The sequence below is a fragment of the Dendropsophus ebraccatus genome, chromosome 2, assembly GCF_027789765.1.
Source record: "Dendropsophus ebraccatus isolate aDenEbr1 chromosome 2, aDenEbr1.pat, whole genome shotgun sequence".
Taxonomy (NCBI): Eukaryota; Metazoa; Chordata; class Amphibia; order Anura; family Hylidae; genus Dendropsophus; species Dendropsophus ebraccatus.
In genome coordinates this window covers 218,220,838-218,365,016 of record NC_091455.1, presented here as the reverse complement: position 1 = coordinate 218,365,016, position 144,179 = coordinate 218,220,838, and the positions used below count along the sequence as shown (strand labels likewise).

General features: G+C 49.7%; 2 protein-coding genes across 8 annotated transcripts; one reads left to right on the top strand and one right to left on the bottom strand.

Annotated features, from left to right (window-relative positions):
- The first annotated feature begins 339 nt into the window (after positions 1–339).
- Positions 340–4,179, top strand: LOC138784236 (uncharacterized protein slr1819-like). Its single transcript, XM_069959742.1, has 4 exons — positions 340–346; positions 938–1,775; positions 3,874–4,038; positions 4,122–4,179. The coding sequence occupies exons 1-4, from the start codon at positions 340–342 to the stop codon at positions 4,177–4,179; spliced, it is 1,068 nt and encodes a 355-aa protein (XP_069815843.1).
- A 25,242-nt stretch (positions 4,180–29,421) lies between these two features.
- On the bottom strand, positions 29,422–81,156 carry LOC138784068 (uncharacterized). Of its 7 annotated transcripts, none has more exons than XM_069959554.1 (18): positions 81,050–81,156; positions 73,135–73,181; positions 70,735–70,841; positions 70,147–70,268; positions 68,062–68,192; positions 47,992–48,138; positions 45,343–45,733; positions 41,085–41,168; positions 38,852–38,930; positions 37,009–37,187; positions 35,464–35,706; positions 34,230–34,328; positions 32,913–33,106; positions 32,567–32,741; positions 32,338–32,494; positions 31,170–31,323; positions 30,872–30,983; positions 29,422–29,740 (listed from the first exon to the last, which is right to left on the bottom strand). In XM_069959554.1, the coding sequence occupies exons 2-18, from the start codon at positions 73,156–73,158 to the stop codon at positions 29,565–29,567; spliced, it is 2,574 nt and encodes an 857-aa protein (XP_069815655.1). In that variant the 5' UTR covers positions 73,159–73,181; positions 81,050–81,156; the 3' UTR covers positions 29,422–29,564. The 7 variants fall into 7 exon arrangements, 6 of the variants coding, with proteins under 6 accessions (XP_069815655.1, XP_069815660.1, XP_069815656.1 ...); XM_069959559.1 differs by having other exon boundaries at positions 41,103–41,168; XM_069959555.1 differs by having other exon boundaries at positions 81,029–81,154.
- Between the last annotated feature and the right edge of the window lie 63,023 nt (positions 81,157–144,179).

Below are 144,179 nucleotides of genomic sequence, written 5' to 3'. Positions count from 1 at the left end.
AGAGATCACTAAATAAACAAGTCGTCTTTGTCACCGCAGATAGTAAAGCAGTTTCCCAGAATAAGTAAAATAATAACACACACACACTTACCATTGCTGTGGCCGGACGATAAACTACAGAAAATGACGGAAGGTGGAGTAAAAGTAGTATCCCGCAGGCCCCACAATAGGAATCTCTCCATCCCCCTCTCTCTATGGTAAAGACCAAGAGCACAAACATGGCTGGAAGTGAAGGGGTCTTATAAGTGCGGGCACCAGCGATGTAGAACATGTTCACACACTGCAGTTTCTAAAGTAACGTCATGCTCAAATGGCAACACATATAAAATACAAAGCGACATGAATTGTAAGACAAGATTTGTGGTTTCTGTGGCCACTTGTACAGCTGGCAATGTCCATCCACCAGCCTGAAGATGAGAATCAGAAAACACATATCAGATGGGGAATGGATCATCTCTAACCAGACACTTCAGAGAGGTTCATGCCGGCAATGTACAGCCCCGAAAAATTATGCCCATTGAAAAAATCTTCCCCTTAAAAAGGTCGGGGTTCTTTACGGCACAAGCTGCTGAATAGAGAATCCTTCTGGATTTTTAGATTGGGAACAAGAACTCCAGAGGGTCTCAATTCTAGACATGATCTAATCCTAAGGCCCCGTTCCCACTGAGCAAAGCTAGCGGAATTCCGCGACGGAATTGTCCGCCGCGGAATGCCGTTAGCCTCCCGCTCATAATGGGACTCTATGGGAGGCGCGCGCTCCTGCCCTGTCCGCGCTGAAGAATGAACATGTTCATTCTTCAGCGCGGACAGAGCAGCAGCGCGCGCCTCCCATAGAGTCCCATTATGAGCGGGAGGCTAACGGCATTCCGCGGCGGACAATTCCGTCGCGGAATTCCGCTAGCTTTGCTCAGTGGGAACGGGGCCTAATCTATTAAAGTGTCTTTGGGAGTGAGTGACCTCGACCTGCGATATGCCCACCTGCGATATGCCCACCTGCGTTATGCCCACCTGCGTTATGCCGACCTGCATTATGCCGACCTGCGTTATGCCCACCTGCGTTATGCCGACCTGCGTTATGCCCACCTGCGTTATGCCGACCTGCGTTATGCCGACCTGCGTTATGCCGACCTGCGTTATGCCCACCTGCGTTATGCCGTCCTGCGTTATGCCGACCTGCGATATGCCGACCTGCGTTATGCCCACCTGCGTTATGCCGACCTGCGTTATGCCCACCTGCGTTATGCCCACCTGCGATATGCCGACCTGCGTTATGCCGACCTGCGTTATGCCCACCTGCGTTATACCCACCTGCGTTATGCCCACCTGCGTTATGCCGACCTGCGATATGCCGACCTGCGTTATGCCGACCTGCGTTATGCCCACCTGCGTTATGCCGACCTGCGTTATGCCCACCTGCGTTATGCCCACCTGCGTTATGCCCACCTGCGTTATGCCGACCTGCGTTATGCCCACCTGCGCTATGCCCACCTGCGTTATGCCGACCTGCGTTATGCCCACCTGCGTTATGCCCACCTGCGTTATGCCGACCTGCGTTATGCCGACCTGCGTTATACCCACCTGCGTTATACCCACCTGCGTTATGCCGACCTGCGTTATGCCCACCTGCGTTATGCCCACCTGCGTTATGCCCACCTGCGTTATGCCGACCTGCGTTATGCCGACCTGCGTTATGCCGACCTGCGTTATACCCACCTGCGTTATGCCCACCTGCGTTATGCCCACCTGCGTTATGCCCACCTGCGTTATGCCCGCCAGTTCTTGCACACATATTCTGTCTTTTTAGGTGTAACCCAATAATGTGACTCACAGCATTTAATGAGTTAATCGCTGCTCTGTGACTTTCCCTGTAAGAGTTAACTTCTCTACCTTGAAGTTACAAAGGCTTTTAAACATGTGATACCAAGTGGTTTTAACTGATTGTGTAACATGAGATGTATGATGCCGCCCCTTAAATAGAGATATGGGGTTTGCATCCAGTCTGTTTAAGTTGTGAACAAGGCGCAAGAAGCGCTGAAACGCGTAAACTTTTTTATTCACTGCACCTGATGTGAAGAATTACAATAAAGACCGAGCTTTATGGGATTTTGGTGCTGGACTTTTCCTTTTTGTATGCTGTGACCCTGGCTCCGGCTCTTACCGTGCACCGAGGGCGATACCGCGGCAGGTGAGCTGGCCTACAACAGACTGTTTGCATACTATATATTGGGGTCTGGGATATGTGTGTGAGTATATATATATATTCTACGGATCCGTAGAAGCACGTTGTTACGTGCGAAACAGCTGCCATGCATTAACAACCATCAGAGCCTGGCGTTCCATGTTCCTGCTGCACTTTGAATGGATATTTTAATGAAGATTTAATAAAGAGTTTTTTTAGGGTGAGTGCCCCCATTTATTCATTTTTCCTTATATTTGTTGGCACTGTACATTTTTTCTGTGGGTGAGCACCCCAATTATTATTCACTCCCTACTGCTACCATGTTCCCATGATCTGATACCGGATAGTGCCAGACCACTGTTTCTTTTTGGAGCTTATATATATATTGGGGTCTGGGATATGTGTATATATATATATATTGGGGGTCTGGGACATGTATATATATATTGGGGGTCTGGGATATGTATATATATATATTGGGGGTCTGGGATATGTATATATATATTGGGGGTCTGGGATATGTATATATATATATGGGGGGTCTGGGATATGTGTATATATATTGGGGGTCTGGGATATGTATATATATATATTGGAGTCTGGGATATGTATATATATATATTGGGGTCTGGGATATGTGTGTGTGTGTATATATATATATATATATTGGGGTCTGGGATATGTATATATATATATATATATATATATATATATATATATATATATATTGGGGTCTGGGACATGTATATATATATTGGGGTCTGGGATATGTATATATATATTGGGGTCTCGGATATATATATTGGGGTCTCGGACATGTGTGTATATATATATATATATATATATATATATATTGGGGTCTGGGATATGTATATATTGGGGTCTGGGATATGTATATATATATATATATATATATATATATATATATATATATATTGGGGTCTGGGACATGTATATATATATATATTGGGGTCTGGGACATGTATATATATATATATTGGGGTCTGGGACATGTGTATATATATATATATATATATATATATTGGGATCTGGGATATGTATATATATATTGGGGTCTGGGATATGTGTATATATATATTGGGGTCTGGGATATATATATTGGGGTCTGGGACATGTATGTGTATATTGGGGTCTGGGATATGTATATATATATTGGGGGTCTGGGATATGTGTATATATATATATATATATTGGGGTCTGGGATATGTGTATATATATATTGGGGTCTGGGACATGTATGTGTATATATATATATATTGGGGTCTGGGACATGTATGTGTATATATATATATATTGGGGTCTGGGACATGTATATATATATATATTGGGGTCTGGGATATGTATATATATATTGGGGTCTGGGATATGTATATATATATATTGGGGTCTGGGATATGTATATATATATTGGGGTCTGGGACATGTGTATATATATATATATTGGGGTCTGGGATATGTATATATATATTGGGGTCTGGGACATGTGTATATATATATATATATTGGGGTCTGGGATATGTATATATATATTGGGGTCTGGGACATGTGTATATATATATATATTGGGGTCTGGGACATGTATATATATATATATTGGGGTCTGGGATATGTATATATATATATTGGGGTCTGGGATATATAGAGAGATGTGATATTGAATATTGGGGTCCCAGTTTTCTCCTGAATGTGGACTACAAGTTCCTCGCCAAGCAGCTGACGGCCATTATCGGACAGGTCATCCACTTGGAGCAGACGTCTGGCATCTCTTGCCCTAGTGAGGGTCACGGTCTCCTCCATCCAATGCCGTTACGGATCTGTGTGACCGGTTGTACCGCGAGGTGATGGGCCGGGTAATATATTGGCTGTGTATGGGGAAGATGGTCTGTTCCTAGGTTAACCTGATGTGTCTTGACATTTGCAGCGAGGTTCTAGGGACCAGCGGGGGACTGACCCCTCTCTTCTTCTGTCTGGAGGACTGACCCCTCTCTTCTTCTGTCTGGAGGACTGACCCCTCTCTTCTGTCTGGAGGACTGACCCCTTTTCTTCTTCTGTCTGGAGGACTGACCCCTCTCTTCTTCTGTCTGGAGGACTGACCCCTTTTCTTCTTCTGTCTGGAGGACTGACCCCTTTTCTTCTTCTGTCTGGAGGACTGACCCCTTTTCGTCTTCTGTCTGGAGGACTGACCCCTTTTCGTCTTCTGTCTGGAGGACTGACCCCTCTCTTCTTCTGTCTGGAGGACTGACCCCTCTCTTCTTCTGTCTGGAGGACTGACCCCTCTCTTCTTCTGTCTGGAGGACTGACCCCTCTCTTCTTCTGTCTGGAGGACTGACCCCTCTCTTCTTCTGTCTGGAGGACTGACCCCTCTCTTCTTCTGTCTGGAGGACTGACCCCTCTCTTCTTCTGTCTGGAGGACTGACCCCTCTCCTCTTCTGTCTGGAGGACTGACCCCTTTCTTCTTCTGTCGGGGGTCAGCTCAGGCTGCCCTTTTTCTGTACATAGGACTGACCCCTCTCTTCTTCTGTCTGGAGGACTGACCCCTTTCTTCTTCTGTCGGGGGTCAGCTCAGGCTGCCCTCTTTCTGTACATAGGACTGAAGGCCTCCGAGGACGCTCAGAAGCTGCCAGGTTTAGTGAGCGTATATCAGGGAAGTTGAGGCCACCGTGTTGCTTGGTTTGTTGTAGGATAGTATAAGAGATTTTAGATTTTTGTCGCCCCAAATAAAGAATCTATAGAGACAATTGATCCTCCGCTCATCTTTGGGGCGTAAATAAATTGGGAGAGTCTGTAGCTGGTATAGAAGTTTTGGCACTTCCACCATTTCTAGAAGGCTGGCACGACCCATAAACGTTAGAGGGAAGCGTTTCCAAAGCGTGAGAGAATGTTCTAAGAACTTAATGTATTTATCAATGTTTGCGGAATATAGTTTAGCCGGTGATTTGGTGATCTCAATCCCCAGGTATTTTATTTGGGTTGTGTTCCAATGGAGTGGAGTAGAGGCCGACCACAGTGGGCGGTTCGGGCCCTTGAGTAGTAGTGCCTCACATTTAGTCAGGTTCAGGGTGTAACCTGAAAGGGCACCCCTAGCCTGAAGATCCTCAAGGGCCACTGGAAGGGAAAGTCTTGGAGAGGACAGCGTTAGTAAGAGGTCATCAGCGAAGGCCAGGGCTTTGAGATCGGAACCACCAATTTTGATATTTTGATATATTGGGGAATGTTCAATATGTCGTAGGAGAGGGTCAATTGGGATATTAAAAAGGAGGGGGGAGAGGGGCAACCTTGACGTGTGCTACGGAATATGTCGATCAGAGGTGTGTTCTTTCCATTAATAGTGAGGGCCGTTGCTGCCTGGCTGTTTATGTGTTGTAGAAATGACAGGAAGAGTTATGTTCAGAGAGGGTGTCATACAGGAACGGCCAGGCGACCTTATCAAAGGCCTTCTCTGCGTCCAGGCTAAGCAGCATGGTAGGGCGATTATCTTTGTTCATGGCATGAACCGTAACTGCCACCGCTCTCCGAACGTTCCTGACTGAGTGTCTGTTTAAGAGGAAGCCCTGCTGATTTTGGGAAAGAAGGGAGGGGAGAAAGGATTGAAGACGGGTGGCTAGAATTTTTGATAGTATCTTATATGTTATAATCCTGGTTAAGGAGGGCTATCGGTCTATAGGACTGGGGGAGGGTTGGATCCTTTTGGGGTTTAAGTAGTAAGATTGTTCCGGAATGAGCCAAGTCATTTAGTCATTTACACTTAATTTATAGTATTCCCCGGAGAAGCCATCGGGGCCCGGAGTCTTATTGTTGGAGAGTGAGTGTATAGCTTGTGTGACTTCTAGCTCCGAGATGCCTCCAAGGATGCTTTATGGTTCGCAGATAAATTAGGGAGGTGGAGGGAGTCAAGAAAGGTGTGTATGGCTGCTTGATTTGAGGGCTCAGCTCTATATTAGTGTTCATAATAGTCCGAGAGTATTCGTTCAATCTTGTCTTGCGTTAGCGTTAGCGTTGTCGTGCGTTAGCGTTTGAGAAACGGGGTCACGCAACAATGTGTGTCTCGAGTTGGGGGGACGAGTCACTTTTGCTAAGAGAGGGCCTATTTTATTCTGGATCTCTCTGGAGCACATCTGGATCTCAAAAGATAAACGGGGAGTCAGATTAGCATTATGGAAAAGCGATTAAACAAGACATATCCCGAATCCACAAGGCAAATGGAAATAAACATTATCAGCAACAAGAAACAAACAGCGTCCCATGAGGGTCCAAAGGAGAGAAAAGAGTGATAAAGACCAAAAGAAAGGAAAGGGAGAGAAGAAAGAAAAAAAAAAGTGAAAAAAAAAAAGGGGTTGGGGCAGACAAAAGAAGGCCACATAAAAGGATCAGGAGGACAAACATAGATAAGGGAGGGCGACAACACCAATGGGTGGGGGGAGGGGGGGGAAGGCTTCACCTGTGGAAGAATACCTCAAGATCTACAAAAAAGAAAAATAGAGCAAAACTCACAAGTAGTTTCATACGGTATGTTGGGAAATCCAAGTGGCAAGATCTCCCGAACCACTGAAGGAATCCCAAGTAAACCATGTTTTAGTAAATAGTGATTGGCCTCATTCATCAGTAGCAGATGGCTCTTCCATACGCCTAATGGCCAGAAGACAATCCAGAAAATCTCCAAGAGAGGGAGGCACAGTAGATTTCCATTTGCGGGGAATAGCTTGCCGAGCGGCATGTAAAAAATGCCTCAATAAGCGCCTTTTAAATTTCTGCACGGAACCCCCATGAAGAGACAACAGAGCTAGATCTATTGAGGGTCGAGTGGTCTCAGAGCAAACTTTATCATAGAGAGCAAAAATTAACTTCCAGAAAGGCTTTATCATTCTGCAAGACCACCATATATGTTGTGCATCACCTCTCACATCCCCGCACCGCCAACAATTGGGGTCAACCGCCGGGAACATTCTATGCAATCTCTCTGGATAATAATACCAAAAAGAAAGAATCTTATAGTTTTTCTCTTGGGCATAACTCAATAAGGAAGATTTATGCACCAATTGAAAAACAGTAGACCAATCTTCTGTAGATAGGGTTCGTCCCAACACCGTCTCCCACTTGGCAACAAATGGGGGAATATAAGTGTCATCCCTGGAAGAAAGAAATAAGCCATACAACAACGAAATGGTGTGTTCAGGAGGTTGAGTAGCTACACAGAGCTGTTCAAAGACAGTCAGATTATGGAGGGAGCCCCAGCTATCCTTTATTGTGAGAAAAAGACTGCGTAATTGTTCATACAGCAACCATTCAGAAGCTTGTAGAATACCCGTTTCAATAAATTCAGTAAAGGGGCGAATACCCGCTGAAGTACAAATATGACGCAGGTGTAGGTTATGCACATTCGGCGTGAAACGCTGAAATCTAATGGTTAACTCAGGGTTCAAGAGCCCTGAGCTCAGGACAGGAGTCAGAGGACCCGGCCTAAAAAGTTTATGTGTTAGTGCGAATCTATCCCGAAACCCTATAAGAGTTTTAACCAGCGCTGGGGTATTGCCTAGTGAGGGTCTATTTCCCGGTGCACACCACAACAAAGTCAGAGGAGGGCTCACAGAGAGTTCTGCCAGCAGCGAGACCCATTGTTTAGAAGTAGCGTTATGGAACAGGTCGAGAAGACAGGTGCCCAACACGGCTTGAAGATAAAGCTTGAAGTCCGGAGCACCCGCGCCTCCCTTCAACTTCGGCTGCGACAGGAGTCTAAAAGGCAACCGGGCCCTTTTATGTCTCCAGATAAATTTCAAGACCATGGTTCTCAAACGTTTCAGAAAAGATCCTATTGGAACCATTGGTAGAGTTTGAAAAAAATATAGTACTCGTGGGAGGATGTCCATCTTTACAGCCGACAACCTTCCAAACCAGGAGAGGTTCAACTGCCGCCATTTACCTAAGTCCTTTTCAATGTCGCGTAATAAAGGAAGGAAATTAGCAGAGAATAGGGAAATAGGATCTCGTGTTTTATATATATATCTATATCCAAGTATCTCAGGGAGTTCGCTTGCCATTTAAAGGGGAAAACAGATTGTAAATGGGACACAACAGGGTCAGGAAGAGAGATATTAAGAAATTCAGATTTAGTTGTGTTAATCTTAAGGTTACTCACTGCGCCATATGCTCTTATTTCCGGACACTAACTAGCGGCTGTGAAACATACAACAGAACATCATCCGCAAACATGGCCAATTTCTGTTCCCTCCCTCCCACCAGGGGCCCATGAATATTGTCATTATTTCTAATGGCTGCTGCCAAAAGTTCCATAACCAGAATGTACAGAAGAGGGGATAGAGGGCAACCCTGTCGCGTCCCATTCAGAATCGGGAAAGGGGATGACAGTGATCCATTTACCTTAACTTGGGCCGATGGATTACTATAAAGAGCCATGATCCCCTGTTGCATCATAGGGCCCCTACCTACAATTTGCAATGTTGATTGCAGGAACCCCCAATGCACCCTGTCAAAGGCCTTCTCGGCGTCAAGGGACACAGGGCACAGGGGGATACCCGAAGCCCTGGCTCTTTCTATTAGGGTCAGTGTACGGATTGTATTATCCTGTGCCTCTCTCTGCCTCACAAAGCCCACCTGGTCATTAGAAATTAGCAAATGAAGAAAAGGACTTATCCGTTGGGCCAACATTTTTGAATATAATTTGATGTCCAAATTGATTAGGGAAATAGGTCTGAAATTGCTACAGACATTAGGGGGCTTACCTGGTTTAGGAAGAACCGTTATATGAGCTAAAAGGCCGACGAGGGAAATGTTCCGCCATGGAGTACGCTATTGAAGGCAGAGAGAAGCATCGGGGACAACAGGCCACCAAGAAGCTTATAAAATCCAGCCGAATAGCCGTCAGGGCCTGGGCTCTTGCCAATTTTGGAGTCTTTTATGACATCTTCTAACTCTGTAGCTGAGAAATCTTTTTCCATTACTTCCTTAATCTCGGGGGGAAGTGTAGGGATCGGATGTGTAGCCATGTTTGCCTGTATCTTGGCCTTCAGAGCCAAGTCTGAGATTGAGGCAATAGAATAGAGAGTAGCATAGTAGTCTCTAAACAAATTTAAGATGTCTTTAACTGCATGAACTTTATGACCCTGTTGGTCTCGCAGGGAAGAGATATAAGGGGTACTCCACCTAGGATGAAGGGCCCTTGAGAGCAAACGACCACTTTTGTCTCCAAACATAGAGTAGCGGGCTTGCAATTTAGCTCTAAAGCAAGCAGATTTTTGGTCTAGAATTTGAACCAATTCTGCTCTCTGTACTGCTAACTCTGCATATATGCCAGGAGACAAAGACCGTTTATGTCGCAACTCTAGGTCTCTTATCTTCTCGGAAAGTTTACAGATAGTGATCCCACGGTCCCTTTTTAGGCGAGAACCATGAGAGATAAGAACCCCACGCAACTCTGTCTTAAGGGTTTCCCACTGTATCGGGGCCGACGTAACATCGTCCTTATGAATATTCCTAAAATCTGCAACAGCCTTCCTTAAATCGGCAAGACAACATCTGATAAGAGAGACTTATTAAGTCTCCAGGTAAATGACTTCCTCTGTCCGGGCTGAAGAACAAGCGACCCACTGACAGGAGCATGGTCCGACCATAAGATGCCTCCCACTGCAGCTGAGGGGGAATAGTCTAGTAAAGTCTGAGAAAGAAAAAGTAGGCCTAGTCTGCTATATGTGGAGTGCACTGGTAGGCCTAGTCTGCTATATGTGGAGTGCACCGGTAGGCCTAGTCTGCTATATGTGGAGTGCACCGGTAGGCCTAGTCTGCTATATGTGGAGTGCACTGGTAGGCCTAGTCTGCTATATGTGGAGTGCACTGGTAGGCCTAGTCTGCTATATGTGGAGTGCACCGGTAGGCCTAGTCTGCTATATGTGGAGTGCACTGGTAGGCCTAGTCTGCTATATGTGGAGTGCACTGGTAGGCCTAGTCTGCTATATGTGGAGTGCACTGGTAGGCCTAGTCTGCTATATGTGGAGTGCACTGGTAGGCCTAGTCTGCTATATGTGGAGTGCACCGGTAGGCCTAGTCTGCTATATGTGGAGTGCACCGGTAGGCCTAGTCTGCTATATGTGGAGTGCACCGGTAGGCCTAGTCTGCTATATGTGGAGTGCACCGGTAGGCCTAGTCTGCTATATGTGGAGTGCACCGGTAGGCCTAGTCTGCTATATGTGGAGTGCATCGGTAGGCCTAGTCTGCTATATGTGGAGTGCACCGGGGAAAAGAAACTATCTTTAGGGTGTAAGGCGCGCCATAGCTCCACCAGTCTTAATCTATGAAAAAGGGCCTGAACCTTACGTGTTGCCAAGTGGGAGAGGGAAGACTTACCCGAAGAAGAATCCATCTTTGGGTCGAGGACAAGATTAAATCTCCTCCCAGAATTATTGGTAGAGATTCCGCAAAACGTTCCAGGCTGGTCAAGCAATGTTTAGCAAAAGCCACCTGCCCCTGATTGGAAAGTACACATTTGCTAATACATAAAGGTGGTTCTGCCACGAGACCTTTAGAAAGAGAAATCTTCCGGAGGGATCTATAATCCCTTTACCACCTAGCTCAGCTCACTACCTCCCCCAGGTATTCCCTCTGCATACTAATGACCCCTTTGTCTCTACACAGAGGCCATACCTGTTCCCCCCCTCCCCCACCCTGTATCGGGGGCCATCTTAGTTTCTTAGCTTACCTGTAACCAAACTACTGCCACCATTACGCTCGGACTTCCAATTAACAAAACCCCAGTAACCCTGTCGTGGTCGCAGAGACCCCCCTTATGGCTCCTCACTGGGAGGCCCCTTTATCCCCAACTCGTCACCCTATAGGATTGCAGGATGTGGGGGGTTCCCACATTATCTTCTAGGCGGCACACTTAATCTGGTGGGATGTCGAAGTGCCTTGACGCCTGTTCAGGATCTTCTAAGAGGAGGGTTCTGTTGTCCACGGTGACACGAAGTCGGGCAGGATACTGTGGTTGAAATCGGTGGTTGTGGTCTAACAGGCGTGAATATCGGCGTGAAGGCCCTACGCTTCTGTGTCACCGTCGCAGAGTAATCTTGGATAATAAGGACAGTGGGACCTTGTACGTTGGGGGGGGGGGGGGGGTTGTAAGCTCTAAGAATGGCCTCTTTGACTTGGAAGTGGAAGAATCGGGCTATGACTTGTCGGGGGCGAGCAGGGCGATCTCTTTTCTCGGGACCAATCCGGTGGATACGTTCAATCATTAAGGATGGAAGCTCCAGTGATGGTTCAAGTGCAGCGGGTATGGCAGGTGAGGTCATCCCCCTCGATTGATTCCGGAATTCCTGGGAATCTAAGATTGTTCCTCCTGCTCCTATTCTCGAGATCGTCCAGCTTGTCTCGCATAGACTTTATGATGTCAGCTTGGGCGGGATTGTTCCTGCACAGTGGATAGGGATGCTTCGTTGTCCAATAATCTGGTCTCCAGGTCATTCAACTTTTGTGTGTTGGACCTAATTTGAGCCAACGCGTTTGTGATGGACGTGTGGAGGAGGTCCAACTTCTTGTCAAGTAAGGGCATGATTAGTCTGGAGACCTCTTGGGCCACAGATGCCGCCTGCGTCCCCGTCTCTTCGGCGTCCATTCGGGTAGATTTGGATGACGTCATGGCTTCGTCAAGCGAGTCCTATCTGTAGCTCACGTTGTCGGTGGTTGGACGCTTTTAGTTTTGGTTTTATTAGACCCCTTGGCAGGAGACGGTGGAGGGTGATCACTCAGCTTAGAGCTTCTTAGCGTTTTGTGCATACCCCCAGTGGAAGTGGTGATAAATTTGTCCAGGACATGAACAGAGGGATAGGTGAACCCCAATGGAGGGAGATGGGAATCCTGGAGGACGCCGCCTCTACATCAGGGGGGCATCACCCACAGTGTGTGACAATAACAATGGCCAGCAACAGATTATTTTGGGGGTACTTATGAAAGGGAGTAATCACCATCAAGCGGCAGTCCTGTGCAACAACAAAATGTACAACAGGAACGGACAGGAGAAAGAGCTGCATAATCTTGTGAGGTGATTTGCTGCTCTCTAGTGGTTAACCAAGGAATTACCAGCAGATAGTTTACAGGTAGAGCACAAGAGATTGGAGAGGGAACACTGCTGCCCCCTGATGGTGGAACAGAGAAATTCACTGCCAGGGAGATGGTGTTAGGTAAGAATAAGCAGATTAGAGCTTCAAGAGCAATTTCTTCAGTGTTTCTCCCTGCTGCTGTATGTGTATGTTAGAAGAGAGTCTGCACCTTGTTTTATGGGGTCTGCACCTTGTTTTATGGGGTCTGCACCTTGTTTTATGGGGTCTGCACCTTGTTTTATGGGGTCTTCACCTTGTTTTATGGGGTCTGCACCTTGTTTTATGGGGTCTGCACCTTGTTTTATGGGGTCTGCACACCTTCACTGTTATGGGGTCTGCACCTTGTTTTATGGGGTCTGCACCTTGTTTTATGGGGTCTGCACCTTGTTTTATGGGGTCTGCACCTTGTTTTATGGGGTCTGCACACCTTCACTGTTATGGGGTCTGCACCTTGTTTTATGGGGTCTGCACACCTTCACTGTTATGGGGTCTGCACCTTGTTTTATGGGGTCTGCACACCTTCACTGTTATGAGGTCTGCACCTTGTTTTATGGGGTCTGCACACTTTCACTGTTATGGGGTCTGCACCTTGTTTTATGGGGTCTGCACACTTTCACTATTATGGGGTCGGGTAAACAAAATGGCAGCCGATTCATGCACTGCGTCCCCTGCGGCGGCAGGGTCTGCACTGGGGTCCCCCAGGGGGGTACTGATGCCAGGTGTCGGGGAGAAGTCCCAGCCACTGGGGATTATGTTAATGTTCCCTCAGGGTCCCGGTCAGTGGCAGTTAGTGGAGAAAATGGTGGCCGCCTCCTTTACTGTGTCCCCTATGGCGGTGAAGCTGCGTCCTAGAGCGCCAGGGAGAACAAAGACACTGGGGGGAGATGGGAGGGGGTCTTCCCTGCAAGAGTCTGCTGGCGCGGCTATGCCACGGTGCGGCCAGTGGTACGGCGCCGGTACCTGGTGGTCAGTCAAGATGGCACCGGCTCACTTCTCTAGGCCCCCTGTGGCGGCAGAGCAGGTTCCCGGGGTGTCGGAGAGGGCGCAGATGCAGGAGGGCAGAGAGAGGGGGCTCTCCCCTGCAGGTATGTCTATGCAGGGCCGCGCTGCAGTGTGGTTGGGAGCCTGGTGGTTGTGCCTGTGGATCGGGCAAGATGGCGCCGCGGCATCTGCATGTGTCTCTGTCTCCCGTTACAGAGCCCTCACTTCGGGCCGGACTCCGATGCAGAGACCGCGGTCTCTGAAGGCTACTGGCGTCCCTAGGAGCCTCCGGGTGTCAAGATTATGAGGCTTTGTGGCTAGTATGAGCCTAGGGCGCGGAGCCAAAGTAAAATGCGGCCACTCTGGTGTCCCGCCCACTGGAAGTCTCAGGGGGTCTATTGTTATAGCTCCAGCCAGTGCACGGTGCATGTCTAGTTATTATTTTTCTTCACTCTGTTCACTTTTCACACGTTTTTCACCAGGGCTGTGGAGTTGGAGTCGTGGAGTTGGAGCTAGTTTTGGCTGGAGTCGGAGTTGGAAAAAAATGTACTGACTCCGACTCCAGCTTTATAAAAATCTTTAAAAAATGTAGAATTGGACTTCCAGTTCCGGCGCCATGCGATGGAGACTTCCGGAAATCGCGGCGCCTTCACCGAGGGGACGCCAACATGGCGGCGGCGCCTGCATCTTCCTGGGCTACCTCACAAGACAGGTGTGAGCGGGAGTCATCAGGGGGAGAAGAGGACATGCTGTGGCCCTGGCAGCTGAGGTAGCCAAACGGATCCCCCCAGGTCTGAAAGGATCAGTAACTGCACCCTGGAGCAGGTACAGAGGGAGCTCGGGGGGGGGGGAGACTGTCAGCCATAGAGGAGAGGATGAATGCTGTGGAAGACAAAGCAGATCTTGTAGCCTCCCGATTTCTGTCTATTGAATCTGAAAATAAGAGACTGTGGGACAAAGTAGAGGATCTGGAAAATAGATCCAGGAGGACCAACCTCCGGATTGTGGGAGATCCTGAAGCTAATACAACGAGATCTCCTGCCTCTTTGTGAATCCACCATTCCTAAACTGCTGGGGATCAACCATCCATGTAAAGTGGAGCGGGCCCATCGTCTGGGTCCGGATGTCACCGAGCACCCGATAAAGGTATCCCCACAGGCCTGACCCAGAGGGACCCCGTCATGTAATAGTCAAATACCTGGATTTCACGGACAAGGTTCTGATTCAACGTGCCTTCCAGAATAAAAGGGACGGCCTCATGCTAGATGGGCGCAAACTCCTGATTTTTGGGGATTCTTCTGTGGAAGTCTCCAGAAGGAGGAAACTGTTTTCACCCTTGTGCACATCGCTAGTCAGCTAGACATCGCTATTCCGTCAGCAAGTGCGCGTTGCGCTGTTATACCCCGCCTCACTCAGGATTTTTCATGCAGATGGATCCTTCTCCACATATTCAAACGCAGATGAGGCAAAAGAAGCCCTCAAGGACTATCTGAGACCTGGATCACCACCTTCACAAGGTGGCTCGCCCCCCCATAATCAACCTGCAGGCCCCCTGAGCCAGCCGTCTCCCCGGCCAGAAGGAAATGTGGTGGTGGACCTATCTCAACCCGGCTGGAAATCCTGGAGCCGTCCCCCTATGGACCAGGGACACAGAAATGATGCTGCGACACCCGATTGAGCCACCTATAGAATGCGAGACGCAAGCTCCGAGGGAGAGACATTGCACTTTTCTCCATTTTCCCGGGGTTGGCATAAGTAACATCTGCCTCTCAGTGGACAGGAAGTATAGGATTGGTGTAGCTAGGATTGGCGTGTGTTTGTGCGTCCCCGGGACGGTTGGGACGTTACACATGCTGTTATTTGTCTCTCTCACGCTCCTACTGCATGGTGGTCCTGATGTCTTACTGTTTGTTTGTTTGTTTCCCCTTCTTTTCTCTCTTTTCCTTCGTCTTTTTTTAAGCTCTATAGCTTGGAAAATAGTGAAGTCCTGAGTTCCCAGGTGTTCTAGAACATTAAACCCCTGGCGAGGACACTAAAGGACACCGCTCTATATACTGTTTGACATACAAGGTTTTTGGGGCGGGGGGGGGGGGGGTTACTCATGGTCTGTTGTTATCACAGGGTTATGGTTTCTTTGGCATATGTAAAAACATCCTCAATATGGTTTGTATTGTTTCATGGAACGTGAATTGGCTTCGGTCCCCACTCAAGAGACATCTGATATTGCGGCATCTAAAAAAGATGTCACCAGATCTGGTTTTGCTGCAAGAGACGCACTTGGTCTCGGCAGACTTTTTAGAATGCGCAAACAATGGGTGGGCCAAGTTTTTGGCTCTGCTGCCATTGACAGGAAAGCGGAGGTGCTTATTTTGTCATTATCTATTATTATCATTATCTATCTTATTTATCATAAAGTATTTAATTGTGAAATTGTTGACTCTTGGGCTGATGATGAGGGCAGAATTCTTCCGACTGCAGAATTCTTGGCTGTTAATGTCTATGGTCCAAATGACAATAATTCTGCAATCTTCTCTTCCCTATCTACTTTAGTGCTGAACAATCAGGTGACAAACAAAATTATTGGCGGAGACTTTAACGCAGTGATGCACCATCATGAAGACAGGCGTTCGGGTCATGGTAGAATGGCAGCTCCTAGACATAGAGATGCAATCCTATCTTCTTGGTCGTCCTCGGCGGGAGTGACGGATGCTTGGAGATGGTCCAACCCAGATGCACGGAGATGGTCCAACCCAGATGCACGGAGAAGGTCCAACCCAGATGCACGGAGATGGTCCAACCCAGATGCACGGAGATGGTCCAACCCAGATGCACGGAGATGGTCCAACCCAGATGCACGGAGAAGGTCCAACCCAGATGCACGGAGATGGTCCAACCCAGATGCACGGAGATGGTCCAACCCAGATGCACGGAGAAGGTCCAACCCAGATGCACGGAGATGGTCCAACCCAGATGCACGGAGATGGTCCAACCCAGATGCACGGAGATGGTCCAACCCAGATGCACGGAGATGGTCCAACCCAGATGCACGGAGATGGTCCAACCCAGATGCATGAGAGTATACACATTATTCTCATCCTCATTCCTCCTGGTCCAGGTTGGATTATCTCTTTCTCTCTCCCTCTCTGCTTTCCCGAATAGACCGAGCCGAGATCAAGGATCTGGTTATCTCTGATCATGCTCCAGTCACTATTACACTGCATGATATCTTACCTAAAGGAACTGATTTCTTATGGAAATTTCCGGTAGGTCTTTCCAGAGATGAAAACTTTAAGGCCTTTCTCAAAGGTTGGTGGTTGGAGTAGGCTGCACACAATTCAGAACATATTTCTGACCCCCGACTGTGTTGGGATACAGATAAAGCTGTACTCAGGGGCCGTATTATGGCCTAGGTTTCTTCTCTGAAAAAGAAAATTTAAGTGCAGCTCAAAACTTATAGTGACGAATTGTGTGCGGCTTACACCAATTTTACACAGTGTCCCTCCCGGGAGGCTAGAGGTGAATGGATAGCAACACAATCTTCGTATGAGCACTGGCTTGATATGAGCTAAGGGCCCTTACACTACCCATCACATCCAATCTCTAAAAGACAACACTGGGAGGGCTCATAGGGATTCCTTAAGGGTTAATGCTATTTTGCGGGACTTTTTCAGAGACCTCTACGCGGACTCTCCTCCTCTGACTGTCCCAACTAGAAATTGGTTGAGAGCTGCTGCACTACCATCTTTAACGGTAGTGGACAAAGGGATGTTAAATTAGTAAAGTGATTAAGGAATTGAAAGCTAACAAAGCTCCTGGAGCGGATGACTTCACAGGAGACTTTTACAAGATGCTGGTCCCCGAGATAGGCCCCACCCTCTTGTCATTATACAACTCCTTTCACAGGGCTCACCAGTCTCTTTGCTGTTATTAGAGTTTTACCCAAGCCAGGTAAGGACTTGTCTGAACCGGGAGGGTATCGTCCTATCTCACTGATAAACGTGGACCTTAAGATTGCTTCCAAAGTTATGGCGGATCCCCTCTCACTGATTTTACCTGACCTAATATCACACAACCAGGTGGGATTCGGGAAAGGCAGATCAGCGGTCACAAACATTAAGAAAGTGATTGCTGTGTTGGATGGGGTCCAACAGCATCCCGAGCTTCACCCCTCCCCCGCCATTTTATCCATTGATGCAGAAAAAGCGTTTGATAATGTGCGGTGGGATTGGCAGGTGATGCAAGCCATGGGATTGGAGGGGGCATTCATGACTTACCTGAAATCCCTCTATACCTTTCTTCAGGCTAGAGTGGGCACCCCAGGGTTTCTATCATCCCCCTTTACTCCTGGCAAGGGGACCAGACAGGGATGCCCTCTCTCACCCTTATTATTCAATCTGGCCATTGAGCCTCGGTCGAGAGTTCTCGCCAATCATCCTAACCTTCAGGGTCTTATGATAGGGGGCATCCCTGTACGGCACGCGTTATTTGCAGATGATCTACTGATATATTTGGATAATCCAGTGACAGATTTACAGATAATATTTGACACCATAAAGGACTTTGGAATCCTCTCTGGCTTCCGGGTTAACGTAGCCAAAAGGACGGTCTTAGACCTCTCCAGAGGTACAAGGGGGCTCTCCGCTTCTATGCTAACTACTCCTGGGACAATAACCCGACAACAGATCAAGTATTTGGGGATAAATATAGGGAAATACCCGAGTACGTTATATAGGTTGAGTTTTCCACCGCTATTTCAGTCCATTTTCCAAAGGTTACACCAATGGAAATCATTGGCACTCTCTTTCCTACCCAGATGCACCTTATTAAGATGATGGCTTTTTCACGTCAGCTCTATCCTATGCAAACCATTCCTGTTCTACTTAAACACGTAGACATACAAAGAATGAACTCTGCGTTTGTGAAGTTCATTTGGGGGGGGGAAACGCCCTCGCATAGCCTTAAAAAAATGAGTGTAGTTTAGGGATCAGGGCGGTTTAAATTTTCCGGATGTACGCCGATATAATTTAGCTTGACTTTTACGGCATGGAGTGGATTAGATGAGGGGGGGGGGGTGCTTATACTAATGTGCAATTAGAAGAAGCAATGGCGTTTCCCTGGCCTTTGCAAGCTCTTCTCTATACCAAGCTGCCGGCCATCCCCCTCATACCAAGCGCTGCTCTCTGTTAGGGATACTATTATTGCTTGGAAATCATGTCTTAAAGACATAAAACTGCCCTTTGCTATAGGAAGGCATATGCCAATGTGGTGCCACCCTGAACTACAGCGGGAAGCCATCAATAGATCTCACCGGGAATGGTTACAGGAAGGTATTACGGAGGTTACCCACCTTTCCAAGACTCCGAACATAGATGTCTCCAGTTTGGGGAACTGCAAATACAATACTCCCTAGGCCCGGCTCATTTTCTTCTTTATAACCAACTAATGTCTTTTTTGAGACCTAGGGGGAGGGACATGAAATTTTTATACCAACCAAATGTTATTGATGAGGTACTTAGATTGGAGGCACCTATTCATTCTTAATCATATCTCTATTGGGCCATTAGACTTCAGGTCTCTGAGACGGAGCCGAGACATAAAGTATTGGGAGTCCTACTTACAGAAAGAGGACCTTACCAAACCTATATCAGATGGCTGGGCGCTCATACGAATGAGACCTGGAGGGAGACCCAATATAAATTGATTGACCGAGCCATTTACCGTTTTACTCTCCCAAAACACCCTGACAATCCAGACTGTATAGAGGTCTGTCCCAATTGCAATCCCAGAGGCACGGATGGTTCATGGCCTGGTCACACGCCCCCTATGGCCTGGTCACACGCCCCCTATGGCCTGGTCACACGCCCCCTATGGCCTGGTCACACACCCTATGGCCTGGTCACACGCGCCCTATGGCCTGGTCACACGCCCCCTATGGCCTGGTCACACGCCCCCTATGGCCTGGTCACACGCCCCCTATGGCCTGGTCACACGCGCCCTATGGCCTGGTCACACGCCCCCTATGGCCTGGTCACACGCCCCCTATGGCCTGGTCACACGCCCCCTATGGCCTGGTCACATGCCCTATGGCCTGGTCACACGCCCCCTATGGCCTGGTCACATGCCCTATGGCCACACTTCTGGGCCACACTGAAGGAGATGTTATCTAGCAAATATCTGTATCTACTGACCCAATGTTCCTTCTGTTCCACCTTCCTCGAGCTGAGGACAAGCTGTCCGCATTATGCCAAGTGTTCATAGTAGTAGCCAAAAGAGGTTTGCTTTCCAAAGGGTTAATCTCCCAGAGGCCACAGGTCGAGGAAGTAATTCATCAAGGCAAAAAATCTGTGCATTTTGACCAAATGGAAGAGTCGCGGTCAATGGAAAAACTGACAAAAGGTTTCTTTAAAAAATGGAAAACTTTTATTTGCAGTGCACTGTGTATTACATAAGGGTGGTCGGGGGATATATCAGTAATAGGACACTGGCCCCATTACATAAGGGTGGTCGGGAGATATATCAGTAATAGGACACTGGCCCCATTACATAAGGGTGGTCGGGGAATATATCAGTAATAGGACACTGGCCCCATTACATAAGGGTGGTCGGGGAATATATCAGTAATAGGACACTGGCCCTATTACATAAGGGTGGTCGGGGAATATATCAGTAATAGGACACTGGCCCTATTACATAAGGGTGGTCGGGGAATATATCAGTAATAGGACACTGGCCCTATTACATAAGGGTGGTCGGGGAATATATCAGTAATAGGACACTGGCCCTATTACATAAGGGTGGTCGGGGAATATATCAGTAGTAGGACACTGGCCCTAGTACATAAGGGTGGTCGGGGAATATATCAGTAATAGGACACTGGCCCTATTACATAAGGGTGGTCGGGGAATATATAAGAGATAGGACACTGGCCCCATTACATAAGGGTGGTCGGGGGATATATCAGTAATAGGACACTGGCCCTATTACATAAGGGTGGTCGGGGAATATATCAGTAATAGGACACTGGCCCTATTACATAAGGGTGGTCGGGGAATATATCAGTAATACAGCACTGGTCCTATTACATAAGGGTGGTCGGGGAATATATCAGTAATAGGACACTGGCCCCATTACGACCACCCTTATGTAATAGGGCCAGTGTCCTATTACTGATATATTCCCCGACCACCCTTATGTAATGGGGCCAGTGTCCTATTACTGATATATTCCCCGACCACCCTTATGTAATGGGGCCAGTGTCCTATTACTGATATATTCCCCGACCACCCTTATGTAATGGGGCCAGTGTCCTATTACTGATATATTCCCCGACCACCCTTATGTAATGGGGCCAGTGTCCTATTACTGATATATTCCCCGACCACCCTTATGTAATAGGGCCAGTGTCCTATTACTAATATAGTCCCCGACCACCCTTATGTAATGGGGCCAGTGTCCTATTACTGATATATCCCCCGACCACCCTTATGTAATGGGGCCAGTGTCCTATTACTGATATATCGGGGGATATATCAGTAATAGGACACTGGCCCCATTACATAAGGGTGGTCGGGGGATATATCAGTAATAGGACACTGGGTGGTCGGGGGATATATCAGTAATAGGACACTGGCCCCATTACATAAGGGTGGTCGGGGGATATATCAGTAATAGGACACTGGGTGGTCGGGGGATATATCAGTAATAGGACACTGGCCCCATTACATAAGGGAGGTCGGGGGATATATCAGTAATAGGACACTGGCCCTATTACATAAGGGTGGTCGGGGAATATATCAGTAATAGGACACTGGCCCTATTACATAAGGGTGGTCGGGGAATATATCAGTAATAGGACACTGGCCCCATTACATAAGGGTGGTCGGGGAATATATCAGTAATAGGACACTGGTCCTATTAGATAAGGGTGGTCGGGGAATATATCAGTAATAGGACACTGGTCCTATTACATAAGGGTGGTCGGGAGATATATCAGTAATAGGACACTGGCCCTATAACATAAGGGTGGTCGGGGAATATATCAGTAATAGGACACTGGCCCTATTACATAAGGGTGGTCGGGGAATATATCAGTAATAGGACACTGGTCCTATTAGATAAGGGTGGTCGGGGAATATATCAGTAATAGGACACTGGCCCTATAACATAAGGGTGGTCGGGGAATATATCAGTAATAGGACACTGGCCCTATTACATAAGGGTGGTCGGGGAATATATCAGTAATAGGACACTGGGTGGTCGGGGAATATATCAGTAATAGGACACTGGGTGGTCGGGGAATATATCAGTAATAGGACACTGGGTGGTCGGGGAGAGGCTGTCGGTCACTATTTGGCAGTTTGTTCCTGAGCTGGAAGAGTCCATTGTGTGGGGGGAGATCTGTGCTGGTCTCTTCCTGGATGACTGTATATGAGCAGCAGTGTAATATGGAGATATCCTGTGTAATATAGAGGAGGAGGAGGAGACATAAGTAATGTAGCTGTAACCTCTGACCTCAGGGCCGGGTTTTTCTTCAGTGTTCTATGGCTGCAGCTGTGTGTGTGTGTGTGTGTGTGTGTGTGTGTGTGCCCCCACAGTGACCTTCTATATTACTGTGTGACCTCTCTCTCTATATCACTATGTGTGACCCCTCTCTATATCACTATGTGTGACCCCTCTCTATATCACTATGTGTGACCCCTCTCTCTATATCACTATGTGTGACCCCTCTATATCACTATGTGTGACCCCTCTATATCACTATGTGTGACCCCTCTCTATATCACTATGTGTGACCCCTCTCTATATCACTATGTGTGACCCCTCTATATCACTATGTGTGACCCCTCTCTATATCACTATGTGTGACCCCTCTCTATATCACTATGTGTGACCTCTCTATATCACTATGTGTGACCTCTCTCTATATCACTATGTGTGACCCCCTGTATATCACTATGTGTGACCCCTCTCTATATCACTATGTGTGACCCCTCTCTATATCACTATGTGTGACCCCTCTCTATATCACTATGTGTGACCCCTCTCTATATCACTGTGTGACCCCTCTCTCTCACTATGTGTGACCCCTCTCTCTATATCACTATGTGTGACCCCTCTCTCTATATCACTATGTGTGACCCCTCTGTCTATATCACTATGTGTGACCCCTCTCTATATCACTATGTGTGACCCCTCTCTATATCACTATGTGTGACCCCTCTATATCACTATGTGTGACCTCTCTATATCACTATGTGTGACCCCTCTCTATATCACTATGTGTGACCCCTCTCTATATCACTATGTGTGACCCCTCTCTATATCACTATGTGTGACCTCTCTCTATATCACTATGTGTGACCTCTCTATATCACTATGTGTAATCCCCCTCTATATCACTATATGTGACCTCTCTATATCACTATGTGTGACCCCTCTCTATCACTGTGTGTGACCCCTCTCTATCACTATGTGTGACCCCTCTCTATATCACTATGTGTGACCCCTCTCTATCACTGTGTGTGACCCCTCTCTATCACTATGTGTGACCCCTCTCTATATCACTATGTGTGACCCCTCTCTATATCACTATGTGTGACCCCTCTCTATATCACTATGTGTGACCCCTCTATATCACTATGTGTGACCCCTCTCTCTATATCACTGTGTGTGACCCCTCTCTATATCACTGTGTGACCCCTCTCTATATCACTGTGTGTGACCTCTCTCTATATCACTATGTGTGACCCCTCTCTATATCACTATGTGTGACCCCTCTCTATCACTATGGGGGTCACACACAGTGATATAGAGAGGGGTCACACATAGTGATATAGAGAGGGGTCACACATAGTGATATAGAGAGGGGTCACACATAGTGATATAGAGAGGGGTCACACATAGTGATATAGAGAGGGGTCACACATAGTGATATAGAGAGGGGTCACACATAGTGATATAGAGAGGGGTCACACATAGTGATATAGAGAGGTCACACATAGTGATATAGAGAGGGGTCACACATAGTGATATAGAGAGGGGTCACACATAGTGATATAGAGAGGGGTCACACATAGTGATATAGAGGGGTCACACATAGTGATATAGAGAGGGGGTCACACATAGTGATATAGAGAGGGGTCACACAGTGATATAGAGAGGGGTCACACATAGTGATATAGAGAGGGGTCACACATAGTGATATAGAGGGGTCACACATAGTGATATAGAGGGGTCACACATAGTGATATAGAGAGGGGTCACACATAGTGATATATAGAGAGGTCACACATAGTGATATAGAGAGGTCACACATAGTGATATAGAGAGGGGTCACACATAGTGATATAGAGAGAGGTCACACATAGTGATATAGAGGGGTCACACATAGTGATATAGAGAGGGGGTCACACATAGTGATATAGAGGGGTCACACATAGTGATATAGAGGGGTCACACATAGTGATATAGAGAGGGGTCACTGTGTGTGACCCCTCTATATCACTATGTGTGACCCCTCTATATCACTATGTGTGACCCCTCTATATCACTGTGTGACCCCTCTATATCACTATGTGTGACCTCTCTCTATATCACTATGTGTGACCCCTCTCTATATCACTATGTGTGACCTCTCTATATCACTATGTGTGACCTCTCTATATATCACTATGTGTGACCCCTCTCTATATCACTATGTGTGACCCCTCTATATCACTATGTGTGACCCCTCTATATCACTGTGTGACCCCTCTCTATATCACTATGTGTGACCCCTCTATATCACTATGTGTGACCCCCTCTCTATATCACTATGTGTGACCCCTCTATATCACTATGTGTGACCCCTCTCTATATCACTATGTGTGACCCCTCTATATCACTATGTGTGACCCCTCTCTATATCACTATGTGTGACCCCTCTCTATATCACTATGTGTGACCTCTCTATCACTATGTGTGACCTCTCTATATCACTATGTGTGACCCCTCTATATATCACTATGTGTGACCCCTCTCTATATCACTATGTGTGACCCCTCTATATATCACTATGTGTGACCCCTCTCTATATCACTATGTGTGACCCCTCTCTATATCACTATGTGTGACCCCCTCTCTATATCACTATGTGTGACCCCTCTCTATATCACTATGTGTGACCCCTCTATATATCACTATGTGTGACCCCTCTCTATATCACTATGTGTGACCCCTCTCTATATCACTATGTGTGACCCCCTCTCTATATCACTATGTGTGACCCCTCTCTATATCACTATGTGTGACCCCTCTCTATATCACTATGTGTGACCCCCTCTCTATATCACTATGTGTGACCCCTCTCTATATCACTATGTGTGACCCCTCTCTATATATCACTATGTGTGACCCCTCTCTATATATCACTATGTGTGACCTCTCTATATCACTATGTCTGACCTCTATATCACATATATCTGGCAGTGTTAGTATTTCTGTGTTTCTGTGGTGAATATTAGTTAGAAACATAGAAGATGTCAGAGGGAAAAGCCCCCCTGCTCCATCTAGTCTAGTTGTGAGTAGTTCAGGACATGGAGGCTGGAGACTGGCTGCACCCACTGCACACAGGAGAAGCTGCTGTATATACAGTATATATTCCCTCAGATCATGTAGGACATTAGGGAGAAGCTGCTGAGCCGGTGTGATAGATATCTCCCCTGGTATATGACCGGCCATTTATCAAGGAGCAGGAGGCTGAGTCAGGAGTCGGTCCTGATAAAATTCAGGAGTCGGAGTTGGAGTCGGAGCTGCGACTTACTGACTCCACAGCTCTGGTTTTCACAAGGATTTTCAGCTTGCGGTCCCCTTTTGGGCGTTCCTTGCCTCCCTGCAATCCTGGGTCTCTTTCGGGAGGTAGAGACCCTGTCCATGGGGGCGGTGGTGATAAGGTAACACCTGACAGACAGAGGGACTATCCTCACTACAGAGCATTGCTGCCACTGCTGAATATACATGTTTCCTTTTACAGAATTACCTATAAATATCAGTCCTCTATCTGTGCACTTAGGTGAGAACTTAGAACTTAAAAGGAACTTTAGGATTAAAAGGGCCACTTACTATGGCGGTGTCCTTCCAGGAGCCAACCCTTGGCTAGGTTCTTCCTTTGAGGGATATCTGGGATATGGGTGTCAGAGGATGGGGTGTACAGGGGTCAGAGGATGGGGTGTACAGGGGTCAGAGGATGGGGTGTATGAGGGTCAGAGGATGGGGTGTAAGGGGGTCAGAGGATGGGGTGTACAGGGGTCAGAGGATGGGGTGTATGAGGGTCAGAGGATGAGGTGTACAGGGGTCAGAGGATGGGGTGTACAGGGGTCAGAGGATGGGGTGTATGAGGGTCAGAGGATGGGGTGTATGAGGGTCAGAGGATGGGGTGTAAGGGGGTCAGAGGATGGGGTGTACAGGGGTCAGAGGATGGGGGTGTATGAGGGTCAGAGGATGGGGTGTACAGGGGTCAGAGGATGAGGTGTACAGGGGTCAGAGGATGGGGTGTACAGGGGTCAGAGGATGGGGTGTATGAGGGTCAGAGGATGGGGTGTAAGGGGGTCAGAGGATGGGGTGTACAGGGGTCAGAGGATGGGGTGTATGAGGGTCAGAGGATGGGGTGTAAGGGGGTCAGAGGATGGGGTGTACAGGGGTCAGAGGATGGGGTGTATGAGGGTCAGAGGATGGGGTGTAAGGGGGTCAGAGGATGGGGTGTACAGGGGTCAGAGGATGGGGGTGTATGAGGGTCAGAGGATGGGGTGTACAGGGGTCAGAGGATGGGGTGTACAGGGGTCAGAGGATGGGGTGTACAGGGGTCAGAGGATGGGGGTGTATGAGGGTCAGAGGATGGGGTGTAAGGGGGTCAGAGGATGGGGTGTAAAGGGGGTCAGAGGATGGGGTGTACAGGGGTCAGAGGATGAGGTGTACAGGGGTCAGAGGATGGGGTGTAAGGGGGTCAGAGGATGGGGTGTAAGGGGGTCAGAGGATGGGGTGTAAGGGGGTCAGAGGATGGGGTGTACAGGGGGGTCAGAGGATGAGGTGTAAGGGTGTCAGAGGATGGGGTGTAAGGGTGTCAGAGGATGGGGTGTAAGGGTGTCAGAGGATGGGGTGTAAGGGGGTCAGAGGATGGGGTGTACAGGGGTCAGAGGATGGGGTGTACAGGTGTCAGAGGATGGGGTGTAAGGGGGTCAGAGGATGGGGTGTAAGGGTGTCAGAGGATGGGGTGTAAGGGGGTCAGAGGATGGGGTGTAAGGGGGTCAGAGGATGGGGTGTAAGGGTGTCAGAGGATGGGGTGTAAGGGTGTCAGAGGATGAGGTGTACAGGGGTCAGAGGATGGGGTGTAAGGGGGTCAGAGGATGGGGTGTAAGGGGGTCAGAGGATGGGGTGTAAGGGGGTCAGAGGATGAGGTGTACAGGGGTCAGAGGATGGGGTGTAAGGGGGTCAGAGGATGAGGTGTACAGGGGTCAGAGGATGGGGTGTAAGGGGGTCAGAGGATGGGGTGTAAGGGGGTCAGAGGATGGGGTGTAAGGGGGTCAGAGGATGGGGTGTAAAGGGGGTCAGAGGATGGAGTAGGGGGCATCTGCGTTTGGGGTACAAGGGTTTCCGTGTCCTGTTCTTCTTCATGTCCTCAGAGGGAACAAAGGCCTGACAGGCTGCACAATGGAAATACAGAATGGGGCAAAAATCAGCAGAACATGGCCACCACTCACCCGACCCCCCTGTGACCGTGGCCACCACTCACCCGACCCCCCTGTGACCGTGGCCACCACTCACCCGACCCCCCTGTGACCGTGGCCACCACTCACCCGACCCCCCTGTGACCGTGGCCACCAGTCACCCGACCCCCCTGTGACCGTGGCCACCACTCACCCGACCCCCCTGTGACCGTGGCCACCACTCACCCGTCCCCGTGGCCACCACTCACCCGACCCCCCTGTGACCGTGGCCACCACTCACCATACCCCCCTGTGACCGTGGCCACCACTCACCCGACCCCCCTGTGACCGTGGCCACCACTCACCCTGTGACCGTGGCCACCACTCACCCGACCCCCCTGTGACCGTGGCCACCACTCACCCGACCCCCCTGTGACCGTGGCCACCACTCACCCGCCCCCCCTGTGACCGTGGCCACCACTCACCCTGTGACCGTGGCCACCACTCACCCGACCCCCCTGTGACCGTGGCCACCACTCCCCCGACCCCCCTGTGACCGTGGCCACCACTCACCCGACCCCCCTGTGACCGTGGCCACCGCTCACCCGACCCCCCTGTGACCGTGGCCACCGCTCACCCGACCCCCCTGTGACCGTGGCCACCGCTCACCCGACCCCCCTGTGACCGTGGCCACCAGTCACCCGACCCCCCTGTGACCGTGGCCACCACTCACCCGACCCCCCTGTGACCGTGGCCACCACTCACCCGACCCCCCTGTGACCGTGGCCACCACTCACCCGACCCCCTGTGACACCGCTCCACTCTTAAAGGAGAAGTACGGGTAGTCCTCTTTTTCACAAGTGATGGGCGGGGGAGGATAAGAGAAATAAAATACTCTCACCTCCCCCGCTCCAGCGGCCGTTTCCTGGTCTGAGTGGGGACCGGTCAAGTCCACTCAGCCAGTCAGCGGCAATAATGGGGTCCCACCAGGAACCGGATCGGTCGTATGTGGCCACCAGTGCTGGAGAGCCCATTTAAAGGGATTATCCAGCGAAAATCTTTTTCTTTCAAATCAACTAGTGTCAGAAAGTTATATAGATTTGAGATTTTTTAATAGAAGTAGAGCCTTCCCATACTTATCAGCTACTGTATGTCCTGCAGGAAATTATTTTCAGTCTGACACAGGGCTCTCTGCTGACATCTCTGGCCGAGACAAACTCTGTTTTCTATGAATCCCCATAGAAAACCTCTCCTGCTCTGGACAGTTCCTGTCTCGGCCAGAGATGTCAGCAGAGAGCACTGTGTCAGACTGAAAATAAAACAACACTTCCTGCAGGACATACAGCAGCTGATAAGGGAAGATATGGGAAGACTTGAGATTTTTTAATAGAAGTTAATATATAACTTTCCAACACTAGTTGATTTGAAAGTAAAAGATTTTTGCTGGACAACCCCTTTAAGAAAACTAAAGTTGAATCCAAGATGGTGGTCCTGACATGCTCAGAGCTGCTCTTTCTACATGTTCTAGGATTTAGATTTGCATACAGTGAACCTTTCTGACCAGCCAAAACTGTTCACATCTGACAGGAAGGACGTGCTGGCCGTGTTTCTCCACACAGATCTGGATCCATCTGACCGGCCGTGTTTCTCCACACAGATCTGGATCCATCTGACCGGCCATGTTTCTCCACAGAGATCTGGATCCATCTGACCGGCCGTGTTTCTATATAGAGATCTGGATCCATCTGACCGGCCGTGTTTCTATATAGAGATCTGGATCCACCTGACCGGCCATGTTTCTCCACAGAGATCTGGATCCATCTGACCGGCCATGTTTCTCCACAGAGATCTGGATCCATCTGACCGGCCGTGTTTCTATATAGAGATCTGGATCCATCTGACCGGCCGTGTTTCTCCACAGAGATTGGGATCCATCTGACCGGCCGAGTTTCTCCACAGAGATCGGGATCCATCGGCCATGTTTCTCCACAGAGATCGGGATCCATCGGCCATGTTTCTCCACAGAGATCGGGATCCATCGGCCATGTTTCTCCACAGAGATCGGGATCCATCGGCCATGTTTCGCCACAGAAATCGAGATCCATCTGACGTATTTCTCCACAGAGATCGGGATCCATCGTACTTTTTTCTCCACAGAGATCGGGATCCATTGGACGTGTTTCTCCACAGAGATCGGGATCCATCGGACGTGTTTCTCCACAGAGATCGGGATCCATTGGACGTGTTTCTCCACAGAGATCGGGATCCATCGGACGTGTTTCTCCACAGAGATCGGGATCCATCGGACGTTTTTCTCCACAAAGATCGGGATCCATCGGACGTGTTTCTCCTAGAGATCGGGATCCATTGGACGTGTTTCTCTGTAGAGATGCCAGCACCTAACCCATTATCAGGCCGCAGAGTTTTATACCCTCAGATTAAGCAGTGATGCAGAGAGATGACGTTTATTGTCGGGAGACGCTATAAATGACGCAATAAAATAAATTTTCTGACATGAAAAGTAAAACGTCTACAAGAGACCACCCCCCCACCCCCCCCGATATTGCTTCATTGGCCGGTGTGTTGTTGGTGCGGCCCTCAGCTTCCATCCTCCTCCTCAGACACCTGATCAGCGGGAACCAGCCGCAGGTTGTTGGCTCTTACACTGGTGAGGGAGGGGCAGCTGCTCATGAGGTCAGACACCCCCTGGAGAGAGACCCCAGAACCGTCTAGACTCAGCTGTACCAGGGCCGTGTGTCTCAGGAACCGGAGCCCTAGGGGAAAAAGTAGGAGGTCAGAGGTCACAGAGTCCTATCCTATACACGATACACAAAGGGCCCTATTCCACCGGACGATTATCGTTCAGATTATCGTTAAATCATTCGAATCTAAACAATAATCGGTTGAAATGCGAACGAGAAATCGTTGATCACTTTAAAAGACCTGGACCTAATTTTATCGTTGCTCGTTCGCAAATCGTTCGCATTGAATAAGACGTCGATCGGTCATTTGCAGTAGATACGAATGCCATAGCGAAGAAATAGCAAAGAAAAAACTATCGTAAATACGATCATAAGTAACGATTATCGCTCCATGTAAATGAGTGAACGTTTTCAGGTCTTTCGTAATAGCCGTCGTTTGTGATCCTTAATCGTTAACGATTATGCAAACGATAATCATCTGGTGGAATAGGGCCCTAAGTATCATCCATACAGACACGACCAATCAATCTATAGATTTATCGCAGTCATGGAAAACAGATGAAGCTTTCAATGACTGATCCGTCACAACGGAGCCGAACGCTGATCCGTCACAATGGAGCTGATCCGTCACAACGGAGCCAATCGCTGATCCGTCACAACGGAGCCGAACGCTGATCCGTCACAATGGAGTTGATCCGTCACAACGGAGCCCATTGCTGATCCGTCACAACGGAGCCGATCCGTCACAACGGAGCCAATCGCTGATCCGTCACAATGGAGCTGATCCGTCACAACGGAGCCAATCGCTGATCCGTCACAATGGAGCTGATGCGTCACAACGGAGCCAATCGCTGATCCGTCACAATGGAGCTGATGCGTCACAACGGAGCCAATCGCTGATCCGTCACAATGGAGCTGATGCGTCACAACGGAGCCAATCGCTGATCCGTCACAATGGAGCTGATGCGTCACAACGGAGCCAATCGCTGATCCGTCACAACGGAGCCAAACGCTGATCCGTCACAACGGAGCCAAACGCTGATCCGTCACAACGGAGCCAAACGCTGATCCGTCACAACGGAGCCAAACGCTGATCCGTCACAACTGAGCTGAACGCTGATCCGTAGGTGTAGATGCTCCCCATGTAGCCCCTCCTCCCCCCCCCCCCCGGCTACTCCAGCCTCACCTCCTGTCAGCACTCACCCTTGTTGGTGACGCGCGTTCGGCTTAGGTTGACTTTTAGAAGGTTCTTGCAATGTTGGACTCCGAGATTTAAGACGTTGTCACCGACATGTGTGTCTGACAGTCCGAGGACCTACCCGGGAGAACAGCACAGCTCAGTGAAAGGCGGTCCCCAATATAATCCTACACCAGGGCTGGTCATGTGACTGGGGCTGATTTGGTGCAGTCACTATATCCTACCCCCCTCCCCCATACACTGAATCTCAAACCAAGAATAGTTAGTGAGTCAGAGGGGAGTATAAGGGTCCCAATACCTAACCTGCAGGTGGGGGAGGTGGGGGATGCACATGGACACCCCTCTGCTGGTCACTTTAGTCCGGTCCAGACTTAACTCCTCCAAAAGCTTCAGCCCCCGCAGGTGAAGTAAACCGGAGTCCGACACTGACGTGTTACACAGCGACAGGACACGCAACCTGCAGGAACAACATACATGTACAGGAGTTTCTCATCACCTCCAATTCCTAATACATGACCCCAATGCAACCCCATCTGCATCCCACAGGACCCCTAATGCACCCCCTGCATCCCACAGGACCCCTAATGCACCCCCCTGCATCCCACAGGACCCCTAATGCACCCCCCTGCATCCCACAGGACCCCTAATGCACCCCCCTGCATCCCACAGGACCCCTAATGCACCCCCCTGCATCCCACAGGACCCCTAATGCACCCCCCCTGCATCCCACAGGACCCCTAATGCACCTCTCCATCCACAAGGACCCCCAATGCACCTCTCCATCCACAAGGACCCCCAATGCACCTCTCCATCCCACAGGACCCCCAATGCACCCCTGCATCCCACAGGACCCTAATGCACCCCTGCATCCCACAGGACCCCCAATGCACCTCTCCATCCACAAGGACCCCCAATGCACCTCTCCATCCCACAGGACCCCCAATGCACCCCTGCATCCCACAGGACCCTAATGCACCCCCCCTGCATCCCACATGACCCCTAATGCACCGCCCCTCCATCCCAAAGGACCCTAATGCACCCCTCCTCTATCCCACAGGACCCCTAATGCACCGCCCCTCCATCCCACAGGACCCTAATGCACCCCTCCTCTATCCCACAGGACCCCTAATGCACCCCCCCTGCATCTCACAGGACCCCTAATGCACCCCTCTATCCCACAGGACCCCTAATGCACCACCCCTGCATCCCACAGGACCCTAATGCACCCCTCCTCTATCCCACAGGACCCTAATGCACCCCCCCATCCCATAGGACCCCTAATGCACCCCTCTATCCCACAGGACCCCTAATGCACCCCTCCGCTATCCCACAGGACCCTAATGCACCCCTCTATCCCACAGGACCCCTAATGCACCCCTCCATCCCATAGGACCCCTAATGCACCCCTCTATCCCACAGGACCCCCAGAGGCCATGTCTGGGCATGAGTAGTGATGGCGCAGCGCTCTCACCGGGTGAGCTGTGAGATGTGCCGCACGCCATGGTCTGTGATCTGGGTGTGATCTGTGAGGTCTAATTCTATGAGACTGCACAGACGAGACAGATGTACGAGTCCACCATCCGACAGGCTGTGTTTCCCGGGAAGCAGCAGGCGGGTGAGAGACAGACCTGTGACAAAGGAGAGGCACACGAGTAACCACTACTGAGACATCTCCCAGGAAGAGACATCCAGGAACTCACCAGACAGGAGCTCCAACACCCGACTGGAGCTCAGAGACTGCACCCCGGACAGCGTGAGTGTGCAGAGCGCCGGCAAGGAAGAGACAGTCTGCAGGGAATCCTCAGTCACACGAGTGCTGTCTAAATGGAGAGTAGTCAGCTGCCTTAGACCACACAATGAGGAGATGTCCGAAACCTAAGAGACAGACAAAAAAGACATGGCAACACAGGCCGAGACCCCATGTCCCCCAGATACTCTCACAGCCTGGAGACCCATTATATATATATATATATATATATATATATATATATATATATTTGTGAATAATCACTGTATCCCCCAGATACACCTGCACCCTGCTCTCACCTGGGTGTGTTTCACGCTCAGCACCCTCAGCTCCGGGCTCCGCTGTAGCAGCAGGCTGAGTGTGCGCTCAGTGATCGCCGTCTGATTAACGCTCAGGTGGGTGAGGGAGCAGCTTGTGTTCTGCAGGAAATCGCACATTCCTCTATCACTGATCTTGGTCTGATCCAGGACAAGATGCGACAAATGCTTCAAATCTGCAGCAGAGAGAGAGAGAACAGTCAGACAGAAGACAATGATGCCAGAGAGAACAGTCAGACAGAAGACAACAATGCCAGAGAGAGGAATCAGACAGAACACAGCAATGCCAGAGAGAGGAATCAGACAGAACACAGCAATGCCAGAGAGAGGAATCAGACAGAACACAACAATGCCAGAGAGAGGAATCAGACAGAACACAGCAATGCCAGAGAGAAGAATCAGACAGAAGACAACAATGCCAGAGAGAACAGTCAGACAGAAGACAACAATGCCAGAGAGAGGAATCAGACAGAACACAGCGATATCAGAGGAATCAGACAGAACACAACAATGCCAGAGAGAGGAATCAGACAGAACACAATGTCAGAGAGAGGAATCAGACAGAACACAACAATGCCAGAGAGAAGAATCAGACAGAACACAACAATGCCAGAGAGAAGAATCAGACAGAACACAACAATGCCAGAGAGAGGAATCAGACAGAACAGAGAGAGGAATCAGACAGAACACATCGATGACAGAGAGAACAGTCAGACAGAACACAACAATGCCAGAGAGAAGAATCAGACAGAACACAGCGATGCCAGAGAGAGGAATCAGACAGAACAGAGAGAGGAATCAGAGAGAACACAGTGAGGACAGATACAGGAACCAGACAGAACACAGCGATGCCAGAGAGAGGAATCAGACAGAACACATTGATGCCAGAGAGAAGAATCAGACAGAACACAGCGATGCCAGAGAGAAGAATCAGACAGAACACAGCGATGCCAGAGAGAGGAATCAGACAGAACACAGCGATGCGAGAGAGAGGAATCAGACAGAACACATTGATGCCAGAGAGAGGAATCAGACAGAACACATTGATGCCAGAGAGAGGAATCAGACAGAACACATTGATGCCAGAGAGAGGAATCAGACAGAACACATTGATGCCAGAGAGAGGAATCAGACAGAACACATTGATGCCACACTGACACTTGTGAACAGTCCTCCCTGTAATGTCCTATGTAAAACTACAGACACACAGTGGCCACTAGAACAACCTGCTGGTGACACAGGGACACATACACTGGCCGCAGTGGCACATGACATAGTTAGCGGACAGATAGCGGTCACCTCGGAGGTGGAGCAGACAGGACTCAGTCAGGTTCCGGCAGGCGCTGAGGTTCAGGTGCTGTAATTTCTGAAGCTGCCGCAGGACGCACAGACCCTGATCTAAGAGGAAATACGGAATCTCAGAATTAGCCCAACAAGACGTGAGGAAGAAATAGGAGGAACAGGTCACCGCTGTGTGGAGCTGGAGGAGGCCGGGTGTACGTGTGCTCAGGCTGGAGGGGGAGGAGTCTGGCCGTACCTGTGCTCAGGCTGGAGAGGGAGGAGCCTAGCCGTACCTGTGCTCAGGCTGGAGGGGGAGGAGCCTGGACGTACCTGTGCTCAGGCAAGAGGGGGAGGAGCCTGGACGTACCTGTGCTCAGGCAAGAGGGGGAGGAGCCTGGACGTACCTGTGCTCAGGCAAGAGGGGGAGGAGCCTGGACGTACCTGTGCTCAGGCAAGAGGGGGAGGAGCCTGGACGTACCTGTGCTCAGGCAAGAGGGGGAGGAGCCTGGACGTACCTGTGCTCAGGCTGGAGGAGGAGGAGCCTGGACGTACCTGTGCTCAGGCTGGAGGGGGAGGAGCCTGGACGTACCTGTGCTCAGGCTGGAGGGGGAGGAGCCTGGACGTACCTGTGATCAGTCTGGAGGAGGAGCCTGGCTGTACCTGTGATCAGGCTGGAGGGGGGAGGAGCCTGGCTGTACCTGTAATCAGGGTGAGGGAGGAGGAGCCTGGACGTACCTGTGCTCAGGCTGGAGGGGAAGGAGCCTGGACGTACCTGTGATCAGGCTGGAGGTAGAGCAGCCTAGACGTATAGACGTACCTGTGATCAGGCTGGAGGGGGGGGAGCCTAGACGTACCTGTGATCAGGCTGGAGGAGCCTGGCCCTACCTGTGATCAGGATGGAGGAGGAGCCTGGCTGTACCTGTGATCAGGCTGGAGGGGGAGGAGCCTGGCCGTACCTGTGGTCAGGCTGGAAGGGGAGGAGCCTGGACGTACCTGTGATCAGGCTGGAGGGGGAGGAGCCTGGCTGTACCTGTAATCAGGGTGAGGGAGGAGGAGCCTGGCCGTACCTGGGGTAAGGCTGGAGGGGAAGGAGCCTGGCCCTTCCTGTGGTCAGGCTGGAGGGAGAGGAGCCTGGCCGTACCTGCGGTCAGGCTGGAGGGGGAGGAGCCTGGCCTTACCTGTGATCAGGCTGGAGGGGGTGTAGCCTGGTCGTACCTGTGGTGAGGCTGGAGGGGGAGGAGCTTTGCCGTACCTGTGATCAGGCTGGAGGAGCAGAGACTCAGTCTTCTCAGGCCTGGGAAGCCTCGCAGCTGTCTTATCAAATCATTGGTGCAGTAGGGGTAGCAGCTAAGCGTCATCCTGCGCACCGGGCAGCCGGCAAACAGCTCCAGGGTCCTTGGACGCAGAACGTGTTCCTTCACCATATAATCAATTATCATCTCGGACAGATCCGGAGTGAGACCTGACAGGGAGCCGGGGTACTGCATGCTGGGGCCTGAGGAGAGGAGGAGAGCTGTACCCACCGGTCATACCCCCCCCCCACAGCACATATGTGTACTATACATGTATCATACCCCCCCCACAGCACATATGTGTACTATACATGTATCATACCCCCCCCACAGCACATATGTGTACTATACATGTATCATACCCCCCCCCCCCCCAGCACATATGTGTACTATACATGTATCATACCCCCCCCCACAGCACATATGTGTACTATACATGTATCATACCCCCCCCACAGCACATATGTGTACTATACATGTATCATACCCCCCCACAGCACATATGTGTACTATACATGTATCATACCCCCCCCACAGCACATATGTGTACTATACATGTATCATACCCCCCCACAGCACATATGTGTACTATACATGTATCATACCCCCCCCACAGCACATATGTGTACTATACATGTATCATACCCCCCCACAGCACATATGTGTACTATACATGTATCATACCCCCCCCACAGCACATATGTGTACTATACATGTATCATACCCCCCCCACAGCACATATGTGTACTATACATGTATCATACCCCCCCACAGCACATATGTGTACTATACATGTATCATACCCCCCCCACAGCACATATGTGTACTATACATGTATCATACCCCCCCCACAGCACATATGTGTACTATACATGTATCATACCCCCCCCACAGCACATATGTGTACTATACATGTATCATACCCCCCCCCACAGCACATATGTGTACTATACATGTATCATACCCCCCCCACAGCACATATGTGTACTATACATGTATCATACCCCCCAGCACATATGTGTACTATACATGTATCATATCCCCCCACAGCACATATGTGTACTATACATGTATCATATCCCCCCACAGCACATATGTGTACTATACATGTATCATATCCCCCTAGCACATATGTGTACTATACATGTATCATATCCCCCAGCACATGCATGTATCATACCCTCACAGCACATACATGTATTATACCCCACAGCACATACATGTATTATACCCCACAGCACATATGTGTACTATACATGTATCATATCCCCCCACAGCACATATGTGTACTATACATGTATCATATCCCCCCACAGCACATATGTGTACTATACATGTATCATATCCCCCTAGCACATATGTGTACTATACATGTATTATACCCCACAGCACATACATGTATTATACCCCACAGCACATACATGTATTATACCCCACAGCACATATATGTATTATACCCCACAGCACATATATGTATTATGTATCAATCATCATACAGGACTCACCAGTAATGACTGGCAGGGCCCGGCGCAGTGCCAGGCTCCTCAGGGTGGGGATGGGCATGGCCCTGGAGATTCTGTGTGATTCTGGCCTCTCCATACTCTCTAGGCGCATCTCTGCGGCCGCCCGCGCCATAACGCGCGGAGGATGAGGAGAGCAGCCATCATTATTCTGGGGTGATGGCCTAAGGGACAAAGAGGATCCCAAGTAATGGGGAGACCTGCGCTGACACACAGCAACGCATCTCAGCTGCTCACAGGCCGCACCTCCCCCTGACATCTATACATATATATATACACTATATACCCCGGGACAGAGGGATCAGCGAGCACCGACACCTCCTTATACCCCGGGACACAGAGGGATCAGCGGGCACCGACACCTCCCTATACCCCGGGACACAGAGGGATCAGCGGGCACCGACACCTCCCTATACCCCGGGACACAGAGGGATCAGCGGGCACCGACACCTCCCTATACCCCGGGACACAGAAGGATCAGCGGGCACGACACCTCCCTATACACCGGGACACAGAGGGATCAGCGGGCACCGACACCTCCCTATACATCAGGACACAAAGGGATCAGCGGGCACCGACACCTCCCTATACACCGGGACACAGAGGGATCAGCGGGCACCGACACCTCCCTATACACCGGGACACAGAAGGATCAGCGGGCACGACACCTCCCTATACACCGGGACACAGAGGGATCAGCGGGCACCGACAACTCCCTATACCCCGGGACACAGAGGAATCAGCGGGCACCGACAACTCCCTATACCCCGGGACACAGAGGAATCAGCGGGCACCGACACCTCCCTATACCCCGAGACACAGAGGGATCAACGGGCACCAACAACTCCCTATACATCAGGACACAGAGGTATCAGCGGGCACCGACACCTCCCTATACCCCGGGACACAGAAGGATTAGCGGGCACCGACACCTCCCTATACACCGGGACACAGAGGGATCAGCGGGCACCGACACCTCCCTATACCCCGGGACACAGAGGAATCAGCGGGCACCGACACCTCCCTATACCCCGAGACACAGAGGGATCAACGGGCACCAACACCTCCCTATACCCCGGGACACAGAAGGATCAGTGGGCACCAACAACTCCCTATACATCAGGACACAGAGGGATCAGCGGGCACCGACACCTCCCTATACCCCGGGACACAGAAGGATTAGCGGGCACCGACACCTCCCTATACACCGGGACACAGAGGTATCAGCGGGCACCGACACCTCCCTATACCCCGGGACACAGAAGGATTAGCGGGCACCGACACCTCCCTATACACCGGGACACAGAGGGATCAGCGGCCACCGACACCTCCCTATACCCCGGGACACAGAAGGATCAGCGGGCACCGACGCCTCCCTATACACCGGGACACAGAGGGATCAGCGGGCACCGACACCTCCCTATACACCGGGACACAGAAGGATCAGCGGGCACCGACACCTCCCTATACACCGGGACACAGAGGGATCAGCGGGCACCGACACCTCCCTATACACCGGGACACAGAGGTATCAGCGGGCACCGACACCTCCCTATACCCCGGGACACAGAGGGATCAGCGGGCACAGACACCTCCCTATACATCAGGACACAGAGGTATCAGCGGGCACCGACACCTCCCTATACACCGGGACACAGAGGGATCAGCGGGCACCGACACCTCCTTATACCCCGGGACACAGAGGGATCAGCGGGCACCGACACCTCCCTATACCCCGGGACACAGAGGGATCAGCGGGCACCGACACCTCCTCGTATTGCCCATAGTGATGGATACCACCCAGTGTGCCTCTGGTAACCTCGCTCACCGCAGTCGAACGCCATTCTCCGGCCACCGATGCGGCTCAGCCCTTTCAGCTCCATCATCAGGAGAAGCAGCTCGGACACCTGAGAGGGAGGAGGATAAGAAGGGAAAACTGAAGATTCTCCTCAATCCTCTGAGAGACCCTCATCCTCCCCACTCTACCAACACCGCAACCCTCATCCTCCTCCCTCTACCAACACCGCAACCCTCATCCTCCTCCCTCTACCAACACCGCAACCCTCATCCTCCTCCCTCTACCAACACCGCAACCCTCATCCTCCTCCCTCTACCAACACCGCAACCCTCATCCTCCTCCCTCTACCAACACGGCAACCCTCATCCTCCTCCCTCTACCAACACGGCAACCCTCATCCTCCTCCCTCTACCAACACCGCAACCCTCATCCTCCTCCCTCTACCCCCACTACAACCCTCATCCTCCTCCCTCTACCATCACTGCAACCCTCATCCTCCTCCCTCTACCCTCACTACAACCCTCATCCTCCTCCATCTACCCTCACTACAACCCTCATCCTCCTCCATCTACCCTCACTACAACCCTCATCCTCCTCCCTCTACCCTCACTACAACCCTCATCCTCCTCCATCTACCATCACTACAACCCTCATCCTCCTCCATCTACCCTCACTACAACCCTCATCCTCCTCCCTCTACCCTCACTACAACCCTCATCCTCCTCCATCTACCCTCACTACAACCCTCATCCTCCTCCATCTACCATCACTACAACCCTCATCCTCCTCCCTCTACCCTCACTACAACCCTCATCCTCCTCCCTCTACCCTCACTACAACCCTCATCCTCCTCCATCTACCCTCACTACAACCCTCATCCTCCTCCATCTACCCTCACTACAACCCTCATCCTCCTCCCTCTACCCTCACTACAACCCTCATCCTCCTCCATCTACCATCACTACAACCCTCATCCTCCTCCATCTACCCTCACTACAACCCTCATCCTCCTCCCTCTACCCTCACTACAACCCTCATCCTCCTCCATCTACCCTCACTACAACCCTCATCCTCCTCCATCTACCATCACTACAACCCTCATCCTCCTCCCTCTACCCTCACTACAACCCTCATCCTCCTCCCTCTACCATCACTACAACCCTCATCCTCCTTTATCACAGCCTCTATGGAGCATTCAATCAGCAGGAAGCCGGAGATGTCCCTATGTGTTTGGCTGGAGAACTTCCAGACCTCAGACTCTCTCCCCCCTCCACCCTCTGGCACTCTCTTCCTCTGACTCTCTCCCCCCTCCACCCTCTGGCACTCTCTTCCTCAGACTCTCTCCCCCTCCACCCTCTGGCACTCTCTTCCTCAGACTCTCTCCCCCCTCCACCCTCTGGCACTCTCTTCCTCTGACTCTCTCCCACCTCCACCCTCTGGCACTCTCTTCCTCAGACTCTCTCCCCCCTCCACCCTCTGGCACTCTCTTCCTCAGACTCTCTCCCACCTCCACCCTCTGGCACTCTCTTCCTCAGACTCTCTCCCCCTCCACCCTCTGGCACTCTCTTCCTCAGACTCTCTTCCCCCTCCACCCTCTGGCACTCTCTTCCTCTGACTCTCTCCCCCCTCCACCCTCTGGCACTCTCTTCCTCAGACTCTCTCCCACCTCCACCCTCTGGCACTCTCTTCCTCAGACTCTCTCCCCCCTCCACCCTCTGGCACTCTCTTCCTCTGACTCTCTCCCCCCTCCACCCTCTGGCACTCTCTTCCTCAGACTCTCTCCCCCCTCCACCCTCTGGCACTCTCTTCCTCAGACTCTCTCCCCCCTCCACCCTCTGGCACTCTCTTCCTCTGACTCTCTCCCCCCTCCACCCTCTGGCACTCTCTTCCTCTGACTCTCTCCCACCTCCACCCTCTGGCACTCTCTTCCTCAGACTCTCTCCCCCCTCCACCCTCTGGCACTCTCTTCCTCTGACTCTCTCCCCCCTCCGGCACTCTCTTCCTCTGACTCTCTCCCCCCTCCACCCTCTGGCACTCTCTTCCTCAGACTCTCTCCCCCCTCCACCCTCTGGCACTCTCTTCCTCAGACTCTCTCCCCCCTCCACCCTCTGGCACTCTCTTCCTCTGACTCTCTCCCCCCTCCACCCTCTGGCACTCTCTTCCTCTGACTCTCTCCCCCCTCCACCCTCTGGCACTCTCTTCCTCTGACTCTCTCCCACCTCCACCCTCTGGCACTCTCTCCCTCTGGCAAAACGTCATATACCCGCGTTGCCTCCATTACCGTCTGCTTCCTCTTCCTCCTCAGCTGCGCTCTTCTCCTGATGTGCCAAGCGGTGCCCGCGTCCTGCTGAGCAAGAGGGTACAGAGGATCAGTGCACGGGGGGGGGGGGGGGGGGGGGCGGAGGGGGACATATACCGTATATAACATGTACAGAGGATCAGTGGGGGGGGGGGGACATATACCGTATATAACATGTACAGAGGATCAGTGGGGGGGGGACATATACCGTATATAACATGTACAGAGGATCAGTGGGGGGGGGGACATATACCGTATATAACATGTACAGAGGATCAGTGGGGGGGGAACATATACCGTATATAACATGTACAGAGGATCAGTGGGGGGGGGGACATATACCGTATATAACATGTACAGAGGATCAGTGGGGGGGGGGGGGGACATATACCGTATATAACATGTACAGAGGATCAGTGGGGGGGGGGGGGGACATATACCGTATATAACATGTACAGAGGATCAGTGTGGGGGGGGGGGACATATACCGTATATAACATGTACAGAGGATCAGTGTGGGGGGGGGGGACATATACCGTATATAACATGTACAGAGGATCAGTGCACGGGGGGGGGGGACATATACCGAATATAACATGTACAGAGGATCAGTGCACGGGCGGGGGGGGGGGGGGGGGGGGGACATATATACCGTATATAACATGTACAGAGGATCAGTGCACGGGGGGGGGGGGGGGAAGGACATATACCGTATATAACATGTACAGAGGATCAGTGTACGGGGGGGGGGGGGGGACATATACCGTATATAACATGTACAGAGGATCAGTGCACGGGCGGGGGGGGGGGGACATATATACCGTATATAACATGTACAGAGGATCAGTGTACGGGGGGGGGGGGGGGGGGGACATATATACCGTATATAACATGTACAGAGGATCAGTGCACGGGCGGGGGGGGACATATATACCGTATATAACATGTACAGAGGATCAGTGTACGGGGGGGGGGGGACATATACCGTGTATATATATACACACACACACGCCCTGTACATTATATATATATACACACCCTGTACATTATATATACACACACACCCTGTACATTATATATACACACCCTGTACATTACATACACACACACCCTGTACATTATATATACACACACCCTCTACATTATATATACACACACCCTCTACATTATATATACACACCCTGTACATTATATATACACACACCCTCTACATTATATATACACACACCCTGTACATTATATATACACACTCTGTACATTATATATACACACACCCTGTACATTATATATACACCCTGTACATTATATATACACACCCTCTACATTATATATACACACACCCTCTACATTATATATACACACACCCTGTACATTATATATACACACTCTGTACATTATATATACACACCCTGTACATTATATATACACCCTGTACATTATATATACACACACCCTGTACATTATATATACACCCTGTACATTATATATACACACCCTCTACATTATATATACACACACCCTGTACATTATATACACACACACCCTGTACATTATATATACACACACCCTGTACATTATATATACACACACCCTGTACATTATATATACACACACCCTGTACATTATATATACACACCCTGTACATTATATATACACACACCCTGTACATTATATACACACACCCTGTACATTATATATACACACACCCTGTACATTATATATACACACCCTGTACATTATATATACACACACCCTGTACATTATATACACACACCCTGTACATTATATATACACACACCCTGTACATTATATACACACACACCCTGTACATTATATATACACACACCCTGTACATTATATATACACACACCCTGTACATTATATATACACACACACCCTGTACATTATATACACACACACCCTGTACATTATATACACACACCCTCTACATTATATATACACACACCCTGTACATTATATATACACACACCCTGTACATTATATATACACACACACCCTGTACATTATATACACACACCCTCTACATTATATATATACACACCCTGTACATTATATATACACACCCTCTACATTATATACACACACACCCTGTACATTATATATACACACACACCCTGTACATTATATATACACACACCCTGTACATTATATACACACACACCCTGTACATTATATATACACACCCTGTACATTATATATACACACACCCTGTACATTATATATACACACACCCTCTACATTATATATACACACACCCTGTACATTATATATACACACCCTGTACATTATATATACACACACCCTGTACATTATATACACACACCCTGTACATTATATATACACACACCCTGTACATTATATATACACACACACCCTGTACATTATATACACACACACCCTGTACATTATATATACACACCCTGTACATTATATATATATACACACCCTGTACATTATATATATACACACCCTGTACATTATATATACACACACCCTGTACATTATATATATACACACCCTGTACATTATATATATACACACACCCTGTACATTATATATATACACACACCCTGTACATTATATATACACACCCTGTACATTATATATACACACCCTGTACATTATATATACACACCCTGTACATTATATATACACACACGCCCTGTACATTATATATATACACACCCTGTACATTATATATACACACACCCTGTACATTATATATACACACACCCTGTACATTATATATACACACACCCTGTACATTATATATACACATATCCTGCACATTATATATACACACACCCTGTACATTATATATACACACACCCTGTACATTATATACACACACACCCTGTACATTATATACACACACCCTGTACATTATATATACACATATCCTGCACATTATATATACACACACCCTGTACATTATATATACACACACCCTGTACATTATATACACACACACCCTGTACATTATATATACACATATCCTGCACATTATATATACACATATCCTGCACATTATATATACACACCCTGTACATTATATATACACACACACCCTGTACATTATATATACACACCCTGTACATTATATATACACACACCCTCTACATTATATATACACACCCTGTACATTATATACACACACCCTGTACATTATATACACACACACCCTGTACATTATATATACACACACCCTGTACATTATATATACACACACCCTCTACATTATATATACACACACCCTGTACATTATATATACACACCCTCTACATTATATATACACACACCGTACATTATATATACACACACCCTCTACATTATATATACACACCCTGTACATTATATATACACACACCCTGTACATTATATACACACACCCTGTACATTATATATACACACACCCTGTACATTATATATACACACACCCTCTACATTATATATACACATATCCTGCACATTATATATACACACACCCTCTACATTATATATACACACACCCTGTACATTATATATACACACCCTCTACATTATATATACACACACCGTACATTATATATACACACACCCTCTACATTATATATACACACCCTGTACATTATATATACACACACCCTGTACATTATATATACACACACCCTGTACATTATATATACACACACCCTGTACATTATATATACACACACCCTCTACATTATATATACACACCCTGTACATTATATATACACACACCCTGTACATTATATATACACATATCCTGCACATTATATATACACACCCTGTACATTATATATACACACACCCTCTACATTATATATACACACCCTGTACATTATATACACACACCCTGTACATTATATACACACACCCTGTACATTATATATACACACACCCTGTACATTATATACACACCCTGTACATTATATATACACACACCCTGTACATTATATATACACACCCTGTACATTATATACACACACACCCTGTACATTATATATACACACACCCTGTACATTATATATACACACACCCTGTACATTAATTATACACACACCCTGTACATTATATATACACACACCCTCTACATTATATATACACACACCCTGTACATTATATATACACACACCCTGTACATTATATATACACATATCCTGCACATTATATATACACACCCAGTTTATTATATACGCACCCCAGCTGTGCTGCAGTTGGGGTTCTGCCACTATGTGGATGTTGTGGGTAACGGCCTGGGCTGGGGAGCGGAGGATGGGCAGCAGCCGGTCTCCCTGCATCATCAGCTCAGCTGCGTCACACATCAGGGGCTCCTGGGGGGTCTCGAGGGTCTCGTCTATGGGCTGGGGTTGGTTTCCCAGGTGCACACACAGGGTGGCGCTAGGGGTCAGTCCCAGCTCCTGGAGACTCCGGGGCAGATCCTCCTCTGTAAAGTGCCGGGTGGGAAAGGTCTGCACCAAGCTGCAGGAGGCCAGGGAGGTCTGCAGACCCCGCACGTGCTCATACACACACTGCAGCCGGGAGTCCCCCGCCAACCCCAAGCGTACCGACTGTCCAGAGGGGAGACGCACCTGCAAGAGAGGGAGCGCCAGTATGTGAGGTCTCATACAGGATCCCACACTGACACCTCATACAGGATCCCACACTGACACCTCATACAGGATCCCACACTGACACCTCATACAGGATCCCACACTGACACCTCATACAGGATCCCACACTGACACCTCATACAGGATCCCACACTGACACCTCATACAGGATCCCACACTGACACCTCATACAGGATCCCACACTGACACCTCATACAGGATCCCACACTGACACCTCATACACGATCCCACACTGACACCTCATACAGGATCCCACACTGACACCTCATACAGGATCCCACACTGACACCTCATACATGATCCCATACAGGATCCCACACTGACACCTCATACAGGATCCCACACTGACACCTCATACAGGATCCGACAGACACCTCATACACGATCCCACACTGACACCTCATACAGGATCCCACACTGACACCTCATACAGGATCCCACACTGACACCTCATACAGGATCCCACACTGACACCTCATACAGGATCCCACACTGACACCTCATACAGGATCCCACACTGACACCTCATACAGGATCCCACACTGACACCTCATACAGGATCCCATACAGGATCCCACACTGACACCTCATACAGGATCCCACACTGACACCTCATACAGGATCCCACACTGACACCTCATACAGGATCCCACACTGACACCTCATACATGATCCCATACAGGATCCCACACTGACACCTCATACAGGATCCCACACTGACACCTCATACAGGATCCCACACTGACACCTCATACAGGATCCCACACTGACACCTCATACAGGATCCCACACTGACACCTCATACATGATCCCATACAGGATCCCACACTGACACCTCATACAGGATCCCACACTGACACCTCATACAGGATCCCACACTGACACCTCATACAGGATCCCACACTGACACCTCATACAGGATCCCACACTGACACCTCATACAGGATCCCACACTGACACCTCATACAGGATCCCACACTGACACCTCATACAGGATCCCACACTGACACCTCATACAGGATCCCACACTGACACCTCATACAGGATCCCACACTGACACCTCATACAGGATCCCACACTGACACCTCATACAGGATCCCACACTGACACCTCATACAGGATCCCACACTGACACATCATACAGGATCCCACACTGACACCTCATACACGATCCCACACTGACACCTCATACAGGATCCCACACTGACACCTCATACAGGATCCCACACTGACACCTCATACAGGATCCCACACTGACACCTCATACAGGATCCCACACTGACACCTCATACATGATCCCATACAGGATCCCACACTGACACCTCATACAGGATCCCATACAGGATTCCCCACTGACACCTCATACATGATCCCATACAGGATCCCACACTGACACCTCATACAGGATCCAACACTGACACATCATACAGGATCCCACACTGACACCTCATACAGGATCCCACACTGACACCTCATACATGAGGGGGCCACCCAATAGATATAATACAGGGGCCACCCTATAGATATAATACAGGGGCCACCCTATAGATATAATACAGGGACCACCCTATAGATATAATACAGGGACCACCCTATAGATATAATACAGGGGCCACCCAATAGATATAATACAGGGGCCACCCTATAGATATAATACAGGGGCCACCCTATAGATATAATACAGGGGCCACCCTATAGATATAATACAGGGGCCACCCTATAGATATAATACAGGGGCCACCCAATAGATATAATACAGGGACCACCCTATAGATATAATACAGGGACCACCCTATAGATATAATACAGGGGCCACCCAATAGATATAATACAGGGGCCACCCTATAGATATAATACAGGGGCCACCCTATAGATATAATACAGGGGCAACCCTATAGATATAATACAGGGGCAACCCTATAGATATAATACAGGGGCCACCCTATAGATATAATACAGGGGCCACCCTATAGATATAATACAGGGGCCACCCTATAGATACTATACAGGGGCCACACTATAGATACAATAAAGAGGTCACACTATAAATATAATACAGGGGCCACCCTATAGATATAATACAGGGGCCACACTATAGATACAATAAAGAGGTCACACTATAAATATAATACAGGGGCCACCCTATAGATACTATACAGGGGCCACACTATAGATATAATACAGGGGCCACACGTGATCTTTGCTTTGGCTCTCACCATCAGTGCGCAGTGATTCGGGGTGGTTGCAGGGACAGACGGCTGCTCCTGGCTCACCAGCCGCTCATTCACCGTAGACGCCATTTTCTCCTTGTCATGCTGAATGCGCCGATCCTCAGCGATCCGCTGGAGAACCAGATCCCTGTCCTGAGGGGAGAACAACAAACACAAGTATAACAAGACTCAACACCTTTCTGCTAAACCTCCAGCCCAGCAGTACTAACACCCGAGTAACCTCCAGCCCAGCCGTACTAACACCTGTGTAACCTCCAGCCCAGCAGTTCTAACACCTGTGTAACCTCCAGCCCAGCAGTTCTAACACCTGTGTAACCTCCAGCCCAGCAGTACTAACACCTGTGTAACCTCCAGCCCAGCCGTACTAACACCCGAGTAACCTCCAGCCCAGCCGTACTAACTCCTGTGTAACCTCCAGCCCAGCCGTACTAACACCTGTGTAACCTCCAGCCCAGCAGTACTAACACCTCTCTGCTAAACCTCCAGCCCAGCCGTACTAACACCTGAGTAACCTCCAGCCCAGCAGTACTAACACCTCTCTGCTAAACCTCCAGCCCAGCCGTACTAACACCCGAGTAACCTCCAGCCCAGCAGTACTAACACCTCTCTGCTAAACCTCCAGCCCAGCCGTACTAACACCTGTGTAACCTCCAGCCCAGCAGTACTAACACCCGAGTAACCTCCAGCCCAGCAGTACTAACACCTCCCTGCTAAACCTCCAGCCCAGCCGTACTAACACCCGAGTAACCTCCAGCCCAGCCGTACTAACACCCGAGTAACCTCCAGCCCAGCCGTACTAACACCTGTGTAACCTCCAGCCCAGCAGTACTAACACCTTTCTGCTAAACCTCCAGCCCAGCCGTACTAACACCCGAGTAACCTCCAGCCCAGCCGTACTAACACTCGAGTAACCTCCAGCCCAGCAGTACTAACTCCTTTCTGCTAAACCTCCAGCCTTACTAACACCCGAGTAACCTCCAGCCCAGCAGTACTAACACCTTTCTGCTAAACCTCCAGCCCAGCCTTACTAACACCCGAGTAACCTCCAGCTAAAAGTGGGAAGAGTGGTGCATGGTGCAAGTGTGTCTGATCATGTGCCACTTAGAATAGATCTAAAGTTAGATGGTAATGGGGTCAAATATAGGGAATTTAAATGTAATCAGCATTGGCTTAAGTTAATTACTACACATGATCAAATTAAGAATGAGTTAAGGGAATTCTTTGAAAATAATGTGGGTACAGCAATCTATGTGTTGTCTGGGATACAGCCAAGGCCTTCCTAAGGGGGAAAGAGACTGAGGCCTTCCTAAGGGGGAAAGAGACTGAGGCCTTCCTAAGGGGGAAAGAGACTGAGGCCTTCCTAAGGGGGAAAGAGAGAGGTGGCAGGACTAAAAAGGAGTATAAAGAACAAGAGAGGAGGTTGTGGAAGGAGGTAAAAAAGATAGAGAGAGAATATACTGATAATCAGACAACACAGTCTCATAAAAATTGGTGTAATGCGGTAGACGATCTTAAAGAATACTTACAGGTTAAATGTCAAAATGAGTGTTGGTTTCAGGGGGCAAAACCCTATACACAGGGAGGGAGACCGGGCAGATACCTCGCTAACTTGATTAAAAATAGTGGTGTCATAAGTTGATAACTGAAATCAGAGACGCTAATGGAAGGATGGTTAGAGATGATGGAGGCATTTTGAACGTGTTTAAGGAGTTTCATGAGAAGGTGTATACATCTAGGGGGGATGTCTCGGTGCAGAGAAGTAAGGAATATTTAAGATCAATAAAGTTGCCAGTATTAGGGCAAGATGTGAAGACGTGGTTAGAACGTCCGATTGAAAAAGAGGAGTTGAAACTTGCAATAACAAACATGGCGAAAGAAAAGGCACCTGGACCTGACGGTCTGCCGGTGGAGGGTTTCTCTGTTACGAGCAAGCTCTCCTAAAACAACTGCATATGGTATTAGTTGATATGAGCAGGGGGGATTACCGCATACAATGTATGACGCAAATATTGTGTTGATACCTAAGGCAGATAAAAATCCAAGCGAGCCTGAGGCCTACCGCCCCATCTCCTTGACTAATGTAGATGTTAAGATCCTGGCCAGAGTATTGGCAAATAGATTGTCGGGGGTGATGGGGACGTTGGTGGGCCCGAGCAGGGTGGTTTCATAGTGGGAAGAACAACCCATGCTAATATCTCGAGGGTACATGCTAATATCCAGAGGGGGCCACTCCATACTGTCTCTTGATGCTGCTAAAGCATTTGACAGTGTGGAGTGGCCATAGGTTTGGGCCACATTGGAGAAATTTGGTATTGGGGAGGGATTTATAAGGTGGCTGAGAATAATATACCAGCATCCTAGGGCTAAAGTTTTGGTGAACGGAGAGGGGTCTGAGTATTTTGGATTGCAGAGAGGGACAAGGCAGGGCTGTCCCCTCTCCCCCTTGCTCTTTGCCCTGGCCATGGAGCCATTGGCTAGGAGAATCAATGATAATGAAGAGGTGGAGGGGTTTGGAGTAGGGGGGAGAGGGGACAAGATAGCTCTATATGCGGATGACATTCTCTTCTTCTTAGGAAATACCCAAAGGGGACTGGATGTAGTTATGCAAGAGGTGGAACTGTTTGGAGCTCACTCAGGGTTAACTATAAATTGGAATAAGTCAGTGTTGCTGCCATTAGAGGGAGAAGTGGTAGCAGATACTAGGTTACGGGTATTAGATATAACAGTGCCTGTAAGTATTTGGGAATATGGGTGACAGCTGAGCCGAGTAAATATGTCGTGCCCAGGTTAGAGAGGATGAAGCAACAAACAATGGTATGGAACAAGTTGAACCTGTCTAAAGCCGATAAGATCGGGCTAATAAAAATGGTATGGTTACCCCAACTTTTGTATATTATAAAGAGTGCACCAGTTTGGTTAGGAATATCTGTATTTAAGAGGATAGAGAGAGTCCTTAATGAATTGATCTGGAACAGAAAGAGGGTACGACTAAAAATCAGCTGTTTGACCCTATTAGAGGATGAAGGAGGGTTAGCAGTACCCGATTTGTTTCGGTATTATACTGCATCAATAATATCTTGGATGGTAAAATGGGAGAAGGTGAGCTTCCTGTTAGATTGGGTTAAAAAGCAAGAGGGGATTGCATGTAACATATATGAGCTATTGGAAATGAAGTCATAAATACCCCAAGAATTCAATGGAAAGGGCATTTTGTAAAACATGGGAACACCTTAGAAAGATGGAGAAAATTGAAGGGGTGCTGGATATTACGCCGCTATTTAACCCCTTCACGTCAGCCATCTGTATATACACGTTCCTATTGCACATGCCCCGTGCAGTAGGAATGTACATATACGTTCCTGCTTTGAGGGGGCTTTGTGATGAGAACGGGATCGCTGCAGGGACAGCGATCCCGCTCTCATCTGAGTGAGGCACCGGAGATAATGAGAATCAGCTGCGATCCCACAGCTGACCCCCATTAACCCCTTAGTGACCGCCGAAACGGCCGGTGCCGCCGCTATATTTCATCTCCCCCCACCGTGAATCCACGGTGGGGGGAGATGAAATAGTTAAAATCAGACCCAAGACCAGCCCCCCTAGTGCCCCCCCCCCCCAGTATCTAACCCCCCCTCCCCACGGCGGCCATCAGATCCAAGATGGCCGCCGCGATCACTGTGAACAGACTAATGTCTGTTCACAGTGATCTCTTTGTAAAAATTAATGAAAACCCCATGCTCTCCGCCACCAGAGGTAGCGGAGAGCATGGGGCAGTCATCGGGGACCCCCCCTGTGGGGTCCCGGTACAAGCGATCAGCGGTATATACTATATACCGCTGATCGCTTGTGCCATGTGCCGCCGGAACATTTTATCCCCTGTCACCATGAATGATTGGTGACAGGGGATAAAAAGTGATGTCCCCCCACCCCCCAAGTCGCCCCCCACCCCCCCTGTCACCCCCGTCCCCCAGTCACCCCCCCCCCTTCCCCATATACTCACCTGATCCTGGAGCTCCTTCCTCCTCGACGTCCTGGCCGGTTATGAAGTGCGCATGCGCTCCACAACCAGCCAACTCTGAAAATTTAAAGTGACAGAGACCAATTTGCTCTCTGTCACTGAACTATGGTTACTGTGATAGAAAATATCACAGTAATCATAGTAATACAGTGAAAAAGAATGTGAAAAGTACAAAAAGTGACAAACATACAAAAAAATAAAACACACACTTTCTATTATAGTAATAATTGCAGTTTACTCCCAAATTACCCCTAACCCCCCCAGATTACCCGTAACTACCGCAGCTAGCCCGTAACCCCCCCAGGTTGTCCGTAATCACGTCAGATTGCACGTAACCCCCCAGATTACCCGTAACCACCGCACGTTGCCCGTAACCACCGCACGTTGCCAGTGACCCCCTCCAGATTGTCCGTAATCACCCCAGATTGCCTGTAACCACCCCAAATTACATATACCCACCCCAGATTACCTATAAGCACTTCAGTCTATCCGTAACAATTCTAGATTGTCTGTAACCCCTCCAGGTTGCCCGTAACCACCGCAGGTTGCGCATAACCACCCCAGGTTGCCCGTAATCATGCCAGATTACATGTAACCCCCCAGATTGCACGCAACCACCGCAGGTCGCGTCTGACCACCGCACGTCGCATCTGACCACCGCACCTTGCCTCTGACCACCGCACGTCGCCACTGACCACTGCACGTCACCACTGACCACCGCACGTCGCCACTGACCACTGCACGTCACCACTGACCACCGCACGTCGCCACTGACCACCGCACGTCGCCACTGACCACCGCACGTCACCTCTGACCACCGCACGTCACCTCTGACCACCCCAATTTGCCAGTGACCCCCTCCAATTGCTCACAACCACGCCAGATTACAGGTACCCACCTCAGATTACCTATTAGCACTTCTGTTTATCCGTAACGACAGCAGGTTGCCTGTAACCACCCCAGATTGTCTGTAACCACCCCACGTTGCCCGTAACCACAGCAGGTTGCCTGTAACCACCCTAGATTGCCTGTAACCACCCTAGATTGTCTGTAACCACAGCAGGTTGTCCGTATTCACCCCAGGTTGCCTGTAACCACCCCAGGTTGCCGTAACCACAGCAGGTTGCCCGTGACCTCCCCATGTTGATGGTATCCATCCCAGATTACCCGTAACCACCCCAGATTGCCCGTAACCACCCCAGATTACCCGTAACCACCCCAGACTGCCCGTAACCACCCCAGACTGCCCGTAACCACCTCCAAATTACCCGGAACCACCCCACATTACCTGTAACCTAATTTTTTTTATTGTATTTTAGTAACTGCGCTATTCTAATAACTATTACTAGCTGTGGTTTTGCTCCAGCAAATTGGCGCTCCTTCCCTTCTGAGCCCTGCTGTGTGCCCATACAGTGGTTTATGCCCACATATGGGGTACCGTTGTACTCAGGAGAACCTGCGTTACAGATTTTGGGGTACGTTTTCTCTCATGTTCCTTGTGAAATTTAGAAATTTCAAACTAAACCAACATATTATTGGAAAAATTCAAGTTTTTCATTTTTACTGGCCAATTTTGAATACTTTCCTCTAATACCTGTGGGGCCAAAATGCTCATCCTACCGCAAGATGAATTCTTTGAGGGGTGTACTTTCCGAAATGGGGTGACTTTTGGGGGGATTCTATTCTGTAGACATTACAGGGGCTCTGCAAATGCACCTGGTGCTCAGAAACTTCTTCAGAAAAATCTGCACGGAAAAAGCTAATTGGCGCTCCTTCCGTTCTGAGCTCGGCTGTGTGCCCATACAGTGGTTTATGCCGACATATGTGGTACCGTTGTACTCAGGAGAACCTGCGTTACAGATTTTGGGGTGAATTTTCTCTCCTGTTCCTTGTGAAATTGAGAAATTTCAAACTAAAGGAACAAATTATTGGAAAAATTCTAGTTTTTCATTTTTACTGTCTACTTTTGAATACTTTCCTCTTATACCGGTGGGGTCAAAATGCTCACCACACCCCAAAATGAATTCTTTGAGGGGTGCACTTTCCAAAATGGGGTGACTTATTGGCGTTTTTCTCTCTGCTGGCACTACAGGGGCACTGCAAACGCACCTGGCGCTCAGAAACTTCTGCAGCAAAATCTGCATTGAAAAAGCTAATTGGCGCTCCCTTCCCTTCTGAGCCCGGCTGTGTGCCCATACAGTGGTTTATACCCACATATGAGGTACCTTTTTACTCAGGAGAACCTGTGTTACAAATTTTGGGGTACTTTTTTTCTCTTGTTCCTCGTGAAATCGAGAAATTTTAAACTAAAGGAACACATTATTGGATAAATTCGAGTTTTTCATTTTTACTGTCTACTTTTGAATACTTTCCTCTAACACCTGTGGGGTCAAAATGCTCATCCTACCCCAAGATGAATTCTTTGAGGAGTGTACTTTCCAAAATGGGGTGACTTATGGGGGGGTTTTCTCTCTGCTGACACTACAGGGGCGCTGCAAATGCACCTGGCGCTCGGAAACTTCTTCAGCAAAATCTGCAATGGAAAAGCTAGATGGCACTCCTTCCTTCTGAGCCCCGCTGTGTGCCCATGCAGTGGTTTATGCCCACACATGGGGTACCGTTCTACTCAGGAGAACCTGCGTTACAAATTTTGGGGTGCCTTTTCTCTCATGTTCCTTTTGAAAATGAGAAACTTTAATCTAAACGTATATATTATTGGAAAATTGTAATTTTTCATTTTTTTACGGCATAATGGTGAATGCTTTTCTCCAGCCCCTGTAGGGTTAAAATGCTCATTATACCCCTAGATTAATTCTTTAAGGTGTGTAGTTTCCAAAATGGGGTCACTTATGGGGGTTTCCAGTATACAAGCCTCCTAAATCAACTTAAGAAAAGAACTGGTCCCTAAAAAAATCAGTTTTGGAAACTTTTACGAAAATGTGGTAATTTGCTGATAAATTTCTAAGCCCCGTAACACCCTAAAAAAGTAAAATATGTTTATGAAATGAAGCCAGAATAAAGAGGACATATCGGTAATGTGACTTAGTAACTAATTTATGTGCTACGATTTTCTTTTTTAGAAGCAGAGAATTTCAAAGTTCATAAAATGCTAATTTTTTCAATTTTTCATGATATTTTTATGTTTTTCACAAAAAACACACAAAGTAGTGACCAAATTTTGCCACTAATATAAAGTGCCATATGTGACGAAAAAACAATCTCAGAATCGCTAGCATACGTTACAGCATCACTGAGCTATAAGAGCATAAAGTGAGACAGGTCAGATTTTTAAAAATGAGCCTGGTCTTTTAGGTGCAAATAGGCTTGGTCTTGAAGGGGTTAAAAATGACAGACTTTATGAATTAGGTACGAGTCCAGATCCAGTATATTGGAGGAGAATAGGTGCAGCAAAAGTATCACAGTTGTGTGTGGAAAGGAGGTTAAAGAAATATGATGAATTGTGTGTGTTTTTAGGGCAAAATATTTGTAGACTGAGGTATATGCAACTTGAGAGCGCTACACGAGTTTTGGGAAGAACAGGAAGATTAGGGGTGAAGGAGTCTAAATTAATAGGGAATATAACTGGTCTGACTGTAAACTCAAAAAAGGGGGTGAATGGGTGAGATCGAAGCCAATAGAGAGGTAATACTGTACAGGTAAATGGGAGAAGGTAATTGGGGATAGACAGAGACAATTTGGGAAGAGGTGTATGTATTAGCCAGATAGGAGGCACAAGGTTGGTCCATTATTTATTACGCACAGAATTTATTATGCGATGAAGGATATTAGTCGGTGGAGGTATGGAGGGGTATCAAATGTTTTTGGTGTGAGATTGGTGGGCTTGTAGAAAGCTGAGGGGGTATTGGAGTGGAGTATTTAATCGTATTACAATTATTTTCCATTTGAATATTGAAGAGGAGGACACGTGTGCACTGTTAGGGTACATAGAGATACAGAGGGATAGAGTGGTGTATAAAGTAAGCTTGGAAGTGAGAACAACCGTTGTTGGAAGAGACCGAAGAGAAGTTGTGGGACCAGTTAGAATTTGGTTGATATAATTGGGAATAAAGGAATAATAGACTGCCCACTCCTGAGGGGTGAGTGGAGCTGGATCCCACAGTGATATGCCAGGGAACTATGGCTATTAGCTGTCAGGGGTGGCCAGCAAAGGGGGACGACTCTCCATGATAAGTGGGGAGTGGGTCTCCGGAATGTGTGGTAGAGAGTGGCCCGTTGGCCCAGAGGGGATCCGTTTCTTAACAGGGGGCGGTTTCCTTCGGGGCAGGGGGGAAAGGCGGATGAGTGGATGAATGACCTTGGGAGTGGGAACCGAAGACGATTTTGAAGTAATCTTTGGTGAGATGGTGACAAAGGTCTGGAGGAGAGTGTGAGGAAAGGCGTGATTTGGGGTGATCAACAAGGGGCTGGCGAGTATAGAAGAGGAGGATGGAATTAGAGGGCGGAGGGAGGGGGCACCCTAAGGGGATACAGCTGTATTCTAAACAAGGGGCTGGCGAGTATAGAAGAGGAGGATGGAATTAGAGGGCGGAGGGGGGGGGCACCCTAAGGGGATACAGCTGTATTCTAAACAAGGGGCTGGCGAGTATAGAATAGAAGAGGAGGATGGAATTAGAGGGCGGAGGGAGGGGGGGCACCCTAAGGGGATACAGCTGTATTCTAAACAAGGGGCTGGCGAGTATAGAATAGAAGAGGAGGATGGAATTAGAGGGCGGAGGGGGGGGGGGGAACCCTAAGGGGATACAGCTGTATTCTAAACAAGGGGCTGGCAAGTATAGAAGAGGAGGATGGAATTAGAGGGCGGAGGGGGGGGGGGGGCACCCTAAGGGGATACAGCTGTATTCTAAACAAGGGGCTGGCGAGTATAGAAGAGGAGGATGGAATTAGAGGGCGGAGGGAGGGGGGGCACCCTAAGGGGATACAGCTGTATTCTAAACAAGGGGCTGGCGAGTATAGAATAGAAGAGGAGGATGGAATTAGAGGGCGGAGGGGGGGGGGGGAACCCTAAGGGGATACAGCTGTATTCTAAACAAGGGGCTGGCAAGTATAGAAGAGGAGGATGGAATTAGAGGGCGGAGGGGGGGGGGGGGGCACCCTAAGGGGATACAGCTGTATTCTAAACAAGGGGCTGGCAAGTATAGAATAGAAGAGGAGGATGGAATTAGAGGGCGGAGGGGGGGCACCCTAAGGGGATACAGCTGTATTCTAAACAAGTCCGGGCGTCCTAGGGGACATCTCTTGGCAGGACCTCAGACTAAATGAATGTCGAGCCGGTGATATTTTAGGAGGTCCTCAAGAAGCAAGAAAGATTCCACCAACCAAGGGAAATGGGGTAATATGATGTAAGTTATGGTATTTTGTATTAATAATTGTGGTATTATTTATAAGAAGATGAATAAAGAATAAAGTATTAAAAAAAAACAAAAAAAACCCCTCCAGCCCAGCAGTACTAACACCCAAGTATCCTCCAGCCCAGCAGTACTAACACCCATGTATCCTCCAGCCCAGCAGTACTAACACCCAAGTATCCTCCAGCCCAGCAGTACTAACACCTCCCTGCTAAACCTCCAGCCCAGCAGTACTAACACCTCCCTGCTAAACCTCCAGCCCAGCAGTACTAACACCCAAGTATCCTCCAGCCCAGCAGTACTAACACCCAAGTATCCTCCAGCCCAGCAATACTAACACCTCCCTGCTAAACCTCCAGCCCAGCAGTACTAACACCCAAGTATCCTCCAGCCCAGCAGTACTAACACCCAAGTATCCTCCAGCCCAGCAGTACTAACACCTCCCTGCTAAACCTCCAGCCCAGCAGTACTAACACCTCCCTGCTAAACCTCCAGCCCAGCAGTACTAACACCCAAGTATCCTCCAGCCCAGCAGTACTAACACCCATGTATCCTCCAGCCCAGCAGTACTAACACCCATGTATCCTCCAGCCCAGCAGTACTTACTCCTCTGCTAAACCTCCAGCCCAGCAGTACTAACACCCGAGTAACCTCCAGCCCAGCAGTACTAACAGCCGAGTACTGTATATCCTCCCGCCCAGCAGTACTAACACTCCTGGTGCGGTAGGTAACCTCTCCTGACCAGGTTCCCCCATAACAGCTGGAAGAAGAAGCTGTAGATCCTGCTATAGGAAGATACATACACTGCCCAGGTAGATGGATAAAGGGATCGGGTAGGATCTGCCCTTTCCTTTTGCACTGGTCCCCCTTCTGAGCGGCATTCTACCACCCCAGTTTTTAGTGGGGTAATAACCCTGGCCACATGTATTGTCTAGGCTTGTTGCAGATTCTTGGGGCTCTGGAAGGGTTTCTGGGAGATGGAGCTCCGCATTCCCCCCTTCTCAGCCAGAGACTCTCTTGGACCCAGATGCGTCTGAGCAGCGCTTCCCCTCTGACATCACCACGGCTGCCTCCCCTCTCCAGGACATGAAGTTGGCAACATAACCAGCATAGCCGTCCACTCTCAGGGTGATTCCTCCTCCTGACCCCTGGTCCAGAACCAACACGTCTGAGGAGCGGGTCAGCTGAGACGACATATAACAGTGGGCTCATTGTCCTGTCCACATTCAGAAGGGCTATGGGCCTCCAAACCTCTATGACAGAAGAATCAGGGCTGACCTCCTCAGTGACCCCGGCACACTGCCCGAGGAAAGACTCTCATTGAAGACCTCGGCAATAGGGAAACCAAGATGTCTCTGAAGGTCTTATACCACTCAGATGTTAAGCAACTTCCCCAGGGAAAGCCCTTCATTTACCAGCCTGACTTCCTCTTCCCTGATCTCTTCTGCCAAAACATGGAGAGCGGGGTCTACCCCTGGTTAGGAGGGGTCTCAGCCAGGAAACCCCACATCACATCCCCATCTAGATCCTTCCTCCCCAAGAGTAAAAGGATGTGGTGACCTCCAGGATCCCTGACCTGGAGCGGCTCAGAGAGCCCGTACTATCGGTGGAGCCAGGGATTCTCCCACATAAGGAACAGCATTTGGCTCATTTTCCAGGACTTCGGCATTTGTGGCCGGTATTGGTGGTTTTTACCGCCTTCTCAGCTCCTTCCGTTACATAAATTGGCACATCTGGTGTGGTTGGCGGCTGAGAAGCTGCTGCAATACAACGAGGTGATGCTGGAGACACCGCTCTGGTTTCATCCATACTTACCCCAACTCTCTGACCTATTCAATCCTCAATTTTGGGTTCAACATGGAGTTGGCAAGATAGGGATGTACGTAAGGACGGGATGTTCGGTTCCTTCCGGCAGTCACAGGAGACACACAACTTCTTTAGATCTCTCCAACTGAGAGGCGCATTTAGGGCTCAGTCTCCTGGGCCCAGCTCACCCTTCTCACACTACCCTCTCATTGGTGGGTTTTTTGGAAAATCTGTTTTTATTAGTTTTTGTCAAGAAAATACAGTAGCAAAAGAAAGACAAAGAGAAATGAGGAGAAAGAGCAGAAGAGTCCAGTACATAGCACCTGAGAGGAGCATCTCCGAGTGCAACAATGTCGCACTGCAACAAGTGTACCAATCATGTCAGTATAGAGAATAGAAAATTATAAAGCCACTAAACATAAACAAAACAGTCATTAGTATAACAATCATCACGCAACATCAACCACGTGTCGCACTGAATCCAAGGAAGCCAATGGTAACTAAGGCACAAAGGCAGCCGGGCCAACCATCTAGTTTCTGGAGCAGCTGTGACTACGTGCTGCCGGGAGCTAAGTGACCATGCGCTGCCGGGAGCTAAGTGACCATGCGCTGCCGGGAGCTAAGTGACCATGCGCTGCCGGGAGCTAAGTGACCATGCGCTGCCGGGAGCTAAGTGACCATGCGCTGCCGGGAGCTAAGTGACCATGCGCTGCCGGGAGCTAAGTGACCATGCGCTGCCGGGAGCTAAGTGACCATGTGCTGCTGGGTAGGAAGTGACTATGTACTGCCGGGAGGTAAGTGACTATGTGCTGCCAGGCTGCCCCTGGCATGTGCCTCTGCTGCTAAGGGTTCCATACGGTGGAGACAATCAAGCTCTGCCACCCATTCCGATCACAGATGGCGGAGTTGCTGGCCTCCAGTGTCTAAGTATTACTGTCCGTGTCGCTGACAAGAAGTGATGCAACAAATCTTTCTGAACCGCGGAAGGAGGACCAGGCTAAAGAGACAGCAAGGCGAGGCTAGGAGCAGGCGGGATGGCCTTACAGGTAGAAGAGACAGCAGGGCGAGGCTAGGAGCAGGCGGGATGGCCTTACAGGTAGAAGAGACAGCAGGGCGAGGCTAGGAGCAGGCGGGATGGCCTTACAGGTAGAAGAGACAGCAGGGTGAGGCTAGGAGCAGGCGGGATGGCCTTACAGGTAGAAGAGACAGCAGGGCGAGGCTAGGAGCAGGCGGGATGGCCTTACCGCTCACCAGATTGTAGATTCTGAACACCGCCTGCCAGAAGGGCTGGAGGGCCGGGCAGTCCCACCAGTCTCCCTCTCACACCTCCAGCAGAGATCTGAGACGTCAGCATAACAGTGATGCAAATGTTGGGGGTATCTGTATCAGGAGGTGAGGATTGAGGGCAGGCTGCCTGTAAGTCTGGTCCTCTGCGGGCAGGCTGCCTGTAAGTCTGGTCCTCTGCGGGCAGGCTGCCTGTAAGTCTGGTCCTCTGCGGGCAGGCTGCCTGTAAGTCTGGTCCTCTGCGGGCAGGCTGCCTGTAAGTCTGGTCCTCTGCGGGCAGGCTGCCTGTAAGTCTGGTCCTCTGCGGGCAGGCTGCCTGTAAGTCTGGTCCTCTGCGGGCAGGCTGCCTGTAAGTCTGGTCCTCTGCGGGCAGGCTGCCTGTAAGTCTGGTCCTCTGCGGGCAGGCTGCCTGTAAGTCTGGTCCTCTGCGGGCAGGCTGCCTGTAAGTCTGGTCTTCTGCGGGCAGGCTGCCTGTAAGTCTGGTCTTCTGCGGGCAGGCTGCCTGTAAGTCTGGTCTTCTGCGGGCAGGCTGCCTGTAAGTCTGGAAGTGGCTGTAAGGTGGTTCCCGATCCCAGGACTTGGCTCATCCTGACACCCTCCAAAGACCGCCACCCCAAAAAGGGATCTCTACCACAAGTGGACAGAAATGCAGTGTCATCAGAAAGTGGACTCCTTACACCCAAACGATGGGAGATATTGTGGGAGAGTATCGTCCTGTCCCATAGCTGTAGGAAGGACTGCGTTAATTAGGTGCATTGTGGAACCAGTCCACCAGTCTCAGCAACACCCACGCTTTGTGGTAAGGAGAAGTCAGGTAGTCCCGCACCCCCCATCAACTTTGTGACGCATGAGGGTTTTATATTTGAGGCCCCTAAACAAATTTCATCAACATAGTCCTTAATGGTTTAACTAGCGGGAACACAAAGCTACAGGAACCATCTTAGTGGCACTGATTCCTCCAAACCATGACCGTTGTGACATATCATAGGAGGAGAGATCAGATTTGGTTCAGGTTATCAGTGGCCGGTAGTTCAATGTAAACAAGGTGGACGGACCCGCAGGGACCCATGCCCCTAGGTATATAATGGTCGGGGTCTGCCAACGGAAGGAAAGAGTCCTCCAGCTAATGATTTCTGCCTTGGAGTAGTTGGCTTTATAGTTACTTACTTGACCAAACAGGTCAAGTTCCCTGAGAATTGCTGGGAAGGAGACCATAGGGTTCGTAATGTACATTAGGAGATCATCTGCGTATAACACCACTTCATAATGGGAGAGTTTTATTCTGGAGATATCGGGCGACGAACACAGGGTGGACACCAAATGTTCCATGAGTAAAATATAGAGCATGGGCGACAATGGGCAAGCCTGACGGGTCCCGTTCGCGATGGGAAATGGGGCTAAGAAGATGCTATTAACCTCGAGGGCAAAAATACCGAGCTAAAGGGCCCGCATTTATTGGAGCAGTCATAGAAAAAACGCTTGGATCGTTCCCTGTACCGGCAAGTTTTTGGTCTATCAGTTTCCTAAGCTCTATGAGAGTGGCCAATACCTGTCAGTCGTGCGTCTATTAGTTTGTAGTTTCCTCTGTGTGTTTCCTATTCAAAAGCCGATTAATTTTCAAGGTATTCTCCCTCTTCAGGCCCATCCGGTATGAGGACTCCGCGGATAACGCCTTTAAGTGCTTCCCACTGTAGTCACTGTGTCATCTCCCGTATGTGTCACAATAAACTCTGCTATGGTTTCCTTAATTTCAGCCTGACACCCTACATCTCTCAGAAGGTACCGATTGAGTCTCAAGTTCCATTACCGTTGGGCATGATCTGGGAGAGTCAATGTTAGGCTATGTTCACACTGCGTAAAACTACGGCTGTAGGGAATTTCAGCCGCAGAAAGCCCTCTCAGTGCACACAGCTTCACTGTGTGCTATGGGAAGCTCTGATGCGGGCACGCGCTGATGCGCCCGCATCAGAGCTCCGCGTCTGGAAAGATCACCCGGCCGGTACTTATGTCACGGAACGGCCGGTTGTTCACGTAATGTGAACATAGCCTTAAAGGGGTTATCCAGTGCTACAAAAACACGGCCCCTTTTCCCGCACTCGTCTCCAGGTCAGGTGTGGACTCTGTACCCACAATCTGACCCCCCAAACCACTTGTACTGTCAGATAGCTGCTTTTATTCCAAGATCTGTCCTGCGGTCCGTTCGGCAGGTGATGCGGTTATTGTCCTTAAAAATAACTTTTAAACTTGCAGCTCTGTGTCCAACTTCCGTGGCCTAGAATATCTGTGCACCATCCCTCCGTCCCTGGATAACCCCTTTAAGGTGGTAGGATCCTTAATGGTCTGGGGGTGCCAGGAAATCATAAGATCCTTAGTGGTCTGAGGGTGCCAGGAGAACATAGGATCCTTAGTGGTCTGGGGGTGCCAGGAGAGCATAGGATCCTTAGTGGTCTGGGGGTGCCAGGAGAGCATAGGATGTATAGTGGTTTGGGGGTGCCAGGAAAACATAGGATGTATAGTGGTCTGGGGGTGCAAGGAGAGCATAGGATGTATAGTGGTCTGGGGGTGCCAGGAGAGCATAGGATCCTTAGTGGTCTGGGGGTGCCAGGAGAGCATAGGATCTATAGTGGTCTGGGGGTGCCAGGAAAACATAGGATGTATAGTGGTCTGGGGGTGCCAGGAGAGCATAGGATGTATAGTGGTCTGGGGGTGCCAGGAGAGCATAGGATCCTTAGTGGTCTGGGGGTGCCAGGAGAGCATAGGATCCTTAGTGGTCTGGGGGTGCCAGGAGAGCATAGGATCCTTAGTGGTCTGGGGGTGCCAGGAGAGCATAGGATTCTTAGTGGTCTGGGGGTGCCAGGAGAGCATAGGATTCTTAGTGGTCTGGGGGTGCCAGGAGAGCATAGTATCCTTAGTGGTCTGGGGGTGCCAGGAGAGCATAGCAGGGCTCCAGACTAAAAAATTTACCTAGGAGCCATTGGCTCCTAACCTGAAAAATTTAGGCGCCAAATAGAATATTTGGTCGCCAACATTTTAAACCATGTAAAATTAATGTTATGTTACATGGGACTTACTGTGTGCAGAGGCCACGGCAGCCTCCTCCTCCTTTAGATTCTCTCTTTTCTTAGTTTGAAAATGTTCAACATGGAAACTTGCAACCTGACAACCATATACAGTCTGACAACCATATACAGTCTGACAACCATATACAGTCTGACAACCATATACAGTCTGACTCAGTACTTCAGCTTTTAATGAGGCTTACTCTTCTGAACTTGAACTTAAAGGGAACCTGTTGACCCCCGTGCCAGGGTGACAGGCTCCCAACCCCCCGTTAGAGCCCCCTATACTCACCTCATTGCGCCGGATCCCGCTTCTGAAGATGGTCGGGTCACGGAGATCTCAGCCGCTGCAGCCCGGCGTGCGCTGAGAGATGAGTCCAACCCTCATAGAGAATGACGGGAGAGTCCAGCGATCCGTCATTCTCTATGAGCGTTGGACTCATCTCTCAGTGTGCGCGCCGGGCTGCAGCGGCTGAGATCTCCGTGACCTGACCACCTCCAGAAGCGGGACCCGGCGCGATGAGGTGAGTATAGGGGGCTCTAACGGGGGGTTGGGAGCCTGTCACCCCGGCACCGGGGGTGACAGGTTCCCTTTAAAAGCTTGCAACAGTCTATACATACTGAGCTAGACTTATGACTGCAGCCATAGTGACCCCCCACAAGATGTGTATATAGATAGATATATCTCTCACCTAGTGACTAATGCAAGTGACCCCCTACAATACAGACACCTGAGGGGCCCTGATAATAATAATTGTGCATATATCTATCTCCCAGTGTCTGCAGCCAGTTTGCCCTACACTTATAGATGCCCCCTCCTCCCCCCCATTATAGATGCCCCCTCTCCCCCCCCATTATAGATGCCCCCTCTCCCCCCCCATTATAGATGCCCCCTTCTCCCCCCCCATTATAGATGCCCCCTTCTCCCCCCCATTATAGATGCCCCCTTCTCCCCCCCATTATAGATGCCCCCTTCTCCCCCCCATTATAGATGCCCCCTCTCCCCCCCCCCATTATAGATGCCCCCTCTTCCCCCCCCCTTATAGATGGTCCCCTCCCCTTATAGCTAGCCCCCTCTCCCCCCCTTGAACATGGCCCCTCTTCTCCCCCCATTATAGATGCCCCCCCTTCTCTTCCCCCCATTATAGATGCCCCCCCTTCTCTTCCCCCCATTATAGATGCCCCCCCCTTCTCTTCCCCCCATTATAGATGCCCCCCCCTTCTCTTCCCCCCATTATAGATGCCCCCCCCCCCCTCCTCCTCTATGCTAAGCAGTATTTAAAAAAATAAACACACAAACTCACCTGACAACCCGCTCCCCCGGCGATCCTCTTCTTCTTCAGGCGCTGTCCCCGGCGGCGGCGCGCTGTCTCTTTAAGTCCGGTCCCCGGCTGATGCGCGGCTGCCGGGGGTGTCCCGTCCTATCCCCGGCAGCGCGGCGCGTCAGTGAGCTCCCTGTACGCCGGGGCTGTGACTTCTGACACAGGAAGCGTCTCTGACGCGCGCTTCCTGTGCCGGAAGTCAGGGCCCCAGGCAGCTCACTGATGCGCCGCGCTGCCGGGGATAGGACGGGACACCCCCGGCAGCCGCGCATCAGCCGCGCATCAGCCGGGGACCGGACTTAAAGAGACAGCGCGCCGCCGCCGGGGCCAGTCGCAAATGGCGCCCAGATTAATAAATCTGGGCGCCATTTGCAAAATATTAGTCGCATTGGCGACCATTTTGGTCGCCATCTGGAGCCCTGCATAGGATCCTTAGTGGTCTGGGGGTGCCAGGAGAGCATAGGATTCTTAGTGGTCTGGGGGTGCCAGGAGAGCATAGGATCCTTAGTGGTCTGGGGGTGCCAGGAGAGCATAGGATCCTTAGTGGTCTGGGGGTGCCAGGAGAGCATAGGATCCTTAGTGGTCTGGGGGTGCCAGGAGAGCATAGGATTCTTAGTGGTCTGGGGGTGCCAGGAGAGCATAGGATCCTTAGCGGTCTGGGGGTGCCAGGAGAGCATAGGATCCTTAGTGGTCTGGGGGTGCCAGGAGAGCATAGGATCCTTAGTGGTCTGGGGGTGCCAGGAGAGCATAGGATGTATAGTGGTCTGGGGGTGCCAGGAGAGCATAGGATGTATAGTAGTCTGGGGGTGCCAGGAGAGCATAGGATCCTTAGTAGTCTGGGGGTGCCAGGAGAGCATAGGATCCTTAGTAGTCTGGGGGTGCCAGGAGAGCATAGGATCCTTAGTAGTCTGGGGGTGCCAGGAGAGCATAGGATCCTTAGTGGTCTGGGGGTGCCAGGAGAGCATAGGATCCTTAGTAGTCTGGGGGTGCCAGGAGAGCATAGGATCCTTAGTAGTCTGGGGGTGCCAGGAGAGCAGGTGATGGCTGATCAGGAACATGTCAATCCTACTGAAGGAGTCATGTACCGAGGAGTAGAAAGTGTAACCACAGGGTTCTGAACTCTCTACAGGCACAAACCTCTGGAGATGACGTCAGTGGCAGGAGTAGGGCCCAGGACTACACCCACCACCCCAGAACTTTCTGCCCCTTTTCTCTCTCCTAAGCCGAGTGGGGCTCTTAGAGTCCTATTACACAGAGCGATTTTTAACAATTAACGACTAATGATAAACGATCGCAAACAAGATTTTTATCTTTAACCTGAAATCGTTCACCATATAAAAAATCGTTACTTCGAAATAGTTAGTCATACGATCGGGCGAATTATCGTTCTGTGTAAACGCAGCATAACAGAGCGATAATCGATAGTTACGATCGTTACTGGGATCGTTACTATAATCTTTTACTCCTTCCGATTCCAGCAAAACAATGAACAATGTGCAAGTACACTAAACGATTGGTGAAAAAAATTAGCGAATGAATGTGGAATTACAGTGAACGATAAGCGATAATTTTAGGTTCAGATCTAAATCAACGATCAACGACATATGAACGATTTTTCGATCGTTGCCTGCAATTACACAGAACGATTTTGGTTTAAATTCGAACAATTTAACGATTTTTTGCACGATAATCGTCACGTGTAGGGCACTTACACTAGTCCTTGGCTCTTGTGCTTGCTCTCCTCTGCTGGTGCCCTCCCCCGCTGATCTAACCTCAGAGTTCCCCCCCCCCTAGCCTGGGTGGCTGCAGCATAAGAGAAAGGACACCTATTAGATGGGTGACCAAGGTCACCATACAGGAGGCTCCTAACCCGGCCACAGGATGCAGCCAGACGACTCTCCGCACCGCACAGTCTGCACAGCGGCTTGGAGCAGCTTCTGCCTCCCCTGGTAAAAGACTTGGATTCTGTTGCGACCAAGGAAAGTGTCTGATGTTATGTGAGCAACAGTAATGCCTGAACGTCTTAGACAAACTGAGAATGTCCAAGCTCCAGACCAGACGCCATGCTGACCCCGTCCCCTGCCCAACCTGGTCCTGATATCATAACAATCAAGTGACTCGTTACCTGTGAAAATGGTCACTTTCTTAACCATGATCTGGTGAAATATCACTCCTCTCCTCTATCCCCTCCGGGGCGGCCGCCCTCCTCTCCTCTATCCCCTCCGGGGCGGCCGCCCTCCTCTCCTCTATCCCCTCCGGGGCGGCCGCCCTCCTCTCCTCTATCCCCTCCGGGGCGGCCGCCCTCCTCTCCTCTATCCCCTCCGGGGCGGCCGCCCTCCTCTCCTCTATCCCCTCCGGGGCGGCCGCCCTCCTCTCCTCTATCCCCTCCGGGGCGGCCGCCCTCCTCTCCTCTATCCCCTCCGGGGCGGCCGCCCTCCTCTCCTCTATCGCCTTCGGGGCGGCCACCCTCCTCTCCTTTATCCTCTCCTCTATCCCCTCCGGGGCGGCCACCCTCCTCTCCTTTATCCTCTCCTCTATCCCCTCCGGGGCGGCCGCCCTCCTCTCCTTTATCCCCTCCAGGGTGGCTGCCCTCCCCTCCTCTATCCCTCCCCCACGACTCCTCAGGGCCTCGCTCTCCCCCGCCGACTCCTCAGGGCCTCGCTCTCCCCCGGTGACCCCTTAGGGCCTCGCTCTCCCCCGGTGACCCCTCAGGGCCTCGCTCTCCCCCGGTGACCCCTCAGGGCCTCGCGCTCCCCTGCTGACCCCTCAGGGCCTCGCTCTCCCCCGCTGACTCCTCAGGGCCTCGCTCTCCCCACACATCCCTCTGATGACTTCTGGACACTGCTGGAGCTTTCTTACCGGCAGGTTTCTTCCCGTCACCGGAAGCCTTGCTGCAGACCCTTCCAGATCAGCCCACTGGCCCTGTCCGGTAACTTCTCCATCCCCCCCCCCCCCCCCAGGTTCAGTAAGTGGAGACCTGGGAGTCCCGAGGATCCATGCTGGAAGCCTCGGCCAGGAGCTGCCACACTCCTCTCTCTCCGGCACAGACAGACACGCTGAGAGTGACCACACCACATATTTCAGTCACCTCCAGAGCTGTACTCACTATCACTGCTTGAGATTCTCACATCCTAAAACGCACCACAGCAGAGGATGTTCTCAGACAGCAGGGGGCAGCGGTGGGACAGGTCATCTGCTCTTACCTTCTTCTTGGTTTGTTTCTCCTCCTTGACCTCTTGTGCCAGGGTGGCACTGTGCCGCTCCTCGTATTCTCGCCTCTGCTGCAGGCGCCGGTTGCTGGGAAGAGGCTGAAGCTCTGGGGAGGATGGAGATCCTGGAGGGGAGGTGCAGTGTTACTGGACGCTCAAGAGCAGGGGAGGATCAGCATGTGACCAACCAACCAGTTCACTCATCAACCCCACAAATGCTCAAACAAGATCACTCACAGATCCCACACATCCTCAAACCAGATCACTCACAGATCCCACACATCCTTCAACCAGATCACTCACTGATCTAGTTGGTTGGAGGATGTGCGGGATCAGTGAGTGATCTGGTTGAAGGATGTGTGGGGTCATTGAGTTATCTGGTTGGTGGATGTGTGGGGTCGGTGAATGATCTGGTTGGTTGGAGGATGTGTGGGATCGGTGAGTGATCTGGTTGGTTGGAGGATGTGTGGGATCGGTGAGTGATCTGGTTGGAGGATGTGTGGGTCGGTGATCTGGTTGAAGGATTTGTGGGGTCATTGAGTGATCTGGTTGAAGGATGTGTGGGGTTGGTGAGTGATCTGGTTGGTTGAAGGATGTGTGGGGTCGGTAAGTGATCTGGTTGAAGGATGTGCAGGATGGGTAAGTGATCTGGTTGGTTGGAGATGTCCGGGATCGGTGAGTGATCTGGTTGAAGGATGTGTTGGGTCGGTGAGTGATCTGGTTGGAGGATGTGTGGGGTCGGTGAGTGATCTGGTTGGAGGATGTGTGCGGTTGGTGTTTAATCTGGTTGGTTGGAGGATGTGCGGGATCGAACACCAACCGCACACATCCTCCAACTCCACACATCTCCCAACCAGATCACTCACCGACAAAACACATCCTTCAACCAACCAGATTACTCACTGGCCCCAAACATCCCCCAACTATATCAATCATCGACAGCACACATCCTCCAACCAACCAGATCACTCACCGACCCCACATATCCCCCAACTAGATCACTCACAGACCCCACACATCCTCCAACCAGATCACTCACAGACCCCACACATCCTCCAACCAGATCACTCACAGACCCCACACATCCTCCAACCAACCAGATCACTCACCGACCCACACATCCATTAACCAGATAACTCAATGACCCCACACATCCTTCAACCAGATCACTCACTGATCTGGTTGGTTGGAGGATGTGCGGGATCAGTGAGTGATCTGGTTGGAGGATGTGTGGGGTCGGTGAGTGATCTGGTTGGAGGATGTGTGGGGTCGGTGAGTGATCTGGTTGGAGGATGTGTGGGGTCGGTGAGTGATCTGGTTGGAGGATGTGTGGGGTCGGTGTGTAATCTGGTTGGAGGATGTGTGGGGTCGGTGAGTAATCTGGTTGGACGATGTGTGGGGTCGGTGAGTGATCTGGTTGGAGGATGTGTGGGGTCGGTGAGTGATCTGGTTGGAGGATGTGTGGGGTCGGTGAGTGATCTGGTTGGAGGATGTGTGGGGTCGGTGTGTAATCTGGTTGGAGGATGTGTGGGGTCGGTGAGTAATCTGGTTGGAGGATGTGTGGGGTCGGTGAGTAATCTGGTTGGAGGATGTGTGGGGTTATTGAGGGATCTGGTTGGAGGATGTGTGGGGTTGGTGAGTGATCTGGTTGGTTGGAGGATGTGTGGGTTCGGTGGGTGATCTGGTTGGAGGATGTGCAGGATGGGTAAGTGATCTGGTTGGTTGGAGATGTGCGGGATCAGTGAGTGATCTGGTTGAAGGATGTGTGGGGTCGGTGAGTGATCTGGTTGGAGGATGTGTGGGGTCGGTAAGTGATCTGGTTGGAGGATGTGTGGGGTCGGTGAGTGATCTGGTTGAAGGATGTGTGGGGTCGGTAAGTGATCTGGTTGGAGGATGTGTGGGGTCGGTGAGTGATCTGGTTGAAGGATGTGTGGGGTCGGTGAGTGATCTGGTTGGAGGATCCAAACAGATCACTCACCGACCCCACACATCCTCCAACCAGATCACTCAATGACCCCACACATCCTGTATAGACAGGTTAAGAAGTCTCCTGGTCTGGGGGGTGTCACCTGCCCTCACCTGAGGACGATTCCTGTGAGGCTCCTCCTCCTAACGGGGGGTTGAAGGCGTTGGCAGCGGCTCCTGGCTGTGCTGGCTGCTGTGTGCGGAGCGTGCCTCGGGGCTGACCGCCCTGCAGGATCCTGGGAGGCAGAAGACAACCTGTTACTGGTGGGGACCATAGGAACAATACACCCCATCAATGAGATATAGGCCCCACAGGGGGCGGGGATAACCCAAGCTGGGGCCCCGCCTCTACAGGAGCTGCCGCCATCATGTGCCAGCTAACAGCACCCAACACATTTCCACAGCTGAAGCCTGAGCCACCGTGACAATGGGTCAGCAGAGGCATCAATAAATCCTAAACCTGCCCCTTCTGAGAGTAAATACCCGGCTCACCCGCCTGAGGGTAAATACCCGGCTCACCCGCCTGAGGGTAAATACCCGGCTCACCCGCCTGAGGGTAAATACCCGGCTGCCCCACTAACTTTTACTAATAATGATAAATACGTGTGACCCCAGTGGCACCTGTACCTGCTCCTGCCCCGTGGGGTGGGGTCTCCTCAATCACATGATCAGACCCCGCCAATACTTCCCGCCATCACTCACCACTCGGCAGCGTCCTGCACCCCGAAGCATCCGGCCCTGAGCGCCGACTGCACCTGAGACTCATCGAAGCCCATCTCATAGAGCGCCAGGAAGAGCGCGCCGATGGTCTGCGGGAGGAAGAGGAGAGCGGTGACAGCTCTATACTGGGGGGCAGCAGGCGACAGCCCTATACTGGGGGGGCAGCAGGCGACAGCCCGATACTGGGGGGGCAGCAGGCGACAGCCCTATACTGGGGGGGCAGCAGGCGACAGCCCTATACTGGGGGGGCAGCAGGCGACAGCCCTATACTGGGGGGGCAGCAGGCGACAGCCCTATACTGGGGGGGCAGCAGGCGACAGCCCGATACTGGGGGGGCAGCAGGCGACAGCCCGATACTGGGGGGGCAGCAGGCGACAGCCCTATACTGGGGGGCAGCAGGCGACAGCCCTATACTGGGGGGCAGCAGGCGACAGCCCTATACTGGGGGGGCAGCAGGCGACAGCCCTATACTGGGGGGGCAGCAGGCGACAGCCCTATACTGGGGGGCAGCAGGCGACAGCCCTATACTGGGGGGCAGCAGGCGACAGCCCTATACTGGGGGGCAGCAGGCGACAGCCCTATACTGGGGGGGCAGCAGGCGACAGCCCTATACTGGGGGGGCAGCAGGCGACAGCCCTATACTGGGGGGGCAGCAGGCGACAGCCCTATACTGGGGGGCAGCAGGCGACAGCCCTATACTGGGGGGCAGCAGGCGACAGCCCTATACTGGGGGGAAGCAGGCGACAGCCCTATACTGGGGGGAAGCAGGCGACAGCCCTATACTGGGGGGAAGCAGGCGACAGCCCTATACTGGGGGGCAGCAGGCGACAGCCCTATACTGGGGGGCAGCAGGCGACAGCCCTATACTGGGGGGCAGCAGGCGACAGCCCTATACTGGGGGGCAGCAGGCGACAGCCCTATACTGGGGGGCAGCAGGCGACAGCCCTATACTGGGGGGCAGCAGGCGACAGCCCTATACTGGGGGGCAGCAGGCGACAGCCCTATACTGGGGGGCAGCAGGCGACAGCCCTATACTGGGGGGCAGCAGGCGACAGCCCTATACTGGGGGGCAGCAGGCGACAGCCCTATACTGGGGGGCAGCAGGCGACAGCCCTATACTGGGGGGCAGCAGGCGACAGCCCTATACTGGGGGGCAGCAGGCGACAGCCCTATACTGGGGGGCAGCAGGCGACAGCCCTATACTGGGGGGCAGCAGGCGACAGCCCTATACTGGGGGGCAGCAGGCGACAGCCCTATACTGGGGGGCAGCAGGCGACAGCCCTATACTGGGGGGCAGCAGGCGACAGCCCTATACTGGGGGGCAGCAGGCGACAGCCCTATACTGGGGGGCAGCAGGCGACAGCCCTATACTGGGGGGCAGCAGGCGACAGCCCTATACTGGGGGGCAGCAGGCGACAGCCCTATACTGGGGGGCAGCAGGCGACAGCCCTATACTGGGGGGCGGCAGGCGACAGCCCTATACTGGGGGGCGGCAGGCGACAGCCCTATACTGGGGGGCGGCAGGCGACAGCCCTATACTGGGGGGCGGCAGGCGACAGCCCTATACTGGGGGGCGGCAGGCGACAGCCCTATACTGGGGGGCGGCACGCGACAGCCCTATACTGGGGGGCAGCACGCGACAGCTCTATACTGGGGGGGACACGACCACTCTATACTGGGGGGGGACACTACAGCTGTATACTGGGGGGGGGGGACACTACAGCTGTATACTGGGGGGGGACACTACAGCTGTATACTGGGGGGGGGACACTACAGCTGTATACTGGGGGGGGACACTACAGCTGTATACTGGGGGGGGACACTACAGCTGTATACTGGGGGGGGGACACTACAGCTGTATACTGGGGGGGGGACACCACAGCTGTATACTGGGGGGGGGGGACACCACAGCTGTATACTGGGGGGGGGGGGGGACACCACAGCTGTATACTGGGGGGGGGGGGACACCACAGCTGTATACTGGGGGGGGACACCACAGCTGTATACTGGGGGGGGGGGACACCACAGCTGTATACTGGGGGGGGGGGACACCACAGCTGTATACTGGGGGGGGGGGGACACCACAGCTGTATACTGGGGGGGGGGGACACCACAGCTGTATACTGGGGGGGGGACACCACAGCTGTATACTGGGGGGGGACACGACAGCTGTATACTGGGGGGGGACACGACAGCTGTATACTGGGGGGGGGGGACGACAGCTGTATACTGGGGGGCAGCACGCGACAGCTGTATACTGGGGGGCAGCACGCGACAGCTGTATACCGGGGGGCAGCACGCGACAGCTGTATACTGGGGGGGGGGGCGGCATGGCCCCTCCCCCTACAATGACCTCTGACCTCACTGACTCCGCCTTCTCACCCCATTTCTTGCAGACGCTTCCATCGTCAGTGAAACTCCGGCAGTCGCTGGAAAAAAAAAAAAATCACATTGTGCAGGAGGAGAGAAGCTCAAACATGGGAAGTGTCATCAACAGTCACAGCTCTCACCCCCTCTCCACCCCGCCTGCTCTCACCCCCTCACCACCCCGCCTGCTCTCACCCCCTCTCCACCCCGCCTGCTCTCACCCCCTCACCACCCCGCCTGCTCTCACCCCCTCTCCACCCCGCCTGCTCTCACCCCCTCTCCACCCCGCCTGCTCTCACCCCCTCTCCACCCCGCCTGCTCTCACCCCCTCACCACCCCGCCTGCTCTCTCCCCCTCACCACCCCGCCTGCTCTCACCCCCTCTCCACCCCGCCTGCTCTCACCCCCTCACCTACTCTCTTCCCCTCACCTGCTCTTTCCCCCTCTCCACTCCGCCTGCTCTCTCCCCCTCTCCATCCTGCCTGCTCTCTTCCCCTCACCTACTCTCTCCCCCATCCACCCAGCCTGCTCTCACCCCCTCACCACCCTGCCTGCTCTCTCCCCCTCACCACCACCCCGCCTGCTCTCTCCCCCTCTCTACCCCGCTTGCTCTCTCCCCCTCACCACCCCCCGCCCGCTCTGACCCCCTCTCCAAACTGCCTGCTCTCTCCCTCTTTCCACCCACCTGCTCTCTCCCCCTCACCACCCCGCCTGCTCTCTCCCCCTCACCACCACCCCGCCTGCTCTCTCCCCCTCACCACCCTGCCTGCTCTCTTCCCCTCACCTGCTCTCTCCCCCTCGCCACCCCGCCTGCTCTCTCCCCCTCACCTACTCTCTTCCCCTCACCTGCTCTTTCCCCCTCTCCACTCCGCCTGCTCTCTCCCCCTCACCACCACCCAGCCTGCTCTCACCCCCTCTCTACCCCGCTTGCTCTCTCCCCCTCACCACCCCCCCCCGCCCGCTCTGACCCCCTCTCCAAACTGCCTGCTCTCTCCCCCTTACCACCCTGCCTGCTCTCTCCCCCTTACCACCCTGCCTGCTCTCTCCCTCTCTCCACCCACCTGCTCTCTCCCTCTCTCCACCCACCTGCTCTCTCCCTCTCTCCACCCACCTGCTCTCTCCCTCTCTCCACCCACCTGCTCTCTCCCCCTCACCACTCAATCTCTCACTGTCTGCACTTTTTTTTAGCAGTCTCTCTTTCGTTTTTTTTAGCAGTCTCACACTTTCTTCAGCAGTTTGTCACTCTCTGCCGTCTCTTCAGCATCCCATCATTTACTGATTTCTCTTCATCAGTCTCTCACTCTCTGCTGTCTCTCTCACTCTCTGCAGTTTGTCTCTCTCTCTTCAGCAGTCTGTCTCGGCAGTCTTTCACACCCTGCTCTTGCTTTAGCAGTCTCTCTCAAATTCAGCAGTCTTTCAGTCTCTGCTGTCTCTCCCTCTCTGAAGTCTCTGATGTCTCTCTCACTCTCTGCAGTCTGTCAGTCTCTCCCTCTCTCTCTTCAGCAGTCTTTCAGTCTCTGCTGCCTCTCACTCTCTCTCTGTAGTCTGTCAGTCTCTGCTGTCTCTCTCTGTAGTCTGTCAGTCTCTGCTCTCTCTCTCTCTCTGTAGTCTGTCAGTCTCTGCTGTCTCTCTCTCTCTGTAGTCTGTCAGTCTCTGCTGTCTCTCTCTCTCTGCAGTCTGTCAGTCTCTGCTGTCTCTCTCTCTCTCTCTGTAGTCTGTCAGTCTCTGCTGTCTCTCTCTGTAGTCTGTCAGTCTCTGCTCTCTCTCTCTCTCTGTAGTCTGTCAGTCTCTGCTGTCTCTCTCTCTCTGTAGTCTGTCAGTCTCTGCTGTCTCTCTCTCTCTGCAGTCTGTCAGTCTCTGCTGTCTCTCTCTCTCTGTAGTCTGTCAGTCTCTGCTGTCTCTCTTTCTCTCTCTGTAGTCTGTCAGTCTCTGCTGTCTCACTCTCTGTAGTCTGTCAGTCTCTGCTGTCTCTCTCTCTCTGCAGTCTGTCAGTCTCTGCTGTCTCTCTCTCTGCAGTCTGTCAGTCTCTGCTGTCTCTCTCTCTGCAGTCTGTCAGTCTCTGCTGTCTCTCTCTCTCGGCAGTCTGTCAGTCTCTGCTGTCTCTCTCTCTCTGCAGTCTGTCAGTCTCTGCTGTCTCTCTCTCTCTGCAGTCTGTCAGTCTCTGCTGTCTCTCTCTCTCTGTAGTCTGTCAGTCTCTGCTCTCTCTCTCTCTCTGCTGTCTGTCAGTCTCTGCTGTCTCTCTCTCTCTCTCTGTAGTCTGTCAGTCTCTGCTGTCTCTCTCTCTCTGTAGTCTGTCAGTCTCTGCTGTCTCTCTCTCTGTAGTCTGTCAGTCTCTGCTGTCTCTCTCTCTCTGCAGTCTGTCAGTCTCTGCTGTCTCTCTCTCTCTGCAGTCTGTCAGTCTCTGCTGTCTCTCTCTCTGTAGTCTGTCAGTCTCTGCTGTCTCTCTCTCTCTGTAGTCTGTCAGTCTCTGCTGTCTCTCTCTCTCTATCTCTGTAGTCTGTCAGTCTCTGCTCTCTCTCTCTCTGTAGTCTGTCAGTCTCTGCTGTCTCTCTCTCTCTCTCTGTAGTCTGTCAGTCTCTGCTGTCTCTCTCTCTCTGTAGTCTGTCAGTCTCTGCTGTCTCTCTCTGTAGTCTGTCAGTCTCTGCTGTCTCTCTCTCTCTGCAGTCTGTCAGTCTCTGCTGTCTCTCTCTCTCTGTAGTCTGTCAGTCTCTGCTGTCTCTCTCTCTCTCTGTAGTCTGTCAGTCTCTGCTGTCTCTCTCTCTGTAGTCTGTCAGTCTCTGCTGTCTCTCTCTCTCTGCAGTCTGTCAGTCTCTGCTGTCTCTCTCTCTGCAGTCTGTCAGTCTCTGCCGTCTCTCTCTCTCTGTAGTCTGTCAGTCTCTGCTGTCTCTCTCTCTCTCTGTAGTCTGTCAGTCTCTGCTGTCTCTCTCTCTCTCTGTAGTCTGTCAGTCTCTGCTGTCTCTCTCTCTCTCTGTAGTCTGTCAGTCTCTGCTGTCTCTCTCTCTCTCTGTAGTCTGTCAGTCTCTGCTGTCTCTCTCTCTCTCTGTAGTCTGTCAGTCTCTGCTGTCTCTCTCTATCTCTGTAGTCTGTCAGTCTCTGCTCTCTCTGCTGTCTGTCAGTCTCTGCTGTCTCTCTCTCTCTCTCTCTGTAGTCTGTCAGTCTCTGCTCTCTCTCTGTAGTCTGTCAGTCTCTGCTGTCTCTCTCTCTTTCTGTAATCTGTCAGTCTCTGCTCTCTCTCTCTCTCTCTCTCTCTGCAGTCTGTCAGTCTCTGCTGTCTCTCTCTCTCTGCAGTCTGTCAGTCTCTGCTCTCTCTCTCTCTGCAGTCTGTCAGTCTCTGCTGTCTCTCTCTCTGCAGTCTGTCAGTCTCTGCTGTCTCTCTCTCTGCAGTCTGTCAGTCTCTGCCGTCTCTCTCTCTCTCTGCAGTCTGTCAGTCTCTGCTGTCTCTCTCCCTCTGTAGTCTGTCAGTCTCTGCTGTCTCTCTCTCTCTCTCTCTCTCTCTGCTGTCTCTCTCTCTCTCTGTAGTCTGTCAGTCTCTGCTGTCTCTCTTTCTCTCTCTGTAGTCTGTCAGTCTCTGCTGTCTCTCACTCTCTGCAGTCTGTCAGTCTCTGCTCTCTCTTTCTCTGCAGTCTGTCAGTCTCTGCTCTCTCTCTCTCTCTGCAGTCTGTCAGTCTCTGCTCTCTCTCTCTCTGCAGTCTCTGTTCTCTCTCTGCAGTCTGTCAGTCTCTGCTCTCTCTCTCTCTCTGCAGTCTGTCAGTCTCTGCTGTCTCTCTCTCTCACTCTCTGTAGTCTGTCAGTCTCTGCTCTCTCTCTCTGTAGTCTGTCAGTCTCTGCTGTCTCTCTCTCTCTCTCTCTGCAGTCTGTCAGTCTCTGCTGTCTCTCTCTCTCTCACTCTCTGCAGTCTGTCAGTCTCTGCTCTCTCTCTCTGTAGTCTGTCAGTCTCTGCTGTCTCTCTCTCTCTTTCTGTAATCTGTCAGTCTCTGCTGTCTCTCTCTCTCTCACTCTGTCAGTCTCTGCTCTCTCTCTCTCTCTGCAGTCTGTCAGTCTCTGCTGTCTCTCTCTCTGTAGTCTGTCAGTCTCTGCTGTCTCTCTCTCTCTCTCTCTGTAGTCTGTCAGTCTCTGCTGTCTCTCTCTCTCTCTCGGCAGTCTGTCAGTCTCTGCTGTCTCTCTCTCTCTCTCTGCAGTCTGTCAGTCTCTGCTGTCTCTCTCTCTCGGCAGTCTGTCAGTCTCTGCTGTCTCTCTCTCTCTGCAGTCTGTCAGTCTCTGCTGTCTCTCTCTCTCTGTAGTCTGTCAGTCTCTGCTGTCTCTCTCTCTCTGTAGTCTGTCAGTCTCTGCTGTCTCTCTCTCTCTGTAGTTTGTCAGTCTCTGCTATCTCTCTCTCTCTGTAGTCTGTCAGTCTCTCTCTCTCTCTCTGTAGTTTGTCAGTCTCTGCTGTCTCTCTCTCTCTCTCTCTGTAGTCTGTCAGTCTCTGCTGTCTCTCTCTCTCTCTCTCTGTAGTCTGTCAGTCTCTGCTGTCTCTCTCTCTCTCTCGGCAGTCTGTCAATCTCTGCTGTCTCTCTCTCTCTCTGCAGTCTGTCAGTCTCTGCTGTCTCTCTCTCTCGGCAGTCTGTCAGTCTCTGCTGTCTCTCTCTCTCTGCAGTCTGTCAGTCTCTGCTGTCTCTCTCTCTCTCTCTGTAGTTTGTCAGTCTCTGCTATCTCTCTCTCTCTGTAGTCTGTCAGTCTCTGCTGTCTCTCTCTCTCTCTGTAGTTTGTCAGTCTCTGCTGTCTCTCTCTCTCTCTCTCTCTGTAGTCTGTCAGTCTCTGCTGTCTCTCTCTCTCTCCGTAGTCTGTCAGTCTCTGCTGTCTCTCTCTCTCTTTGTAGTTTGTCAGTCTCTGCTGTCTCTCTCTCTCTCTCTCTCTCTCTCTCTCTCTGTAGTTTGTCAGTCTCTGCTGTCTCTCTCTCTCTCTGTAGTTTGTCAGTCTCTGCTGTCTCTCTCTCTCTCTCTGTAGTCTGTCAGTCTCTGCTCTCTCTCTCTGTAGTCTGTCAGTCTCTGCTGTCTCTCTCTCTCTTTCTGTAATCTGTCAGTCTCTGCTCTCTCTCACTCTCTGCTGTCTGTCAGTCTCTGCTGTCTCTCTCTCTCCGTAGTCTGTCAGTCTCTGCTGTCTCTCTCTCTCTCTGCTGTCTGTCAGTCTCTGCTGTCTCTCTCTCTCTGCTGTCTGTCAGTCTCTGCTGTCTCTCTCTCTCTCTGTAGTCTGTCAGTCTCTGCTGTCTCTCTCTCTCTCTCTGTAGTCTTTCAGTCTCTGCTGTCTCTCTCTCTCTGTAGTCTGTCAGTCTCTGCTGTCTCTCTCTCTCTGTAGTCTGTCAGTCTCTGCTGTCTCTCTCTCTGTAGTCTTTCAGTCTCTGCTGTCTCTCTCTCTCTCTGTAGTCTGTCAGTCTCTGCTGTCTCTCTCTCTCTCTCTGTGTAGTCTGTCAGTCTCTGCGGTCTCTCTCTCTCTGTAGTCTGTCAGTCTCTGCTGTCTCTCTCTCTCTGTAGTCTGTCAGTCTCTGCTGTCTCTCTCTCTCTGTAGTCTGTCAGTCTCTGCTGTCTCTCTCTCTCTGTAGTCTGTCAGTCTCTGCTGTCTCTCTCTCTCTGTAGTCTGTCAGTCTCTGCTGTCTCTCTCTCTCTGTAGTCTGTCAGTCTCTGCTGTCTCTCTCTCTCTCTCTGTAGTCTGTCAGTCTCTGCTGTCTCTCTCTCTCTGTAGTCTGTCAGTCTCTGCTGTCTCTCTCTCTCTCTCTTCAGCAGTCTGTCAGTCTCTGCTCGCTCTCTCTCTGCAGTCTGTCAGTCTCTGCTGTCTCTCTCTCTGTAGTCTGTCAGTCTCTGCTGTCTCTCTCTCTCTCTGCTGTCTGTCAGTCTCTGCTGTCTCTCTCTCTCTCTGTAGTCTGTCAGTCTCTGCTGTCTCTCTCTCTGTAGTCTGTCAGTCTCTGCTGTCTCTCTCTGTAGTCTGTCAGTCTCTGCTGTCTCTCTCTGTAGTCTGTCAGTCTCTGCTGTCTCTCTCTCTCTGTAGTCTGTCAGTCTCTGCTGTCTCTCTCTCTCTGCTGTCAGTCTCTCTCTGCTGTCTGTCAGTCTCTGCTGTCTGTCTCTCTCTCTCTGTAGTCTGTCAGTCTCTGCTGTCTCTCTCTGCTGTCTGTCAGTCTCTGCTGTCTCTCTCTCTCTCTCTCTCTGTAGTCTGTCAGTCTCTGCTGTCTCTCTCTCTCTCTCTGTAGTCTGTCAGTCTCTGCTGTCTCTCTCTGTAGTTTGTCAGTCTCTGCTGTCTCTCTCTCTGCTGTCTGTCAGTCTCTGCTTTCTCTCTCTCTCTGCAGTCTGTCAGTCTCGGCTGTCTCTCTCTCTGTAGTCTGTCAGTCTCTGCTGTCTCTCTCTCTGTAGTCTGTCAGTCTCTGCTGTCTCTCTCTCTCTGTAGTCTGTCAGTCTCTGCTGTCTCTCTCTCTCTCTGTAGTCTGTCAGTCTCTGCTGTCTCTCTCTCTCTGTAGTCTGTCAGTCTCTGCTGTCTCTCTCTCTCTCCGTAGTCTGTCAGTCTCTGCTGTCTCTCTCTGCAGTCTGTCAGTCTCTGCTGTCTCTCTCTCTGTAGTTTGTCAGTCTCTGCTGTCTCTCTCTCTCTGTAGTCTGTCAGTCTCTGCTGTCTCTCTCTCTCTCCGTAGTCTGTCAGTCTCTGCTGTCTCTCTCTCTCTCTCTCTGTAGTCTGTCAGTCTCTGCTGTCTCTCTCTCTGTAGTCTGTCAGTCTCTGCTGTCTCTCTCTCTCTCTCTCTGTAGTTTGTCAGTCTCTGCTGTCTCTCTCTCTGCTGTCTGTCAGTCTCTGCTGTCTCTCTCTCTCTCCGTAGTCTGTCAGTCTCTGCTCTCTCTCTCTCTCCGTAGTCTGTCAGTCTCTGCTCTCTCTCTCTCTCTGCAGTCTGTCAGTCTCTGCTGTCTCTCTCTCTGTAGTCTGTCAGTCTCTGCTGTCTCTCTCTCTCTCTCTCTGTAGTCTGTCAGTCTCTGCTCGCTCTCTCTCTGCAGTCTGTCAGTCTCTGCTGTCTCTCTCTCTCTGTAGTCTGTCAGTCTCTGCTGTCTCTCTCTCTCTCTCTGTAGTCTGTCAGTCTCTGCTGTCTCTCTCTCTCTGTAGTCTGTCAGTCTCTGCTGTCTCTGTCTCTCTCTCTGTAGTCTGTCAGTCTCTGCTGTCTCTCTCTCTGTAGTCTGTCAGTCTCTGCTGTCTCTCTCTCTGCAGTCTGTCAGTCTCTGCTGTCTCTCTCTCTCTGTAGTCTGTCAGTCTCTGCTCTCTCTCTCTCTGTAGTCTGTCAGTCTCTGCTGTCTCTGTCTCTCTCTCTGTAGTCTGTCAGTCTCTGCTGTCTCTCTCTCTGTAGTCTGTCAGTCTCTGCTGTCTCTCTCTCTGCAGTCTGTCAGTCTCTGCTGTCTCTCTCTCTCTGCAGTCTGTCAGTCTCTGCTGTCTCTCTCTCTCTCTCTCTCTGCAGTCTGTCAGTCTCTGCTGTCTCTCTCTCTCTCTCTCTGTAGTCTGTCAGTCTCTGCTCTCTCTCTCTCTGTAGTCTGTCAGTCTCTGCTGTCTCTCTCTCTGTAGTCTGTCAGTCTCTGCTGTCTCTCTCTCTCTCTCTGCAGTCTGTCAGTCTCTGCTGTCTCTCTCTCTCTCTCTCTGCAGTCTGTCAGTCTCTGCTCTCTCTCTCTCTCTCTCTGTCTGTCTTACTCTCTGCTGTCTCTCTCTCTCTCTCTCTCTCTCTCTCTCTCTCTCTTCAGCAGTCTGTCAGTCTCTGCTGTCTCTCTCTCTCTCTCTCTGCAGTCTGTCAGTCTCTGCTGTCTCTGCTCTCTCTCTCTCTGTCTGTCTTACTCTCTGCTGTCTCTCTCTCTCTCTCTCTCTCTCTCTTCAGCAGTCTGTCAGTCTCTGCCGTCTCTCACATTCTCTTTGCAGTCTCTCACATTCTTTTTGCCGTCTCTCACATTCTTTTTGCCGTCTCTGCCGTCTCTCACACTCTGTTTTCACACTCTCTTGTGCCGTCTGTCGCTTCCTCAGTTGGAGCTGTCACTCTTCCGCTTGGTTCCGTGGATCTAAGCGCTGATTGGCGGATATCACTGTCACTCTCCAACCACTGCGGGCTTATAGTCTGTCCCTCCCCTATCCCCGCCCCTCCCTTTCGTTTTATTGGCTGCTTTCAGGTCCCGTCCCGCCCACCACTCCCCTTCTACGAGTCGTTAGTAGCCAGTAAGGAAATGAATGGTGCTCCATACTCTCTGATTGGGTAAAAGTGGTTTGACTGTCAGCTCCCCGCCCCGCCCATGAACACGCCCAGAAGTCCGGAGGCGCAGCTGATCAGGACGACCTCGTGTGTTTGTTTTGGCGTAAGGTCGCGCCCGTGTGACGTCATCCCGCACTGAACGCGTAATATTTGATTTGCCCCGAATGTAAAGTGAGCGCTGACCGCGCCACGTGACCAAACAGAGAGAATTACAGCGCCCCCTGCCGGCGGGTCCTGGAGCTATAGAAGAGTCCAGGCTGAGGGAGAGGATGGAGGAGACCGGGAGAGGATGGAGGAGACCGGGAGAGGATGGAGGAGACCGGGAGAGGATGGAGGAGACCGGGAGAGGATGGAGGAGACCGGGAGAGGATGGAGGAGACCGGGAGAGGATGGAGGAGACCAGGAGAGGATGGAGGAGACCAGGATAGGATGGGAGAGGATGGAGGAGACCGGGACAGGATGGGAGAGGATGGAGGAGACCAGGAGAGGATGGAGGAGACCGGGAGAGGATGGAGGAGACCAGGAGAGGATGGAGGAGACCGGGAGAGGATGGAGGAGACCGGGATAGGATGGGAGAGGATGGAGGAGACCGGGAGAGGATGGGAGAGGATGGAGGAGACCAGGAGTGGATGGAGGAGACCGGGAGAGGGTGGGAGAGGATGGAGGAGACCGGGAGAGGATGGAGGAGACCGGGAGAGGATGAAGGAGACCAGGAGAGGATGGAGGAGACCGGGAGAGGGTGGAGGAGACCAGGAGAGGATGGAGGAGACCAGGAGAGGGTGGAGGAGACCAGGAGAGGATGGAGGAGACCAGGAGAGGATGGAGGAGACCAGGAGAGGGTGGGAGAGGATGGAGGAGACCAGGAGAGGATGGAGGAGACCGGGAGAGGATGGAGGAGACCAGGAGAGGGTGGGAGAGGATGGAGGAGACCAGGAGAGGATGGAGGAGACCGGGAGAGGGTGGGAGAGGATGGAGGAGACCGGGAGAGGATGGAGGAGACCAGGAGAGGATGGAGGAGACCGGGAGAGGGTGGGAGAGGATGGAGGAGACCAGGAGAGGATGGAGGAGACCGGGAGAGGGTGGGAGAGGATGGAGGAGACCGGGAGAGGATGGAGGAGAACAGGAGAGGATGGAGGAAACCGGGAGAGAATGGAGGAGACCGGGAGAGGATGGAGGAGACCAGGAGAGGATGGAGGAGATCGGGAGAGGGTGGGAGAGGATGAAGGAGACCGGAAGAGGATGGAGGAGACCAGGAGAGGATGGAGGAGACCAGGAGAAGATGGAGGAGACCAGGAGAAGATGGAGGAGACCAGGAGAGGATGGAGGAGACCGGGAGAGGGTGGGAGAGGATGGAGGAGACCAGGAGAGGATGGAGGAGACCAGGAGAGGATGGAGGAGACCGAGAAAGGATGGAGGAGACCGGGAGAGGGTGGGAGAGGATGGAGGAGACCAGGAGAGGATGGAGGAGACCGGGAGAGGGTGGGAGAGGATGGAGGAGACCAGGAGAGGATGGAGGAGACCAGGAGAGGGTGGGAGAGGATGGGGAAGACCGGGAGAGGATGGAGGAGACCGGGAGAGGATGGAGGAAACCGGGAGAGGGTGGGAGAGGATGGAGGAGACCGGAAGAGGATAGAGGAGACTGGGAGAGGGTGGAGGAGACCGGGAGAGGGTGGAGGAGACCAGGAGAGGATGGAGGAGACCAGGAGAGGGTGGGAGAGGATGGAGGAGACCGGGAGAGGATGGAGGAGACTGGGAGAGGATGGAGGAGACCAGGAGAGGATAGAGGAGACCAGGAGAGGATGAAGGTGACCAAGAGAGGGTGGAGGAGGAAGTTTGGAGTAAATAAGGTGCCCGGTGCTGCCTGGGTATAAGGGGTCACACATAGTGATATAGAGAGGTCACACATAGTGATATAGAGAGAGGTCACACATAGTGATATAGAGAGAGGTCACACATAGTGATATATAGAGGGTGTCACACATAGTGATATAGAGAGGGGTCACACATAGTGATATAGAGAGGGGTCACACATAGTGATATAGAGAGGGGTCACACATAGTGATATAGAGAGGGTGTCACACATAGTGATATAGAGAGAGGTCACACATAGTGATATATAGAGAGGGGTCACACATAGTGATATAGAGAGGGGTCACACATAGTGATATAGACAGAGGGGTCACACATAGTGATATAGAGAGGTCACACATAGTGATATAGAGAGGGGTCACACATAGTGATATAGAGAGGGGTCACACATAGTGATATAGAGAGGGGTCACACATAGTGATATAGAGAGGTCACACAGTGATATAGAGAGGGGTCACACATAGTGATATATAGAGAGGTCACACATAGTGATATAGAGAGGGGTCACACATAGTGATATAGAGAGGTCACACATATTGATATAGAGAGGTCACACATAGTGATATAGAGAGGGGTCACACATAGTGATATAGAGAGGGGTCACACATAGTGATATAGAGAGGGGTCACACATAGTGATATAGAGAGGGGTCACACATAGTGATATAGAGAGGAGTCACACATAGTGATATAGAGAGGAGTCACACATAGTGATATAGAGAGAGGTCACACATAGTGATATAGAGAGGGGTCACACATAGTGATATAGAGAGGTCACACATAGTGATATAGAGAGGTCACACATAGTGATATAGAGAGGGGTCACACATAGTGATATAGAGAGGGGTCACACATAGTGATATAGAGAGAGGTCACACATAGTGATATAGAGAGGTCACACATAGTGATATAGAGAGGTCACACATAGTGATATAGAGAGGGGTCACACATAGTGATATAGAGAGGGGTCACACATAGTGATATAGAGAGTGGTCACACAGTGATATAGAGAGGGGTCACACATAGTGATATAGAGGGGTCACTCATAGTGATATAGAGAGGGGTCACACATAGTGATATAGAGGGGGGTCACACATAGTGATATAGAGAGGGGTCACACATAGTGATATAGAGAGGTCACACATAGTGATATAGAGAGAGGTCACACATAGTGATATAGAGGGGTCACACATAGTGATATAGAGAGGGGTCACACATAGTGATATAGAGGGGTCACACACAGTGATATAGAGAGGGGTCACACATAGTGATATAGAGAGGGGTCACACATAGTGATATAGAGAGGTCACACATAGTGATATAGAGAGAGGTCACACATAGTGATATAGAGAGGGGTCACACAGTGATATAGAGAGGGGTCACACATAGTGATATAGAGAGGGGTCACACATAGTGATATAGAGAGGGGTCACACATAGTGATATAGAGAGGGGTCACACATAGTGATATAGAGAGGGGTCACACAGTGATATAGAGAGGGGTCACACAGTGATATAGAGAGGGGTCACACATAGTGATATAGAGAGGGGTCACACATAGTGATATAGAGAGGGGTCACACATAGTGATATAGAGAGGTCACACATAGTGATATAGAGAGGGGTCACACATAGTGATATAGAGAGGGGTCACACATAGTGATATAGAGAGGGGTCACACATAGTGATATAGAGAGGGGTCACACATAGTGATATAGAGAGGTCACACATAGTGATATAGAGAGGGGTCACACATAGTGATATATAGAGGGTGTCACACATAGTGATATAGAGAGGGGTCACACATAGTGATATAGAGAGGGGTCACACATAGTGATATAGAGAGGGGTCACACATAGTGATATACAGGGGTCACACATAGTGATATAGAGAGGTCACACATAGTGATATACAGGGGTCACACATAGTGATATAGAGGGGTCACACATAGTGATATACAGGGGTCACACATAGTGATATAGAGAGGTCACACATAGTGATATAGAGAGAGGGGTCACACATAGTGATATAAAGGGGTCACACATAGTGATATAGAGGGGTCACACATAGTGATATAGAGGGGTCACACATAGTGATATAGAGAGGGGTCACACATAGTGATATAGAGGGGGGGTCACACATAGTGATATAGAGAGGGGTCACACATAGTGATATAGAGAGGTCACACATAGTGATATAGAGAGAGGTCACACATAGTGATATAGAGAGGTCACACATAGTGATATAGAGAGGTCACACATAGTGATATAGAGGGGTCACACATAGTGATATAGAGAGGGGTCACACATAGTGATATAGAGGGGGGGTCACACATAGTGATATAGAGAGAGGTCACACATAGTGATATAGAGAGAGGTCACACATAGTGATATAGAGAGGGGTCACACATAGTGATATAGAGAGGTCACACATAGTGATATAGAGAGAGGTCACACATAGTGATATAGAGAGGTCACACATAGTGATATAGAGAGGTCACACATAGTGATATAGAGAGAGGTCACACATAGTGATATAGAGGAGGGGTCACACATAGTGATATAGAGGGGTCACACATAGTGATATAGAGAGGGGTCACACATAGTGATATAGAGAGGGGTCACACATAGTGATATAGAGAGGGGTCACACATAGTGATATAGAGAGGAGTCACACATAGTGATATAGAGAGGTCACACATAGTGATATAGAGAGGGGTCACACATAGTGATATAGAGAGGGGTCACACATAGTGATATAGAGAGAGGGGTCACACATAGTGATGTAGAGAGGGGTCACTCATAGTGATATAGAGAGAGGTCACACATAGTGATATAGAGAGGTCACACATAGTGATATAGAGAGGGGTCACACATAGTGATATAGAGAGAGGTCACACATAGTGATATAGAGAGGTCACACATAGTGATATAGAGAGGTCACACATAGTGATATAGAGAGAGGTCACACATAGTGATATAGAGAGGTCACACATAGTGATATAGAGGGGTCACACATAGTGATATAGAGAGGGGTCACACATAGTGATATAGAGGGGTCACACATAGTGATATAGAGAGGGGTCACACAGTGATATAGAGAGGGGTCACACATAGTGATATAGAGAGGGGTCACACATAGTGATATAGAGAGAGGGGTCACACATAGTGATATAGAGGGGTCACACATGGTGATATAGAGAGGGGTCACACAGTGATATAGAGAGGTCACACATAGTGATATAGAGGGGTCACACATAGTGATATAGAGAGGGGTCACACATAGTGATATATAGAGAGGTCACACATAGTGATGTAGAGAGGGGTCACACATAGTGATATAGAGAGAGGTCACACATAGTGATATAGAGAGGGGTCACACATAGTGATATAGAGAGGGGTCACACATAGTGATATAGAGAGGGGTCACACATAGTGATATAGAGAGGTCACACATAGTGATATAGAGGGGTCACACATAGTGATATAGAGAGGGGTCACACATAGTGATATAGAGAGGTCACACATAGTGATAGAGAGGGGTCACACATAGTGATATAGAGAGGTCACACATAGTGATATAGAGAGAGGTCACACATAGTGATATAGAGAGGTCACACATAGTGATATAGAGAGGGGTCACACATAGTGATATAGAGAGAGGTCACACATAGTGATATAGAGAGAGGTCACACATAGTGATATAGAGAGGGGTCACACATAGTGACATAGAGGGGTCACACATAGTGATATAGAGAGAGGTCACACATAGTGATATAGAGAGGGGTCACACATAGTGATATAGAGGGGTCACACATAGTGATATAGAGAGGGGTCACACATAGTGATATAGAGAGGGGTCACACATAGTGATATAGAGAGGGGTCACACATAGTGATATAGAGAGGGGTCACACATAGTGATATAGAGAGGGGTCACACATAGTGATATAGAGAGGGGTCACACACAGTGATATAGAGAGGGGTCACACAGTGATATAGAGGGGTCACACATAGTGATATAGAGAGGTCACACATAGTGATATAGAGAGGTCACACATAGTGATATAGAGAGGGGTCACACATAGTGATAGAGAGAGAGGTCACACATAGTGATATAGAGAGAGGTCACACATAGTGATATAGAGAGAGGTCACACATAGTGATATAGAGAGGTCACACATAGTGATATAGAGGGGTCACACATAGTGATATAGAGAGGGGTCACACATAGTGATAGAGAGAGGGGTCACACATAGTGATATAGAGAGGTCACACATAGTGATATAGAGAGAGGTCACACATAGTGATATAGAGAGGGGTCACACACAGTGATATAGAGAGGGGTCACACATAGTGATATAGAGAGGTCACACATAGTGATATAGAGGGGTCACACATAGTGATATAGAGAGGGGTCACACATAGTGATATAGAGAGGGGTCACACATAGTGATATAGAGAGGGGTCACACACAGTGATATAGAGAGGGGTCACACATAGTGATATAGAGGGGTCACACATAGTGATATAGAGAGGGGTCACACATAGTGATATAGAGAGGGGTCACACATAGTGATATAGAGAGGGGTCACACACAGTGATATAGAGAGGGGTCACACATAGTGATATAGAGGGGTCACACATAGTGATATAGAGAGGGGTCACACATAGTGATATAGAGAGGGGTCACACATAGTGATATAGAGAGGGGTCACACATAGTGATATAGAGAGGGGTCACACATAGTGATATAGAGAGGGGTCACACATAGTGATATAGAGAGGGGTCACACATAGTGATATAGAGAGGGGTCACACATAGTGATATAGAGAGAGGGGTCACACATAGTGATATAGAGAGGGGTCACACATAGTGATATAGAGAGGTCACACATAGTGATATAGAGAGGGGTCACACATAGTGATATAGAGAGGGGTCACACATAGTGATATAGAGAGAGGTCACACATAGTGATATAGAGAGGGGTCACACATAGTGATATAGAGAGGGGTCACACATAGTGATATAGAGAGGGGTCACACATAGTGATATAGAGAGGGGTCACACATAGTGATATAGAGAGGTCACACATAGTGATAGAGAGAGGTCACACATAGTGATATAGAGAGGTCACACATAGTGATATAGAGAGGTCACACATAGTGATATAGAGAGGGGTCACACATAGTGATATAGAGGGGTCACACATAGTGATATAGAGAGGTCACACATAGTGATATAGAGAGGGGTCACACATAGTGATATAGAGAGGGGTCACACATAGTGATAGAGAGAGGGGTCACACATAGTGATATAGAGGGGTCACACATAGTGATATAGAGGGGTCACACAGTGATATAGAGAGGGGTCACACATAGTGATATAGAGAGGTCACACATAGTGATATAGAGAGGGGTCACACATAGTGATATAGAGAGAGGTCACACATAGTGATATAGATAGAGGGGTCACACATAGTGATATAGAGAGGGGTCACACATAGTGATATAGAGAGGGGTCACACATAGTGATATAGAGAGGGGTCACACATAGTGATATAGAGAGAGGTCACACATAGTGATATAGAGAGGGGTCACACAGTGATATAGAGAGGGGTCGCACATAGTGATATAGAGAGGTCACACAGTAATATAGAAGGTCACTGTGGGGGCACACACACACACACACACACACACACACACAGCTGCAGCCATAGAACACTGAAGAAAAACCCGGCCCTGAGGTCAGAGGTTACAGCTACATTACTTATGTCTCCTCCTCCTCCTCTATATTACACAGGATATCTCCATATTACACTGCTGCTCATATACAGTCATCCAGGAAGAGACCAGCACAGATCTCCCCCCACACAATGGACTCTTCCAGCTCAGGAACAAACTGCCAAATAGTGACCGACAGCCTCTCCCCGACCACCCAGTGTCCTATTACTGATATATTCCCCGACCACCCAGTGTCCTATTACTGATATATTCCCCGACCACCCAGTGTCCTATTACTGATATATTCCCCAACCACCCTTATGTAATAGGGCCAGTGTCCTATGACTGATATATTCCCCGACCACCCTTATGTAATAGGGTCAGTGCCCTATTACTGATATATTCCCCAACCACCCTTATGTAATAGGGCCAGTGTCCTATTACTGATATATTCCCCGACCACCCTTATGTTATAGGGCCAGTGTCCTATTACTGATATATTCCCCGACCACCCTTATGTAATAGGGCCAGTGTCCTATTACTAATATAGTCCCCGACCACCCTTATGTAATAGGGCCAGTGTCCTATGACTGATATATTCCCCGACCACCCTTATGTAATAGGGCCAGTGTCCTATTACTGATATAGTCCCCGACCACCCTTATGTAATAGGGCCAGTCTCCTATTGCTGATATGTTCCCCGACCACCCTTATAGGGACAGTGTCCTATTACTGATTTATTCCCGACCACCCTCTTGTAATAGGGCCAGTGTCCTATTACTAATATATTCCCCGACCACCCTTATGTAATAGGGACAGTGTCCTATTACTGATATATTCCCCCGACCACCCTTATGTAATAGGGCCAGTGTCCTATTACTGATATATTCCCGACCACCCTTATGTAATAGGGCCAGTGTCCTATTACTGATATATTCCCCGACCACCCTTATGTAATGGGGCCAGTGTCCTATTACTGATATATTCCCCGACCACCCTTATGTAATAGGGCCAGTGTCCTATTACTGATATATTCCCCGACCACCCTTATGTAATAGGGCCAGTGTCCTATTACTGATATATATCCCCGACCACCCTTATGTAATAGGGCCAGTGTCCTATTACTGATATATATCCCCGACCACCCTTATGTAATAGGGCCAGTGTCCTATTACTGATATATATCCCCGACCACCCTTATGTAATAGGGCCAGTGTCCTATTACTGATATATTCCCCAACCACCCCTATGTAATAGGGCCAGTGTCCTATTACTGATATATCCCCCGACCACCCTTATGTAATAGGGCCAGTGTCCTATTACTGATATATCCCCCGACCACCCTTATGTAATAGGGCCAGTGTCCTATTACTGATATAGTCCCCGACCACCCTTATGTAATAGGGCCAGTCTCCTATTGCTGATATGTTCCCCGACCACCCTTATAGGGACAGTGTCCTATTACTGATTTATTCCCGACCACCCTCTTGTAATAGGGCCAGTGTCCTATTACTGATATATTCCCTGACCACCCTTATGTAATAGGGCCAGTGTCCTATTACTAATATATTCCCCGACCACCCTTATGTAATAGGGACAGTGTCCTATTACTGAGATATTCCCCGACCACCCAGTGTCCTATTACTGATATATTCCCCGACCACCCTTATGTAATAGGGCCAGTGTCCTATTACTGATATATTCCCCGACCACCCTTATGTAATAGGGCCAGTGTCCTATTACTGATATATTCCCGACCACCCTTATGTAATAGGGCCAGTGTCCTATTACTGATATATTCCCCGACCACCCTTATGTAATAGGGCCAGTGTCCTATTACTGATATATTCCCCGACCACCCTTATGTAATAGGGCCAGTGTCCTATTAATGATATATTCCCCGACCACCCTTATGTAATAGGGCCAGTGTCCTATTACTAATATATTCCCCGACCACCCTTATGTAATGGGGCCAGTGTCCTATTACTGATGTATTCCCTGACCACCCAGTGTCCTATTACTGATATATTCCCCGACCACCCTTATGTACTAGGGCCAGTGTCCTATTACTGATATATTCCCCGACCACCCTTATGTAATGGGGCCAGTGTCCTATTACTGATATATCCCCCGACCACCCTTATGTAATAGGGCCAGTGTCCTATTACTGATATATTCCCGACCACCCTTTTGTAATAGGGCCAGTGCTGTATTACTGATATATCCCCCGACCACCCTTATGTAATAGGGCCAGTGTCCTATTACTGATATATTCCCCGACCACCCTTATGTAATAGGGCCAGTGTCCTATTACTGATATATTCCCCGACCACCCTTATGTAATGGGGCCAGTGTCCTATTACTGATATATTCCCCGACCACCCTTATGTAATAGGGCCAGTGTCCTATTACTGATATATTCCCGACCACCCTTATGTACTAGGGCCAGTGTCCTATTACTGATATATTCCCCGACCACCCTTATTTAATAGAGCCAGTGTCCTATTACTGATATATTCCCTGACCACCCTTATGTAATAGAGCCAGTGTCCTATTACTGATATATTCCCCGACCACCCTTATGTACTAGGGCCAGTGTCCTATTACTGATATATTCCCCGACCACCCTTATGTAATGGGGCCAGTGTCCTATTACTGATATATTCCCCGACCACCCTTATCTAATAGAGATAGTGTCCTATTACTGATATATTCCCCGACCACCCTTATGTAATAGTGCCAGTGTCCTATTACTGATATATTCCCCGACCACCCTTATGTAATAGGGCCAGTGTCCTATTACTGATATATTCCCCGACCACCCTTATGTAATGGGGCCAGTGTCCTATTACTGATATATTCCCCGACCACCCATATCTAATAGGACCAGTGTCCTATTACTGATATATTCCCCGACCACCCTTATGTAATAGGGCCAGTGTCCTATTACTGATATATTCCCGACCACCCATATCTAATAGGACCAGTGTCCTATTACTGATATTCCCCGACCACCCTTATGTAATAGGGCCAGTGTCCTATTACTGATATATTCCCCGACCACCCTTATGTAATGGGGCCAGTGTCCTATTACTGATATATTCCCCGACCACCCTTATGTAATAGGGCCAGTGTCCTATTACTGATATATTCCCCGACCACCCTTATGTAATGGGGCCAGTGTCCTATTACTGATATATTCCCCGACCACCCTTATGTAATAGGGCCAGTGTCCTATTACTGATATATTCCCGACCACCCTTATGTACTAGGGCCAGTGTCCTATTACTGATATATTCCCCGACCACCCTTATGTAATAGAGCCAGTGTCCTATTACTGATATATTCCCTGACCACCCTTAGGTAATAGGGCCAGTGTCCTATTACTGATATATTCCCCGACCACCCTTATGTAATAGGGCCAGTGTCCTATTACTGATATATTCCCCGACCACCCTTATCTAATAGGCCCAGTGTCCTATTACTGATATATTCCCCGACCACCCTTATGTAATGGAGCCAGTGTCCTATTACTGATATATTCCCCGACCACCCTTATGTAATGGAGCCAGTGTCCTATTACTGATATATTCCCCGACCACCCTTATGTAATGGGGCCAGTGTCCTATTACTGATATATTCCCCGACCACCCTTATGTATAGGGTCAGTGCCCTATTACTGATATATTCCCCGACCACCCTTATGTACTAGGGCCAGTGTCCTATTACTGATATATTCCCCGACCACCCTTATGTAATGGGGCCAGTGTCCTATTACTGATATATTCCCCGACCACCCTTATGTACTAGGGCCAGTGTCCTATTACTGATATATTCCCCGACCACCCTTATGTAATGGGGCCAGTGTCCTATTACTGATATATTCCCCGACCACCCTTATCTAATAGAGATAGTGTCCTATTACTGATATATTCCCCGACCACCCTTATGTAATAGTGCCAGTGTCCTATTACTGATATATTCCCCGACCACCCTTATGTAATGGGGCCAGTGTCCTATTACTGATATATTCCCCGACCACCCATATCTAATAGGACCAGTGTCCTATTACTGATATATTCCCCGACCACCCTTATGTAATAGGGCCAGTGTCCTATTACTGATATATTCCCGACCACCCATATCTAATAGGACCAGTGTCCTACTACTGATATATTCCCCGACCACCCTTATGTAATAGGGTCAGTGTCCTATTACTGATATATTCCCCCACCTCCCTTATGTAATAGGGTCAGTGTCCTATTACTGATATATTCCCCGACCACCCTTATGTAATAGGGTCAGTGTCCTATTACTGATATATTCCCCGACCACCCTTATGTATTAGGGTCAGTGTCCTATTACTGATATATTCCCCGACCACCCTTATGTAATGGAGCCAGTGTCCTATTACTGATATATTCCCCGACCACCCTTATGTAATGGGGCCAGTGTCCTATTACTGATATATTCCCCGACCACCCTTATGTATAGGGTCAGTGCCCTATTACTGATATATTCCCCGACCACCCTTATGTACTAGGGCCAGTGTCCTATTACTGATATATTCCCCGACCACCCTTATGTAATGGGGCCAGTGTCCTATTACTGATATATTCCCCGACCACCCTTATGTACTAGGGCCAGTGTCCTATTACTGATATATTCCCCGACCACCCTTATGTATTAGGGTCAGTGTCCTATTACTGATATATTCCCCGACCACCCTTATGTAATAGGGCCAGTGTCCTATTACTGATATATTCTCCGACCACCCTTATGTAATAGGGCCAGTGTCCTATTACTGATATATTCCCCGACCACCCTTATGTAATAGGGCCAGTGTCCTATTACTGATATATTCCCCGACCACCCTTATGTAAAAGGGCCAGTGTCCTATTACTGATATATTCCCCGACCACCCTTATGTAATAGGGCCAGTGTCCTATTAGAATGTTGCTCATAATTATATTCAAGAGCAAAACTTGTAAAATTCAATTCTACATTTTTTAAAGATTTTTTTAAAGCTGGGGTCGGTACATTTTTTCCTGACTCCACAGCCCTGTATGCCAGGATCCCTATATACCCCAAAAAACACTATAAACCCGTATATACACCGTAACAGGAGAAATGTTCCCCCTAGATATGTGTAAGGGGGTGCCTATATATACACTGCTCAAAAACATGCAGGGACCCCTCAGATAAGCTCTCCTAGATGTGACTGATATATATATACCCCTCCTGGATGTGACTGATAGATATATATATATACCCCTCCTGGATGTGACTGATAGATATATATATATACCCCTCCTGGATGTGACTGATATATATATATATATATATACCCCTCCTGGATGTGACTGATATATATATATATATACCCCTCCTGGATGTGACTGATATATATATATATATATATATATATATATATATATACCCCTCCTGGATGTGACTGATATATATATATATATATATATATATACCCCTCCTGGATGTGACTGATAGATATATATATATACCCCTCCTGGATGTGACTGATATATATATATATATATATACCCCTCCTAGATGTGACTGATATATATATATATATATATATATATATATATATATATATATATATACCCCTCCTGGATGTGACTGATATATATATATATACCCCTCCTGGATGTGACTGATATATATATATATACCCCTCCTGGATGTGACTGATATATATATATATATATATATATATATACCCCTCCTGGATGTGACTGTTCTATATATATATATATATATATATATATATATATATATATACCCCTCCTGGATGTGACTGATATATATATATATATATATATATATATATATATATACCCCTCCTGGATGTGACTGATATATATATATATATATATATATATATATATATATATATATACCCCTCCTGGATGTGACTGATATATATATACCCCTCCTGGATGTGACTGATATATATATATACCCCTCCTGGATGTGACTGATATATATATATATATATACCCCTCCTGGATGTGACTGATCTATATATATATATATATATATATATATATATATATACCCCTCCTGGATGTGACTGATATATATATATATATATATATATATATATATATACCCCTCCTGGATGTGACTGATATATATATACCCCTCCTGGATATGACTGATATATATATATATACCCCTCCTGGATGTGACTGATATATATATATATATCCCTCCTGGATGTGACTGATATATATATACCCCTCCTGGATGTGACTGATATATATACACTGCTCAAAAACATGCAGGGACCCCTCAGATAAGCCCCCCTAGATGTGACTGATCTATATATATATATATATATATATATATATATATATATATATATACCCCTCCTGGATGTGACTGATATGATATATATATATATATACCCCTCCTGGATGTGACTGATCTATATATATATATATATATATATATATATACCCCTCCTGGATGTGACTGATATGATATATATATATATATATACCCCTCCTGGATGTGACTGATCTATATATATATATACCCCTCCTGGATGTGACTGATCTACAGTGAGTCCAAGAAGTATTTGATTCCTTGCTGATTTTCTTTGTTTGCCCACTAATATAGACATGATCATTCTATACTTTTAATGGTAGATGTATTCTTACATGGAGAGACAGAATATTAAAAAGAAAATCCAGAAAATAAATCTTAGGAATATATATTAATTGATTTGTATTTCATGGAGTGAAATAAGTATTTGATCCCTTAGTATTCATTAGCAGTTCTGGCTTTTACAGACCAGTTAGACACTCCCAATACACTTGTTACCTGACCTGAAGCCGCCTGTTCTCACTAATCACTTGTGTGAAAAACAACTGTCCACAGAATCAGACAGATCACACAGATTTCAAGTCTCCAACATGGGTAAAACCAAAGAGCTGTCACAGGACCTCAGAGTCAGAATTGTTGACCTTCACAAAGCTGGAATGGGCTACAAAAAGATTAGTAAGGTGTTGGATGTGAAAGTAACAACTATTGGTGCAATTATCAGAAAGTTTAAAGAGTATAACATGACAATCAACAGACCTCGTCCCGGTGCTCCAAAGAAGATTTCGCCTGGTGGGGCGGCAATGATGCTGAGAACAGTCAGAAATCGTCCTGCAACCACTCGGCAGGAGTTAGCAAATGACCTGAAGGCAGCTGGGACCACAGTTTGCAAGGAAACAATTGGCAACACTTTGCGCAACAATGGATTCCCATCCTGCAGTGCCCGAAAGGTACCCCTGCTGAAGAGAGCACATGTGGAGGCGCGCCTCAAGTATGCCAATGATCATTTGAAAGATGAACCAAGTTATTGGGAGAAGGTTTTGTGGTCAGATGAGACCAAAATTGAACTTTTTGGCCTCAACTCCTCCCGCCATGTGTGGAGGAAGAAAAATGCTGCCTATGACCCCAAGAACACTGTGCCCACCGTCAAGCATGGAGGTGGAAGCATAATGTTTTGGGGGTGTTTCTCTGCCAAGGGTACAGGGCTACTTCACTGCATCACTGGGAAGATGGATGGAGCCATGTACCGCACAATCCTGAGGGACAACCTCCTCCCCTCTGCCAGGGTTCTGAAAATGGGCCGTGGTTGGGTCTTACAACATGATAACGACCCTAAACATACAGCAAAGGCAACAAAGGATTGGCTCAAGAAAAATCACATTAAGGTCATGGAGTGGCCCAGCCAGTCGCCAGACCTCAATCCGATGGAAAATCTATGGAGGGAGCTGAAGGTCAGAGTTGCCAAGCGACAGCCCACCAACCTTCAGGATTTAGAGAGAATCTGCAAAGAAGAGTGGGCCAAGATTCCCCCTGGTGTGTGCGCTAAACTTGTGGTGAACTACAACAAACCTCTCACCGCTGGGCTGGCAAACAAAGGCTTTGCCACTAAGTATTGGGTGTGTTTGGCAAGAGGGATCAAATACTTATTTTCCTCATTGAAATACAAATTAATTAAAATATTTTCTTTAAAATTATATTCTGGATTTTTTTCTTGATATTCTGTCTCTCCATGTTAGAATATATCTACCATTAAAAGTGCTGAAGGATAGTGTCTTTATTAGTGGGCAAAGAAAGAAAATCAGCAAGGGATCAAATACTTCTTGGACTCACTGTATATATATATATATATATATATATATATATATATATATATATATATACCCCTCCTGGATGTGACTGATCTATATATATATATATATATATATATATATACCCCTCCTGGATGTGACTGATATATATATATATATATATATATATATACCCCTCCTGGATGTGACTGATATATATATATATATATATATATATATATATATACCCCTCCTGGATGTGACTGATATATATATATATACCCCTCCTGGATGTGACTGATATATATATATATATATACCCCTCCTGGATGTGACTGATATATATATATATACCCCTCCTGGATGTGACTGATATATATATATATATATACCCCTCCTGGATGTGACTGATATATATATATATATATACCCCTCCTGGATGTGACTGATATATATATATATATATATATATAAAGTAGATTGTTGGCACTCCGGATAACGTAAGAACAGTGCAAATGTATTGAAAGTTGTGACAGCATAACAGGAAGGCAGCGTTTCTGTGGCCTCTCGCCACCATTTTCAAGCCAAATAAAGTGAACATACCACACTCTTAAATACATGTGCAGAATCAAGAGGCAAACGGTTCATTGGACAAGTGATAGACAATCTTATTGGTCAGTCTCATGTGCTAATTGCAGAGTATTCCACCCGTGTGATTAGGTATACTGCAGGTATAAACAAATAGATAGTGAATAGTGTTTTACAAGGTGAGCTATACATGCCAGTGATTTAAAGTCCATCCTAAGTCTCTCCAACGTCCCGTAGGACGTAATAGTTTGCTTGAAAGATAAATAAAGTAATTACAAGGTTTCCGGGACACTTAGGACGGTAGCTGGCTGCTGGAGCTGGGGGAGCGTCATATTGTAAGGGGACTGGTGACATCACTCGGGATCTCCTCCTCCATTCATCTGGGCTGAGAGCGTGAGTAATAACCATCAGGGCGACAGCTGATAAGCAGTATGGATACGCCGGCGTCACATTAGCTGACATAGCGGTCAGCAGGACTAATGTAAGATCAGATACCGCTCCGTGTGTTTCCATTCCAGGTGTCTAGCGGCCTTCATGGACGCTCCACTCGGTAATCAGGACCCGACAGGTCGCTGTAAGAAAACCTTATGTGTGAACAGGGATCTAATTGTTAGCCGGCATTGCAGTCAGCACCACATTAGCTGACATAGCAGTCAGCAAGACTAATGTAAGATCAGATACCGCTCCGTGTGTTTCCATTCCAGGTGTCTAGCGGCCTTTATGGACGCTCCACTCGGTAACCACCACCCAGCCAAGCTACAGAGAATGACGTGTTTTTAGATCAGACAAACCAAGAAGGAGAAAAACCCACCGAGGTGGAAAGAAGAGACGCAGATTTGACAAAAGGGAAGCGACAGAGGGGAATCCGGACAACTCCAAGGACTGTTGTGAGAAAGAAGTCAGCAAGGTGGTAAGTATGTCCTCTTTTACACCAACTCCATCACATATGAACGTACTGAAAAAAGGTCTTCATTTTGGTCCTAGTCAGGATGTAGACTGGTAACTTGATTTAGATATAGACCAGTTTGAGAGGAGACTCAATTTAAGATTATGGTTTAGTGGAAACCTGACACGTCTGAATATGTCAGTAATGGTAAATGTAACTGTAACAAACTCAATATTAGAACCGAAAGTGAATGTATGCCTGTAGCTTGGCTGGGTGGTGGGTTCCCATCCCTCCTCTTGTAAAGGTGTTTCCTCAGGTGCTGTCCAGGTGTAAGTGTTTCCATTAGTGTAATCTTCAGCATCACCAAACCACTTATGTTTTTTCTGCTCCTGGAGATCTTTCCTGTATTTTGTCGAGTGCTGAAGCGTTCCCATTCATCAGTTTGCATAGTAAAGATTAGTCTTTAGTCATATGTGTCAATTCCATATTTCTGGAGGGGTCAGATGCCAGAATGGTGTTCTATGGGTGACCTCCAGTGGCCCTTACCTAACCTCTCGGGGGTCTCTGGTTTGTCACAGACCAGGATGTGGGTTGTTTCTGTAAACAAGTTTTATGGGTCCTGGTGTGTATGACCCCCTTAGTTCCTGGTCTCAGGTCTGGACACTAGATAGTCATCACCTTAGGAATTAGGAATGCTGGAGGGGCTGGATGAGTGACCTCTGTTCATAATGTTGAGCTCACAGGGGATATTGATCACCACAGTGGCCGACCCCTTTAACCTAGTTACGTTTAGATTAACATTACCTGCTTCGTTCCGAATCCATAACGAGTTCCATGAAGCCCTCCTGAAAAAATATGTTCCTCCTGTGTCTCCATCTCCTCCTCCTGCTCCGCTGGTCATTCAGGGGGAGTTGGAATATGAAAAAATTCTAAATTATTGCTGGGTACAGGGTTCCATACAGTACCTGGCCCACTGGAAAGGTTTCGGACCAGAGGAACGTATGTGGGTTTCTGGTAAGGATATGCATGCCCCACGTCTGGTTCGACAATATCACGCACGCAGTCCATCTAAGCCTGGTCCGTTCAATAAGGGTCCTGAGGCCCCTAATATGGGGGGGGGGGGGTACTGTCAGGAATGTGCAGTAGCCTGGTGTGAACTGGGCCTGTGTTTGCTTTTGACTCACCCGCTTGCTTCTCAGGTTCCAGCAATGCAGGAGTTACACTGAGCTCTGCTAGACTTGATTGCTGCAGCTGAGCAAGGCTTTTGATTGACTTTTTCCTCTGCCTGTCCGGAACCTTGAGGATCAGAGCGTCGGTCCAATAAGCATTCGGACCGGGTTCTTGATCCTCATAATAGAAACCTAAGCCAGTCTCTCATCGCTGGCTATTAGGGGTCATACCCTGATCCCAGCTCCCCCTGTCTATTCCTGCGATCCCCGTAACTAATTCCTCTGCTCGATTTACCTGTTATCTGACCTCCCGTCTGACCTTTGACTATCCGGTTGTTTACTGATTTTGTACTGTGTTGCCCGTTTGGTTTTTACTTTGGCTTGTTGACTCTCCTTTGTGTTAGTTTGTCTGTCTTGTTCTGTGTTACACTTACACCAGAGCAGGGACTGCCTTTGTGGTGGTCCGCAGCTGCCTAGGGCCGTTTGAGGCAAGTAGGAAGGGACAATGGGTGGTTTCAGGCCTAGGGCTCACTGTCGTGTCTTATCCCTACCTCCCTGTCCTGACGCGCTGCTTTCAAGAAACTTGTGTCTGAGTCTCACATGTGCGTCTGCTCTTCACAGGAATCTGACTAAGACTACGGACTAGTTCTGGAGTGGGGACCTGGCACAACCAGGGCTCAGCTGGACCACAGCAGGGACCAACTTGTCTTGCTTCCTATTTGCTCAGAAACCCAGCTAAGACTGACTAAGTGTGGGTGTATACTTAATCTCTACATGTGACAACTTCCTATAGGAGGTGTAATGTCTCCTGTGAGTGGTGTAGAAGAAAGCATAGAAAGAAAGGAGCTTAGAGATAGGTAGAGAAAAAGAGAAGGTCCTCATTGGTGTACAGGTCACAACAAACAATACCCCTTTAGTTTCCTGCAGCTGTGCAACATACAAGTACAGTTACATACAATAGCGACATCTTGTGGCAAAACTTAGGTACTACTACATTACCACAGTTACTTGAAGTACAGACTTTTGCGAGGGGTGTAACATACTAGTAACACCCGTGGTGGGTGTTACTAGTCTCTGTGTCTTCTTGCTCCATCTGTGCCCAACACAAGACCATCTGCCTGAAGCCAGTCGGATTGCTTCAGCATCTGCCCCTTCTAGATCATCCTTGGGCACATATTGCCATGGACTTCGTTACTGACTTCCCTACTTCTGCTGGAAACTCATCTGGGTCATCTGGGTGGTTACGAACTGGTTCTACAAAATGTCCTATTTTGTGCCTCTTCCCTGTCTGCTTTCTGCTCCTCATCTGGCCAGCCTTTTCCTCAAGCATAATTTCCGGTTACATGGCCTGCCTCTACGTATTGGTTCATAAAGGGGACCTCCGAGGTAACTGTCGTGGATGAACTGGTCAAAGACCAGTGTATTTGGGAAAAAACCCGCCAGTCCTTAATGCACGCCACCAGTCAGATGAAGTCTCCAGCTGACAAGAAGGGGAGACCTGCCATGAACTTTGCTCCAAGTGACAGAATCTGGCTGTCCGCTAAGTAAGTGTGAATGAAGATTCCGAGGTACAAGATGGGTACACATCAGGGACTTCCTGCACGCAAGAAAGAGGAGGAGGCCAAAGGGGTAGGGGGTACTACCAGGGCTGCGGCACCATGTTGTAACTAGTAACTGTCAGGACAGGGAGGTGAGGACAAGACGAGACAGTGGGCCCTGATCCTAAACCCACCCACTGTCCCTACTTACTTGCCTCAATCGGACCTAGGCAGCCGCGGAAAACCACAAGGACTTTCCCTGTACTGGATATGTACAACACAGAACAAGACAGACAAACACAATAAAGGGGGGTCAGGAAGCCGTCACACGGCCCCAGCCAGGAAGGCGGCGCTGGAGCGCAGTCAGGTGACTTCCTGACAGTAACATTCACATTTATCTGATCTCACCTTGGAATGAAGCCGGCACAAGGTGGTGGATCCCCTCGGTCATCAAGGAGTGATGAGATACCTTTTCCAAGGAGCAGAGTCTAAGGAGCCCGCGGTTTTCACCACAGCCTGTCCCAGGTCGCTACCCACAGAGAAGGTCCCTGGTGACCACCGACTGATGTTAATAAAGAAATACAGGAGCCCAGAACTAGGCTATATAGGCTAATCAGGCTGGGGGCCGAGAGCAGGACACCCATATCAGGAAGGGGGAGATCAGGGCTAGTAGCAGCCACATGGACTAAGACACTCTGACGTCTGTGTGTACTGATCTATAATGGTCACCTGCTATGTCCTAGGGAGCTGAGGATGAAGCATGTAACCTGATATGTCCTATAGAGGAGGGGGAGCTGAGGATGAAGCATGTAACCTGCTGATATGTCCTATAGAGGAGGGGGGAGCTGAGGATGAAGCATGTAACCTGCTGATATGTCCTATAGAGGGGGGGCTGAGGATGAAGCATGTAACCTGCTGATATGTCCTATAGAGGGGGGAGCTGAGGATGAAGCATGTAACCTGCTGATATGTCCTATAGAGGAGGGGGCTGAGGATGAGGCATGTAACCTGCTGATATGTCCTATAGAGGGGGGGAGCTGAGGATGAAGCATGTAACCTGCTGATATGTCCTATAACGGGGGGAGCTGAGGATGAGGCATGTAACCTGCTGATATGTCCTATAGAGGGGGGGAGCTGAGGATGAAGCATGTAACCTGCTGATATGTCCTATAGAGGGAGGGGGGGGGGGCTGAGGATGAAGCATGTAACCTGCTGATATGTCCTATAGAGGGGGGGCTGAGGATGAAGCATGTAACCTGCTGATATGTCCTATAGAGGGGGGGGCTGAGGATGAAGCATGTAACCTGCTGATATGTCCTATAGAGGGGGGGGGCTGAGGATGAAGCATGTAACCTGCTGATATGTACTATAGAGGGGGGGCTGAGGATGAAGCATGTAACCTGCTGATATGTCCTGTAGAGGGGGGGGGGGGGCTGAGGATGAAGCATGTAACCTGCTGATATGTCCTATAGAGGGGGGGGGGAGCTGAGGATGAGGCATGTAACCTGCTGATATGTCCTATAGAGGGGGGGGGGAGCTGAGGATGAGGCATGTAACCTGCTGATATGTCCTATAGAGGAGGGGGCTGAGGATGAAGCATGTAACCTGCTGATATGTCCTATAAAGGGGGGAGCTGAGGATGAAGCATGTAACCTGCTGATATGTCCTATAGAGGGGGGGGGGAGCTGAGGATGAAGCATGTAACCTGCTGATATGTCCTATAGAGGGGGGGGGGAGCTGAGGATGAAGCATGTAACCTGCTGATATGTCCTATAGAGGGGGGGGGGGGAGCTGAGGATGAAGCATGTAACCTGCTGATATGTCCTATAAAGGGAGGGGGGAGCTGAGGATGAAGCATGTAACCTGCTGATATGTCCTATAGAGAGGGGGGGGAGCTGAGGATGAAGCATGTAACCTGCTGATATGTCCTATAGAGCACGGGGAGCTGAGGATGAAGCATGTAACCTGCTGATATGTCCTATAGAGGGGGGGAGCTGAGGATGAAGCATGTAACCTGCTGATATGTCCTATAGAGGAGGGGGCTGAGGATGAAGCATGTAACCTGCTGATATGTCCTATAGAGGAGGGGGCTGAGGATGAAGCATGTAACCTGCTGATATGTCCAATAGAGGGGGGGAGCTGAGGATGAAGCATGTAACCTGCTGATATGTCCTATAGAGGGGGGGAGCTGAGGATGAAGCATGTAACCTGCTGATATGTCCTATAGAGGGGGGGGAGCTGAGGATGAAGCATGTAACCTGCTGATATGTCCTATAGAGCACGGGGAGCTGAGGATGAAGCATGTAACCTACTGATATGTCCTATAGAGGGGGGAGCTGAGGATGAAGCATGTAACCTGCTGATATGTCCTATAGAGGGGGGGGGGAGCTGAGGACGAAGCATGTAACCTGCTGATATGTCCTATAGAGGGGGGGGGGAGCTGAGGATGAAGCATGTAACCTGCTGATATGTCCTATAGAGGGGGGGGGGGGAGCTGAGGATGAAGCATGTAACCTGTTGATATGTCCTATAGAGGGGGGGGGGGGGGGGGCTGAGGATGAAGCATGTAACCTGCTGATATGTCCTATAGAGGAGGGGGCTGAGGATGAAGCATGTAACCTGCTGATATGTCCTATAGAGGGGGGAGCTGAGGATGAAGCATGTAACCTGCTGATATGTCCTATAGAGAGGGGGGAGCTGAGGATGAAGCATGTAACCTGCTGATATGTCCTATAACGGGGGGAGCTGAGGATGAAGCATGTAACCTGCTGATATATCCTATAGAGGGAGGGAAGCTGAAGATGAAGCATGTAACCTGCTAATATGTCCTATAGAGGGAGGGAAGCTGAAGATGAAGCATGTAACCTGCTAATATGTCCTATAAAGGGAGGGAAGCTGAGGATGAGGCATGTAACCTGCTAATATGTCCTATAGAGGGGGGGGGGGAGCTGAGGATGAAGCATGTAACCTGCTGATATGTCCTATAGAGGAGGGGGCTGAGGATGAAGCATGTAACCTGCTGATATGTCCTATAGAGGGGGGGGGGGGAGCTGAGGATGAAGCATGTAACCTGCTGATATGTCCTATGGGGGGGGGGGGGAGGATGAAGCATGTAACCTGCTGATATGTCCTATAGAGCACGGGGAGCTGAGGATGAAGCATGTAACCTGCTGATATGTCCTATAGAGGGGGGGAGCTGAGGATGAAGCATGTAACCTGCTGATATGTCCTATAGAGGGGGGGGGGCTGAGGATGAAGCATGTAACCTGCTGATATGTCCTATAGAGGGGGGGGGCTGAGGATGAAGCATGTAACCTGCTGATATGTCCTATAGAGGGGGGGAGCTGAGGATGAAGCATGTAACCTGCTGATATGTCCTGTGGGGGGGGGGGGAGCTGAGGATGAAGCATGTAACCTGCTGATATGTCCTATAGAGGGGGGGGGAGCTGAGGATGAAGCATGTAACCTGCTGATATGTCCTATAGAGGGGGGGAGCTGAGGATGAAGCATGTAACCTGCTGATATGTCCTATAGAGGGAGGGGGAGCTGAGGATGAAGCATGTAACCTGCTGATATGTCCTATAGAGGGGGGGGGCTAAGGATGAAGCATGTAACCTGCTGATATGTCCTATAGAGGGGGGGAGCTGAGGATGAAGCATGTAACCTGCTGATATGTCCTGTGGGGGGGGGGGGGAGCTGAGGATGAAGCATGTAACCTGCTGATATGTCCTATAGAGGGGGGGGAGCTGGGGATGAAGCATGTAACCTGCTGATATGTCCTATAACGGGGGGAGCTGAGGATGAGGCATGTAACCTGCTAATATGTCCTATAGAGGGAGGGAAGCTGAGGATGAAGCATGTAACCTGCTGATATGTCCTATAGAGGGGGGGGGCTGAGGATGAAGCATGTAACCTGCTGATATGTCCTATAGAGAGGGAGGGGAGCTGAGGATGAAGCATGTAACCTGCTGATATGTCCTATAGAGGAGGGGGCTGAGGATGAAGCATGTAACCTGCTGATATGTCCTATAGAGGGGGGGGAGCTGAGGATGAAGCATGTAACCTGCTGATATGTCCTATAGAGAGGGAGGGGAGCTGAGGATGAAGCATGTAACCTGCTGATATGTCCTATAGAGGAGGGGGCTGAGGATGAAGCATGTAACCTGCTGATATGTCCTATAGAGGGGGGGGGAGCTGAGGATGAAGCATGTAACCTGCTGATATGTCCTATAGAGGGGGGGGGAGCTGAGGATGAAGCATGTAACCTGCTGATATGTCCTATAGAGGGGGGGAGCTGAGGATGAAGCATGTAACGTGCTGATATGTCCTGTGGGGGGGGGGGAGCTGAGGATGAAGCATGTAACCTGCTGATATGTCCTATAGAGGGGGGGGGGGAGCTGAGGATGAAGCATGTAACCTGCTGATATGTCCTATAGAGGGGGGAGGGGACCTGAGGATGAAGCGTGTAACCTGCTGATATGTCCTATAGAGGGGGGGGAGGGGGGAGCTGAGGATGAAGCATGTAACCTGCTGATATGTCCTATAGAGCACAGGGAGCTGAGGATGAAGCATGTAACCTGCTGATATGTCCTATAGAGGGAGGGGAGCTGAGGATGAAGCATGTAACCTGCTGATATGTCCTATGGAAGGGGGGGAGCTGAGGATGAAGCATGTAACCTGCTGATATGTCCTATAGAGGGAGGGGAGCTGAGGATGAAGCATGTAACCTGCTGATATGTCCTATAGAGGGAGGGGAGCTGAGGATGAAGCATGTAACCTGCTGATATGTCCTATAGAGAACGGGGAGCTGAGGATGAAGCATGTAACCTGCTGATATGTCCTATAAAGGGGGGAGCTGAGGATGAAGCATGTAACCTGCTGATATGTCCTATAGAGGAGGGGGCTGAGGATGAAGCATGTAACCTGCTGATATGTACAATAGAGGGGGGGAGCTGAGGATGAAGCATGTAACCTGCTGATATGTCCCATAGAGGGGGGGAGCTGAGGATGAAGCATGTAACCTGCTGATATGTCCTATAGAGGGGGGGGAGCTGAGGATGAAGCATGTAACCTGCTGATATGTCCTATAGAGCACGGGGAGCTGAGGATGAAGCATGTAACCTACTGATATGTCCTATAGAGGGGGGAGCTGAGGATGAAGCATGTAACCTGCTGATATGTCCTATAGAGGGGGGGGGGGAGCTGAGGATGAAGCATGTAACCTGCTGATATGTCCTATAGAGGGGGGGGGCTGAGGATGAAGCATGTAACCTGCTGATATGTCCTATAGAGGGGGGGGAGCTGAGGAAGAAGCATATAACCTGCTGTTATGTCCTATAGAGGGGGGGGGGGAGCTGAGGAAGAAGCATGTAACCTGCTGATATGTCCTATAGAGGGGGGGGGGCTGAGGATGAAGCATGTAACCTGCTGATATGTCCTATAGAGGGGGGGGGGAGCTGAGGATGAAGCATGTAACCTGCTGATATGTCCTATAGAGGGGGGGAGCTGAGAATGAAGCATGTAACCTGCTGATATGTCCTATAGAGGGGGGAGCTGAGGATGAAGCATGTAACCTGCTGATATGTCCTATAGAGCATGAAGAGCTGAGGATGAAGCATGTAACCTGCTGATATGTCCTATAGAGGGGGGGGGAGCTGAGGATGAAGCATGTAACCTGCTGATATGTCCTATAGAGCAAAGGGGGCTGAGGATGAAGCATGTAACCTACTGATATGTCATATAGAGGGGGGGGCTGAGGATGAAGCAAGTAACCTGCTGATATGTCCTATAGAGGGGGGGGGAGCTGAGGATGAAGCATGTAACCTGCTGATATGTCCTATAGAGGGGGGGGGGAGCTGAGGATGAAGCATGTAACCTGCTGATTTGTCCTATAGAGGGAGGGAGGGGGAGCTGAGGATGAAGCATGTAACCTGCTGATTTGTCCTATAGAGGGAGGGAGGGGGAGCTGAGGATGAAGCATGTAACCTGCTGATATGTCCCATAGAGCACAGGGAGCTGAAGATGAAGCATGTAACCTGCTGATATGTCCTATAGAGGGGGGGGGGAGAGCTGAGGATGAAGCATGTAACCTGCTGATATGTCCTATAGAGCACGGGGAGCTGAGGATTAAGCATGTAACCTGCTGATATGTCCTATAGAGCACGGGGAGCTGAGGATGAAGCATGTAACCTGCTGATATGTCCTATAGAGGGGGGGAGGGGAGCTGAGGATGAAGCATGTAACCTGCTGTTATGTCCTATAGAGGGGGGGGGGGGCTGAGGATGAAGCATGTAACCTGCGGATATGTCCTATAGAGCACGGGGAGCTGAGGACGAAGCATGTAACCTGCTGAAATGTCCTATAGAGGGGGGGGGGAGCTGAGGATGAAGCATGTAACCTGCTGATATGTCCTATAGAGGGGGGGGGAGCTAAGGATGAAGCATGTAACCTGCTGATATGTCCTATAGAGGAGGGGGGAGCTGAGGATGAAGCATGTAACCTGCTGATATGTCCTATAGGGGGGGGAGCTGAGGATGAAGCATGTAACCTGCTGATATATCCTATAGAGGGGGGGAGCTGAGGATGAAGCATGTAACCTGCTGATATGTCCTATAGGGGGGAGCTGAGGATGAAGCATGTAACCTGCTGATATGTCCTATAGAGGGGGGAGCTGAGGATGAAGCATGTAACCTGCTGATATGTCCTATAGAGCACGGGGAGCTGAGGATGAAGCATGTAACCTGCTGATATGTCCTATAGGGGGGGAGGGAGCTGAGGATGAGGCATGTAACCTGCTGATATGTCCTATAGAGCACGGGGAGCTGAGGATGAGGCATGTAACCTGCTGATATGTCCTATAGAGCACGGGGAGCTGAGGATGAAGCATGTAACCTGCTGATATGTCATATAGAGGGGGGGGGGCTGAGGATGAAGCATGTAACCTGCTGATATGTCCTATAGAGCACAGGGAGCTGAGGATGGAGCCTGCACCCTGCTGATATGTCCTATATAGGGGGGAGATGAGGATGAAGCATGTAACCTGCTGATATGTCCTATAGAGGGGGGGAGCTGAGGATGAAGCATGTAACCTGCTGATATGTCCTATAGAGGGGGGAGCTGAGGATGAGGCATGTAACCTGCTGATATGTCCTATAGAGGGGGGGGGGAGCAGAGGATGAAGCATGTAACCTGCTGATATGTCCTATAGAGGGGGGGGGGGGAGATGAGGATGAAGCATGTAACCTGCTGATAAGTCCTATAGAGCACGGGGAGCTGAGGATGAAGCATGTAACCTGCTGATATGTCCTATAGAGAGGGGGGGGAGCTGAGGATGAAGCATGTAACCTGCTGATATGTCCTATAGAGGGGGGGAGGGGGGCGCTGAGGATGAAGCATGTAACCTGCTGATATGTCCTATAGAGGAGGGGGGAGCTGAGGATGAAGCATGTAACCTGCTGATATGTCCTATAGGGGGGGGAGATGAGGATGAAGCATGTAACCTGCTGATATGTCCTATAGAGGAGGGGGCTGAGGATAAAGCATGTAACCTGCTGATATGTCCTATAGAGGGGGGGGGAGCTGAGGATGAAGCATGTAACCTGCTGATATGTCCTATAGAGGGGGGGAGCTGAGGATGAAGCATGTAACCTGCTGATATGTCCTATAGAGGGGGGGGGAGCTGAGGATGAAGCATGTAACCTGCTGATATGTCCTATAGAGGGGGAAGCTGAGGATGAAGCATGTAACCTGCTGATATGTCCTATGAGGGGGGGGGGGGGGTCTGAGGATGAAGCATGTAACCTGCTGATATGTCCTATAGAGCACGGGGAGCTGAGGATGAAGCATGTAACCTGCTGATATGTCCTATAGAGCACAGGGAGCTGAGGATGAAGCATGTAACCTGCTGATATGTCCAAAAGAGCACAGGGAGCTGAGGATGAAGCATGTAACCTGCTGATATGTCCAATAGAGGGGGGGGGAGCTGAGGATGAAGCATGTAACCTGCTGATATGTCCTATAGAGCGCGGGGAGCTGAGGATGAAGCATGTAACCTGCTGATATGTCCTATAGAGCACGGGGAGCTGAGGATGAAGCATGTAACCTGCTGATATGTCCTATAGAGTACGGGGAGCTGAGGATGAAGCATGTAACCTGCTGATATGTCCTATAGAGGGGAAGGAGCTGAGGATGAAGCATGTAACCTGCTGATATGTCCTATAGAGGGGGGGGGGGGGGGGCTGAGGATGAAGCATGTAACCTGCTGATTTGTCCTATAGAGGAGGGGGGGGGGAGCTGAGGATGAAGCATGTAACCTGCTGATATGTCCTATAGAGCACGGAGAGCTGAGGATGAAGCATGCAACCTGCTGATATGTCCTATAGAGGGGGGGGGGGGAGCTGAGGATGAAGCATGTAACCTGCTGATATGTCCTATAGAGGGGGGGGGGGAGCTGAGGATGAAGCATGTAACCTGCTGATATGTCCTATAGAGGGGGAGGGGGGGAGCTGAGGATGAAGCATGTAACCTGCTGATATGTCCTATAGAGGGGGGGGGAGCTGAGGATGAAACATGTAACCTGCTGATATGTCCTATAGAGGGGGGAGGGGGGGGAGCTGAGGATGAAGCATGTAACCTGCTGATATGTCCTATAGAGGGGGGGGGAGCTGAGGATGAAACATGTAACCTGCTGATATGTCCTATAGAGGAGGGGGCTGAGGATGAAGCATGTAACCTGCTGATATGTCCTATAGAGGAGGGGGCTGAGGATGAAGCATGTAACCTGCTGATATGTCCTATAGAGCACGGGGAGCTGAGGATGAAGCATGTAACCTGCTGATATGTCCTATAGAGAGGGGGGGGAGCTGAGGATGAAGCATGTAACCTGCTGATATGTCCTATAGAGCACGGGGAGCTGAGGATGAAGCATGTAACCTGCTGATATGTCCTATAGAGGGGGGGGGGAGCTGAGGATGAAGCATGTAACCTGCTGATATGTCCTATAGAGGGGGGAGCTGAGGATGAAGCATGTAACCTGCTGATATGTCTATAGAGGGGGAGGGGGGAGCTGAGGATGAAGCATGTAACCTGCTGATATGTCCTATAGAGGGGGGGAGCTGAGGATGAAGCATGTAACCTGCTGATATGTCCTATAGAAGGGTGGGGGGTGGGGGGGGGAGCTGAGGATGAAGCATGTAACCTGCTGATAATTCCTATAGAGTACGGGGGGGGGAGATGAGGATGAAGAATGTAACCTGCTGATATGTCTATAGAGCACGGGAGCTGAGGATGAAGCATGTAACCTGCTGATATGTCCTATAGAGGGGGGTGAGGATGAAGCATGTAACCTGCTGATATGTCCTATAGAGGGGGGGGGGGGGAGATGAAGCATGTAACCTGCTGATATGTCCTATAGAGGGGGAGCTGAGGATGAAGCATGAACCTGCTGATATGTCCTATAGAGCAGGGGGTGAGGATAAGCATGTAACCTGCTGATATGTCCTATAGAGGGGGGGGAGCTGAGGAGAAGCATGTAACCTGCTGATATGTCCTATAGAGGGGGGAGCTGAGGATGAAGCATGTAACCTGCTATGTCCTATAGAGGGGGGGGGAGAGGATGAAGCATGTACCTGCTGATATGTCCTATAGAGGGGGAGCTGAGGATGAAGCATGTAACCTGCTGATATGTCCTAACTATGAGCGCGGGGGGGGGGGATGAGATGAAGCATGTAAGGGGGGGGGGCTGCTGATATAGAGGGGGGGGTTCCTATAGATGTATATGTCCTATAGAGGGGGAGCTGAGGATGAAGCATGTAACCTCTGATATGTCCTATAGAGGGGGGAGGGAGGGAGTGAGGATGAAGCATGTAACATGTGTGATATGTCCTATAGAGAACGGGGAGCTGAGGATGAAGCATGTAACCTGCTGATATGTCCTATAGAAGCGCGGGGAGCTGCAGGATGAAGCATGTAACCTGCTGATTTAATTCTATAGAGCACGGGGAGCTGAGGATGAAGCATGTAACCTGCTGATAATTCCTATAGAGTACGGGGAGCTGAGGATGAAGCATGTAACCTGCTGATATGTCCTATAGAGGGGGGGGGCTGAGGATGAAGCATGTAACCTGCTGATATGTCCTATAGAGGGGGGGGGGGGCTGAGGATGAAGCATGTAACCTGCTGATATGTCCTATAGAAGGGGGAGCTGAGGATGAAGCATGTAACCTGCTGATATGTCCTATAGAGCACGGGGAGCTGAGGATGAAGCATGCAACCTGCTGATATGTCCTATAGAGGGGGGGGGGAGCTGAGGATGAAGCATGTAACCTGCTGATATGTCCTATAGAGGGGGGGGAGCTGAGGATGAAGCATGTAACCTGCTATGTCCTATAGAGGAGGGGGCTGAGGATGAAGCATGTAACCTGCTGATATGTCCTATAGAGCATGGGGAGCTGAGGATGAAGCATGTAACCTGCTGACATGTCCTATAGAGGGGGGAGGGGGGGGAGCTGAGGATGAAGCATGTGACCTGCTGATATGTCCTATAGAGGGGGGGGGGAGCTGAGGATGAAGCATGTGACCTGCTGATATGTCCTATAGAGGGGAGGGGAGCTGAGGATGAAGTATGTAACCTGCTGATATGTCCTATAGAGGGGGGGGGGCTGAGGATAAAGTATGTAACCTGCTGATATGTCCTATAGAGGGGAGGGGAGCTGAGGATGAAGTATGTAACCTGCTGATATGTCCTATAGAGGGGGGGGGGGAGCTGAGGATGAAGCATGTAACCTGCTGATATGTCCTATAGAGGGGGGGAGCTGAGGATGAAGCATGTAACCTGCTGATATGTCCTATAGAGCACGGGGAGCTGAGGATGAAGCATGTAACCTGCTGATATGTCCTATAGAGGGGGGAGCTGAGGATGAAGCATGTAACCTGCTGATATGTCCTATAGAGGGGGGAGCTGAGGATGAAGCATGTAACCTGCTATGTCCTATAGAGGGGGGGAGCTGAGGATGAAGCTTGTAACCTGCTGATATGTCCTATGGGGGGGGGGGGGTCTGAGGATGAAGCATGTAACCTGCTGATATGTCCTATAGAGCACAGGGAGCTGAGGATGAAGCATGTAACCTGCTGATATGTCCTATAGAGGGGGGGGGGAGCTGAGGATGAAGCATGTAACCTGCTGATATGTCCTATAGAGGGGGGGGGGGAGCTGAGGATGAAGCATGTAACCTGCTGATATGTCCTATAGAGGGGGGGGGAGCTAAGGATGAAGCATGTAACCTGCTGATATGTCCTATAGAGGGGGGGGGCTGAGGATGAAGCATGTAACCTGCTGATATGTCCTATAGAGGGGGGGGGGGAGCTGAGGATGAAGCATGTAACCTGCTGATATGTCCTATAGAGGGGGAGGGGGGAGCTGAGGATGAAGCATGTAACCTGCTGATATGTCCTGTGGGGGGGGGGAGCTGAGGATGAAGCCCGTAACCTGCTGATATGTCCTATAGAGGGGGGGAGCTGAGGATGAAGCCCGTAACCTGCTGATATGTCCTATAGAGGGGGGGAGCTGAGGATGAAGGCCGTAACCTGCTGATATGTCCTATAGAGGGGGGGAGCTGAGGATGAAGCATGTAACCTGCTGATATGTCCTATAGAGGGGGGGGGGAGCTAAGGATGAAGCATGTAACCTGCTGATATGTCCTATAGAGGGAGGGGAGCTGAGGATGAAGCATGTAACCTGCTGATATGTCCTATAGAGGGGGGGGAGCTGAGGATGAAGCATGTAACCTGCTGATATGTCCTATAGAGAGGGGGGGGGGCTGAGGATGAAGCATGTAACCTGCTAATATGTCCTATAGAGCACGGAGAGCTGAGGATGAGGCATGTAACCTGCTGATATGTCCTATAGAGCACGGGGAGCTGAGGATGAAGCATGTAACCTGCTGATATGTCCTATAGAGCACGGGGAGCTGAGGATGAAGCATGTAACCTGCTGATATGTCCTATAGAGGGGGGGAGCTGAGGATGAAGCATGTAACCTGCTGATATGTCCTATGGGGGGGGAGCTGAGGATGAAGCATGTAACCTGCTGATATGTCCTATAGAGCACGAGGAGCTGAGGATGAAGCATGTAACCTGCTGATATGTCCTATAGAGCACAAGGAGCTGAGGATGAAGCATGTAACCTGCTGATATGTCCTATAGAGCACGGGGAGCTGAGGATGAAGCATGTAACCTGCTGATATGTCCTATAGAGGGGGGAGCTGAGGATGAAGCATGTAACCTGCTGATATGTCCTATAGAGCACGGGGAGCTGAGGATGAAGCATGTAACCTGCTGATATGTCCTATAGAGCACGGGGAGCTGAGGATGAAGCATGTAACCTGCTGATATGTCCTATAGAGGGGGGGAGCTGAGGATGAAGCATGTAACCTGCTGATATGTCCTATAGGGGGGAGCTGAGGATGAAGCATGTAACCTGCTGATATGTCCTATAGAGCACGAGGAGCTGAGGATGAAGCATGTAACCTGCTGATATGTCCTATAGAGCACAAGGAGCTGAGGATGAAGCATGTAACCTGCTGATATGTCCTATAGAGCACGGGGAGCTGAGGATGAAGCATGTAACCTGATGATATGTCCTATAGAGCACGGGGAGCTGAGGATGAAGCATGTAACCTGCTGATATGTCCTATAGAGGGGGGGGAGCTGAGGATGAAGCATGTAACCTGCTGATATGTCCTATAGAGCACGGGGAGCTGGGGACGAAGCATGTAACCTGCTGATATGTCCTATAGAGCAAAGGGAGCTGAGGATGAAGCATGTAACCTGCTGATATGTCCTATAGAGTGGGGGGGGGAAGAGGATGAAGCATGTAACCTGCTGATATGTCCTATAGAGGGGGGAGCTGAGGATGAAGCATGTAACCTGCTGATATGTCCTATAGAGGGAGGGGAGCTGAGGATGAAGCATGTAACCTGCTGATATGTCCTATAGAGGAGGGGGGAGCTGAGGATGAAGCATGTAACCTGCTGATATGTCCTATAGAGGAGGGGGGAGCTGAGGATGAAGCATGTAACCTGCTGATATGTCCTATAGAGCACGGGGAGCTGAGGATGAAGCATGTAAGCTGCTGATATGTCCTATAGAGGGGGGGAGCTGAGGATGAAGCATGTAACCTGCTGATATGTCCTATAGAGCAAAGGGAGCTGAGGATGAAGCATGTAACCTGCTGATATGTCCTATAGAGCAAAGGGAGCTGAGGATGAAGCATGTAACCTGCTGATATGTCCTATGGAGGGGGGGAGCTGAGGATGAAGCATGTAACCTGCTGATATGTCCTATAGAGGGGGGGAGCTGAGGATGAAGCCCGTAACCTGCTGATATGTCCAATAGAGGGGGGGAGCTGAGGATGAAGCATGTAACCTGCTGATATGTCCTATAGAGGGGGGAGCTGAGGATGAAGCATGTAACCTGCTGATATGTCCTATAGAGCACGAGGAGCTGAGGATGAAGCATGTAACCTGCTGATATGTCCTATAGAGCACAAGGAGCTGAGGATGAAGCATGTAACCTGCTGATATGTCCTATAGAGCACAAGGAGCTGAGGATGAAGCATGTAACCTGCTGATATGTTCTATAGAAGGGGGGGGGGAGAGCTGAGGATGAACCATGTAACCTGCTGATATGTCCTATAGAGGGGGGGGGAGCGGAGGATGAAGCATGTAACCTGCTGATATGTCCTATGGGGGGGGGGGAGCTGAGGATGAAGCATGTAACCTGCTGATATGTCCTATAGAGGGGGGAGCTGAGGATGAAGCATGTAACCTGCTGATTTGTCCTATAGAGGGGGGGGGGGGAGCTGAGGATGAAGCATGTAACCTGCTGATATGTCCTATAGAGGGGGGGGGGGGAGCTGAGGATGAAGCATGTAACCTGCTGATATGTCCTATAGAGGGGGGGGGAGCTGAGGATGAAGCATGTAACCTGCTAATATGTCCTATAGAGCACAGGGAGCTGAGGATGAAGCATGTAACCTGCTGATATGTCCTATAGAGGGGGGGGGAGCTGAGGATGAAGCATGTAACCTGCTGATATGTCCTATAGGGGGGGGGGGAGCTGAGGATGAAGCATGTAACCTGCTGATATGTCCTATAGAGGGGGGGAGCTGAGGATGAGGCATGTAACCTGCTGATATGTCCTATAGAGGGGGGGGGAGCTGAGGATGAAGCATGTAACCTGCTGATATGTCCTATAGAGAGGGGAGCTGAGGATGAAGCATGTAACCTGCTGATATGTCCTATAGAGGGGGGGGGGAGCTGAGGATGAAGCATGTAACCTGCTGATATGTCCTATAGAGGGGGGGGGGGGCTGAGGAAGAAGCATGTAACCTGCCAATATGTCCAAAAGAGCACGGAGAGCTGAGGATGAAGCATGTAACCTGCTGATATGTCCTATAGAGGGGGGGGGGAGCTGAGGATGAAGCATGTAACCTGCTGATATGTCCTATAGAGGAGGGGGAGCTGAGGATGAAGCATGTAACCTGCTGATATGTCCTATAGAGGGGGGGGGAGCTGAGGATGAAGCATGTAACCTGCTGTTATGTCCTATAGGGGGGGGGAGCTGAGGATGAAGCATGTAACCTGCTGATATGTCCTATAGAGGGGGGAGCTGAGGATGAAGCATGTAACCTGCTGATATGTCCTATAGAGGGGGGGGGGAGCTGAGGATGAAGCATGTAACCTGCTGATATGTCCTATAGAGCACGGGGAGCTGAGGATGAGGCATGTAACCTGCTGATATGTCCTATAGAGGGGGGGAGAGCTGAGGATGAAGCATGTAACCTGCTGATATGTCCTGTAGAGGGGGGGAGCTGAGGATGAAGCATGTAACCTGCTGATATGTCCTATAGAGGGGGGGGGGAGCTGAGGATGAAGCATGTAACCTGCTGATATGTCCTATAGAGCACGGGGAGCTGAGGATGAAGCATGTAACCTGCTGATATGTCCTATAGAGGGGGGGGCTGAGAATGAAGCATGTAACCTGCTGATATGTCCTATAGAGGGGGGAGCTGAGGATGAAGCATGTAACCTGCTGATATGTCCTATAGAGGGGGGAGGGGGGGGGCTGAGGATAAAGCATGTAACCTGCTGATATGTCCTATAGAGGGGGGGGGAAGAGGATGAAGCATGTAACCTGCTGATATGTCCTATAGAGGGGGGGGGAGCTGAGGATGAAGCATGTAACCTGCTGATATGTCCTATAGAGAGGGGAGCTGAGGATGAAGCATGTAACCTGCTGATATGTCCTATAGAGGGGGGGGAGCTGAGGATGAAGCATGTAACCTGCTGATATGTCCTATAGAGGGGGGGGGGGGCTGAGGAAGAAGCATGTAACCTGCCAATATGTCCAAAAGAGCACGGAGAGCTGAGGATGAAGCATGTATCCTGCTGATATGTCCTATAGAGGGGGGGGGGAGCTGAGGATGAAGCATGTAACCTGCTGATATGTCCTATAGAGGGGGGGGGAAGCTGAGGATGAGGCATGTAACCTGCTGATATGTCCTATAGAGTGGGGGGAGCTGAGGATGAAGCATGTAACCTGCTGATATGTCCTATAGAGGGGGGGGGAGCTGAGGATGAAGCATGTAACCTGCTGATATGTCCTATAGAGCACGGGGAGCTGAGGATGAGGCATGTAACCTGCTGATATGTCCTATAGAGGGGGGGAGAGCTGAGGATGAAGCATGTAACCTGCTGATATGTCCTGTAGAGGGGGGGAGCTGAGGATGAAGCATGTAACCTGCTGATATGTCCTGTAGAGGGGGGGAGCTGAGGATGAAGCATGTAACCTGCTGATATGTCCTGTAGAGGGGGGGGGGGGAGCTGAGGATGAAGCATGTAACCTGCTGATATGTCCTATAGAGGGGGGAGATGAGGATGAAGCATGTAACTAGGGCCATGTGAGCTGGTTAGAGGCAGCGACTATTATCGGTCGTTACGCTGTATTGTATTAGCTCCTGTGTGGTCGTCATGGTAACGACCTGTTACTGCAAGTCAATAAAATGACCATAAAGTGAGACATTATATAAGTGAATTATTACAAACACTAGTAATTCATCTATATCATAAAATGAAAGTCTGTCTGTCCTTCTGTCTGTCTGTCTGTCCTCTATAGACTTCCAAACTCCTGAACCGTTTGACCCCAAATTTGGCCCACAGATACATTGGGTGCCCGGGAAGGTTATTGCGAACGTCCCGTCCCCGCCAGATGTACAGGAGGGGAGGGGGAGGGGAAAGAGAGGCGCCCCATAGAGATGAATGGGAAAATCTCCACACTGCACACACAGGTGATATAATTAGCTGCAGCAGACACGGCAGTTGGAGCCTTAGCAACCAATAGGATTACTGCTTTCATTGTCACAGGGAGCAATGGTTGCTAGGGAAGCTGCCTCACAACATCCACAGTAATAACTGGTAGACCCCCTACTCCATCTATACAGTACAGGTATACAGGACCCCCTACTCCATCTATACAGTACATGTATATACAGGACCCCCTACTCCATCTATACAGTACATGTATACAGGGCCCCCTACTCCATCTATACAGTACATGTATATACAGGACCCCCTACTCCATCTATACAGTACATGTATATACAGGACCCCCTACTCCATCTATACAGTACATATATATACAGGACCCCCTACTCCATCTATACAGTACATGTATACAGGGCCCCCTACTCCATCTATACAGTACATGTAAATACAGGACCCCCTACTCCATCTATACAGTACATGTATATACAGGACCCCCTACTCCATCCATACAGTACATGTATATACAGGACCCCCTACTCCATCTATACAGTACATGTATATACAGGGCCCCTACTCCATCTATACAGTACAGGTATACAGGACCCCCTAATCCATCTATACAGTACATGTATATACAGGACCCCCTACTCCATCTATACAGGACATGTATATACAGGACCCCCTACTCCATCTATACAGTACATGTATACAGGGCCCCCTACTCCATCTATACAGTACAGGTATACAGGACCCCCTAATCCATCTATACAGTACATGTATATACAGGACCCCCTACTCCATCTATACAGTACATGTATATACAGGACCCCCTACTCCATCTATACAGTACATGTATACAGGGCCCCCTACTCCATCTATACAGTACATGTATATACAGGGCCCCCTACTCCATCTATACAGTACATGTATATACAGAACCCCCTACTCCATCTATACAGTACATGTATATACAGAACCCCCTACTCCATCTATACAGTACATGTATATACAGGGCCCCCTACTCCATCTATACAGTACATGTATACAGGACCCCCTACTCCATCTATACAGTACATGTATACAGGACCCCCTACTCCATCTCTACAGTACATGTATACAGGGCCCCCTACTCCATCTATACAGTACATGTATATACAGGACCTTCTACTCCATCTATACAGTACATGTATACAGGACCCCCTACTCCATCTATACAGTACATGTATACAGGACCCCCTACTCCATCTATACAGTACATGTATATACAGAACCCCCTACTCCATCTATACAGTACATGTATATACAGGACCTTCTACTCCATCTATACAGTATATGTATACAGGACCCCCTACTCCATCTCTACAGTACATGTATACAGGACCCCCTACTCCATCTATACAGGGCAGTATTACCAGCTGCTGCTGCCCTAAGCACTAAACCTGAATGTGCCCCATCCTCACTCACCAATTAGCATCAGGACTGGTAGGTAATAGCTCCAGATGTCACATTTAACACCGCCACACCAAGCCTGACCAATTCTGCAACACTGTGAATGGATAACACCGCCATACCAGACCTGACCAAAACCACCACACCAGACCTGACCAATACCGCCATACTGTGACTGGATAACACCGCCATACCAGACCTGACCAATACCGCCATACTGTGCTGGATAACACTGCTATACCAGACCAGAACAATACGGCCACACTGTGACTGGATAACACCGCCACACCAGACCTGACCAATACGGCCATAGAGTGACTGGATAACACTGCCATTGCACCTCCACCAATTCTATACTACAGGTATACAGAACCCCCAAACTATATACTTCAGGTATACAAGACCTCCACCAACTCTATACTACAGGTATACAGGACCCTGACACTTTATACGCAGGCAGCGCCGGGTACATTTTCTAGTAGATAGTAAAGCTGAGACCTAATATTCATGGTGACACCGGGCAGATGGGAAGAAGCCTTGTCCCCCACTTATATCCCCCCACAGGGTATCACACCGCGGAAGCTTAGATACACGGTAGCGGCTAAAGTCCATGAGCCATAAGGACCTTGTGATGTCACAAGGTCATGTGACTTGTGTGGTAGGAGCTTGTGTTTTCCCGGCCTTTCTGAGCAGTAGTGAGGAGGCAGCCGGTCAGGGTCAGTCAGGACAGTGTTGCTGCAGGGTCTGTCTGTGTCCCCGGCTTTCTGTGAGGTAGGAGACTACAGTAATGGCCGTGTGAGGAGTTTCTGGGCATTGGAATTGGTAAGCTACTCTTTGGGGCATTTTTTTTATAAAGTTTTGCGGGGTCTGTAGTAATGTGTTGTGCGATGGTCTGCAGGGTCAGGGGGCTATAGTAATGATATGCGATGGTCTGCAGAGCAGGGGTTTATAGTAATGATATGCAGAGTCAGGGGTCTGTAGTAATGTGTTGTGTGATGGTCTGCAGAGTCAGGGGTCTATAGTAATGATATGTGATGGTCTGCAGAGTCAGGGGTCTATAGTAATGATATGTGATGGTCTGCAGAGTCAGGGGTCTATAGTAATGATATGTGATGGTCTGCAGAGTCAGGGGTCTATAGTAATGATATGTGATGGTCTGCAGAGTCAGGGGTCTATAGTAATGATATGTGATGGTCTGCAGAGTCAGGGGTCTATAGTAATGATATGTGATGGTCTGCAGAGTCAGGGGTCTATAGTAATGATATGTGATGGTCTGCAGAGTCAGGGGTCTGTAGTAATGATATGCGATGGTCTGTAGTAATGGTGTTGTGCAATGGTCTGGGGTCTGTAGTAATGGTGTTGTGCAATGGTCTGCGGGGTCTGGGGTCTGTAGTAATGGTTTTGTGCGATGGTCTGCGGGGTCTGTAGTAATGGTTTTGTGCGATGGTCTGCGGGGTCTGGGGTCTGTAGTAATGGTTTTGTGCGATGGTCTGCGGGGTCTGGGGTCTGTAGTAATGGCGTTGTGCGGAGGTCTGCGGGGTCAGGGGTCTGTGCGCTGCTTAATCAGCAGCTGAGGGCCGCTGACGGGCTGAGAACGTCCTCCCTCCACAGTGGTCCGCCAGCGAGGGTGTCACTTGTCACCTGTTCAGCAGCTCCCCCATCCTCCCTGCGTTCTCCTCATTCTCCTTTCGGTGCAGGCAGAGTCTTTATCCAACACTGCCCGCACCGAAAGATGGAAGGAGAATGAGGAGACGCGCGCAGAGGATGAGGTGCCGGGAGAGGAGAGCACGCAGAGGATGAGGTGCCGGGAGAGGAGAGCGCGCAGAGGATGAGGTGCCGGGAGAGGAGAGCGTGCAGAGGATGAGGTGCCGGGAAAGGAGAGCGCGCAGAGGATGAGGTGCCGGGAGAGGAGAGCGCGCAGAGGATGAGGTGCCGGGAGAGGAGAGCGTGCAGAGGATGAGGTGCCGGGAAAGGAGAGCGCGCAGAGGACGAGGTGCCGGGAGAGGAGAGCGCGCAGAGGACGAGGTGCCGGGAGAGGAGAGCGCGCAGAGGATGAGGTGCCGGGAGTGGAGAGCGCGGAGAGGACGAGGTGCCGGGAAAGGAGAGCGCGCAGAGGACGAGGTGCCGGGAGAGGAGAGCGCGCAGAGGACGAGGTGCCGGGAGAGGAGAGCGCGCAGAGGACGAGGTGCCGGGAGAGGAGAGCGCGCAGAGGACGAGGTGCCGGGAGAGGAGAGCGCGCAGAGGACGAGGTGCCGGGAGAGGAGAGCGCGCAGAGGACGAGGTGCCGGGAGAGGAAGAGCGCGCAGAGGACGAGGTGCCGGGAGAGGAGAGCGCGCAGAGGACGAGGTGCCGGGAGAGGAGAGCGCGCAGAGGACGAGGTGCCGGGAGAGGAGAGCGCGCAGAGGACGAGGTGCCGGGAGAGGAGAGCGCGCAGAGGACGAGGTGCCGGGAGAGGAGAGCGCGCAGAGGACGAGGTGCCGGGAGAGGAGAGCGCGCAGAGGACGAGGTGCCGGGAGAGGAGAGCGCGCAGAGGACGAGGTGCCGGGAGAGGAGAGCGCGCAGAGGACGAGGTGCCGGGAGAGGAGAGCGCGCAGAGGACGAGGTGCCGGGAGAGGAGAGCGCGCAGAGGACGAGGTGACGGGAGAGGAGAGCGCACAGAGGACGAGGTGCCGGGAGAACGCTGCCAGGGAGCAGGCTACAGGTGAGTTGAAGTTTGTTTTTTGTTTTCTATGGAGGAGGCATAAAACTAATTGGGGGCACAGAGGGGGGGAGGGGGGGTTAAAACTAATTGGGGGCACAGAGGGGGGAGCATAAAACAACTAATTGGCGACACAGAGGGGCCAATAAAAGATTTCTGGCACAGAGGTGGAGATAAATCTGATTTGGGGCATAGAGGAGGGGGTGGGGTTAAAACTGATTGGGTGCACAGAGGGGGCATAAAACAACTAATTGGGGGTACAGAGAAGGCTAAAACTGATTGGGGGCACAGGGGGGGCATAAAACTAAGTGTGGGGAACAGATTTGGTGTAAAAGTAACTGGGGTACAGAGGGGCAATAAAGCTATATGGGGGGGCTATATGGCTCCAGGGGGACATGTAGGCACATGTATTTGGCTATGGGGGAGTGGGCATATCTGACTTCAGTTTTAGCCCCACCCCCTTTGTGCCCCCAATAAGTTTTAGGCCCACCCCCTCTGTGCCCCCAATGAGTTTTAGGCCCCCCTCTGTGCCAGATATATTTTATTGGCTTCTCTTTGGCGCCTCCAGTTTTTATAATTTTTTTGTCTCTCTCCTCTTTGTTTTTCCTCTATATCCATATCTATATTCCATATTCCGTGGACTAGATCAATGTTTTGGTTTAATACAACGGTCAATGAGAAGTGTGGGGGTGTTTTTTATTTGAATAAAAAAATATTTAGCAGTTGTTTTGTCTTTTTTTCTTTACAGTATGGCAGGGCAATTAAAAGAATTAATTTGATTAATCTGCCCAGAATTTGCTAATCGATTTAGATTTTTTTTCCTTTTAATCGATTTTATTAGGGTCCTATTCCACGGGCCGATCAACGATGTAAACGATCTGCCAGATCCCACTCGTTTACTGGGCCTTTTCCACGGCCCGATGATCGTTGAGCGATGGCTGCAGGGACATCGTTACCGATGTCCTTGCAGCATCATACATTACCTGTCCAGGCTTCATCCCCGGGTCCCGCGCTCTATCTTCAGAGTGGCCGGTCAGCTGACAGGCCACACTCAGCCAATCACAGGCCGCGGCGGTCCCGGCCTGTGATTGGCTGAGCGCTCCGTCAGCTGACCGGCCACTCTAAAGATAGAGCGCGCGGGACCCGGGGATGAAGACTGGACAGGTAATGTATGATGATACTACTACACCCCTCATCTATACCTGTACTACTACTACACCCCTCATCTGTACCTGTACTACTACTACTACACCCCTCATCTATACCTGTACTACTACACCCCTCATCTATACCTGTACTACTACTACACCCCTCATCTGTACCTGTACTACTACTACTACACCCCTCATTTATACCTGTACTACTACTACTACACCCCTCATCTGTACCTGTACTACTACTACTAAACCCCTCATTTATACCTGTACTACTACTACACCCCTCATCTATACCTGTACTACTACTACTACACCCCTCATCTATACCTGTACTACTACTACATCCCTCATCTATACCTGTACTACTACTACTACTACACCCCTCATCTGTACCTGTACTACTACTACTACACCCCTCATCTATACCCGTACTACTACTACACCCCTCATCTGTACCTGTACTACTACTACTACACCCCTCATCTATACCTGTACTATTACTACTACACCCCTCATCTATAACTGTACTACTACTGCACCCCTCATCTATACCTGTACTACTACTACATCCCTCATCTATACCTGTACTACTACTACTACTACACCCCTCATCTGTACCTGTACTACTACTACTACACCCCTCATCTATACCTGTACTACTACTACATCCCTCATCTATACCTGTACTACTACTACTACTACACCCCTCATCTGTACCTGTACTACTACTACTACACCCTCATCTATACCTGTACTACTACTACACCCTCATCTATACCCGTACTACTACTACACCCCTCATCTATACCTGTACTACTACTACTACACCCCTCATCTATACCTGTACTACTACTACTACACCCCTCATCTATACCTGTACTACTACTACACCCCTCATCTATACCTGTACTACTACTACACCCCTCATCTATACCTGTACTACTACTACACCCCTCATCTATACCCGTACTACTACTACACCCCTCATCTGTACCTGTACTACTACTACTACACCCCTCATTTATACCTGTACTACTACTACTACACCCCTCATCTGTACCTGTACTACTACTACTAAACCCCTCATTTATACCTGTACTACTACTGTACCCCTCATCTGTACCTGTACTACTACTACACTCCTCATCTATACCTGTACTACTACTACTACACCCCTCATCTATACCTGTACTACTACTACACCCCTCATCTATACCTGTACTACTACTACTACACCCCTCATCTGTACCTGTACTACTACTACTACACCCCTCATCTATACCTGTACTACTACTACTACACCCCTCATCTATACCTGTACTACTACTACTACACCCCTCATCTGTACCTGTACTACTACTACTACACCCCTCATCTATACCTGTACTACTACTACACCCCTCATCTATACCTGTACTACTACACCCCCCATCTATACCTGTACTACTACTACACCCCCCATCTATACCTGTACTACTACTACACCCCCCATCTATACCTGTACTACTACTACACCCCTCATCTGTACCTGTACTACTACTACACCCCTCATCTATACCTGTACTACTACACCCCCATCTATACCTGTACTACTACTACTACACCCCTCATCTATACCTGTACTACTACTACACCCCTCATCTATACCTGTACTACTACTACTACACCCCTCATCTATACCTGTACTACTACTACACCCCTCATCTATACCTGTACTACTACTACACCTCTCATCTATACCTGTACTACTACTACTACACCCCTCATCTATACCTGTACTACTACTACTACACCCCTCATCTATACCTGTACTACTACTACACCCCTCATCTATACCTGTACTACTACTACACCCCCCATCTATACCTGTACTACTACTACTTCACCCCTCATCTATACCTGTACTACTACTACTACACCCCTCATCTATACCTGTACTACTACTACACCCCTCATCTATACCTGTTCTACTACTACACCCCTCATCTATACCTGTACTACTACTACACCCCTCATCTGTACCTGTACTACTACTACTAAACCCCTCATTTATACCTGTACTACTACTGTACCCCTCATCTGTACCTGTACTACTACTACACCCCTCATCTATACCTGTACTACTACTACACCCTCATCTATACCCGTACTACTACTACACCCCTCATCTATACCTGTACTACTACTACACCCCTCATCTATACCCGTACTACTACTACACCCCTCATCTGTACCTGTACTACTACTACTACACCCCTCATTTATACCTGTACTACTACTACTACACCCCTCATCTGTACCTGTACTACTACTACTAAACCCCTCATTTATACCTGTACTACTACTGTACCCCTCATCTGTACCTGTACTACTACTACACCCCTCATCTATACCTGTACTACTACTACTACACCCCTCATCTATACCTGTACTACTACTACACCCCTCATCTATACCTGTACTACTACTACTACACCCCTCATCTGTACCTGTACTACTACTACTACACCCCTCATCTATACCTGTACTACTACTACTACTACACCCCTCATCTATACCTGTACTACTACTACTACACCCCTCATCTGTACCTGTACTACTACTACTACACCCCCTCATCTATACCTGTACTACTACTACACCCCTCATCTATACCTGTACTACTACACCCCCCATCTATACCTGTACTACTACTACACCCCCCATCTATACCTGTACTACTACACCCCCATCTATACCTGTACTACTACTACACCCCCATCTATACCTGTACTACTACTACACCCCTCATCTGTACCTGTACTACTACTACACCCCTCATCTATACCTGTACTACTACACCCCCCATCTATACCTGTACTACTACTACTACACCCCTCATCTATACCTGTACTACTACTACACCCCTCATCTATACCTGTACTACTACACCCCTCATCTATACCTGTACTACTACTACTACACCCCTCATCTATACCTGTACTACTACTACACCCCTCATCTATACCTGTTCTACTACTACACCCCTCATCTATACCTGTACTACTACTACACCCCTCATCTGTACCTGTACTACTACTACACCCCTCATCTGTACCTGTACTACTACTATACCCCTCATCTATACCTGTACTACTACTACACCCCTCATCTATACCTGTACTACTACTACTACACCCCTCATCTGTACCTGTACTACTACTACTACACCCTCATCTGTACCTGTACTACTACACCCCCTCATCTGTACCTGTACTACTACTACTACACCCCTCATCTGTACCTGTACTACTACTACACCCCTCATCTGTACCTGTACTACTACTACTACTATACCCCTCATCTATACCTGTACTACTACTACACCCCTCATCTATACCTGTACTACTACTACACCCTCATCTATACCTGTACTACTACTACATCCCTCATCTATACCTGTACTACTACTACTACACCCCTCATCTATACCTGTACTACTACTACTACACCCCTCATCTATACCTGTACTACTACACCCCCCATCTATACCTGTACTACTACTACTACACCCCTCATCTATACCTGTACTACTACTACTATACCCCTCATCTATACCTGTACTACTACTATACCCCTCATCTATACCTGTACTACTACTACTACACCCCTCATCTATACCTGTACTACTACTATACCCCTCATCTATACCTGTACTACTACTACACCCCTCATCTATACCTGTACTACTACTACTACTACTACACCCCTCATCTATACCTGTACTACTACTACACCCTCATCTATACCTGTACTACTACTATACCCCTCATCTATACCTGTACTACTACTACACCCCTCATCTATACCTGTACTACTACTACTACTACACCCCTCATCTATACCTGTACTACTACTACTACACCCCTCATCTATACCTGTACTACTACTACACCCCTCATCTATACCTGTACTACTACTACACCCCTCATCTATACCTCTACTACTACTACTACACCCCTCATCTATACCTCTACTACTACTACTACATCCCTCATCTATACCTGTACTACTACTACTACTACTACACCCCTCATCTATACCTGTACTACTACACCCCTCATCTATACCTGTACTACTACTACTACATCCCTCATCTATACCTGTACTACTACTACTACTACACCCCTCATCTATACCTGTACTACTACACCCCTCATCTATACCTGTACTACTACTACTACACCCCTCATCTATACCTGTACTACTACTACACCCCTCATCTATACCTGTACTACTACTACACCCCTCATCTATACCTGTACTACTACTACTACTACTACACCCCTCATCTATACCTGTACTGCTACTACTACACCCCTCATCTATACCTGTACTACTACTACTACACCCCTCATCTATACCTGTACTACTACTACTACACCCCTCATCTATACCTGTACTGCTACTACTACACCCCTCATCTATACCTGTACTACTACTACACCCCTCATCTATACCTGTACTACTACTACACCCCTCATCTATACCTGTAGTACTACTACACCCCTCATCCACTATACCTCTACTACTACACTCTACCTAGATGCAGGCAGAAAAATAAGATCTATCCTATATGGGTTACAGAGTTGCACATATTTAGCAGAACTACTTATATGGGGCACAGAGGGGGCTTGTCTACTACATGGGGGCACAGGGGGGAGCACTGTTACACTGAGAAGCAAAATACTATCTGCTGCTGCAAGGAGAAAAATAGAGAATTGTCTAAAATATTTTAAAAATCGTGATTTTATTTTTTTGGCCATATCGCACAGCCCTACTTTACAGGCTTAGTAGTGGAAGCTGTCCCCAGTACCTGGTACTGTGAAGAGCTAAAACAGATGCCCCTTACCACCCTGGTGTGTAGGGTCTCCCCATTTCCCTAACCAGCCATGTAAATAAAAACGTCAGCCACCTAACTGCAACATATTAGCTGAAAACCAAGGAATGGTAGGAACATTGGAAAACATGGATCAGATAACATGCCCAAAATAAAATCTATACACTACCTTACATACAGGCCCAGTCATTACACCCGCTATAGGGTGCTGTACAGGCCCAGTCATTACACCCGCTATAGGGTGCTGTACAGGCCCAGTCATTACACCCGCTATAAGGTGCTGTACAGGCCCAGTCATTACACCCGCTATAGGATACTGTACAGGCCCAGTCATTACACCCGCTATAAGGTGCTGTACAGGCCCAGTCATTACACCGCTATAGGATACTGTACAGGCCCAGTCATTACACCTGCTATAGGGTGCTGTACAGGCCCAGTCATAACACCTGCTATAAGGTGCTGTACAGGCCCAGTCATTACACCCGCTATAAGGTGCTGTACAGGCCCAGTCATTACACCGCTATAGGATACTGTACAGGCCCAGTCATTACACCTGCTATAGGATACTGTACAGGCCCAGTCATTACACCTGCTATAGGATACTGTACAGGCCCAGTCATTACACCTGCTATAGGATACTGTACAGGCCCAGTCATTACACCTGCTATAGGGTGCCGTACAGGCCCAGTCATTACACCCGCTATAAGGTGCTGTACAGGCCCAGTCATTACACCCGCTATAGGATACTGTACAGGCCCAGTCATTACACCCGCTATAGGGTGCTGTACAGGCCCAGTCATTACACCTGCTATAGGATACTGTACAGGCCCAGTCATTACACCTGCTATAGGGTGCCGTACAGGCCCAGTCATTACACCTGCTATAAGGTGCTGTACAGGCCCAGTCATTACACCTGCTATAAGGTGCTGTACAGGCCCAGTCATTACACCGCTATAAGGTGCTGTACAGGCCCAGTCATTACACCCGCTATAGGGTGCTGTACAGGCCCAGTCATTACACCGCTATAAGGTGCTGTACAGGCCCAGTCATTACACCTGCTATAGGATACTGTACAGGCCCAGTCATTACACCGCTATAGGATACGGTACAGGCCCAGTCATTACACCTGCTATAGGATACTGTACAGGCCCAGTCATTACACCTGCTATAGGATACTGTACAGGCCCAGTCATTACACCCGCTATAGGATACTGTACAGGCCCAGTCATTACACCTGCTATAAGGTGCTGTACAGGCCCAGTCATTACACCCGCTATAAGGTGCTGTACAGGCCCAGTCATTACACCGCTATAGGATGCTGTACAGGCCCAGTCATTACACCTGCTATAGGATACTGTACAGGCCCAGTCATTACACCTGCTATAAGGTGCTGTACAGGCCCAGTCATTACACCCGCTATAGGATGCTGTACAGGCCCAGTCATTACACCCGCTATAAGGTGCTGTACAGGCACAGTCATTACACCCGCTATAGGATGCTGTACAGGCCCAGTCATTACACCCGCTATAAGGTGCTGTACAGGCCCAGTCATTACACCCGCTATAGGGTGCTGTACAGGCCCAGTCATTACACCTGCTATAGGGTCCTGTACAGGCCCAGTCATTACACCGCTATAAGGTGCTGTACAGGCCCAGTCATTACACCCGCTATAGGGTGCTGTACAGGCCCAGTCATTACACCGCTATAAGGTGCTGTACAGGCCCAGTCATTACACCCGCTATAGGATACTGTACAGGCCCAGTCATTACACCTGCTATAGGGTAATGTACAGGCCCAGTCATTACACCCGCTATAGGATACTGTACAGGCCCAGTCATTACACCTGCTATAGGATACTGTTCAGGCCCAGTCATTACACCTGCTATAGGATACTGTACAGGCCCAGTCATTACACCCGCTATAAGGTGCTGTACAGGCCCAGTCATTACACCCGCTATAAGGTGCTGTACAGGCCCAGTCATTACACCTGCTATAGGGTCCTGTACAGGCCCAGTCATTACACCCGCTATAAGGTGCTGTACAGGCCCAGTCATTACACCTGCTATAGGGTCCTGTACAGGCCCAGTCATTACACCTGCTATAGGATGCTGTACAGGCCCAGTCATTACACCTGCTATAGGGTCCTGTACAGGCCCAGTCATTACACCCGCTATAGGGTGCTGTACAGGCCCAGTCATTACACCCGCTATAGGGTGCTGTACAGGCCCAGTCATTACACCTGCTATAGGGTGCTGTACAGGCCCAGTCATTACACCGCTATAGGGTGCTGTACAGGCCCAGTCATTACACCCGCTATAGGGTGCTGTACAGGCCCAGTCATTACACCCGCTATAGGATACTGTACAGGCCCAGTCATTACACCCGCTATAGGATGCTGTACAGGCCCAGTCATTACACCTGCTATACAGTGCTGTACAGGCCCAGTCATTACACCCGCTATAGGATGCTGTACAGGCCCAGTCATTACACCCGCTATAGGATACTGTACAGGCCCAGTCATTACACCTGCTATAGGATACTGTACAGGCCCAGTCATTACACCTGCTATAGGGTCCTGTACAGGCCCAGTCATTACACCCGCTATCAGGTGCTGTACAGGCCCAGTCATTACACCTGCTATAGGATACTGTACAGGCCCAGTCATTACACCGCTATAGGATGCTGTACAGGCCCAGTCATTACACCTGCTATAGGATACTGTACAGGCCCAGTCATTACACCCGCTATAGGATACTGTACAGGCCCAGTCATTACACCGCTATAGGGTCCTGTACAGGCCCAGTCATTACACCTGCTATAGGATACTGTACAGGCCCAGTCATTACACCCGCTATAGGATACTGTACAGGCCCAGTCATTACACCCGCTATAAGGTGCTGTACAGGCCCAGTCATTACACCCGCTATAAGGTGCTGTACAGGCCCAGTCATTACACCGCTATAGGATAATGTACAGGCCCAGTCATTACACCCGCTATAGGATAATGTACAGGCCCAGTCATTACACCCGCTATAGGATACTGTACAGGCCCAGTCATTACACCTGCTATACTGTGCTGTACAGGCCCAGTCATTACACCCGCTATAGGGTCCTGTACAGGCCCAGTCATTACACCCGCTATAAGGTGCTGTACAGGCCCAGTCATTACACCCACTATAGGATACTGTACAGGCCCAGTCATTACACCCACTATAGGATACTGTACAGGCCCAGTCATTACACCCGCTATAGGATACTGTACAGGACCAGTCATTACACCGCTATAGGGTGCTGTACAGGACCAGTCATTACACCCGCTATAAGGTGCCGTACAGGCCCAGTCATTACACCGCTATAGGGTGCTGTACAGGCCCAGTCATTACACCGCTATAGGGTGCCGTACAGGCCCAGTCATTACACCCACTATAGGATACTGTACAGGCCCAGTCATTACACCCGCTATAGGGTGCTGTACAGGCCCAGTCATTACACCTGCTATACTGTGCTGTACAGGCCCAGTCATTACACCCGCTATAGGATACTGTACAGGCCCAGTCATTACACCCGCTATAGGATACTGTACAGGCCCAGTCATTACACCTGCTATAGGATAATGTACAGGCCCAGTCATTACACCCGCTATAGGATACTGTACAGGCCCAGTCATTACACCCGCTATAGGATACTGTACAGGCCCAGTCATTACACCCGCTATAGGATACTGTACAGGCCCAGTCATTACACCCGCTATAGGGTGCTGTACAGGCCCAGTCATTACACCCGCTATAGGATACTGTACAGGCCCAGTCATTACACCCGCTATAGAATACTGTACAGGCCCAGTCATTACACCCGCTATAGGATACTGTACAGGCCCAGTCATTACACCTGCTATAGAATACTGTACAGGCCCAGTCATTACACCTGCTATAGGGTCCTGTACAGGCCCAGTCATTACACCCGCTATAGGATACTGTACAGGCCCAGTCATTACACCTGCTATAGGATACTGTACAGGCCCAGTCATTACACCTACTATACTGTGCTGTACAGGCCCAGTCATTACACCTGCTATAGGATACTGTACAGGACCAGTCATTACACCTGCTATAGGGTCCTGTACAGGCCCAGTCATTACACCCGCTATAAGGTGCTGTACAGGCCCAGTCATTACACCTGCTATAGGATACTGTACAGGCCCAGTCATTACACCCACTATAAGATACTGTACAGGCCCAGTCATTACACCTGCTATAGGATAATGTACAGGCCCAGTCATTACACCCGCTATAGGATACTGTACAGGCCCAGTCATTACACCCGCTATAAGGTGCTGTACAGGCCCAGTCATTACACCTGCTATAGGATAATGTACAGGCCCAGTCATTACACCCACTATAGGATACTGTACAGGCCCAGTCATTACACCTGCTATAGGATCCTGTACAGGCCCAGTCATTACACCCGCTATAGGATACTGTACAGGCCCAGTCATTACACCTGCTATAGGATAATGTACAGGCCCAGTCATTACACCCGCTATAGGGTGCTGTACAGGCCCAGTCATTACACCGCTATAGGATGCTGTACAGGCCCAGTCATTACACCCACTATAGGATACTGTACAGGCCCAGTCATTACACCCGCTATAGGATAATGTACAGGCCCAGTCATTACACCCGCTATAGGAAAATGTACAGGCCCAGTCATTACACCCGCTATAAGGTGCTGTACAGGCCCAGTCATTACACCTGCTATAAGGTGCTGTACAGGCCCAGTCATTACACCTGCTATAGGATCCTGTACAGGCCCAGTCATTACACCCGCTATAGGATACTGTACAGGCCCAGTCATTACACCTGCTATAGGATAATGTACAGGCCCAGTCATTACACCCGCTATAGGGTGCCGTACAGGCCCAGTCATTACACCTGCTATAAGGTGCTGTACAGGCCCAGTCATTATACCTGCTATAGGATACTGTACAGGCCCAGTCATTACACCCGCTATAAGGTGCTGTACAGGCCCAGTCATTACACCTGCTATAGGGTCCTGTACAGTCCCAGTCATTACACCCGCTATAGGATACTGTACAGGCCCAGTCATTACACCGCTATAGGATACTGTACAGGCCCAGTCATTACACCCACTATAAGATACTGTACAGGCCCAGTCATTACACCTGCTATAGGATAATGTACAGGCCCAGTCATTACACCCGCTATAGGATACTGTACAGGCCCAGTCATTACACCCGCTATAAGGTGCTGTACAGGCCCAGTCATTACACCTGCTATAGGATAATGTACAGGCCCAGTCATTACACCCACTATAGGATACTGTACAGGCCCAGTCATTACACCCGCTATAGGATACTGTACAGGCCCAGTCATTACACCCGCTATAGGATACTGTACAGGCCCAGTCATTACACCTGCTATAGGATAATGTACAGGCCCAGTCATTACACCCGCTATAGGGTGCTGTACAGGCCCAGTCATTACACCGCTATAGGATGCTGTACAGGCCCAGTCATTACACCCACTATAGGATACTGTACAGGCCCAGTCATTACACCCGCTATAGGATAATGTACAGGCCCAGTCATTACACCCGCTATAGGATACTGTACAGGCCCAGTCATTACACCCGCTATAAGGTGCTGTACAGGCCCAGTCATTACACCTGCTATAAGGTGCTGTACAGGCCCAGTCATTACACCTGCTATAGGATCCTGTACAGGCCCAGTCATTACACCCGCTATAGGATACTGTACAGGCCCAGTCATTACACCTGCTATAGGATAATGTACAGGCCCAGTCATTACACCCGCTATAGGGTGCCGTACAGGCCCAGTCATTACACCTGCTATAAGGTGCTGTACAGGCCCAGTCATTATACCTGCTATAGGATACTGTACAGGCCCAGTCATTACACCGCTATAAGGTGCTGTACAGGCCCAGTCATTACACCTGCTATAGGGTCCTGTACAGTCCCAGTCATTACACCCGCTATAGGATACTGTACAGGCCCAGTCATTACACCGCTATAGGATAATGTACAGGCCCAGTCATTACACCCGCTATAGGATAATGTACAGGCCCAGTCATTACACCGCTATAGGATAATGTACAGGCCCAGTCATTACACCCGCTATAGGATAATGTACAGGCCCAGTCATTACACCCGCTATAGGATACTGTACAGGCCCAGTCATTACACCCGCTATAGGATAATGTACAGGCCCAGTCATTACACCCGCTATAGGATAATGTACAGGCCCAGTCATTACACCGCTATAGGATACTGTACAGGCCCAGTCATTACACCGCTATAGGATACTGTACAGGCCCAGTCATTACACCCGCTATAGGATACTGTACAGGCCCAGTCATTACACCGCTATAGGGTCCTGTACAGGCCCAGTCATTACACCCGCTATAGGATACTGTACAGGCCCAGTCATTACACCCGCTATAGGGTGCTGTACAGGCCCAGTCATTACACCGCTATAGGATACTGTACAGGCCCAGTCATTACACCGCTATAGGATACTGTACAGGCCCAGTCATTACACCCGCTATAGGGTGCTGTACAGGCCCAGTCATTACACCTGCTATAGGATACTGTACAGGACCAGTCATTACACCTGCTATACTGTGCTGTACAGGCCCAGTCATTACACCCGCTATAGGATACTGTACAGGCCCAGTCATTACACCTACTATACTGTGCTGTACAGGCCCAGTCATTACACCTGCTATAGGATACTGTACAGGCCCAGTCATTACACCTGCTATAGGATACTGTACAGGCCCAGTCATTACACCTGCTATAGGGTCCTGTACAGGCCCAGTCATTACACCCGCTATAGGATACTGTACAGGCCCAGTCATTACACCCACTATAGGATACTGTACAGGCCCAGTCATTACACCCGCTATAGGATACTGTACAGGCCCAGTCATTACACCTGCTATAGGATACTGTACAGGCCCAGTCATTACACCCACTATAGGATACTGTACAGGCCCAGTCATTACACCCGCTATAGGATACTGTACAGGCCCAGTCATTACACCTGCTATAGGATACTGTACAGGCCCAGTCATTACACCCGCTATAGGATACTGTACAGGCCCAGTCATTACACCCGCTATAGGATACTGTACAGGCCCAGTCATTACACCCGCTATAGGATGCTGTATAGGCCCAGTCATTACACCCGCTATAAGGTGCTGTACAGGCCCAGTCATTACACCCGCTATAAGGTGCTGTACAGGCCCAGTCATTACACCGCTATAGGATACTGTACAGGCCCAGTCATTACACCGCTATAGGGTGCTGTACAGGCCCAGTCATTACACCTGCTATAGGGTGCTGTACAGGCCCAGTCATTACACCTGCTATAGGGTCCTGTACAGTCCCAGTCATTACACCGGTACAGGATACTGTACAGGCCCAGTCATTACACCCGCTATAGGGTCCTGTACAGTCCCAGTCATTACACCCGTTATAAGGTGCTGTACAGGCCCAGTCATTACACCCGCTATAGGGTGCTGTACAGGCCCAGTCATTACACCCGCTATAAGGTGCTGTACAGGCCCAGTCATTACACCCGCTATAGGATGCTGTACAGGACCAGTCATTACACCTGCTATACTGTGCTGTACAGGCCCAGTCATTACACCGCTATAGGATCCTGTACAGGCCCAGTCATTACACCTGCTATAGGATACTGTACAGGCCCAGTCATTACACCGCTATAGGATACTGTACAGGCGCAGTCATTACACCGCTATAGGATGCTGTACAGGCCCAGTCATTACACCCGCTATAAGGTGCCGTACAGGCCCAGTCATTACACCGCTATAGGGTGCTGTACAGGCCCAGTCATTACACCGCTATAGGGTGCCGTACAGGCCCAGTCATTACACCCGCTATAGGATACTGTACAGGCCCAGTCATTACACCCGCTATAGGGTGCTGTACAGGCCCAGTCATTACACCCGCTATAGGATACTGTACAGGCCCAGTCATTACACCTGCTATAAGGTGCTGTACAGGCCCAGTCATTACACCGCTATAAGGTGCTGTACAGGGCCAGTCATTACACCCGCTATAAGGTGCTGTACAGGCCCAGTCATTACACCTACACTATTCTCCATGCTATAAGGACCATAGTGAGCCAGCTATTCTCCATGACTGCTGAGGACCATAGTGAGCCAGCTATTCTCCATGACTGCTGAGGACCACAGTGAGCCGGCTATTCTCCATGCTATAAGGACCATAGTGAGCCGGCTATTCTCCATGACTGCTGAGGACCACAGTGAGCCGGCTATTCTCCATGCTATAAGGACCATAGTGAGCCGGCTATTCTCCATGCTATAAGGACCATAGTGAGCCGCCTATTCTCCATGCTATAAGGACCATAGTGAGCCGGCTATTCTCCATGCTATAAGGACCATAGTGAGACGGCTATTCTCCATGCTATAAGGACCATAGTGAGCAGGCTATTCTCCATGCTATAAGGACCATAGTGAGCCGGCTATTCTCCATGACTGCTGAGGACCATAGTGAGCCGGCTATACTCCATGCTATAAGGACCATAGTGAGCCGGCTATTCTCCATGCTATAAGGACCATAGTGAGCCGGCTATTCTCCATGCTATAAGGACCATAGTGAGCCGGCTATTCTCCATGCTATAAGGACCATAGTGAGCCGACTATCCTCCATGCTATAAGGACCATAGTGAGCCGGCTATTCTCCATGACTGCTGAGGACCATAGTGAGCCGGCTATTCTCCATGACTGCTGAGGACCATAGTGAGCCGGCTATTCTCCATGACTGCTGAGGACCATAGTGAGCCGGCTATTCTCCATGCTATAAGGACCATAGTGAGCCGGCTATTCTCCATGCTATAAGGACCATAGTGAGCCGGCTATTCTCCATGCTATAAGGACCATAGTGAGCCGGCTATTCTCCATGCTATAAGGACCATAGTGAGACGGCTATTCTCCATGCTATAAGGACCATAGTGAGCAGGCTATTCTCCATGCTATAAGGACCATAGTGAGCCGGCTATTCTCCATGACTGCTGAGGACCATAGTGAGCCAGCTATTCTCCATGACTGCTGAGGACCATAGTGAGCCGGCTATTCTCCATGACTGCTGAGGACCATAGTGAGCCGGCTATTCTCCATGCTATAAGGACCATAGTGAGCCGGCTATTCTCCATGACTGCTGAGGACCACAGTGAGCCGGCTATTCTCCATGCTATAAGGACCATAGTGAGCCGGCTATTCTCCATGACTGCTGAGGACCATACTGAGCCGGCTATCCTCCATGCTATAAGGACCATAGTGAGCCGGCTATTCTCCATGCTATAAGGACCATAGTGAGCCGGCTATTCTCCATGCTATAAGGACCATACTGAGCCGGCTATTCTCCATGACTGCTGAGGACCACAGTGAGCCGGCTATTCTCCATGAGTGCTGAGGACCATAGTGAGCCGGCTATTCTCCATGACTGCTGAGGACCATAGTGAGCCGGCTATTCTCCATGACTGCTGAGGACCATAGTGAGACGGCTATTCTCCATGACTGCTGAGGACCATAGTGAGCCGGCTATTCTCCATGACTGCTGAGGACCATAGTGAGCCGGCTATTCTCCATGCTATAAGGACCATAGTGAGCCGGCTATTCTCCATGAGTGCTGAGGACCATAGTGAGCCGACTATCCTCCATGACTGCTGAGGACCATAGTGAGCCGGCTATTCTCCATGCTATAAGGACCATAGTGAGACGGCTATTCTCCATGACTGCTGAGGACCACAGTGAGCCGGCTATTCTCCATGCTATAAGGACCATAGTGAGCCGGCTATTCTCCATGACTGCTGAGGACCATAGTGAGCCGGCTATTCTCCATGCTATAAGGACCATAGTGAGCCGGCTATTCTCCATGCTTTAAGGACCATAGTGAGCCGGCTATTCTCCATGCTATAAGGACCATAGTGAGCCGGCTATTCTCCATGCTATAAGGACCATAGTGAGCCGGCTATTCTCCATGCTATAAGGACCATAGTGAGCCGGCTATCCTTCATGAGTACTGAGGACCATAGTGAGCCGGCTATTCTCCATGACTGCTGAGGACCATAGTGATACGGCTATTCTCCATGACTGCTGAGGACCATAGTGAGCCGGCTATTCTCCATGCTATAAGGACCATAGTGAGCCGGCTATTCTCCATGCTATAAGGACCATAGTGAGTCGGCTATTCTCCATGACTGCTGAGGACCATACTGAGCCGGCTATTCTCCATGACTGCTGAGGACCATAGTGAGCCGGCTATTCTCCATGACTGCTGAGGACCACAGTGAGCCGGCTATTCTCCATGACTGCTGAGGACCACAGTGAGCCGGCTATTCTCCATGACTTCTGAGGACCATAGTGAGCCGGCTATTCTCCATGCTATAAGGACCATAGTGAGCCGACTATCCTCCATGCTAAAAGGACCATAGAGAGCCGGCTATTCTCCATGACTGCTGAGGACCATAGTGAGCCGACTATCCTCCATGCTATAAGGACCATAGTGAGCCGGCTATTCTCCATGCTATAAGGACCACAGTGAGCCGGCTATTCTCCATGCTATAAGGACCATAGTGAGCAGGCTATTCTCCATGACTGCTGAGGACCATAGTGAGCCGGCTATTCTCCATGCTATAAGGACCACAGTGAGCCGGCTATTCTCCATGATTGCTGAGGACCATAGTGAGCCGGCTATTCTCCATGCTATAAGGACCATAGTGAGCCGACTATCCTCCATGCTATAAGGACCACAGTGAGCCGGCTATTCTCCATGACTGCTGAGGACCATAGTGAGCCGGCTATTCTCCATGATTGCTGAGGACCATAGTGAGCCGGCTATTCTCCATGACTGCTGAGGACCATAGTGAGCCGGCTATTCTCCATGCTATAAGGACCATAGTGAGCCGGCTATTCTCCATGCTATAAGGACCATAGTGAGCCGGCTATTCTCCATGCTATAAGGACCATAGTGAGCCGGCTATTCTCCATGCTATAAGGACCATAGTGAGCCGGCTATTCTCCATGCTATAAGGACCATAGTGAGCCGGCTATTCTCCATGCTATAAGGACCACAGTGAGCCGGCTATTCTCCATGACTGCTGAGGACCATAGTGAGCCGGCTATTCTCCATGCTATAAGGACCACAGTGAGCCGGCTATTCTCCATGCTATAAGGACCATAGTGAGCCGGCTATTCTCCATGCTATAAGGACCATAGTGAGCCGGCTATTCTCCATGCTATAAGGACCACAGTGAGGCGGCTATTCTCCATGCTATAAGGACCACAGTGAGCCGGCTATTCTCCATGCTATAAGGACCATAGTGAGCCGGCTATTCTCCATGACTGCTGAGGACCATAGTGAGCCGGCTATCCTCCATGACTGCTGAGGACCATAGTGAGCCGGCTATTCTCCATGACTGCTGAGGACCATAGTGAGCCGGCTATTCTCCATGCTATAAGGACCATAGTGAGCCGGCTATTCTCCATGCTATAAGGACCATAGTGAGCCGGCTATTCTCCATGCTATAAGGACCACAGTGAGCCGGCTATTCTCCATGACTGCTGAGGACCACAGTGAGCCGGCTATTCTCCATGCTATAAGGACCATAGTGAGCCGGCTATTCTCCATGCTATAAGGACCATAGTGAGCCGGCTATTCTCCATGACTGCTGAGGACCATAGTGAGCCGGCTATCCTCCATGACTGCTGAGGACCATAGTGAGCCGGCTATCCTCCATGCTATAAGGACCATAGTGAGCCGGCTATTCTCCATGCTATAAGGACCATAGTGAGCCGGCTATTCTCCATGCTATAAGGACCATAGTGAGCCGGCTATTCTCCATGACTGCTGAGGACCATAGTGAGCCGGCTATTCTCCATGCTATAAGGACCATAGTGAGCCGGCTATTCTCCATGACTGCTGAGGACCATAGTGAGCCGGCTATTCTCCATGCTATAAGGACCATAGTGAGCCGGCTATTCTCCATGACTGCTGAGGACCATAGTGAGCCGGCTATTCTCCATGCTATAAGGACCATAGTGAGCCGGCTATTCTCCATGCTATAAGGACCATAGTGAGCCGGCTATTCTCCATGACTGCTGAGGACCATAGTGAGCCGGCTATTCTCCATGACTGCTGAGGACCACAGTGAGCCGGCTATTCTCCATGCTATAAGGACCATAGTGAGCCGGCTATTCTCCATGACTGCTGAGGACCACAGTGAGCCGGCTATTCTCCATGCTATAAGGACCATAGTGAGCCGGCTATTCTCCATGACTGCTGAGGACCACAGTGAGCCGGCTATTCTCCATGCTATAAGGACCATAGTGAGCCGGCTATTCTCCATGACTGCTGAGGACCATAGTGAGCCGACTATCCTCCATGACTTCTGAGGACCATAGTGAGCCGGCTATTCTCCATGCTATAAGGACCATAGTGAGCCGACTATCCTCCATGCTAAAAGGACCATAGAGAGCCGGCTATTCTCCATGACTGCTGAGGACCATAGTGAGCCGACTATCCTCCATGCTATAAGGACCATAGTGAGCCGGCTATTCTCCATGCTATAAGGACCACAGTGAGCCGGCTATTCTCCATGCTATAAGGACCATAGTGAGCAGGCTATTCTCCATGACTGCTGAGGACCATAGTGAGCCGGCTATTCTCCATGCTATAAGGACCACAGTGAGCCGGCTATTCTCCATGATTGCTGAGGACCATAGTGAGCCGGCTATTCTCCATGCTATAAGGACCATAGTGAGCCGACTATCCTCCATGCTATAAGGACCACAGTGAGCCGGCTATTCTCCATGATTGCTGAGGACCATAGTGAGCCGGCTATTCTCCATGACTGCTGAGGACCATAGTGAGCCGGCTATTCTCCATGCTATAAGGACCATAGTGAGCCGGCTATTCTCCATGCTATAAGGACCATAGTGAGCCGGCTATTCTCCATGCTATAAGGACCATAGTGAGCCGGCTATTCTCCATGCTATAAGGACCATAGTGAGCCGGCTATTCTCCATGCTATAAGGACCATAGTGAGCCGGCTATTCTCCATGCTATAAGGACCACAGTGAGCCGGCTATTCTCCATGACTGCTGAGGACCATAGTGAGCCGGCTATTCTCCATGCTATAAGGACCACAGTGAGCCGGCTATTCTCCATGCTATAAGGACCATAGTGAGCCGGCTATTCTCCATGCTATAAGGACCATAGTGAGCCGGCTATTCTCCATGCTATAAGGACCACAGTGAGGCGGCTATTCTCCATGCTATAGGGACCACAGTGAGCCGGCTATTCTCCATGCTATAAGGACCATAGTGAGCCGGCTATTCTCCATGACTGCTGAGGACCATAGTGAGCCGGCTATCCTCCATGACTGCTGAGGACCATAGTGAGCCGGCTATTTCTCCATGACTGCTGAGGACCATAGTGAGCCGGCTATTCTCCATGCTATAAGGACCATAGTGAGCCGGCTATTCTCCATGCTATAAGGACCATAGTGAGCCGGCTATTCTCCATGCTATAAGGACCATAGTGAGCGGCTATTCTCCATGCTATAAGGACCATAGTGAGCCGGCTATTCTCCATGACTGCTGAGGACCATAGTGAGCCGGCTATCCTCCATGACTGCTGAGGACCATAGTGAGCCGGCTATCCTCCATGCTATAAGGACCATAGTGAGCCGGCTATTCTCCATGCTATAAGGACCATAGTGAGCCGGCTATTCTCCATGCTATAAGGACCATAGTGAGCCGGCTATTCTCCATGACTGCTGAGGACCATAGTGAGCCGGCTATTCTCCATGCTATAAGGACCATAGTGAGCCGGCTATTCTCCATGACTGCTGAGGACCATAGTGAGCCGGCTATTCTCCATGCTATAAGGACCATAGTGAGCCGGCTATTCTCCATGACTGCTGAGGACCATAGTGAGCCGGCTATTCTCCATGCTATAAGGACCATAGTGAGCCGGCTATTCTCCTGCTATAAGGACCCTAGTGAGCCGGCTATTCTCCATGCTATAAGGACCATAGTGAGCCGGCTATTCTCCATGCTATAAGGACCATAGTGAGCCGGCTATGTCTCCATGCTATAAGGACCATAGTGAGCCGGCTATTCTCCCATGACTGCTGAGGACCATAGTGAGCGGCTATTCTCCATGACTGCTGAAGGACCATAGTGAGCCGGCTATTCTCCCATGCTATAAGGACCATAGTGAGCCGGCTATTCTCCATGCTATAAGGGACCATAGTGAGCCGGCTATTCTCCATATATAAGGACCACTAGTGAGCCGGCTATCCTCCACTGCTATAAGGACCATAGTGAGCCGGCTATTCTCCATGCTATAAGGACTATAGTGAGCCGGCTATTCTCCATGCTATAAGGACCATAGTGAGCCGGCTATTCTCCATGCTATAAGGACCATAGTGAGCCGGCTATTCTCCATGATATAAGGACCATAGTGAGCCGGCTATTCTCCATGCTATAAGGACCATAGTGAGCCGGGTATTCTCCATGACTGATGAGGACCATAGTGAGCCGGCTATTCTCCAAGACTAGTGAGGACCATAGTGAGCCGGCTATTCTCCATGGACTGCTGAGGACCATAGTGAGCCGGCTATTCTCCATGACTGCTGAGGACCATAGTGAGCCGGCTATTCCTCCATGCTATAAGGACCATAGTGAGCCGGCTATTCTCCATGCATAAGGACCATATAGTGAGCCGGCTATTCTCCATGACTGATGAGGACATAGTGAGCCGGCTATTCTCCATGCTATAGGACCATAGTGAGCCGGCTATTCTCCATGCTATAAGGACATATAGTGAGCCGGGCTATTCTCCATGCTATAAGGACCAATAGTGAGCCGGCTATTCTCCATGCTATAAGGACCATAGTGAGCCGGCTATCCTCCATGACTGCTGAGGACCATAGTGAGCCGGCTATTCTCCATGCTATAAGGACCATAGTGAGACGGCTATTCTCCATGCTATAAGGACCATAGTGAGCCGGCTATCCTTCATGAGTACTGAGGACCATAGTGAGCCGGCTATTCTCCATGACTGCTGAGGACCACAGTGAGCCGGCTATTCTCCATGCTATAAGGACCATAGTGAGCCGGCTATCCTCCATGACTGCTGAGGACCATAGTGAGCCAGCTATTCTCCATGACTGCTGAGGACCATAGTGAGCCGGCTATTCTCCATGCTATAAGGACCATAGTGAGCCGGCTATCCTCCATGACTGCTGAGGACCATAGTGAGCCGGCTATTCTCCATGACTGCTGAGGACCATAGTGAGCCGGCTATTCTCCATGCTATAAGGACCATAGTGAGCCGGCTATTCTCCATGCTATAAGGACCATAGTGAGCCGGCTATTCTCCATGCTATAAGGACCATAGTGAGCCGGCTATTTCCCATGCTCTACGGACCATCGTGAGCCGGGCTATTCTCATGCTATTAAGGAACATAGTGAGCCGGCTATTTCTCCCATGCTATAAGGACCCATAGTGAGCCGGCTATTCTCCATGACTGCTGAGGACCATAGTGAGCGGCTATTTCTCCATGCTATAAGGACCATAGTGAGCCGGCTACTCTCCATGACTGCTGAGGACCATTAGTGAGCCGGCTATCTCCCATGACTGCTGAGGACCATAGTGAGCCGGCTATTCTCCATGCTATAAGGACCATAGTGAGCCGGCTATTCTCCATGCTATAAGGACCATAGTGAGCGGCTATTCTCCATGCTATAAGACCACAGTGAGCCGGCTATTCTCCATGCTATAAGGACCATAGTGAGCGGCTATCCTCCCATGACTGCTGAGGACCATAGTGAGCCGGCTATTCTCCTATGACTGCTGAGGACCATAGTGAGCGGGCTATTCTCCATGCTATAAGGACCATAGTGAGCCGGCTATTCTCCATGCTATAAGGACCATAGTGAGCCGGCTATTCTCCATGCTACAAGGACCATAGTGAGCCGGCTATTCTCCATGCTATAAGGACCATAGTGAGCCGGCTATTCTCCATGACTGCTGAGGACCATAGTGAGCCGGCTATTCTCCATGCTATAAGGACCATAGTGAGCCGGCTATTCTCCATGCTATAAGGACCATAGTGAGCCGGCTATTCTCCATGCTATAAGGACCATAGTGAGCCGGCTATTCTCCATGCTATAAGGACCATAGTGAGCCGGCTATTCTCCATGACTGCTGAGGACCATAGTGAGCCGGCTATCGTCCATGACTGCTGAGGACCATAGTGAGCCGGCTATCCACCATGCTATAAGGACCATAGTGAGCCGGCTATTCTCCATGCTATAAGGACCATAGT

Coding starts and splice junctions, on each gene's coding strand:
- LOC138784236 (XM_069959742.1), top strand. Junction 1,776..3,873: donor CACCTGCGTTATGCCCGCCA/GTTCTTGCACAC, acceptor TTGGGGTCCCAG/TTTTCTCCTGAATGTGGACT. Junction 4,039..4,121: donor GTGACCGGTTGTACCGCGAG/GTGATGGGCCGG, acceptor TGACATTTGCAG/CGAGGTTCTAGGGACCAGCG.
- LOC138784068 (XM_069959554.1), bottom strand. CDS start 73,158: ATGGAAGCGTCTGCAAGAAATGGG. Junction 35,707..37,008: donor GGCCCTGCCAGTCATTACTG/GTGAGTCCTGTA, acceptor TCCTCTCCTCAG/GCCCCAGCATGCAGTACCCC. Junction 32,742..32,912: donor TGAGCGTGAAACACACCCAG/GTGAGAGCAGGG, acceptor TCTGTCTCTTAG/GTTTCGGACATCTCCTCATT.